The 112,969-nt window shown below is 41.5% G+C and overlaps 7 protein-coding genes and 1 long non-coding RNA gene across 14 annotated transcripts; 4 read left to right on the top strand and 4 right to left on the bottom strand.

Annotated features, from left to right (window-relative positions):
• Window positions 1–17,708: 17,708 nt before the first annotated feature.
• On the bottom strand, window positions 17,709–29,625 carry igsf5b (immunoglobulin superfamily, member 5b). 3 transcript variants are annotated; one of them, XM_028420646.1, is made up of 11 exons: window positions 29,490–29,625; window positions 28,654–28,867; window positions 28,489–28,573; window positions 27,301–27,615; window positions 24,261–24,388; window positions 23,317–23,482; window positions 22,715–22,843; window positions 20,786–20,810; window positions 20,155–20,243; window positions 18,760–18,824; window positions 17,709–17,978 (listed from the first exon to the last, which is right to left on the bottom strand). In XM_028420646.1, exons 3-11 carry the CDS (start codon window positions 28,535–28,537, stop codon window positions 17,883–17,885), a joined length of 1,062 nt encoding a protein of 353 aa, XP_028276447.1. In that variant the 5' UTR covers window positions 28,538–28,573; window positions 28,654–28,867; window positions 29,490–29,625; the 3' UTR covers window positions 17,709–17,882. The 3 variants fall into 3 exon arrangements, with proteins under 3 accessions (XP_028276447.1, XP_028276448.1, XP_028276449.1); XM_028420647.1 differs by having other exon boundaries at window positions 27,301–27,612; XM_028420648.1 differs by lacking the exon at window positions 18,760–18,824.
• A 603-nt stretch (window positions 29,626–30,228) lies between these two features.
• On the bottom strand, window positions 30,229–40,262 carry sh3bgr (SH3 domain binding glutamate-rich protein). Of its 4 annotated transcripts, XM_028419872.1 has the most exons (7): window positions 40,108–40,262; window positions 39,000–39,185; window positions 38,706–38,786; window positions 36,543–36,584; window positions 33,208–33,234; window positions 31,748–31,809; window positions 30,229–30,871 (listed from the first exon to the last, which is right to left on the bottom strand). In XM_028419872.1, exons 1-6 carry the CDS (start codon window positions 40,150–40,152, stop codon window positions 31,792–31,794), a joined length of 399 nt encoding a protein of 132 aa, XP_028275673.1. In that variant the 5' UTR covers window positions 40,153–40,262; the 3' UTR covers window positions 30,229–30,871; window positions 31,748–31,791. The 4 variants fall into 4 exon arrangements, with proteins under 4 accessions (XP_028275673.1, XP_028275674.1, XP_028275671.1 ...); XM_028419873.1 differs by lacking the exon at window positions 33,208–33,234; XM_028419870.1 differs by lacking the exons at window positions 30,229–30,871; window positions 31,748–31,809; window positions 33,208–33,234; window positions 36,543–36,584 and adding exons at window positions 37,091–37,306; window positions 38,323–38,397.
• Window positions 40,263–42,812: 2,550 nt separating this feature from the next.
• get1 (guided entry of tail-anchored proteins factor 1) lies at window positions 42,813–46,199 on the bottom strand. The gene is made up of 5 exons (XM_028419874.1): window positions 46,054–46,199; window positions 45,410–45,575; window positions 43,524–43,591; window positions 43,279–43,393; window positions 42,813–43,160 (listed from the first exon to the last, which is right to left on the bottom strand). The coding sequence occupies exons 1-5, from the start codon at window positions 46,141–46,143 to the stop codon at window positions 43,087–43,089; spliced, it is 513 nt and encodes a 170-aa protein (XP_028275675.1). The 5' UTR covers window positions 46,144–46,199; the 3' UTR covers window positions 42,813–43,086.
• A 440-nt stretch (window positions 46,200–46,639) lies between these two features.
• Window positions 46,640–49,968, top strand: LOC114444798 (non-histone chromosomal protein HMG-14-like). The gene is made up of 6 exons (XM_028419629.1): window positions 46,640–46,844; window positions 47,910–47,939; window positions 48,801–48,830; window positions 48,941–48,988; window positions 49,095–49,217; window positions 49,305–49,968. The coding sequence occupies exons 1-6, from the start codon at window positions 46,830–46,832 to the stop codon at window positions 49,371–49,373; spliced, it is 315 nt and encodes a 104-aa protein (XP_028275430.1). The 5' UTR covers window positions 46,640–46,829; the 3' UTR covers window positions 49,374–49,968.
• Window positions 49,969–52,116: 2,148 nt separating this feature from the next.
• brwd1 (bromodomain and WD repeat domain containing 1) lies at window positions 52,117–70,349 on the top strand. The gene is made up of 44 exons (XM_028418919.1): window positions 52,117–52,319; window positions 52,434–52,492; window positions 52,616–52,645; window positions 52,862–52,921; window positions 53,549–53,699; window positions 54,162–54,260; window positions 55,257–55,417; window positions 55,641–55,862; window positions 56,608–56,708; window positions 57,358–57,428; window positions 57,530–57,630; window positions 57,746–57,786; window positions 57,895–57,996; window positions 58,954–59,107; window positions 59,191–59,325; window positions 59,487–59,615; window positions 59,738–59,886; window positions 60,022–60,098; window positions 60,284–60,511; window positions 60,670–60,853; window positions 61,058–61,148; window positions 61,318–61,440; window positions 61,515–61,585; window positions 61,688–61,913; window positions 62,051–62,167; window positions 62,542–62,649; window positions 62,766–62,890; window positions 63,070–63,152; window positions 63,286–63,397; window positions 63,832–63,893; window positions 63,994–64,149; window positions 64,259–64,379; window positions 64,509–64,634; window positions 64,729–64,795; window positions 65,288–65,338; window positions 65,480–65,605; window positions 65,689–65,841; window positions 65,988–66,148; window positions 66,364–66,536; window positions 66,651–66,776; window positions 66,869–67,057; window positions 67,146–67,466; window positions 67,569–67,721; window positions 67,806–70,349. Exons 1-44 carry the CDS (start codon window positions 52,283–52,285, stop codon window positions 69,215–69,217), a joined length of 6,744 nt encoding a protein of 2,247 aa, XP_028274720.1. The 5' UTR covers window positions 52,117–52,282; the 3' UTR covers window positions 69,218–70,349.
• Window positions 70,350–71,139: 790 nt separating this feature from the next.
• On the top strand, window positions 71,140–92,797 carry LOC114444862 (mitochondrial intermediate peptidase-like). Its single transcript, XM_028419726.1, has 19 exons — window positions 71,140–71,695; window positions 71,826–71,999; window positions 72,237–72,325; window positions 72,461–72,547; window positions 72,638–72,701; window positions 72,933–73,115; window positions 73,554–73,710; window positions 73,909–73,957; window positions 74,446–74,506; window positions 74,695–74,747; window positions 76,669–76,822; window positions 76,913–76,990; window positions 77,134–77,341; window positions 78,087–78,196; window positions 78,275–78,349; window positions 79,185–79,301; window positions 81,861–81,982; window positions 82,771–82,844; window positions 91,130–92,797. The coding sequence occupies exons 1-19, from the start codon at window positions 71,549–71,551 to the stop codon at window positions 91,228–91,230; spliced, it is 2,103 nt and encodes a 700-aa protein (XP_028275527.1). The 5' UTR covers window positions 71,140–71,548; the 3' UTR covers window positions 91,231–92,797.
• Window positions 92,782–107,400, bottom strand: tnfrsf19 (tumor necrosis factor receptor superfamily, member 19). Of its 2 annotated transcripts, none has more exons than XM_028419727.1 (10): window positions 107,224–107,400; window positions 106,429–106,506; window positions 105,807–105,920; window positions 101,052–101,230; window positions 100,883–100,968; window positions 96,423–96,587; window positions 95,040–95,168; window positions 94,778–94,880; window positions 93,935–94,203; window positions 92,782–93,537 (listed from the first exon to the last, which is right to left on the bottom strand). In XM_028419727.1, exons 2-10 carry the CDS (start codon window positions 106,492–106,494, stop codon window positions 93,533–93,535), a joined length of 1,116 nt encoding a protein of 371 aa, XP_028275528.1. In that variant the 5' UTR covers window positions 106,495–106,506; window positions 107,224–107,400; the 3' UTR covers window positions 92,782–93,532. The 2 variants fall into 2 exon arrangements, with proteins under 2 accessions (XP_028275528.1, XP_028275529.1); XM_028419728.1 differs by having other exon boundaries at window positions 95,040–95,165.
• A 3,972-nt stretch (window positions 107,401–111,372) lies between these two features.
• On the top strand, window positions 111,373–112,003 carry LOC114444370 (uncharacterized). The gene is made up of 3 exons (XR_003671550.1): window positions 111,373–111,552; window positions 111,655–111,725; window positions 111,927–112,003. It is a non-coding gene; the product is annotated as an uncharacterized LOC114444370 (long non-coding RNA).
• The last annotated feature ends 966 nt before the right edge of the window (window positions 112,004–112,969 follow it).

Genomic DNA, 112,969 nt, shown 5'->3' with positions numbered 1-112,969 from the left:
CTTCTCTGCATTCAGGCTTTACTACATTTGGGAGATGGTGTGTGTGTGTGTGTGTGTGTGTGTGTAAACAAATACTGTGTCAAAAGTGCCTGCAGACATTCCCCTTGTTTTTATGACTGTGGTTGGCAACTTAATCTAATCCTGCAAGCACAGCCACCGCAGCTACCAGAGACAGCTGCATAATGTAATCTCACACAGGGAGAACCTGACAGCCCTGCCTGCCTGGAATCCTCTTCTTCATGATCTACAGCTATTGTCCCTGCTCCTTCCTCACTTCTCTTTTGTCTTCCTCTTTTACCTTTCCTCACCATCCCCTCCTTTGCGGGGCTGCTGTCTTGTCACTGTCCATTCCCGGGATACTCAACGTCTCGGGGACTGCCGTCTGCTACAGCCAGATCCTCCCTGCATGTTGCTCCTCCTCATCTGAGTGTACACTACCATTTTTATAATAAGTGCTAGCTGCTGGGCACTGAAAGCCACAGAGCCAATCAGCTTTTATTAGCACAGCTCGCTGAAGACAAAGCAGGGAGCAGCTAATGAGATGTACAGTGTGTGTGTGTGAGAGGAAGGAAAACACAGTTACACTCACTCAGTGATATTTAAATTTTGATTCTAGTTGAAATACTAGTATTGGTGTATTGGTGTTATAACACTCTGTAGTCAATGCATTGTCTTTGTCAGCCACGTGTTACAGTTTAACACCCATTTAACACCATGGCTCAGGTGACTCTGACAACACAGGCTGACTGAAGGGGTTAAAGACTCACACGTCAACTCAGTTATTCTTAATGACACCTCACACAATGAAGACATAGTACTCCCAGTCAGTTAAGTCCATCTTACACAAGCCTTTAGAGCTGCATATGAGAACATGAGTTCAGGCCAGACTCACTAGCTGTGTTGAAGGGTTGCATCTTTGGGCATTTGTAGACTGACTAGGCCATTCAATCTAAACCTTTCTTTTTCATGGTAATGGGGGGTGCAGCTGGTTGATCCTCCAACATATCCCAGGATTCAATGTAACACAGGCCTCCATAGACCATATCCTTTGGAGGATGCACATCCTAGGACCCCAGTCTGCCTGTTGATGATGTTGCATTATGCAGAACTGCTTCATGCTTTTTGCCGGCCTGTGTATTGATTATCATGTGCTATCCCTCACCTTTGCACTTTTGTTCCATTTAGACCAGGAGATGGACAGGAAGTGATCAGACTCTTGCCAAGAATATCTTCTGAACCCACTTGAAAAGGACATCACATAAAGCCCCTGTAAGTTTATTAAAAAAAGATTAACACTCATGCATACATGTACAGTACAGGCTGTGGCTGCCTCCCTCCCTATCTCATTCCTTTTCACATCCAATTTTCCAACTGTGCAGCTCTCCAGCTGCCATACCCAGTGGGGATCTCCAGCAGAGTACAGACAGTTCATTTCATGTCTCAGCTCTGCACACTGCACTTATTAGTGCCTAATTACTAGGAATGTTGCCAGTCAAAGGAAAGTTATGATAGGCTTTCTACATGTCAGGCGCCAGTTGAATGTCTGCCTGACAGAGAGGGAGACAGCGATGAATAAAGTGGAACCTGCCGACTTGATGTCCTGATGCCTGCCGGTGAGGTCTGGACTCAATTCGTCTTGCCCTGTCTGTGCTGCTAATCAATACCAATTGTATTACAAGTGGAGCACAGCCAGATCAATGTGCACAGTCAGCAACTGCACACAGATGGATTGGTGTGGGAATATTGACAATACTGCTGTTTATTCATATCAGGGAGAAACACGATAATGTTAACCGAATCCATCTGCAACCAATCATGTTTACCAAATTCAGAATAATTGTGATGTCATTTGATCCTTTTGATAGTTTAATTGTTGTTTGATACACGAAGGACCAATGTTCAACACAATCCAGGAACTCAGATTCCTAAAGGAACCATGTCTGTTTTCCTCCAGAGACACAGATAAGAAGTTTACAACATACAGATCTGTCAAATGATGGCCAATAATCTGATTTAAGCATTAAATTTACCATCCATATGTACTGTACTGTATGACAATGGCTGCAAATTGACTGAATTGCGAAAATCCAAAAACTGCAATTCTTCAAATGACCAATCGAGGATGACGTGAGTCACTGTTTAAAACACACGGCTGAAATAAATGCAGCCTGGTCCAACCCCATCTTTGGATTAGCTGGAAGTCAGAAGATGCTGCCAACAGTCTTCACACTGAGCTTCAACACTTCATTAAGCCTTATTTGCAGCTGCATATATTTTTGTCACTTTTATCTTTTTTTTTTTGCTCCAAAAAGTACTTTGATCAGTATTTATTATGTTATTAATGGGTTTTTTTGCCATATGCACACTGTCATCTTGTACCAGGACTGCATGAAAATATCAAAGAGAGATTTGTCTCACTACAGAAAGCAGTAACAATCAATTTCCACAAAATACAGACCTATTTCCCTTTTTCCATGAATGTTTAAACAGCTTTTACATTACCAGAGCCATGATTATGGAGTTTTTAAAAGCAGCTGTTCCATTATAGTAAAGTGTTTTATAGCCTCATGAGGCTGCAGGAAGACAGTCTTTATAGTGACATAAGAAACCTGCATCTGAACGGATAAATCCGACACCATGGTGACACATCAGAGAGTTTTATATGGAGGAAAACAAACATTCACTTTGTTTTAGTGCAGCCTGAGAACTGAGAGAAAAAGAGTTCAGAGGAAATCTGTTTTCTAGAGTGTTATGACAAGAGTCATATGTTCTGTGTGTGTGTGTGAGTGTTCTCCCTCCCCGCCAACAGGGGGGAGCATTCTATTGGTTTTACAGCTGGATGACGTGGAGCTCGAGGATTGGAGGACACAGATGGGCTCTGAATTTAAAAACCTGCACATCAGCCACCCGATGCTCTTGCCCTCCGCTCCACATCCCGAGAAGACTGCGTTCGATTTGTTGATTATACGTTGGACATTAGATTGTGAATAGTATTTTGTGTAATTTAGGTTTGTCGTTTGATTTTTGCTTTACCTAGAGTAATTGAATTTAAGTTATTACTACATACCAGACACATTCGAGTAGGGGTGAGAAGCCGTTTTTGTTTATTCGTTTTCTCCTGTTTTTGTTAGGAAGTCAGGGAAGTCACCTGTATTTTTGTTTGAATCTCTTTTATTTTGTTCAGGAAAGACAGGAGCTGAGAACCTTAGTTGTTTTGTTTGTTATTTTGGCATTGCTCACCCTGAAGGTTTCTGTTGTCTCGGTTCGTTTATAAATAAATTTATATAAATTCCATTCGTCGTTGATATTTTTCATATACCTTGGGAACTGGAACAGGAGTGAAGAGTCACTTTATGCTACAACTAGGTTTCCCCTAGGCCGGTTGTAACATAAATTGGGGGCTCGTCGATTCTTTTGAAAGCGTGTTGGTGAGTAAAACGTTTGTTATCGGTAAATTAAATTTGGCTCGTTCGTGTTTTGATTCGTGTCGGTAAGTAATTGGCAATTCGTCGTTTTTTTTTTTTTGGAATATTGTATTTTTCATATTACTCTGCATAATACTGGTTGACAGTTTTGCTCTGAATATGGAGTTTGATCTAGAGTATTTTGTGAAGAATCCTACAGTCCAGCAGTTGGACAGGTGTAGGAAGGTGGATTTATTAATGATTGCTGCGCGTTTTCAGGTCAGAGTGCCTCAAAACGTTAAAAAGGAGGAACTGAAAGAGCTTTTGCAGGAAAAGCTGGTGGAGGAAGGTCTGTGTGTGTCTGTGCCCTCTGTAGAGGAGGCGGCGAAAGCTGACGTGAGCTCCCGTGACACGGTGCGGCCCAGCCCAACCGCTCCCTCTGGTCCTTATGTTATGACGGCAGAGGAGATGCAGCTAACTCTCAGAATAAAGGAGATTGATTTGAGAAATCGCGAGTTAGAGGTGGAGGCCATGCACCTGAAGGTGAGGGCCTTAGAGCTAGAGCGTCTCCCCTCTGCGACTGCACACCCATCTGCCTCACGACAGGTTCCTCATTCTCCTCATGACACATTTGATGTGAGCAAGAACATTGCTTTAGTGCCACCATTCAGAGAGTCTGAGGTGGACTGTTATTTTAGTGCCTTTGAAAGAATCGCAACCACTCTGAATTGGCCTAAAGAAATGTGGTCCCTACTGGTTCAATGCAAACTTGTAGGTAAAGCACAAGAGGTGTGTACCGCCCTCACGCTTGCACAAAGTCTAGATTATGATATCGTGAAAGCCACTGTGTTGCGGGCCTACGAGCTGGTGCCGGAAGCATACCGGCAAAAATTCAGAAACTGTGTAAAAACTGTCACCCAGACTTATGTGGAGTTTGCGCGTGAAAAAGGAGTGCTTTTCGACAAGTGGTGTCACGCCACCGGCACTAAAAGTTTTGAACAGCTGCGAGAGTTGGTGCTGCTAGAGGAGTTCAAAAAGTGTCTTCCTGAACGAATAGTTGTGTATTTAAACGAACAAAAGGTCGACACGATTGCTGCAGCTGCTGTTCTGGCTGATGAGTTTGAGCTTACTCATAAGAGTTTCTTTGTTCCACCCGTGCGTTGCGAACCCCCGGTCCAGTCTGACTACAAACAACGCTCACCAAAATCCTTTCGGCGCAGCCTGGCTGTGACTGAAAAGTCACACGAATGTTTTTATTGTCATGAGACTGGTCACTTTATTGCAGCCTGTCCTGTACTAAAGAATAGAGAACAAAATAAGAGCAAAAACCCTTCCCCTGTGAGTTTGATCCAAAGTGAGACTCAGATCGCATCAGATCTGTCGGAAACATCAGAGGTTGATGATGATTTTAAACCTTTCGTTTCAAAAGGATTTGTTTCTTTACTTGGCAGCGATGAGGACCGCGTTCCAATCACTATTTTGAGAGGCACTGGTGCTAAGCATTCACTGATCCGACGTGGTGTCTTGCCGTTTTCAGAGAAAAGTTACTGCGGTTCTGATTTGTTGGCGTGGGGAATTAAATTAAGTGTGGTGCGCATGCCGCTGCACCAAGTTGCGCTCTCCTCCCCTTTGATTTCTGGCACTGTGCGCATTGCTTTGCGAGATCAGTTACCTGTAGCAGGCATTGATATCATTCTTGGAAATGATCTTGCAGGGAAAAAGGTATTTCCTCCCGATCCAGAAGTTGTCGATGACCCAATCGCGGAGAATAATATAAATACTCCGTCGGTGCCAGATGTGCGCTCTATTTTTCCACAGTGCGTCGTGACGCGCGCTCAAGCTCGGAAGCTTGACGTCGTAGACATTTCAGACTCATTTTTGACTGAGTCTGACTCGGCTTACCCCCAGCTTAAAGAACAAACAAAAATTGTGTCTGTGGATGTGGGCATGTTGCCAAATGCAAATGACTTGTGTTTAGATATAGATAAAAATGTACTTCAATCAATGCTCAACAGTCTGATAAAACATTGTCTGCCTGTTTGTCTGCTGCTAAAGAGAAGAAAGATGTGACACAGTCAGTCATTTACTCATTTGATGCTGGCGTCCTTGTACGAAGATGGATCCCTGTGTCCGGTGATGAAAGTTGTTCTGTCACTCAGATTGTGGTCCCAAAAGACTTCCGTATGCAGGTGTTACATTTAGGCCACGACCATGTCCTTTCTGGTCATTTGGGTGTAAAAAAAACATACCAGCGAATACTCCGCTATTTTTTTTGGCCAGGGTTAAAGTCTGATGTGGTAAAATTTTGCTGTTCCTGTCACGTCTGTCAGATGGCAGGAAAACCTAATCAGGTGATTCCTCGGGCCCCGTTACGTCCCATTCCTGTAATCGGTGAGCCATTCGAACATGTGATTGTTGACTGTGTGGGTCCGTTGCCAAAGACAAAATCCGGTCATCAGTATATCCTCACAATGATGTGCACTGCCACACGCTTCCCAGAGGCCGTTCCTTTACGCTCGCTACGGGCGAAGTCAGTGATAAGCACACTGATAAAATTCTTCTCTACCTTCGGGTTGCCAAGGCGCATTCAAACAGACCAAGGAACAAACTTCATGTCAAAAGTGTTTGCCCAGGTGATGTCAGAGTTGGCTGTTAAACATAATGTGTCCAGTGCGTATCACCCAGAGAGCCAGGGTGCGCTGGAGAGGTTTCACCAAACACTTAAGTCCATGCTCCGTAAATATTGTCTGGAGTCCAACAAAGAATGGGATGAGGGTTTACCACTATTGGTGTTTGCTATTCGTGAGACGTCTCAGGAGTCTCTTGGTTTCAGTCCGGCTGAATTGGTTTTTGGACACACTGTGCGCGGCCCGCTGAGGCTGTTGAGAGAGAAATGGCTTGCTAACCAGCCGAGCCCTGCGCACAGTGTGCTGGATTATGTTAGTTCCTTCAGAGAACGGTTACACACTGCATGCGAAAAAGCCAAAGAAGCACTCGCTGTCGCTCAGTCCAAAATGAAGGAACATTATGATAAAAAGACGCACAATCGCATTTTTCAGCCAGGAGACACTGTTCTCGTTCTGTTGCCTATTGTGGGGTCCGGCCTTGAGGCCAAATTCTCTGGTCCGTATGAAATTGAGAGAAAAATCAGTGAAACTGATTATGTTGTGAAGACTCCCGACAGGGGAAAGAAGTCTCGTGTATGTCACATAAACATGTTGAAGAGGTATATTCCTCGGGGTGCCGGTGCGCCAACAGCTGCTCCCGTCACGTGCGTCTCCACTGTGGTGCCGCACTCCAGCGAGTCTGATGGTGATGAGCTGCATAAACAGACTGCTGCAGTTCCTAGTCCGCGCTTGGAAAACTCAAAAATTCTGGAAAAGTTGGAAGAACATTTGTTTTATCTACCCCAATCCGCCAGGGATGACATTTGTTGTCTCATTCGTGGACACATGTCCATATTCGGTGACACACCAACACAGACTAAAATCATTCAGCATGATGTGGATGTTGCAGATAATCAGCCCATCAAGCAGCACGCGTACCGTGTGAATCCAGTGAAACGCGCCGCTATGAAAAAGGAGGTTGGATATCTTTTAGAAAATGGATTTGCTATCCCAAGCAGCAGCCCGTGGAGCTCGCCTTCACTCCTTGTCCCAAAGCCTGACCAAACGCATCGGTTCTGTACCGATTACCGTAAGGTGAATGCTGTCACAAAGCCTGACTCGTTTCCTCTGCCCCGTGTGGACGACTGTGTCGATAGAGTGGGTTCAGCTAAATATGTGACAAAACTGGATCTATTAAAGGGTTACTGGCAGGTGCCACTCTCTCCCCGTGCCTCTGATATCTCTGCCTTCGTTACTCCTGACCATTTCCTCCAGTACACAGTCATGCCGTTTGGTTTAAGAAACGCTCCGGCTACTTTCCAGCGGCTCATGAACACGCTCCTTGCTGGAGTTGGAAACTGTGAGGCCTATCTCGACGATATTGTTATCTATTCTTTCACATGGTCAGAACATATGAGCACCTTAAGAGAGGTATTTCAGCGCTTAGAGAAGGCATCATTAACGCTGAATTTGGCTAAGTGTGAATTTGGAAAAGCTGAGGTCACCTATCTGGGGAAACAGGTGGGACAAGGGAAAGTACGCCCTCTGTTGGCCAAAGTGCAGGCCATTGTAGATTTTCCGGTGCCAGAAACAAGACGACAGCTCCGCCGGTTTCTGGGCATGTGTGGTTATTACCGGGGATTTTGTAAAAATTTTGCAAGTGTCGTGGCTCCTCTCACTAGCCTAACAAGTCCTTCTTCTCCGTTTATGTGGAGTGATGTGTGTCAGCAGGCCTTTGTCTCTGCTAAGGCTCTCCTGTGCAGTGCACCTGTGCTGGCTGCTCCCAGTTTCGAGTGTCCTTTTAAACTGGAGGTTGACGCCAGCGCTCACGGAGCAGGCGCTGTACTTTTGCAGGAGGATGAAAAAGGAATCGATCATCCTGTGTGTTTCTTTTCAAAGAAATTCAACAAGTGCCAGCTACACTATAGCACAATAGAAAAGGAAGCATTGGCGTTGCTGTGGGCACTGCAGCATTTTGAAGTTTATGTTGGCTCTACTTCCAAACCAGTTTCTGTTTTTTCAGACCACAACCCACTGGTGTTTCTGTCGCGAATGCGTAACAACAATCAACGTCTCATGCGCTGGTCCCTGCTGTTACAAGATTTTAATATTGTGGTTCACCACATAAAGGGGTCAGAAAATGTTGTGGCCGATACGTTGTCCCGAGTGGGGACATAGGATCAAACATTTCTTGAGGGGAAGAAATGTTTGATCTTAGGTGGGGGGGTGTTATGACAATAGTCATATGTTCTGTGTGTGTGTGAGTGTTCTCCCTCCCCGCCAACAGGGGGGAGGGAGATAGAGAAAGACTGATTCTCAGTTGACCTCTGTTTCCACTAAAGATGGGCTGTAAAACCAAGATGTTCAAGACTGCACAAACAAATCCACGCCCTGGAGGAGGTGAGCAATTAAATAGTTTCACACTGTCCTTGGCTCCACGGAGAAAAAGAGAAGCCGTAGATTCTGCCATTAACTGAATAACAATGCGTTTCAGCCAAAGAGCAGAGAGCAGAGCTGAAGGAGAGAACCTGTCAACTCAGCAGCAAATGAGGGAGCAGCCATGATGAGTCAGTGTTTAATTATTACAGAGCCAGGAGAACCTTGTGGTTTCCTCCAAGTTCCCAATGACATTATTGGAAACTGATTCTGAAGATTACTTCAAGCTGTATTTTATGAGACATGAAATTGCTGAACGAAGCAGAAGACCTCTTGAACAGGAGCACAGAAGTCTCTGGCAGAGCATGAGGGTCCATTACTGAGGGCCTATCAATACTCATTAGCTTGGAAAGCTATTAATTATTTCCTTTTCACCAGCAACCCTGGGCGAGAGGGGACGACAGAGACAGGCAGAGAGACACAATCATTTAGGAGAGTATGTGGAGACATCTTTAACACATGAGTTTATGAGATGAGCATCCTCCACACACAGAACTACTGTAATGGATGCCAGCAGAGTGTATGTTAATAACTGAGGTCACTGATTAAGTAGGAAAGGTACAACTCGTCAAAGTAGATCAGTGTGTGTGTGTATGTGTGTGTGTGTGTGTGGTCCCGTTCAGACACACTCTGCTCTGCAGATAATTAAGGCCACATTATCTCAACAGCTATCACTCCTATGATTTTTCCACTATTACTCCTGATATTATCTTTTCCATACTAACTCTTTATCAGAGCCCCCTCCTGACCACCGGCTCTCAAAATTCTGATTGAGTCAGCACCAGCATTCAGTTTGAAGTCCATTATCTCACCTAAACTCATCTGATGCACTACAGTTTCCCTTTATGCACAATTTAGAAGCACAAAGAAGTGGTTAAGTTTGATTAATTTCTATGTAATTTTGTAAAGTTAATGGCTTACTAGCCAATTAGCATTTGTGGCATTTTGATTATTTATACATTTTCAGGGTCTTTCTTTATTATCTATACTATCCAATAGTAGTGCGCTGAGCAACAGATTTTCAGATGAGCACAGATCCCCTGATCCTCAGCACCTGTATTTAGTTTGCTATCTCGGTGCTTGTAGGGGTTTTTGCTGAGTGTTTAATAATGGTTGTGTGGAATAAAATGTATTTCATATACATTTGTATTTCATATGCTGTACTACACACAATCCACTACAGCAACTATAACCCACATTATTTCCTAAAATAGTTCTTTTCTTGCACAAGTTTCTGTCTTCTAAAAAAATGATATTCTTGGAAACAGTTCTCTGCTCCATGCCAGGAACACACCTCGGAGGCAGATTTTTTAAAACTGAGTTGAAGAGCTTCTTAAATATGCAAAGCTTCATCCAGAGAGCCATCAGATAAATCTTCTTTGTATCACAGCATCCAGGATATCTCTCCTCCCTCACCACCTACCCGTTATTGCTCAACTTTATCTTTATGTTAGGGATGAGGTTAGGTGGGGGAAGATGAAGGGTATTTTACTACGCTCGATGAGAGGCTCAGAGAGTCGAAACACCCACACCTCATGTGCCTTACACCTCAAAATAGCCAAACAGAAAGAAATCAATGGTGTTCTTCACACACAAGAATTAGAGGCAGATGCTTTTTATTCCTACAGAAACACATGATGATGGAGATGACACATGGACAGTTTTCAGTAATGGGGGAAAAACACAAAGAGTAGCAGGAGGAGTGTGTGTGGGTGGACATGGGAGGGAAGGTTGGCTCTAGTTTTGTATATTTTTTGTATAATTGATTTTACAAACAAAAATCCATTCTGCTTCTTTAAGCAACTATTGCTGTGTTTTGTAGGACTATGAGGCTGGAGCTGAAGTTTGTGGTGCAAACTTTTGGCATATTGTGCTCCTAGTCTGCTGTGTCAGGTGAAAAAGGGCACACAGAGACTGTAGTTGGTCTGTAAGAGGCTTTCGCTTCATCACAGCACACTGTACAGCTTAGTCAACTGCAGCATGTTATCAAATGGTAGAGCTGTCACTTTTGGATGAACCCCCATGTTCAGCCTCTGGGTGGACGCTGCAGTGTTTTTAAAGTATCTGCACACGCTTTTGGTTTTGTTTTTCTGAGTCCAGCCAACAGCAAGTCACCAAATTTGACTTTTAATATTAGACACAATATGCATTGTAAGTCTTTGACAGCACAAACCGTGAATACATTCATCCTGTTTTTAGTTTAGTTGAAGTCTCCTTACATGATCCCATCGGTTTGTAGTGTTTTCTCTGGGCTTTTACAAAGGCCACTGTGAAGTGTACTTTAATTAAACTAAAACACACCAGTCAATCACCCCAACATGACAAATGCATTGGAAGCATAATGGTAGTTTAGAGTATTGCAGTAGCGCCTTATTTGTCAAGGCTTTGACACACGTCTTTTATTCATTTTGCAAATGTTCTGCTATTTATTTATTTATTTTAAAACAACATTGTTTGATTTAGCAATTTTATTATGCTGATCAACAGGCCCACTTCACTTTTTTTATTTGTTTTGTACATGCAGACTTTACTGAACTTCCTCATCCGTTTTTATGTTGTTAGCACAAAGATGATGTCAATTAATAAGGCTTGTTTATTTGCTAGGGCGTGTGCACTGTCCAGCATTACTTTGCATATATTATCTGGGAAGAGGACCCTGTGTGTCTGTTGGAATTATTCTCCTGGGCTGCTATAAAAGTTGTCAGAATGAGCAACAAGGCTGTGCTGGATTTTACAAGAAGTGCTTTCTGTTACAAGAGTTAGAGTGTAAGTCTTTTCGGGTGCCCATACAGTGACAGCTGGATATCATTTACCAGGACAGCACTATCAGGGGATGTGGTCTGCAGAACCGCTGACAAGCTGAACTGCTACCCCTCTCACTGCCAATGCAGGGGCCATCTGATCCGGGCCGTGATAGATGACCAGGGCAGGACGCACGAAGAAATGGCCCCAAGGTGTTCCAGCAGTCCCTGTCCACTCGGGAGACACACAAGGACTCTGTGTCTATTCTGACCTTTTTGTGTTTATCCTTATCCAAAGGCAAAATCACTTAGTGATAATCCCCGACAAGAGACTTAATTCACAAGTCCTCCTCAAAGATCATGGAAAATGATCTTTAACATTTTAATGGCAGCTCTGTGAAAAGGGTCAATGCAAGGCACTTTGGAACACTGCGGTTGAATACAGTCTTTTGTTACTGTATGTATCTTAAAGGATCAAAAAATACCAAACTCAATGACAGCCCAAGACTCTATGAATAAAGACACTATCATGGAAGCTTGATGATCCTGATCCTGCAAAATAATGTAACACAACAGAAATTAAGCAACAGTGTCATCCAATAAAGTCACTAATCATTAGCCATTAAAGATGCCTCTTCACTGTTCACTGCTGTAATTTATTAGCCCTGATAAATTAAAACACTCTCACACACACTGTTGTTTGATTTGACTTGAATGTATATTAATGTTTAGAATTTATTAGGTTTTATTTTATATTTTTTATGCTGACTACTTTACCTTATTTGTATTTCTGTCTTTTTTGAGTACACACGGAGCACCTGGAACGAAAGCAATTTCCCCCTGGGATCAATAAAGTATTTCTGATTCTGATTCTGATTCTGATATAGTGACTATTTATTTTGTCAAATATGCAGTATTTTATCCATCCATCCATCCATCTTCAACCGCTTATCTGGGGCCAGGTTGCAGGGCAGCAGTCTAAGCAGAGACGCCCAGACTTCCCTCTCACTTCTTCTTTTAGCTCCTCCGAGGGAATCCCAAGGCGTTCCCAGGCCAGCCTAGAGACATAGTCTCTCCACCATGTCCTGGGTCTCCCCCGGGGTCTCCTCCTAGTGGGACATGCCCGGAACACCTCCCCAGGGAGGCGTCCAGGAGGCATTCGAAACAGACCTCAGCTGACTCCTCTCAAGGAGCAGCGGCTCTACTCCGAGCTCCTCTCGGGTGACCGAGCTCCTCACCCTATCTCTAAGGGAGCGCCCAGCCACCCTTCGAAGGAAACTCATTTCGGCTGCTAGTATTCACGATCTCATTCTTTTGGTCACCACCCAGAGCTCATGACCATAGGTGAGAATAGGAATGTAGATTGATCGGTAAATCTTTGCCACGACAGATCGGTACAGCGACCGCATTACTTCAGAAGCTGCACCAATCCGCCTGTCAGTCTCCTGCTCCATTTCTCCCGCAGTAGTTTATCCGACCACTAAATCATTCTTGCTAACCAGCCAGTAAACTATTGGAAACACCTCTGAAAGGTGACTGTGCCTGCCAAGGCCTCAGGGTCACATTGCATAAGACAAGTAACTCCACTACCTATTTTTCACCATTGAACTGCTCTTCCTGATCATTGTAGTCATTAGCCAGCAAAATTGCTTACTGAGTTGCAATAAACAGCTAATAAAGAGTAACGGTACCCTTCTCTAACAAGGTCATGTGAAGGATTTTAGCCTAGATTGCCAGTAATGGCTTTGGACACATAATACAGTGGCGCTGAGTAACTTTTGAAGTCCTTTAATTTATTTGTAGCCCCACGCCATGGTACTCTTAAAAGCATTGGCTTTCCGTAATGAGTGGACGTGTTATTCATTAGTGGCCCTCGAGAGCCCAAACAAAGCATGAACCTCCTAATTTGCCCTGACCAGTTCCAAGAGCGCCCATTTAATTCAAGTCAATCAACACAGTGGCATTTTGAGGCGGCAGTGTTTTTTCGTGTCACTGTGGTCTGCGGTACATGAATAAATCTTTATAATGCTGATGAAGTGCTATCAGGGTTTATGTCCATTATCATATTCATTGGAACAGCTGAGTTAGTGTGTGTATCCAACAGTCTGAATCAATAACCAAAATGCACCCTGCTTCCCATCACATACCCCAAACTTGAGTTCATGCTAGACAGTTAGTGATACTAAAAACAGTATTTTGTCCTAAACATTGTTAAACTGACCACTGACAGACACCATTGATGTAAATAAAGCCTGTCTGTGTCTGTGACAAGCTTATCTGTGAACATGATACAGGTGTGGTATGACCAGTGACCATCTAAGGTGCAAAACCAAAAAGAGACTAGAAGCTCAAAAAAAACTAGAAAAATATTCAGTACGTTGTAGTGCTAACAAATTCATCCATCTCCTGTCAACACGTTCTCTTTTTTGTCATACAAATGCTAGGTCACAGTACACCTCTGCATCAAATTACAGTGCAGCAGGTGCACCTTTAGTGTCACTTTTTATCATGCAGGATGGTGCAGAAGTAGCTGTTAAATGAGAGGAGAGGATGGTGGAGTAGATCATCTTTATGGACTTTCGTCCAAGTAGTTTGATTCTCATGTGGATCAGTGTTCTTTATAGACATTGATTTTTTGTTTTTTGTGTTGTTGTGTTCTTTTTTATTTTTAGATGATTTTTTTGGTCTGCAAGAAGTTCCAACCCACAAATATACTTTGATGACACCAGTAGAGTTTGGCTATGGTCTCACAGCATCTATTTCTCACATCTATAGCGACTGACAGCTAAAGTCTCTCTAATGACTCTGTCCCTAAGTGGACTAAAATGCTCCAGACTATCTTGTGCACTATACCATTGGGATTCAGGAGTGAAACCACTCTCCCTCTGTTAGTTATGCTACAGTACTATGTATATATGCATATAGTATATATGGTTATGACCTATTGATTCCTACCTACCTATTGAAGACGACATGGCGTTCACCATTCTTCACAGAGATAGTCAGGCTCTCTGTACCTGTACACCTTTATCTCATCAGCGAGTGTGACCATTAAACTAATCAAATCATGGGAACAAATGATATTTTGTTGTTCTGTATGCTCAATGTGGCCTCTGTATTTTTCTTTCTATTCCCTCTGTATAATAATCCACAATAGAAAATCACTAATAAACACTGCTCTTATTGTAACATTTACCTAGCAGGACACAGATGCTTTAGTTTGTGATTTTGATTGTTCCTTACTTCTATCTTACAGTTGTCTGGCAGATATTTGTAAATGTGTGCTTTTAATGTGCTCTGCTCAGTGTCTTCCCTTCCAACAGCAGTTCAGTGACTGGACTGCTAATGGACCCTGACGAACAGGAAGTAGAAGGCAGAATATAACAAGCCACTGGAGACATCAAGCTGTACTCCTGAGAGCCATTAAGCAAAGTTTCCATTTGTTTATCCATGCACAAAAAAGAGTGCAGTGTCTTCTTGCTAACTGCCAAAGGAAAAAAAATGTTGCTAGGGAGATGCACCATAGCAGCAGAGTCCTTTCTGCACGCCTCTCATGGTTGTGTTCCACTCAGTACCTTTCTGTGATGCACCAGGAGGGAAGAACATACCTGCTTTACTAACAGGTTGTGCAGACTGAAGTGACAGAAGGGTCCAAAGACTGAGCATGTGCAGGGTAATGGTAGAGGAAGTAAAACTTGTGGAGGACAGCTGTTGAATGACTGACAGGATAGATACAGTTATGAGAGGTGAAAGTGAAGGAGCTTGTCAAAGCTGGAGGCAGGCGGTGACCTGACAGTAACTGTGAGCTTTACATGCCTCCAAATGATACGAGCTCACCATTTTGTGGAGCGAAACTGACACCCATGGGGTGCCCTAAGTTAGCCCCAAGGAGGGGTAGAGTTAAGCCGGAAAACAAAACACTAAAGCAGGTCATGTAATAGGTCTCTCATTTTGCACCTGTCTATGTCTGGCCCACTGAAGGAAACCTAATTTATTTAATAGCCTGTCGCTTCGGTGCCAAGCGTTTGGTGCGAGAAAACAGAAGGCAGCGACGATGAAAGCATAGCGGGGGAGAGAGAGAGAGGACAAACACTTTCTTCACATTCACTGGCGAGATGTGATTTTCAAAGTGAAGATCTGTGTCAGCCATCTGGTGATGATGGAGAATAGCAGGGAACTATGTCAGCATGCTATTTTCAATAATGCAAGCATGCATGCTGTCCTGGCATAATGGACAACTGAAGGAGAGATTTCTAAGAAATACTAATAAATCACACAAAATAAATGAGTTTCTCTTTCGGTATCCTTCAACACAGTAATGATATCTGCTTCTCTATATTCCTTATTATAGGAAATTATTCAAGCTTTCTGTCAGAGCCATTTTCTGGCTCCAGTTCTCTTTATGCACTTCCATTCCTATTCAGCTAATCAAGCTTGCCAGCAGAGGCAAATCAAATCTAAAGGCGCAGTCACAGTGAAAATGAAATAGTATTTCCCATTCCAAAAAACATAAGCTGCCTGATTGCATGCTTCCTTGTTTCCTTCCACGCCTTTGCAGTTGTGGGAGGTGACGAATGATGCATAAATATTTTAAAGAGGAAATAAAACGCTGGCTGCCGTTAGCATAATTTAAAAGATGGACTATCCCTGTGAAAAATAATGACAGGTTTAATACTGTCAGTGAAGCAGGAAAAAATAAACACATTTTTACATTTCCCATTAGCTGGGATTAGGTAGGTAATTGTTTTCAAACTCAATCAGCTGTTAGCATTTAGCAGCGGTACACCTGTAAGAAAACTGGTCTGCAGCACACTCTTCTATCATCAAGTCCTGAACACCTAGTACACAGTGTTCCCCTCAGTCAGCTAGTTAGCATTTAGCAGAGGTGCAGAGAATGGGTCAGTGGAGCCAGGATGATCAGAATCTGGATCTTTGAGTATGTGGTCTTAATCTGTCAAAGCATCACAGTCTTTAACTGGGGTGTTGACTTCATCGCTACACTTAACTGCGATACTTAACGTGACCTCGCTTGTGTCACTTTTAGCTTGGTAGTCATAGTCAAAGCTGTCACTGCTAGTTAGTTTATCCCAGCTACTGTCTGACTTCCACACCAACCAACCAAGTGATGTCACCCTCACAAGGGAGAGATGGTTCTATACATTTTGAGGAATGTGTAAATAAAATTACATATATTTTAATCCTGCTTACCTGGCCCCATGTTAAACCTGCTGTTATTTTTTAGATGGATAATTCATCTTTTAAAAATGCTATCTACAGTCAGTGTTTCATTTTTTAAAAGAATAACAGTATCACTCAATGAAAACCTCTTTCCACTGCTGCGTCCTATTATAACATTATTTAATCTAATTCAGTGTCTGAAATGTGAAAATAATGCATGGAAAATTCAACTGCTATAAAATGTCTGCCAGATTCATACACTGCCATCTCCACTGCCTCCACTTTTATTATTATGAAATGCAAATGTTATGTCAGACACACACACACACACACAATGATGTCCTTTCCATCACTGGATGTTACTATATAAGAACAGGATTAGACCAAAAATAATAGCACATGCTCTGCCTGGTGATGAAATATTCATATTCCTCTTTCTTTTAGCTGGTCACCAGTACGGGCATGGATATCAGTCAACATGCAGCTCTTTCTCAGGCAGATTGATTGGTGGTCAGATTGCCAGACAATCACTGAGGAGCTTTCCCAAGAGTGTAGCAAATAGCAAGCAGGGTGAAAACAGCCAGCAGCCTGCACACTATTAAAAGAACATGTTAAGAGATACTTCTGCTTTGTTAAAAGTTGAATTTTAATGATACTAACACAGTCCTGCCAAGTTCATTGCTGAGATCTAGGAACACATGCTGGCAGTCAGACAAAGATTTAAATAAACTGCAATGTTGGCCAAGTTTATTTGGAAGAGAAAACAAAGGCGAACACTAAAATTAAACACACACCAGCTTTGACACCAACTTCTATGTTGAACTTTGACTTATTCTTCCAACGCAATGATGACCAACATTTGATGTGTTTCAGATCAGATTAAAGTTGGTATCAGTGTGGGTGTCTAGTATAGTATACAACTGTGTTTCATGTCTCATTTGGTCTCTTTAAGTTACCTCAACCTTTATCTGTCAACACAATCGTATAATCTAAGGTACGAATGCCCAGCTCATCAGCGAATGTTTTTGTTGGATCCTCTCCTGCATTTTGTTTGTTTGTTTGTTTTGTTTCTTAGCCTGACCAAAATATGCATGCTGCATTGACATCAGAGTATTTATGTCTGCTGTGCCAGACAGTGAGCGTCAAACAACCAGCCTGCATGATGATCTGCAGGATAAGTCCTGTGTCCTGTGTTTACCGTTTCATTCATTGACACTACACTGACTCATATCCCATCTTGTGGTACAAAGTGGTATTACAGCTGGCTAGCATGCTAGATATCTTTGCAACAATCCACCTATGTATCGTTTTTTTCATTTTGTAACAATGAAAAAAAACAACCCTTTAAGTACAAACACCCTTTATTGAAAACATGTGTTTTAATATATATATTTTTTTTGCCAAATAACTGTGTTAAACACGTTCAGCTGAAGATTATATAACCATGGCTTCTAGCATTACAAAATGTGCAACAGTGTACAAAAAAACAAGTAATATTATATGTTATTATAAGAATACTAAACTGTTGTGATTCTCCTGACACTCGTGCTGCTTTGCTCTGGCTGGCTGTTGCTGTGTAGAGACAGGCTACTGGAGGACACAACATCAGGAACCTGGAGAACAACAACAAACCTTTAGTTTTAATGATAAAACAGCAGAGCAGGGTCCAATCACCCTCAGACATATCTGTAACCAGAAGGAGGAAAACTACAGCCCGTAAAGGCTTTACGTGACTATATTTCTATATATTGTAATCCAATTAACAAAAGTTAAGTACAGCTGCATTACTCTGAAGAATCAGGTAATGAGGTTGGAATGAAGTTTTCAGTTTCCTATAAGACCAGGACACCACACAAGGTATCAATGGAACACTTTACTCAGAATCAATGAGCCAATCAATTCTTCTGTACTGGGTAATCTCCAGAAAACCTTAGAAGGCAAAATTACCTCATCAAATTGGTCAAGCACTGATCAATTCATGGTGATGGTGATATATAGGGTTAACAGAGAAAATGTGTTTTTCTCAATTTGTGTCAGTTTCAGTCTATTTTAGATGGAGCATCTTGGTGGAGGCTCTAGGATCTAGAGTGGCTCTATCTAGAGTGTTTTGTGGAGCTCTACAAAGTCTACATGTCCAGCTGTAATGTGCTGAGACTCCTGGCATCAACTGTGTGATGGGGGCTGCAGCAGTACCTGTGCACTGCTCTCACGCTCTCATCAACATGGGAGGATGTGGCAGGAAGTCCAGCTGCAGGATGACTGTCTGCATTATTCAGCTCCACTTCATCTCTGTCTCTGTTGGCCTCATCCTCTCTCTCTCTCTCTCTGTCTCTCTCTCTGTCTGTCTCTATCTATCTTCCATCCAAAATAGGACTTTCTCTGTCTCTAGCTTACCTTACAGAAGCTGACAAAGTCCATCTGGCTACGAGCTTCCATGATTTGTTCATTGTAAACTGCATCTGCAGGGTGAAAAACAGCCTTTTAGCTAGATCTAACTACCGGCCCCCTTGACCCACTGTAAAGCTCAGTGTGGACTAAACCCTCAGTGAAATAGAGGGATTTAGGAGATTTGATGGCTTAGAGGTATAGGTACCAAGTAAACACAGCTTCCAGAGTCTAAATCCATCTTTAGTTTCTGTCTGAAAAAATACATTAGTGTTTTTAAAAAAAAAAAACTGGTTAGTGCCTTTTTTTCATCCCATGGGCCACAAATTATATAAAAACTATGCAGCTGTGTTGCAAGTTTTGCATGTGTTTATCACTTTTCCTGACATCCATCCACATCCACTGCAATTTCAGTACAGTGCAATAAAGCTGACTAAAGCTTGAATTAAAAAAACAATGATAATAGAACTTTGATTTATATGTTAAACATAATGAATACACAAGATTTAACCAACAGAAGCACATTAATACATGAATTTCAGCAATCAAAAATGACAGCATTTCTGGGATAAGAAATAATCATTAATTTTTGATAATTATGCTAGTTAAAAAAAAGTTGATCTGGTAACACTTTATTTTACGATGTCACTGTTACAGTGTACCTAAGTAATTAACAGCATGTTACTAAGTCATCTATTTATTTATCAGCCCAATGTAGATGTAGCTATATAGAAACATCTGACATCAAACTTTGATTCTCTTACAAAGAATAAAAACCAACCCCATCAAAAACCTTGTAGTTATTGTCGTGACCTTCCCTGGTCACCCCGGATTGTCAGATTCCGTCCCCTGTATTCAGAACATTGAGTGAAAGAAAATACCCTGGGTTTTGTAGTTTCACCTTTTGCAAAAGGGAGAACACCTAGTGAACACAGGCCTTTCAGTCTGCTTCACTCCCGTCCATAAGTGTTCTGCCCTTCCCCTGGACACAGGCTTGTTTTATTGAAAGTTGAGGTACATTTGCATACTAGATAAACAGTTCTTCAAGACCCTCGTAGGTATTCCCATATTGGGACATGTTGCCCCTTTATCTCCACCTACTAATTATCATAATTGGTCTAACATATTTATGACTATGAAACCCTTTGTCCCTTCTATGTTGGATGATTTATCTTAGTCCATGCCTCCTAGTGCTTCGGCCTTCACCGCATCAAAGAGTTCCTCCCTAACTCTCTGTAAGAGTTATAGATGTGTTTTTCTCTAAGTGTAAGCTTATATAATCAAATACAAACGTGGTCTGTATCATGTCATTGCGTAAATAACCTTGTATACTTCACATTATTTAGTGGTCTGGGACACTACCAGTTAATAGTTAAATTTCACATCTGTAAACTTGTCCCTCACCTGTGGGACCCTCACTGGTGTATCCTAGGTTGATCGTCCCCCTTGTCACCTCAGCATACGGGCTTTTCCCAAACACTGGTTGGTCGAACCTGCAAATGCCCAAATGAACGTTTCAATGGAGGACATAAGCTTTAGCTGAGATGTGGCACATCATGTAAACAGTTTGCTTTTCCTGCAAAGCTGCAGTACATCAGAGGCCTCAGCTTTGTTTTCATTGTAAAGTGCTCTGACAGATTAAAAAATGAACGTCATCATCACTTTTCATTGTGTTTTATTAGTGCTCCACTCCAACTCAGCAGCACAGAAACTGCTGACATTTAATACATCAGCTACTTAAATGAGCTAAAGACTATTAGAATCTTAATCAAAATATAATGACTATTTAAAGTATGTCATTTCAAATTCATGTCTTCAATTTTCTTTTATAATGACGATCAATAAAAGCCAGAAAGAAGTTGTATGCATTAACTTAGATTCAAGCAGAGTCCTCATATTAGCTTATGTAAAACTTAAATAAAGCTCAGCAGTGTGCTGTACGTCTCTGATTACTGAGTTCTTTTTTATATAAAGAGAAGATAATCCAGTGTTTAATAATGGCTGATTAAAGAAAAAAAAGCTTTTTAAATCTTACCTTATTGCCTCCTGTGGGCTTTCCTCTAAAAAGTAAAAAAACAAGGCATCAAGTTTACTATTATGAGCTATTATCATCTGTTAACTTTTTTATTCTTGCTGCGTTGACCGCTGGCCACAACGGAAACACCACAATATAGCAAAGGTGCAGATGGTGCTTTGCCTCAGGAGAGATATAACCTGTTCTCTTACAGGGAGAGAAAGGCCTTTGTCATCATTATATTTTAAACCCCTGCTGTCATGCTGGCCGAAGACTGTGAGGGTGACAATGCAAGATCCCTTCAAATTTTCCAATAATTACAAAGCATACATTACACCCCATTGAGGTGGATTACTCAAAGTAGAGCTTAGTGACTTGGAAGTATGCCACATCCTCTAGCATGTGGAACATCCTCGCGGAGTTAATTTAACTCGCCCAGGGACATTACATTAAAGCTATAAGACTGGAACAAGGACAATGGTGAGGGAGGTATCAGACGTTTCAGGTATAAGGAATCAGCTGCCGCAGGAGAAAGGTCACTCCTGCTTTATGGTAATCCCCTTGCTGCAAACCATGGCCATGATTTGCAGTGGTCCAGAATCAGTCACAGGGATTACACTGACTTAAAATGTGTGACTCAAGGCCACTTTTTGTTATCGCACACAAACAGGCCTTTCCTGCCTCCTAGACCAAGAGGAGTCGCCTCGGAGATGGTCTTTGTCACCTTTAAGACTTTAATTAGTTACTTTTTGTCTAAATTTGAATGATCAGATTGTTTTCATTCTCGTATCTGTGTAGTGATGCACATCAATATTAAAAAAAAAACTAAAAAAACTAAAACTTCTCCTATTGGCACGATAAAATGTTAAAACAGTATGCATCTGCAAACCTCCACTTTTGGGGGTGTTGCTGGTTGTTCCAGTCCCATACAGGACCTTCACCCTGCTGACCTGTATTGATTCCCCTGTGGAACCATTAGTTTGCTTGTCACTGTCACCCATCGTGTTTTCACTCTCTCTGCTGCTGCTTTGTGTCACTCACAGAAAGGTTCGACTTTAATCATTAACCATGAAAAGCTCAAAATCTAGAGTAACGTCATGTTTCCTGGGTTTGTATCATGAAACTACTACATTTGGGTCGGTCATAGCTATTCTACACGTTTTTCTGTGATTTGTCCCCATAAGCTGTGTCTACACATTGTGGCCTTGTGTTACAGTGTTCAGTCAAACTGACTGACTGTGGCAGAGACCAGGTATGACCTCAGGTCCCCCAGGGTACACTTTCTGCTGATGCACCGACAGACGTAATCCTTTTGGCAAACAGGTGGTCCAAGGTCACTACATTCCCATGGAATGAGCTCTCATCAAATCCTTAATGGCCTTTATCAGACTGTCTTACTGACTGACATGGTTTAGATATATAATCAGGTTCAGGAGAGTCACCGAGGTTAAAGAATGCTTTTCCAAAAAAGTCACTTGTAATGTTTTCCAAATTTGGCATCACTGTGGAAAGAAATTCATATATGTGGCATTCACAGGATGTTGCTACCTTAAGTTGACTTGATGAGGGCGATCTCTGACTATCTCTGACTATCTCAATATTAAATGCCAGATTTTATAGAAGAAATTCATATTTTTTGTAGCCACATTCTACATCTGTTATTTTAGGATTTAAGCTACCAACCCTGCAGTCAGAACACCTCTAACCTTTCCTGCTGCTGTTTCCTGAGAAGTTCAGCTTTCTGCTGACAACTAATGTTCTGCTTTTGTCACAAAAATTACTGCACGCCCTTGTTGAAGGCCACCATGGGGCAGTGCCCAGTCCCTGGTGTGAAACTACCTATCTTCTTCATTACCCTTTAATCAGAGTTTCTGTACTGGAAAAAAGTGTTGGGCCAGCTGACGTTTGTTCTCCTAGAGCAATTTAAGGAGCAGAAAAAGTGCCTACTACCTTGTCTCCTTTGTCTGTAGCAGAGGACGGTGCAGATGCAGAGCAGGGTGAGCAGCAGAAGAGCAGCCAGGGAGCCAGTTATTGCCAGCGGGACTGTGCAGTCATGTTCTTCCTCCACCACTTCTGCAACTGAAAAGAGTAGATCACGTCATTGTTTTAGTAAAGAAATGCTGAAGCAGTGTTGCTGCTCTGCAATTCAATTACAGATTTACAGACTTAGCGTGGAGAACGCTGTGTTATAATTTCCTGTTTTAATTCAAAGCAGCAGGCGTGAGGCTGTTTGCTGAGGGATGCTGCACTGAGGCAAGAAAATGCTACAACTAAAACAAATTAAACATTACTAGGAAAAGAAGACAGCCTCAGCTCCTCAGCGATTCAAACTCATGCAGTGTTGATTTGGCAGCACACTCTCTTCTATAATAATGCTCAGCTTTGATTCAGATGCTTCCCAAAAGAGCAAAGGACAGAGACGGATTAAAAAAAAAAGAGAGAGAAACGTCGACAAAGAGGAACCAAAATAGGACAGAACAAAGAGTGGTGTGACAGTCAGCTTTCACTGCACGTGCTATTTATTGTAAAACATGGTGTCTGTGCTTTCTCACCCACTGTTAGGCGAACGCTGCTCTTCAGTGGCGTGGTGAGGGCAGACACAGAGGCCAGACAATCCACATAAAAACTCTTTGCTGCCGTCACATTGAGGTTACTGGTCACAGTGAAGAGGCTCTCCTCCAACTCTTCACTCCTGATGTCGTACTCACTCTGGCTCACCTCCACACGATTCCAGGAGAGACAAAATTACTATTATTTACAGCCTATTCTGCTCAGTAATTGTGCTCTTATTCAGTTATTGCAACCAACAAGAGGTGGGTGACTGTATGTTGCTGCATCTGAAAACTAAAACAAAAAACATGTGTACGACACATCAGGGAGCAGTTTGCCATCATTAAGTACTGATGTTCATGAACCACATTTCTGTGATCAGACACACTGCAGTATAATCTGACAAAAGAAGGATGAAGGATGGGTGGTACAGCCTGAATCCTCTAGAAGAAATGCTGAATTTCCTAAAGGGACAAAAGGTTCACTCAACTTTTAAACACAATTCACCTGCACAAGTGATTCTAGTTTGCCAGAATCAATAACTGGGAAACTAGATAACGGCAAACAACCCCAAAGGCCAAAGAGTATGAGTCTTCTTAATGAGTGGGGGAACAAAGCCTGCATGCAGTGAGGCTGCAGGGAAGTTGTAGGAGAAACAAATCCTTTGTCTGTGAGTCAAAGGCCTCAGAATCTTACAAAAGATTGACTTTGGTGTTTGACTTTGTATGTATCCGTTGAATTACTTTTAAAACTTTGGACATTATGTTATTATCGCTTCAACAGTGAGACTTCAATAAACTATCCGTTGTCATCATTTTCCAAAGAAAATGTGTAACTGTCCACAGATGATAAGAACCAGAACTACAGTGAGTGCATTGTTTTACAGTTCCAGCAGGGTAAACATCAGTCCGCACACCAGCGTGTCTGATTGCAGTTGTATATTTACCTGTTTGTCATCCACTCTCCACTGCAGAGTGGGTTGAGGGTACCATCCTGCTGCTTCACACTTAAACTGGACCGAGTGGCCCTTAAAAGCCAACCTGTCATCCCCAAAGACCCTCACTCCGCCCTTCTCTGTAATTATAAAACAACTATAAAAACCTCTTCCTCATTTATGTGTACACATGTGATGTGATGTGATGTGATGTATATGCATATTCCATAAGCACACACTTATGAGTGTTGACAAGACTGGGTAAAGAGCTATGAATTCATCGACAGTGTGCTTTGAATTCCATGTCTTTGGCTGTACATATCTCAACCCACAGATGAGCATCACATTTCCAGTTGGCCTGATCGCTTAAAAAAGAGGGATTTCATTCGTCCCAGGTGATTGATCACATGTCGCCAAGTCTCAATTGCCTGACGAATGCCTTTCCTTTCTCCCCCACCCACTTCCATCTCCTTCCCTGCCAGCCATATAAGCCACTTAAGGCTCTGGGAGATACAGTATCTCATATGTGAAGTCAATTGTCTGGCCGAATGAAAGGCTGTAGATGCAACAGACAATTGCTATGGACAGAAAGATAATTGCAGAAGCTTTGGTGCTTTGTCTAGGCGAATGACATGTCTTTGTTGATTTAGGTTCAAATCCTCAGATGTTTTGTGTGCATTATTGGCTGTCCCTTTCCTCCAGGCGCTTTTATCCGATTCTTGATTTGGTGTCATAAACACTGTGCTGTCCCAGCTCTGATGGTAGACTCTTACAGAAGTGGTGGGAAAAGGGCTGGTGGAGAACCAGCCGCCTCATTTGCACTGACTGATGAGGGTGCTCTTGGTGATCGTAGCTGATTAATACATCTGAATAGAAAAAGAATGACATCAGCACTCCTTCACAGAGCTCCGACCTAAGTGATCCCTGAAATAAGGTTTTGTGTGGTTTGTTAATCACCGCAGGGAAAGTGGTAGATGGCTGTGTGAAGCAGGGAGCCTTCAGCTAACTCTAACTCTACTGATTTTTTAGCAGAGATCCTGAGAGAATAAATTGTTGCTTCAAGGATAGCTTTTAATAATTTGTAAATGAAGTGTGTGTGAGTGTGTGTGTGTGTGTGTGTGTGTGTGTGTGTGAATACTGTACATGTACAGTATCCTGTGTGTGTGTTTCAAAGAGTATATCCCCTATGCCTCCACAGGCCAATTACCACAAGCATGTTCTATCTTCTCTTATTTATATCTGACTTCTCTCGCTTTTGCCTTCACTTCAGATGCTGTTCATTGCACATGCAGCCTTATTGATCAGATCGAGTGAGGGGTTTGTGTACTGCATTTGTGATTGAGTGAGCATAAGAAATGAGCAGAGAAAGAGCAGCTAGAGAGTGGTCATATTTATTTACATCATCCTCATATGGGACAATTAAAGCAGGGAGCGTGGATGATAGCACGCAGAGTCAGCTGGCTTCGCTGTAAATTTGTGGCTCAATTCCAACAGTATATTTGAGGGCGCAGTGCACAAATCATGGGCAGAGTTGCTGACTGTTAACTGGCCATGCCAGGATGCAAAATTAATCCAAAGGCTATGTCAGGCCATAGTGATCCTCTGCATCCAGACTGGAGGGCCTGATTCACTGTACAGTACTGGTAATGGGTGCATATGTCAGCTGGGATTTGTGGCGCTGGCAGCAATCGGGGGGCTCAGTCCATAATATATCAAAGACGATGGGTCATTGGTTTTGTTTCCTGACGGTCTGTGCGGAGATGTAACCGCGCTGATTTCTTCTTCTTCTTTTTTTTTTTTAGCTGAGCTCTCAGTTCAAGTGCACATACTGTAGATGTGTATACGATTGATGATGCAGTCAGGAGAAGCACAGATCCAAGCAAATCGTGAAGAATGTATTGAGACGTCATTTGAAGCATGTGACTTACATGTGAGCTAAAGCTCCGCCGTGAGCAGCACAGTGTGATTAATGACCTGATTACTGGCAACACAAGAACATTCAGAACTAATGTGGTAATAATATAACTATTTAAAAGGAATAAGGAAAAATATAATATTTTTCCCTTCACCCCCCAACATTGTTGCTCCACTTCTGACATCCCCACCAGCTCTTATTGTTTTAGTGCAGTCCCTATTAAAAATTTAGTCATTTCAAGTGCAGAAATATTAAAATAAATTGCTTCTAGAAGTTTTTTTTTCGATTAAGACCACTATAAATCCTCCCTCACATCTACAGAGAAATACTGGCTTTCACCAAATCCTGAATCCTCAGCAAACATGCCTGCCAGTCCTCTGAGGGGGAGAGTAGGCAGCGGTTGTAAATCCTGCTCTGTTGCCTGTCCTGACTGGCATGGAGTCTTGCCATTTCCCACTTGTATTTATATCTTTGGGCCAATCAATTTCTATCCCAGACACTCGCCCACACTGTCATTAACAGTGTCACAGAGGCCATCAAACATGCCCGGGCAACTTCACTTCACCACACGGGTCCTAATGATTTCCCACCTATCAGCTGTGATTGATCACTCAGGATCACTTCAACACAGCTTGTACTGAAAACGTTCACTTTTTTAGCCTCCTACTTCAAGGAAAATGAATACAAAGGAACTTAATTAAGATGTGAATGGTGAATATAAAGGCAGAATATGACATGCTTTTTTCTTTTTTTTTGAGTAGGCAGTGGGTGGGTGGGCCGAACAAAAGCAGCTACAAACCGTTTGTATAGGCGCTTCATTTAGCTCTTTTTTACTTGCTGCTTTTTGCTTTATCAAGGTTAAATTCAGCATTTTCTGAACTCACTCACTCAGCGATGGTTTTCAGCAACTTGCCATCTGCTTAGTTTTTCGGTTGGTTTGTGTGTGTGTGTGTGTGCATGTGTGCACTCTACTTCACAAATATCCTTGAGAGAAGCTGGCTACACAAAAAGCCTTTGGAATTCTCTGCAGCTGAAATAAATAGTTGTTTTCTGCCTTCCTGCTACAGTAAACCAAGGTAGCATGCACAAACATGTAGTTTCTCCATCCTCACATACACATATGAACATTATACAGACCTTGTACAAACAATCTTGCTGTTCTCCTGTCAATGCCCTGGAGGTCACAGGTCACTTGTCCCTGGTTGTGCCTCTGTGTGTTCTTCAGAATAAACGTCCAGCTGTCACCATTTGAGTTGGGAGGTTTTTCAGCTGTCACATTAGAGTGGACTGAGGGTAGGACTCCATCTTCTTTGGAGATGGTGAGTGCTGGTATGCCCCCCAGCTGCCACACCATAACAGTCCAGCGCGTCCTGGCGGTGCAGGTGAAACGGGCCTCGTCACCTCGCAGGACCGTCAGGGTTGCAGGTGACAGCTCTACATGAGCTCTAGCTGCTAAAAACATATGAACAGTTGGACCGTTTTGAGAATTTGCTTTTGAAGATCAACCCTACTCTGATACAGCAGCTGCCTTAGCTTAAAATACAAGAGGAGAACATTTACTTTGCTTCTGTCCAATGGCACCAAAATCTGCCTGCAAACACCATTAAAATTCCCATATTACATGTTTTTGTTCAATCCACACAAAAAGCAGAGTGTAAAAATAACAAGCTGTGGTTTTACAAGGGGGTTATTTGCAGGGCTATCGTACCCTTTGAGTTGCTAGGCAACCAGCAGAGGCACTAAATTTCCTTAAATGTTGAATTATTCCTTTAAAAAGACCTCATTTAGTGTAACACCAAGCCAGCAACATGTGACAACACTTTACTTTTGATCTGATGAGCATTCAAGCTACATTCATATGTTCTAAATCTTACCATAAGAATGTAGGAGAAAATGAATTAATATGAATGGCAAAGCCTGAAACATGAGATTACAGGTTTATAGCAGAGTACAGGATGTATAACTTGTTTGTGGTGAGATAACTGTGTTACCTTCTACAAACAGCATGTGTAAATAGGCCAGCCTATACAGCAATTTCTTTTCATTGCTATCAGAGAGTGAACAACTAATGAGTGCAATTTGTGCTTCCTCCTGTTGGGACTGTGAACCGGTGACTCTGAAGTCCCCTGACCCCTGATACATCTAACTGTTAACTAGGTATGCAGCCAAAAAAAATAATTATAATTACAAAGTGCAGATAGATCATTAAGCTCTCTAATGGGGTTTAACATGAAGGTTAGAAGGAGTGTGGTACATTATTACAGAATACTGTATCACACCTGAGCTCAAACGAGCTGCGGCGTTTGTTTTGAGATGAGCTCTCACCTTCAATCCTGCATGAAAGGAGCAGCACCAACAGAGGAAGGATATCCATGTTTAATCAATCCACCGGTCAATCAACTCACTGGTCCTGAAACATAAACAGCCAGTGGATCAAACGGAAATATCTCAACCTGCTACAGAATCATGATCATAATATTTGCTACAAACCTCACAGGATGAAGCTTATTTTCTTTGGTGATCTTGTAACTTTAGCTCACTACACATTTTTTGTTGAATATTTCAACATGCTGTGGTGTACACTAGTACAAAAGCTGCTAAAAGTCCACAAATAGAGGTGGAGGGATGGATAGTGGTTGTTCCAGGTTCTCACGCAGGAGGCTGGCTGGGGGTTGTGTTCCCCGTGGAACAGTTGATTTCTTGCCTAAAATGTTGCAAAGATAATAGTTTAGGCATTGACTACTAATGGTTAATGTTTTACAACATTACAGTTATTTTACAAGACAAAATAGTCCCATTAGTGTCATTTTTAACTCCCATGGTGACATGTCATCTGCATGTGTTCTGTAGCTTGGTGTTAAAAGACAAAAGACCTTTTTTTTCTTTTGCTCTTCATCTCCCATACAGAATCAGACATAAATGCTGCTTTGTTTTGTTAAAATGATTTCTGGATTTTGATCCTAATCATTATTGTGCATTCAGGTTAAGATTTATCAACACTTAAATGTATCAGTGTTAATGCAGTCTGTGCGACCTGAAGAGTCAAAGCAAATGTAACCTGGAACCTAAGTAAGCGTCATCATCTGTTCACTATGTTCTTATTGCTGCTGATAGTCAGCAGTCTCTCTAAATGCTATAACACAAATTAACACAACACACAGTTTGACTTTAATTCCACTGTTACCCAATAAGATCAGTTATCTTAAATAACCTGATACACCTCATCTGTAAATTCCCATTTACTTTCCACAGCATTTAAATATTATTTCCAGAAACTATAATTCAGTTTAAGAGCACATAAACACCCATTTTGCTGTTAGACTCACCTGTGGAGGATGGACAGTGTGTCTCACACACAGAGCAGACATGTCAACAATGCTGCTTCTTCCACATGGTGCTCAGCCATATCACCCGAAACTGTCCTGTTAAATATTACCAAACTCACTGGGAACTTTGGCCTGTGCTACACACACACACACACACGAATATAAATAGTGTGCCTCGAACTGTGAACAATACCTCTTGTATGCTCCCAGTTCCCAGGGGGAAAAAAACTGGGCCCCCCTCCCTGTTCAAATGAATAGATTTGGATGACGTATCTGTAGTTTGTTAGATGGCAGAAGTCATTTTTAGAACTGGCTGACATGTCAGTATGACAGTATATACTGTGTTTAGACAAATGCTGTTAAAGTGCACTTTTGAGATACATATGGGTGATTTTCATCTTGAGGTACTTCATTTACAAACATCTACATAATCTACATGCACACATAAACATCTACAAATCATCATCTACAGCTCCACCAGCGTGTTCCTTCCTCTCCCCATATGTTTGGCTCCTGCAGATGACAGGCTATTGTCGGTATATTTAGCATATTAATAATACTTTGTGCTGTACATGCATAGCCATATAATGGTGATCTAACAATAACAGTGTGTGTTCCTCTGAAGGATCTCTTGGGACGGGACCCTTGCTTTCCTGTTGGCATCTAATCTGCTAAACAGGCACAATCTTTATGCAGACAAAAGAGTTTAAATTGGAACATAATGGAACCACTGTTTTTTTTAACCAGTCTACTTTATTGCATTTTCCATTGCATCCAAGTCTTAGCCACATGTTTCACTCTTCGGTCAACAAAGTGCATTGATTTGACAGCAGTATTGGCAGACGTAGGTGTAGTGGTGGTGGAGCAGTTTGCAAACTTGCAGTATGTGCATATTTCCTTCATCATGTGGCCATTAGAAGTCTCAGTTTGCAGTTATACATTCAGCTGATAGAAGGACTCTGTAAGGCACGTGAGTACACAACAGAACAATAATGAGAGCGGGGCTTTGAATCTGACAGTCAGGAGCTACTTTAGGGTTCACCAAGGTCACTTTTTTGTTTGAAAAGGTCTAAAAAACTAGAATTTTCTAAGGATGGGAAATATAACCGACAAAACAACTGTGCCTTTTACAAAAGCTACTAAGTACAAACAAACCCAGCACCACTAGGCTACTCTGCATACTTTTTATCAGTATGTCTCTACACGTAAAATATAAAAATTAAGTCAACATTGCAGTCAAAAGGGGAAAGGAGAGGGTCAAATGTGGGTTAGGACTTTTCATTTGTCAGCACAGAGACCAACGGGCTTCAGTAGTGTCCGGTGCTGGCTCTGAGAAGGGGTGAAGGGAGGGCTGAAGAGGAGAGGGAAGGGGCTCCTTCAGGCTGGAATACAAGACAAACAGATGAAAAAGAAATGAGGTCACACATTTTTTCCAGTAGTGGTGGCTGAGGCTGCCACCACCACCACTCTGCCTGTGCCACCCAGCATGCCCGCTCCTCCACAGGCACATCTGAAGCTCACTTAGCAGCTTCCTCTAACAAGGCGTGACAGGGGCTCGCAGGGGCTGGGAGGCAGCTATAGGCTACTGTTTAGAGGAGGAGGGACACTAGCATTGCCATTCCTTCATAGCCTGCTGGAGCAGTAGCTCGTGGATGCCTGACATGCAGAGCAGAGCTAAAAGACAGGCTTTGAAGATTAGGATTATTATCATCATCATCACTGCCAGTGCCTCAGAGGTACAAAGAAAAGCAGAAATTATGTTTTTTTTCTTGTGGCTCCAGATGATCTGTGCTGCTCTGTGTGTGCTCACACTGAGGCTGTTTGCAGTGCAACCAGTGGGGTCAGTCACTTGTAGGCTGCTACTGTTATTTGTCTCAACTGATTAAACACCTCAGAGGGCACGAAAACAAATGACACCTCCATCTAAACAGCAAGGTGAAGGAAGGAGAGTTCCCATTGTTGAATATGTGAGATTTATGCTTTTTATATGTAAAGCAAGGACACCATACTGCAGTGAATACATACCACAATGTAAATCTGACAGGTTGAATAATTGTGTTATTTAAGAGGCAAACAAAAAGCAAAATAATGTCCTGAATACAGGTTTATCTTTTTAATTAATCTGGTTATATAAATGATGAATATAAAAGCAACACCAAGTCTTCCTCATCTACCAATCTAAATAATGTTACACTGCCCTCCAGTGGTGAAACAGAAGTACTGCTGTAAAGCATTGAGGAAAAAGGAGAGTATTTTACCTGGGTAGTATTAAGTCAGCATCATCAGCATCACCTGGCTTCAACTATTCAGCCTCTTCCTCCTGTTAAAATAAACAAACATGTATTGATAACCAATACAAACCTAAACAAACAGAGGTTTTAAAATATAGCACTACATTTTAGTGGTTTCTGGCCTTTTAAGGTTTTATTTGTGAAAGAACTGAGTATAATGGCGGTATATGTGGCATTTTCAGAGTTTCGTTGTATTTTACGATTCGTCTTCTTAAAAAAAAGAAGTGTCATCCTGCTGAAATGTCATTCCAAGGCTGAAACAAGACTTTTTTGCAGGCGTGTCAGGCGCAGACAGAATTTCAGACGTGACAAAATGGCTGTAATACTACCTGTGTTTCTTCTTCTTCTTCTTCCTCCTTTTAACACATTAAAAAAGAGAGAGAGAAACGAAGGGAGTTGTGTGAAGTCAGGGTCCAAATGTCAGGGAGGTGAGAGGACTTCACATGTTAGTGGTCGCAGTGAGCGCAGGTTAAAAATGGAGAAGAAGTAATCTGAGAGAAGTGCAGATGGTTGCAATGACAGCTGGGTCAAGAGAAAGTGGGGAAAATCAGACAGATACTGTGGTGCTTCAAGAGTGGTGCTTCAGACGGTGCACCATGTGATGCTTAAACTGGACGTCTAATGTTTAAGTGTTATGAGTGGCTGAGATGTGTTAGTGCAGTTTGATGACCGCCTTCTTGAAGTAAACAACATGCTGAGGGACAAAGGGAGTTGACATCATTACCTATATTTAGATGGCACAATCATTTGATTCCTTTCAGCTGCACAATATAAGGTTCTGACACTACCATACAAGCAGATCTACTCTATTCAAATCAGGCAGCAGGTCTTAAACCTGCAACTGTATCTAATATATATTTTTTCTTTTCTTTTAGAATTTCCAAGTACAAAAGATGTGCTCCGTCTCCTCCATCCTCTTCACATCCTCTCAACATCCATCGTGTTCGGAGTGCTCTCAGCAAAAAGAAACAAAAGCCATGACTTCTTACAAAAAAAGAAAGAATAAGAGGTGTCACCCTGTCAGGTCAGCACGCCTCCCCTTCTCTCAGTGCAACATAACCAAACTGAAAACACGTCCTAGTGTATTATGTACACACACACAGACACAATAAAACTCTTCACCTGTTCTTCGGACATCAAAACAAAAAAGGCAAAAATGTCCTGGCACAGAGAATGTGCCTCGGTGGATGTTTTTTTAAGTTCACTACAACACTGAACAATCATCTCTAAAACAATCCTTATGAATAAACATCTGAGCTGTGCCACATTCCCACATTGTGCACTGGACTGCATGACATACAACTGCCTTGGGGAGAGACAGTAACAAAAGTCTGCATGAACGTGTACGTACAGATCATGCATGAAAATTCCAAACCCAGCATGATTCACACCATGCACAACACTCAACGGAGACTATCCAAGTATACCTCTTGTACTTCGCCCTCTTCTTCTTCCTATAAAGGTAAAATCAGGGGTATTGAGTTTGTAAATATCAAAAAGAAGAAAAGAAAGGCTAAAGAATGCTCCATATATGACTGGTATTACTGTTACAACACTAAAATCCACCTTCAAGTAGAATATTATTGTATTCATCATGCTGCACACCACCAGGCATCTCCATGGGGAAAAAAAGTCCATGCACCACACAGAAACAGAAGAGTGAAAGAGAAGGGAAGAACAGAAGAAGTCCACAAAGCCTAAAAAATACACAAACCACAAAGAACTACCTCACTGCCTTGTTCATCTTGCTCCTGCAAGAAAGGTAGGACGACACAGTGACATAACAGATGGAAAGACAGGAAAGAAGGCAAAGCAAAGCAGTGAAGCAGAAGAAACGGACGCTCAGGCAGGAGCTGGAATGTCTCAGAGAGGCAGAGCTCTTTTCACACAGCACTTAGACATTTTATGTGGAGCTCCAGGGTGTCACATTTAAAAAGAGGTGCAATTTGTTCTTTTTTTAGTCAATGCTGTGTGAACAGTAGCTGAATTGATAAGGAACTGACTCTAAACCATGAAACTTGCAAGACTCAAACGAGACAGCTCACTCCAAAATCAAAATGTCCTCTACAACTAGTGCATTCTGTTTATCCCTTCTAGATTGTTTTGGTGTGAATTTTAGAGAAATCTACAACAGAGAGTTCCGTCTTGGAGCTCAAAGCAACAAAAGCTAGACAGCTTTAAAAAACTGTATGTAAATATCAAGCACACCAGAGTCCTCCTTGTGACAGAGTAACTGGATGTACATATTAACTCTGTCCTCCTCAGTAGAGCCGTAATGTTGCTGGATGTGCACTGCAGTATTTGCAGTGATATGGTCAATGGTCTGTGGTATACTGTCTTGGTCTGTGGGTTTTCTTGAATAACCAGGTCATAATTTTAGTACCTCTAAGTACCTTTTGGCTCCTCGAGCACAGTGCAACTAGTTCCATGACTGAATATAGAAGAGAAAGCACTTCTCTAAAACCAAAACTCTCACATCAAAACAATCTAAATGGATTATCAGAGCTGCTGGCTACAGAAACATGAGCAGGGGATTTTTCTGTGAACTGTCCCTTTAAAGAACAGAGAAACATGACAGGACCTGACAGGCAAAACCCTGGGCAAGAGAGCACTCTTCATTCAAGTAACGTAAATAGGAAAAGATTATATAAGACTCTAATGTAATGCAACATTTATATTCTTATATTGATAATGTCCTTATGACTTTGTGTGAATGTCACTACAAAGGTCCATAGAAAGACCATAAACACAAGCATAACTTCACAGGAAGGCCAGACTAGTCATCAGATGTAATACTACTGTTCCAACTATGTGATTGGTCCCTTTCCGCAGCTTATCAAACTGTATCCTACAGGTTAATCCTGGTATGCTTCAGCCCTTAAATGGAATAAAAGGACAAACTGGACTCAGGAAACTACGGCCAGGTACAAACAATAGATCACATGAATCTACCTCAAGCTGTCGTAGCTCTTCTTCCTCCTAAAAGAAATAACAGATAGCAGGTCAGCAGGCTGTGTGGGGAGCAAAAAAGCACCACAGGCATGCTCTACAGAAAAGTCCTCTTATTTAAAGCTACAGGAATAGTTGAAGTTGTCAGGAAGCAGCTACAGAACTGGGAAAAAATGAGCAACTGAATGTTAGCAGAAAGAGAGGACAGCAGAGTGGAGGAGAGGTCAGACAGAGGAGGGGGGGGAAAAAACAGCAGATCCTCCCACACCACCCCATTCACCACAGTCTTCCCTGATCTCTGCACCATCAAACCCACACTGCTGAGGACTATAGGGAGGGACCGCAGAAAGAGATGGTCACCGAAGCACTGTTACCTCTGACTGCAAGTCCTCTTCCTCCTGGAAGGAGCAAACCAAGAGGACATGGACAAAAGGGCAAAGAAGGGGTCAAATGCAGTGTGTGTGTGAGGAGCATGACTGGTGTGAACACCAGCAGACTGATGCATCTAAGTTCAGTGTTCAGTCATGAGATGGATGGATGGGCGGGAACATGAACTGAGGAAACATTCTGAAAAGCTAAATGAAATTAGATTAGTCACTGTGTGTCAGTCGATTACTGCATGCAATCTATGTCCATTAAAACATGTAAATGTACAGTAAACAGTGGAAAAACAAAATGTAAAATAGTCTAAAAGTGTCATTTTGCAGTCTGAGCTATGGATAATAAATACAAATGTATGCAAATATCTCAGTCCAAACCTTTTACATAGCCCAATGATTTGGAAGAACAATTACTGTCCTAGACAGTGGTGGGGGTTATATTTACAGTACATACATTAACTGGCCACACCATTAGATACGACTGCTTGTTAAAGCAAATCAAGACGCTAAAGCTATTTGTATTCAGGCAAGAGGATCTGCTGAGGTTCAGATCAAGAACAGGGAAGAGACACTGTTGCTGCTAGACAGGACATTTGAGAAATTGCTAGTATTTGGGATTTTCACACACCACCATCCCCAAGGTTTAAATTGAGTGGTGTGTTGATGGCTACACTGATCTGATAGTAATTCAAATAAAAACTTGATGCCAACATCTGTATAGGAGCATCCCTGACATTTAAAAAAAATGTTGGCAGGTCTGATGAGTCTTGACTTTTGCTGTATCGTTCTCATTGTGGCATTTATTTTAGTGTAAGCAGCATGAAGAAAGCCCACATCCAGCAGTGTCACCTCACGGATACGTTTAGCAGGATGACACGCCATGTCATAAAGCTGAACTCATATTGCCTCTGCAGTCACCAGACATCAATTCCATAACAACCAAACAAACAAAAAACACCCCCCCCCCCCCCAAAAAAAAACAAAAACAAAAAAAAACAAAAACAAAACAAAAAACAAAAAAAAACAGTGATTCGCATCATGAAGTTGCTGTCCAAAAATCTAATGGAATGTTCATCGCACCACAGACCTGGTACTAACAAGGTGTACCTAATACATTGGCCAGCATTTTAACAGCAATCCACTGATCTGTTCATAAACAGCAAATCTACATGAGCAGCTGGAGTTAGTCATGTATGAGTAGTGAGGCACTGATTCTAAGCCAGCAACAACTGCTAAGAGAGGAAAGAGTTAATAAACACCCACTTTATGTACTTTGCATGCATTCCATGATATTTAGTTAAAATGTCTTCTATAATAGCTGGAATTAATGGAAATGAAACACACAATGTCTACTGCAGTCATGTCTTACTACTACTTGTTGCTGTTGTTGGCTTAAAGCACAGTGTCAACTTCAGTGTGCCACGAGAACTCACCTGTTCTTCCTCTTCTTCTTCTTCTTCTGCTGCTTGGGCCTGCTAACAGAGGAGATAAGACAGCATTAGACTCCAGCACACACTGAGATGTACATTGACATGTCAGGCTTATTGAATCAGACAGATTGGGTGTTTGCAGGCTGCTACTGACACACCTTTGGACCAGGAGGGTTAATAGGGAATAAATATGGCGTGCAATGTGAGATTACACCATGAAGATGTCAACCACACAAAACAAAGAACAAGGAACTTGTGAACAGGGACAGGAACGCGATAAAAACAGATTTAACTGTAAAGTGAAGAAGAGACATCACAGTTATTAATGGACAAGTTGCAAATTGTGGGTTAGTAAATGAATCCAGAGAGAGACTTGAGGAGGAGATGCAGTATGAATGTGACAGGAACTTCAAAAGGAGGCAAACCTTAAACATGAAAGAAAAAGGAGGATGTTAAAGATGAAGAGGAAAAACTGAGCATTCCAGGAATGATGGGAAGGTGTACAAAAAGAAACATTCAAAACATTCAGGGGACAGAGGAAGAGGCAACAGGAGGCTGGATTCTAGTTAAGAGGCAATTACTGTGTCTTCTGTAACCTCGTCTATTTCTTCCACTGCCTCCTCCTCTTCCTCAGCGGGGGCCTCGTCGCCTGCTGCTTCTCCTTCCGTGACTTCATCATGCTCTGTCTCTCCTTCCGCTGCCTCCTCATCCTCCTCGGCACCCTCAGCTGCCTGTGCATCCCCGTTACGCTCTTTCACCGGAACCTCCTTATTGTGAGGTGAACATAACAATGTGTGAAGGAAAACGAATATTATTGACACATTTATTCAGACTCTCAGTTGGAGAGGTGTACAAACTTAAAATGGAGGTTTTATGGAGGTTGTAAATGAAAAAGGAAGGAAGAGAGGTTAAAAGAGGAATGTGTCAATAGTCTGGAGGAAATCTGAAAAATATTGAAATAATGCTTAAAACAAAAAAAAACACAAAAATAATTCAAGTATTAAAACTACTTAGTAAACATACTTTAACTTTACTGTTAGATACAGATGTCCTTGTTGGTATTTTGCTGCCTTTGGGTACCTGTTCCCAGTGTTTATGCTAAGCTAAGTTAAGAATGTGCACTTCAGGTTCACAGTAAGTAATAAAATATGAATAAAATAAGCCATAAAAGCAAACAAACAAGCAAAATGTTTCTGCATGCAGTTCTGCTGCTCCGTTTCCCCCTGTAGGATAAAAAAGGCTGACCATACTGTAGGTTCATCTGCAACAGAAACCTTTAGCTCTTAAAAAGCAGATTCTTTAAACTAGAAGATGAACTAAGTTAAAAGAAAAGTACTGATGTCTACATTCTGTTATGAAATTATAGCAATAGGGATATTATTAGCATCATAGCATTTTCTTTTATATAAGTGTCTAAAATGTCTCTGCTGCACTGTGAAGTCAGGAAATATCTCTGGGAGGATAGAAAGTAGCTAGAATCAAGATGTATACATGCTTTAAAATATGAGCTTAACAAAACAATGATAATGAAACAAAGCAAACTAAAGACCTGGTTTGAAGTTCATGATGCTGCATAACTCATAATAAATATTAACTATTTTCATTCATGCAACACAAAGATTAGTCAATGTGATGAGACACAGACACCATTAGAAGTCGTTCAGATCATCACATATGGACAGAAAGGAAGATGTTAAGTTATGCTAGATGGAACAAGAATAAGATTTAACACAGTGAAAATAATGAGATTAAAAACATGGGGGAAAAGTAGTGATGGTATTACTGTTGAGTCATCAAGATTTTCTTCAGCGTGAGTCCCGTTCTCCACAATGTGCTCCTTGTCAGCTTGTTCTGCTTCCTGTGTAAAGGAGATCAGGTTTAACACTGACCTGGAGGGCTAAAGGTTTGCCGTCAGGATCATGCACTAATAAAATGTCCATTACATTGTTTAAATGTAGTTGAATGTATTTCCATAATCCTGGAAAACATTTTGTAACTAGCTGTTTAATTAGTCTCTTCTTTGATTTCTCTTGTCGTTCATATAAAATGATTATTTACAGTGATGCTCTGTTAATTTTCATTGACTTATAGTCCTGTGGACTACTGCATAAAAAAGACACAACAATAAAAACATAATGTTTAGATGTAGCAGAAAACTGTTCCAACCTTTGACCCAGGAGGGGGAGGCAGCCCCAGGAAGGCAAACACTGAGTTGTCCTCCTTGGCATCAAAGAATGTGTCATAGTCCTGGGTGAAAATAGGAGAAATATATATTTTTAACATCCTTTGTCCTGTTAAGTCTAGATTGACTTTACTTCACATTCCCCTGATCACTCTAAATTAGAACGTTCTCTATGAAAACCATCATATGTGCAAAGGTGACCTACACTTGCTCATGTATTTGCAGTGAACAGTACAGTCCACAATCACAGCGAGCCATATGGTTGCATGTATACACACCCCACAGTAGCTGTCATTGTTGAAGATCTGCGGGGGGAGGGGGATGCCGTTGGCGGGCTTCTTCTCGTTTGGGACGTTCTGCCTCATCCACATGCGGTTCTCCTCATTGCAGGCGATGTCCAGCTGATCATACTCCACTTTAAGAGCATCCAAGAAGCCGACCACATCTTGCTGCTTCTTCTTGATCTGAAAAAAGATCAGATGGTTTATTCCTGATAACCTGTGGGAGGAAGGTTGTAGTTTATGTACATGGGTTCATATATGGTAGATGATGTTGCCCTCCATTCCTGTCTTGCTCCTGTATTAGAAACAATGGCTCCAACAGTTTAAATAATCATTCAGTAGTGTAAAGTATTTGCTGCTTCTAGACCTTAAATGTGAGCATGTGCTGCTGATTAATCTTTTTCAGCCATGATATATAAAGTCAACGGGAATGCTGGTGGGATCTGGCAGGTTTCAGGGGTTCAGTGTGGACTAGTGCAGCCAGTCATGAAGCATCGTCTGCTAATTTGGGTCAAAGACAAACTTGAGACATGCCAACATGCAAACAGGTCCCCTCAGATGACAAAACCCCCTTTCTGCTGTGAGTCAACAGCGAACCGGCCACCATGCCACCACTGTTCAAACTGCGCATTTAGCTTTGCCAAAAGTAGACCTTGTGGATGAATTCACCCCCCCTCTGCAGTCATCACCCCACCTACCTACTTCTACCACGTATATCTCATCACAAATATAATGAAGAAGATATTTCTTGTGCGTAAAATCCTCCGTTAGGCCGGCTGTGTAGCCTGAGGACGTGTAAACTGGGGTCTGTAGCATGAAAAAGTTTGGGAGCCCCTGTTTTTGAAAGCTCTGGCTGTGAATCACATCGACTCGCGATATAATTAAACAAATCATTGAAGCACACCTCAGCCTATAAATCTAAGCACATATGAGGTCATGCGGTTGTAAACTTGGTTTAAATATGAGAAACCAAAGGCGAGTGACATTAATTTCGAGGTTTAACGCTGCAGTGAGTGTGAGTGACAGTCCTGATCGGTCTAAGGAGCACAATCAAACAGGAGAGCTCAATCCAAAGAGAAATCCGTCGATCAGGCTGAAAGCTTACCGCCGTGGATCCCGATGAGGAGGCGAGGAATACTTTGATAACCATTTTGTTACAATATATTCTGAAGAGTATGCAACAAGTTGGCCCTTAAAGGAGCAGGCAGCCTCCTCTATTATTAGAGCGCAACCGGGACACACACACACACACACACACACACACACACACACTGCTGATGTTATTTTTGTCTCCAGGCACCATTAGTGTGGGACTGGTGGGTTGGCCCCCAGTGGTCACACACTGATTGGCAACTTCAGCTGTCTGTCGGCGCAGGGGACAGAGAAGCTGGTTTGCGACTCCTTGCAGAGTGCATATATGGACAGAAATAGCACTGACCAGCAGTAAAGGCTCACGGTCCAACACGAAGGACCACAAGGTGCACGCAACAAACGACCGTGCGCCTGCTTTCAGGTGCGGTTTGGGCACCTGGATCACGTGTTTGCAGCCACCCTGTGAATCCAAACTTGGTAGATCATGGTATTTTCCAGTTGTATTCTTATTTTTTTTACACTTTAACAAGTGTTTTCAGAGATCGTAAAATTGTTGGCCTGCGAATAGAAAGATGAAAATACCAAAAACGCGTCCATTCAAAATAAGAAATAAATATTATTATTTACAATGCCAAAGATCCCTTTTACCAACATGAACTGCATCAAGGGGCTAGAGAGCCAGGTGAAGGATCTGCAGCAGCAGCTGAGTGAGGCCAGGACTGAAAACAAACTGCTGAAAAAGCTCCAGCATCGCCACAAGGTGGCACTGCAGTATTTCCAAGAGGTCACTTCACAGGTTGGTTGGCAATGTCTCACTGATATACAGTATGTCCCTCTGTTTTGTGTTTTTTTATTTTTAATTATCTAAAAAGTTTATTCTCCCAGCAAACAATCACTTTTTTAAGCACTATTTTGTATTTGTTGGCAGATTTGAACAAAGCGTAACAATGAGGTTCGAGTCCTCCAGGAGTTACTCCGTGGTACCCGCTCCTGCTGTGAACACCTTGCAAGGCAGCTGCAGACTACAGAAACCAGACTGATGAACATAAAGGACAGTCTGCAGCACCTGCTCCTGCTAACAGCTGGAGATGGAGGAACTCACCCTGAGGCTGGCCAAGGCCACTGCAGAGCTGGAGGAGAAGGACAAGAGGATACAAGTAAAAAAAAGGAGCCGTGTGTGAGATGACAGTGTTGATTAATTTAAAAGTTTATTGAGGACAGTGTTTGCTTTGTATTTTCATCACAGGACATGGAGAGGAATCTTGAGTTGTGCCAGGTCTCATTCCTTCGCCAAATTAATGATGAAAAAAAGAAGGCCAACAATGCCAGAGAGAAGTCCTTCAATCTGCAAGAACATATCTACCGACTGACCAAGGACATTTATGCAAGTTGCGGGGCTGGTAGCAGTTTCTATAACATTATAAACCTTCCCAGGAGTTAGTGATACCGGGCTGAATTCCGGGTAATGTATTTACATGATCTTTCCCCTAATACAGGACAAAGAGAAGGAGCTGGAGAGGCACAACATTTACTCCCAAAGATTCCTAAAAGGGGGGAGTCAATATGGTACAAAGATAATCAACTACTGTGACAGTTTGGTCAAAATGTAATGAATTGGTTGTCTGAGACTTGTTTCTGATTTTTAGGTAGAAAAAACAAGACGGTCCAGACAGATGTATTGGTGTTTGTCCCCACTTAGTCTTCACAAGACTTGCACCCTAGTGCTAGTCCAAGTCTCCCTAAAGTCTTCTCCAATAAGGAGAGGCTGGAACAGCAGGACAGCTCTGTAAATGGGGTAATAAAATTTCAAATATACTTTCAGGGATTTCCTATATTTTACTTGGAATTCTTTTTGACCATTACACCATTTGAACACATTTCTTTAGGTCTACAACTGTTTCGTTATTTCAGTGTTGTAACAGGCCAGTGCAGACGTCTTTGGTTGTAGGAAATCCAAAGACAGAAGTTGGTGCCAAAGACAACGTCCAAGAGAATACTGAGACATATGCAGGTGAGCACATTATTTTATATTATTAGAAAATATTATGACTTGACACACTAAAACTCAGCATAGGCCTTTTATTGTTGGCTGCATCATCTGACTAACCCTTCCACTCTAATGTGACATGTCGAAGTGCCTGCTGTTAAAAATGTCTATAGCAAAGTAACACTGCCCATCAGTGCACCTATGCAAACCTGGTTATTGGGGCATTATGTATTTTTAAGTGTTTTCAGGTACCACTGAGGTGAACATCTGTTCAGATGAGAACCCAGAAAAACACGGTGGAAAAAACAACCAATCTGAACCCTTGCTGGTGCTAGAGATAAAGATGGTATCTGAAGATGAAGGTGAACCAGTCTACATTTTGGAAGAGTCTGTGAATGTGACTAAACCCAGGAGAGAATACAGTTTCCCCAAAATCAGGCGACACACCTTTAAGCAAACCATTGAGAACCTGCACAATGGATTGCCAGCCTACAGCAAAATGGACAAAAGCCCCTGTGAAAGTGGTGAAGGTGGAGATGAATGACCTCCATCTAACAAGGGGGGGGGTTCCAGGAGAGGTGAGGAAGACTATTATCAGTGGTAGTAATGAGGCAGTTCAAGAAAAAAGAGCAGTCTGACAAGAAGGTGGCAGAATACAAGCTTTTGTTTAGCAATAAAAACTCCCTTTGTATTATTTCATTGCCATTTTACTTAAACAAATCTAGCTGATGTCCGTTTTTGTCTTCTGGGTTATATTTTTATGAAAAGAAAATCACAGAATATTTTAAACATAATACATAATCACAATATTCACAAAAAACATTTTTTTACTTCAAAACCAAATGATCGTAACAAAACCCAAACAACAATAAATTAAAACAGCATTTTTATGTTTTAGCTGGGATTATCTGACAGAAAACATAAAAACAAAACTGTAGCTTTCATCATCAAAACACTGTTGAATGGTTAGAAAAACCCATGTATTAAACTTGAAAACTAGAGTCTCTAGCTGATGGCATTAAGACCAAGTGTAACTACTTTGTTGCAAACCACCAACCAGCATGTGATTCCCACTCCACCTGAAAGGGAAAGAAAAGCTCTGTCAGGGAGGTTGACAGGAAAATGACAACACGCTATAATTTAGACTATAAATGTGTATATGAATGAAGTCTGGATACAGTAAAAGGGACTGATTACCTGCTACTCCTGTTGGAAAAGCCACTAGTCGCTCCACAGGAGCAATCCATTTGTTGGGGACCACAGTCACAGGATCAGAGTAATATTTCCATATCAGTGAGATCATCAGAGCAGCCTGACAAGTAACACACACACAAAAAAACATGCTGCTAGTGAGTGCTCAACACATTTATAAAGCAGCCACAATACTTTTATGGTACTAAAATAGTGGCAATCTACACAACGCCACACATGCTTCTACCTACCTGCAGTATGTAAAACACGATGTTTACAACCCATTTCATTTTGGCTTGTTGGGCAGTTCTTGATTTCACTGCAACAGTGAGGAAATACGTAACTGTTAGTCTCGGCACACTGGTTTATGTGGTGATGCAGCTTTCTTTTAGACAGACCCAGTTGCTTTCAGCCTGTAATCAGATTTAGTTTTGCTTCATTATTTGAATGTCTGAAACATCTTAGATGTGGGCAGCGATCTGGAAACAGGCAAAGTGCCATTTAGTCCCAATTAATGTGTTCCATCCAGTCATAGGGTAACATGGAAACAAGCACAACAGTGCATCCTTTGTAAAATCTAGGGTAAGACTAAATGTGACTAAAGATACATTTTACAGAAGAAATGCCCTTCAAAATAAACACTTTGTTCAATTTGAAGAGCTGATAAAATGTTTTCATTTAACTCCCTAGGTACAGAACAGAAAAGTTAAGCTGGATCCATACTCCGCGAGACAAAGAGCGGAGAACGCGCTCCACGGGTGGTAAGAGATACAAAAAAAAGGTCTTTTCCGCACTGAGGTACCATACTCCGCGAGACGCGTGTGTGCAGAACTCCTCATACGGCCCGCCCACTAAACTATAAGGAAAGACTTTACTGAGTTTTTTAACACACCACAAGGACTTGTGCCATGGCAAGAGGGCATTATACAGAGAGGGTGCCTGCAACAGCGTGAGATGTCCGGCGATGAGTTGTGAAAATGCGACATTAAAAGTAACAATAGCAAAGATTCAGTGTTTGTGCCTTTATGACCACATTTGCACATCTACTGTGTTCCAATGTGCCTGCGATACTTCAAACTGTCCGGTGATGAGCTGTGAAGATGCGACATTAAAAGTAACAATAGCAAAGATATACAGACATTGTTAACGAGCCTATTATGCCCGGGTATGTAGGAGTATATAGAATGGTAATAACAGTCACCATCTGGTATGTGTGAATGGCTGTCTGGAGTTATTGGTGACAAATCACCCTGACTTGCCTTTCTTTCTTTCTTTTATTGCTCATCATGCAAAACCGGTATGGTCTTATCTAAATCTGTTGAATCAGCGCTGTTTATACACCTACCTATATACCTGGAGAGGCTCTTGCGCTTCTCCACTTTCATCACGCCCACAATAAATTCCGACCAATCACAGCATGGTTGCCGCACAGCCTTGAAAGACAAAGTTCGGCCCGGACCCTGTGCACAGGAGTGCGGATCAGCGGGCGGTCAGAGACAAAAAATGACGTCATTTTGTGGGCGTAACGTCTGCAGGGGGGGAAAATGTCTTTGTCTCGCGGAGTATGGATCCAGCTTTAGGTTAGAAGATAGGACAATAAGGATAGAAATAGGACTGTGTGTTATTGGTTACAGGACGTGTCAGTGCTTAGTTCAAAGAACACAGCACAAAACAATCTGAAACACACTTAGAACTGCAGTGTACTATTCCTCACAAAAAATTATTTAGACACTTGCAGTAAGCTTAGATAATCTTGAAGCTGTGAAGCGGTGAACGACAGCAACAGGCAGCAGCTGTTCACTCTGTAAGCATCCAAAACCTCCAGCTACTTCCTGCGGTTGGTGGTTTTAATATGTGAAACTGCTGTATGCACAGCTGTACAAGATACAAAATACTCTTTTACAGTCAAAGTGGCACACACTTTTCCCTGAACTTGAATAAGAAAAAACATTGTATGTACAGAGTTTCAATAGCTGAACAAGGACACTGATCTGAGACAAATTTGAACTCTGTAAGGCTCATCTTCACTTCTTGTTGTGCCTGTTTTGAGTTATAGTTGGTCATGATTCTCTATGGAACTGCAAAGTCTCTTGTGACATCAACTACCCTGTTATGTTTAAGATTATTTGTAGCTCACCATGTGTTTTCAGCTTGTCTGTTGTCTTGTTGATTTTTCGCTCCAGTCTGGCATATCTTGCAAACTCATCCATCATGCTAATGGAAGACTGCTCCTTCTTCATCTCCTGGATTTCAGCCCTCATTTCACTCTCCTGCTCAGCATCTTTCTGCACCATTTTTGTCAGCTTGGAGGGAAAAATAACACTATTATTAAACACGCTGGCACATTGCATTTGAACAAGTTTAATCACACGTTCGTTCATTGACAATTTGAGGTGGCATTACAGAGCTTTTCAGTTCCATTTCAGGGGGCTATTATCGGCTAAGCTAATATGTAACTGACAGTAAAGCAATCCTATTACAAACTATTACAAACTTTCAGACACTGATGTAGAACAAAATGTTTCATTTCCCAGTTGTGTGTGGTTCTGTGTGTAGTAACTGAAACGGGTTCCCAGGAAAACCACACCCTCTGGCTGTAGCTGGAAAGCTTCGTGTTTTTTTCAAGCTAGCTGGCTAGTTTCTGGCTTTGTAGCATTGTTAGCTTTTCAGCAGGGTAGGCTAGTAAACAGAGCTAATTTGTGAGAGGAGTGTATAGTTATCATGCAATAACCCTAACTATACAGCTGAGAAGTACATATACACGCAGTGCCCACTACTTACGAAAGATGATATGGACGGCAGTAGTGTTTTCATAAGATTGCAGAGAAAAACCGACCCCAGCACCAGGAACCACGCATAGCCGGTCGCCATGTTTGTTCTCCTGCAGGCAGCCTCCTTGTTGCAGCTGTGGAGCTGCTAGAATACGCTGTCATGTATTTGCATTGTCATGAAGAGAGGTTATGCTGGTTAACAAACAAGGTACAAGAAAGCAGTTAAACACACCTTAAAATAATTAACTTGTAATAACATGTAGAGATTGTGTTAGGACATTAAATATCTGTGTGTATGTACGAGTATATGTCTAATCATCTCATGAATAGGAAGGCATGGTGTCTGAACGCTAACAATTATTAATTATTATTATTATATGATGTTTATGGATTGTTATGCAAGTCGTGCACACACCATAGTGTGACATTCCGTCATTAAAAAGTGAGAGTTGGCAGGACTGATTGATTGGCACGCCGTCCTGCCCACACAGGTAAGTTGTAATGGTTCAAAAATACGCTGCCTCGCCCTCAAAGCCAATCACTGGAAGCAAGGGGCGGGGGTTTACGCTTCCTGGTGGGTTGGTAGGATAAGGGATAAAATGTACCGATAGGGGGATCCAATCCGGTTTGAGCTAGTTCTGGTGTTGGTTGGACGTTTATGTTAAGTTCCAGAGTGCTTTGGAGGTGTAGACTGAGGTGTAGGACTGACCTACATTTAATTTAGTTTCCGAGCTCTAGAAAGGCTGTGTTGTTGTTTTTCCTCTGTGCAGTGCAACCTAGGCAACAATGGGAAGGAAAAAAGTAAGTTAAAACGTGTACAGTATGTGGGATATGAGCATCGTTTTGGCGGTAGTAGTAAGACGCACACAATGTGGTGTTTCGATAACTGTGTCTTATTATTCTGCATCGTATGAGCTGTGATATAAATGCTACAGTGTGTCCATGTGCGTGCATGGAGTCCACCTTCGCTGTGCGCTCAGGTCTGTCGTGTGTGTGTGTGTGTGTGTGTGTTGACACAGGGAAGTGGCGCCTTTTTACTTAGTACACAGAACCTGGTTTCCATTGAACAAGTTAGCGTATTGCACGATCCCGTGTTATGCGACGGAAGTTGCCGACTCGTTTATTTGGCTGTGTTTAATCGTAATTAACCTTCTCTCTGCGCGCTGAGATGTAACAAAGGGGTGTAACCACCGTCGATGTGCAGGTTGCCATTACAAGAAAATGTCTTTGGTGATTGGCCCTGGATGTTTGTTTGTAGGCTGAAGATGTACACGTTGGTATTTAAGTAGTTATTTGAAATATAATTCGAGTTGTAACATTATCTCTGTAGCCAGCGCTGTTTAGATTTTGACCTCTGACTGTACGCACTGTAAAGCTGCTGCGCGTCACCCTTGAGGTGTGCTGCCTTTTCTTCAGTGTCATCATGGCAGCTGATATGTCTTCGAAAAGACAGCGACACATCTGGCCATTAAAATGTCGACCGACGCTTGTAATAATGTCGGAAAAGTTTCCTCGGATAATGTTGTGGTTATAATGAGGCTGGGAGCATGAACAGATTAACAGTGTGGAGCGCATGTGGAGGTGGAGCGAGCAGACTTCCCTGAAGCGCCTGCAGCGCCATGCTTACCCAAAAACATGTCTGTGTCTGCATGATGCACTTTGTGGAAATAAACGAAAACAGATCAAGTGTGTGTTTAAAAAAAAATGCAGCCGACCCCTCCCCACGTACAGATTGCATAATTTCTTTGTGACTTAGGGGGAGGGAGAGGTGCCCATCCCCCCTTGCATCACACACCCACTTTAGCTCACTCATGAATGGTTGTTGTTCTTGGTTTATTAATTTCTCTCTCCCTGTCTATCCCGCAGTCTACCACCGAGGCAGATGCAAGTGCTGAGGTTAGTATCCAAGTCATGACATCCAGGCTGACTCACACACATGCTGACACCCCAAATGGACATTTTGTTCTATTTTCTGTCACGACAAACAAATAAGGTCACAATCGAAGCAGGGTGGATTTTTAAATAGTTTGGTGCAACAATCTTTTAATCCTGCTAGAAATAATCTTTACTTCTGAGGATAACTGCATGAAACAGTCGGTTTTAATCTTACAGGTCATCATCCTGTCTAATTGTGTTGGTGAGCTGCACGGCCTCTAGGGGGCGCAGATGAACATGCCACCTCTATATTGGACTCTATTTTACAGTTTGGCACCCTGATATTCAAATATTTTTCTATCTAACCACGAAGCAGAAATAGTAGTGCAAATAAAATAAATGTAAGTTGTTTGTTTACAGCATGTGCACCAAAAAAAGCATGCATTGTCTCATCTTTGCCCTCCAGAAGCCAGTGTAAAACTCATTTTATGCAGCATGAACCCTTAAATGCCCCTTAGAATCTTCATTGTGCTTTTGATTAAGTGTGCCATGATGAGACTTAGGTTTCAGTCATATTTTTCTAAATGTTTTACCAACAATTATTTATTTCCTGTTGTGTTTTTTTTCTAATTTGATTTGACTGGCAATTACTAATTTAAATGTGCAACCATGGTTTTCTGCTCATACAAAGGTAGACTTTTTGATAAAGCCTTAGTGTGGGACCAACACAATATACAGTATTGTTGTGGTATTTTACAACACATGTAGAGACATGCATTACTTCCCCTTTGTACTCATTTGCTTTATTCTGAGTTTTACAGGGGAAACAAGTATTTTCTTCCTCTGAACTTTGCTAACCCTTAATTTGCGTTCTGTTTTTAGCCAAGGAGAAAGTCTCTAAGGTTGTCAGAAGTAAGTAAAAAAAAAATATTTTTTTACTATTATCTATTATTTTATTATGCATGATAGATGTAATATGGCACATAAGTGTGTGCATGATTGCATTTTGTTTTTATTAACAGAAAGAAACAACACAGCCAAAACCAGAACCAGAACCAGAAAAGGCGAAGGTAAAAAGAGAATCATGTGCTCTTAAAATGCACCTTTTTGTTGCTATTGACTGTTTTTGCTAACATTACTCTGTGCCCTTGTGCTCATGATGTCTTGTTGAAATAGGCAACTCCTAAGAACAAAAAGGTGAAAGAGGCAGCAAAAGCAAAGGAAGAGGAGAAAAAAGAAGAACCTCAAGCAGAGAAAGAAGAGGTTCCTGCAGAAAACGGAGAGGCCAAACCTGAAGAGGTATTACAAAAGTTTTGTCTATTCATGGATGCAACATTAAAGTAGAAACAAAGCACAATATCTAAACCATTTTCCTCCATCCACCAGGCACCGGCAGCAGATGAGCCAGAGAAAGAGGAGGACAAGACTACAGAGGAGGATAAAGAAGCAGAGTAGTAGTGATGCCATAAAACTCACTTGCCAGTGCTCCCTGTACCTCCTTTGTTGTAAAATGCAGAGAATATTTTTATCTTCTATTTTCTTAACACAGCAACATTTTTAGGTATGTGATTGCATTTTTTTTATAAAATACTACAAATTTGCTTTTGCTTTCATGGTGTCTGTAAGGATAAAGCCTCTGTCGTTGTGTTGTTGTGGTCTTTTTGTCTGTAGGACGTAGTTTTTCTGCATGGCGAGGCATCTTGAGGGATTTTTTTTTGTAACCTGTACTGTTTTAAAAATGCATCATAATACTGTGATTGGTAGTTAATCTAAATAGGATGAGTTGAATGGGAGTTATGTTCTATGCCCAGTAAAGCTCAACTTCCATCGTTCTCACAGGACGTGGCTGGGTTGATTTTTATTTCATGGTACATTTGAGAACACTTAAGTTGATCCATGTTCTCGCGTTTGCTCAAAAAAAACGTTACGGTTAGTCATACTTTTTACGATTTCTGTATGATTTTTGGGATTTCTCTACCAATGTACAGTTTTCTTCATTTTGAAAAGCAGTTATATTTGGTATAAAAAGCCAAATAAAAGTAAATTCTTTTAAGTGTTTGTTTCTTGTTGATTATGTGTGCTATACCATTCTGCAGATGCAAATGATAATTGACATAAAAGGAGTGATGTCAGATGTGTTTCAGTAAAAATTAGATGTATAACAGACTTACAGTCATACTAGTCAAAAGAGTAAAGACTTGGATTAGACATTGTCCTCAGCCACTTGCATCAAACGTTTTTCATCAGTTGATGCTTTGCTTTTGGGCTTTAAATCAGCTGTCTCCTTTGGCCATTTGGGCAATCGAGGTTTCAATCCTGCCTGTTGCCTATTAGACTGTATTTTGGCTGCACATACCAAAAAAAGGACTGGATATGCAAATAATACGAAAACAGGAATATTTATTGCAGCTTTAAATGCACTTTTTTACTAAGAAACGCTATCTAATGATATATTAAGATGAAACCACAATTTCCAAGAAACCCCACCACCACAAGCACAACCAACAACCAACCACACGCTGCCTTTTACCTCCTGGATCAGAAGGATACATATAGAGATACATGCAGAGAATGGTGCTTGTTGATTACAGTTTTAACACCATATGAAGCTCATTCAAAAGCTCAAGATCACGATGGGACAATACCCATCTGTCTTGATTCTAAGCTTTCTGACAGACACACCCAAGGTGATGAGGAGGGGCAGCTTCTCCCTGACCCTGAGCACAGGTGCCCCTCAGGCCTGTGTTCTCAGTGCAAATGCCTTGGTTTGCACATGAGTCAGGACCTCTCTTTGGACCACTCACACTGCTGTAATTGTAAAGAAAGTGCACAAGACATTTTCTGCCTTGTGTGCAGGTGCAACATTAAGAGTGCTCTGACTGACCTCATCACCGCGTGGTACAGCAACTGCTCTGCTGCGGACCGCAAGTCTCTTGAACAAGTGATGAGACAGCAGACTGCATCACTGCCCCCCCCCCCCCAAAAAAATATACAATAGTAATACTTACTAATTATCAGAATGGATTTCTATCCATTTTGTAATATTTTGTCTTCTATCCAGTCTTGTGGCCCGAGAAATGTTGAAAATGAAATGGATCTCCTTGTAGTCTAGGTGGTGTTTTTTAGTTTGGTTGCCCAAACTAAAAATTGTTATTATTATTATTATTATTAATATTCCGTACGTTTTTTGGCTCAGCATATCTTCAGAATGCATGGGCCGATTCAAACCATTCAAACATCAAAAGATTCAGCTCATTCAGGACATTCCCGGAAACCATCAATAATAATTGCAAATATTATAATGTCAAAGATATTACTTTAATTCACTTTAGTTTTAAATTGTTCACATAGTGACTTTTCATATATGTTATGTAATTGTTAGAGGTACATTACTTTTTATTATAATATGAAAGGTACTTGAAGTATAAGGGTTTTTAACTCATAGTCTCCTTAAGCTTTGTTGTGTGGCTAATTGGACCAAACAAATGTAACAGTCTTTTTTATTCTAATGCAACTTTTAGAAAAATAAATTCATCATGCAAGCACAGTTTAAAAGGATAATCAAGACAAGATTACAGGGCTTCTTTACAAAACAGTCCAAAATATTATATAATAATGTGGGGACTAGTTGATATTGTCTATACAATATTGTCTTATACTATATTCCCTAACAAATGTGCAAGCAATTTCACATTTGTTTCCCTCTTAAAAGCTAGACATTTCTGGTACATAGGCTGTTTTGTTTATACTGACTGTAAATATGAGGCCAATGTAAACACGTATATATGTATAATATATGTTGTCAATTAGTCTAGTTTTGCAACACAATAGTATCAAAAGTCCCGTTTGATAATTTTACCATAATAAAAAAGACACAAAATTATTTTTCAAGACCTTGATAAAGAAAAACTAGCTACCATTTAAATGACGTCATGTGCCGAACTCACGACCTTGGTCAGAAAGAAAGGGGGCGGGCGGTTTAATACTGCATTGTAGGTATTTTTTAATTTAATAATTCGGTGATTATTGTTAACGCCGTTTTGGGAATTGTATTTGTACTCCATATTATGCTCAAATAATATACATTTTGTTAGCTCTTAAGCTAACGTATAGTTTAGTCTTTTGTTGAGAAAGTGCTCCTCCCCACCCCCTTTTTCCTGTGTTCCTCCGCTCTGGCGGAAGTAAGTCGTATCGCTGAGGCCTCATCCTTCCAATGGCGACTGCAAACAGGCTGAATAGAAAGCGGGAGCAACCGTGGAGGGGGTCAGAGCTGTGTAACTGAAATTAAATAAATATATCCTATTCTCTGTAGCCATAAAGTTAGCGTAAAATTTGTTTCACCTCTCCAAATCACGGCCGATTCAATGGCCAAAAATCGGAACATTTCGCTCCTTGAGTCGGGTAAGCCGCAGAAGTAAACCCAATTGATAGCTTAATTTACAGCGATATAGCTCGTGCTAATTGATATCCCAACTGCTTTTCCTAACTGTTACCGTGTTCGCTCTTCAATTTCAGAGCTTTATTATTTGATTTCTCGTTTTCTAACAACGGGTCCATGTCGGAGAGCGGCTGAGGTGAGCTGAGCTGGCGTGCTTTACTGCCACAGTTTGTTGTATTTGAAAATAGTTGACTAGCTACTTGATAATAGAGTTTAATAGAGACATCCTAATCTGAATCGCCGTTTGAATCTTCGACAGGTCCTGGCGAGCGAATTGGAGGAATATCAGGTGTGTATCCTCGCTGTCTCTGCTTGCTTGTTAACTGCTAACTAGCTGCTATCCCTCGGTCTCGGTTCAGTTTGGGTATAAACTTGTTTCACTCTGTGGACTTTTTAATACCCCCGGACGTCTCACTCGTTTGACATCACTCGTTTTTTACTAGCTCAGCGTGTACCTGCCGGTGTTTCTGTGGTTCTGGGCTTTACCAAACTCTTGTTTTCACAGCTCTTACCGAGGAGATTGGACTGGTTGGGAAACGAGCACCCGAGAACATATGAAGACGTGGTGAGATTTTACTTCATATCTGTTTATAAGTTGATTGTCGGCGGTTGTTATTGTCTTGTGACAGGGGGACCGTGTGTCCATGCTGTGTGCTTGTTTACGGTCTTTGTTCTTTTTCCTTTGGATTACTGTTTGAAACCCGTCAGTTGGGATGCTTGACAAGATCGCACCTCGCTCCCACTTGTTTCATTTTTCAGAGTGAACTGTTGACTGGTCGCTGAAAACTGTATTTGGACCGGGAGTTTGATATTATTTAGCTCCGACTGTTGTACTGCGGATAGGGTGGGTAGTTCGGCTTCTCTCTGTGTTGAGACGGCTGTATCAGCCAATCAGAGGCCGCGATGCGCTGTCTCTGCGTTATTTTGCATGTGACCTGCGTTGTGATTGGTCGATAATAAGAAACATTAACATAAGAAGTTACGCCTTCAGAATAGGAGTAAGCAGCACATTAAACAACTACTCTTATGTTTTTCATACAAAAAAGAAACAAAATTACCACGTAGGATGTTTGTATAGATTTTTAGTTTCATAAACAGAACTGCTTTTTTATTTTTGCCAATTATTTGACCAGTCAACATTGGTCTTTATTTAGTGTTATGACACTACTCTGTTTTTGGATACTCTTGACAGGTTGCAGCCAACAGACATATTGCACCAGACCATTTGCTACAGATATGTAAGCAGATTGGACCACTTCTTGACAAAGAGGTGCCATCATGTGTCCCAGGTGTACACTCTCTCCTGGGGTCTGGAAAGCAGTCAATGCTCAGGACTGCAAAAGGTAAACAGTCTTCAAGGCCTCCAGGCACATGTGTATGTGTTTTTTCACTACAGGAGCTTGCATGTTGTTTTAGGGTGGCCCTAACCTGATGTGCATTGTGTTTTTATTTTTGTTTATATTTGGAATATTCTCATTGGAAATTGTAATACATGGCATGTATTTGGATGAAGCATCTGTCCATCATAGGCTAATGCCAGCCATTTGTTTCCTTCTTCAAAGATTCAGAGATGTTTTAAACCACTGTTGTACAGACAAAAGATTGGCTAATGACCCTGCAACAATTAGGCAGCATTTGTCTGTGTGTTTTTAATGTGATCTGTGCAGTGTAGGCTATAGATCTCACCCCAAGTGAATAATATGGTTTCTGAGTTGTACAGTTACCAGACAGATGCTATCCATTTCTGTCATATGGCCGGTAAAAATTCTGAATCATTCTGTGAATTTTTTGTTTTTTATTTCCAGACTGCGACAATGTGCGGTTCAAAGCTTCATCATATGCAGCCCTTCACCGGGGCAGACCACCAGAGAGGCCTTTGAACCGCAAGAAACCCCTGCACCTTGGTAGGTCTGGCCTTACTTAAGAATACTGTTTTCTGTAGTACCAAATGAAATGGATATGTTTGGTATTGTTGTATCACTAACTGTTAAATCATTGAAATGCTATGTAATGTGCTTAGAATACTTCGCAGTGTATTGTGGTTGATTCCTGTGAATATCGGGTGTGTACCATGACTCAGCCAGATTGTTTTCCTTGTTACAGCTCATTAATTTGCAATATTAGTTAATAACATGCCAGTTGCATTGACAATAACATTAGAAAGATTACAAATATTTGTCGGGGCTTTTATATGATTGATATTGTAGAATTTTAGACTTCTTCTGTTTGATGGCGCTGTTTCATATCTCCTTCACTCGAAGAAGAAGAATCTTGTTCTGCCTGTTTGTAACCATGTTTTCTATTAGGCACAAGGCCTCCCCTCAGGTATTGCATGCAAAGGCTCTTGGGATATATAATTAATTCAAAAATATTGTTGATGTAACTACTTTTTTAAATATTGCATCAATTAAAATGCTGCATCAGAAATGTAAAAACAACTGCAGCCTAAGGCAGTAAAAACAAACCTTATGGATGGTGTTCTTGTTTCTCTGATATTTTTTTGTTTCCCATAGCAACAGATACAAACCAGATGCAGCAAATTTGAGAGTAGCTGTCATATTGTCATTGTTTACAGATCAGAGTTAAATTATGGATGGGAGTTTCATTTCTTGTTGTAATTTAAGTGAAATGTTATTGGCACGATGTCTGTGAAAGGAAAGACAGTACGTTGAACAAAAGGGTCATTTAACTTTTAGTGTTGTATTTAGATGCATAAAGGTTTATTAGGAAACTGTGGTTGAAGCCAGAAATAACAGCCTCCCAAATTGTATTTAATTTCATCCTGCCCACATTAGTGTAAATATATCTTTCGCCCACTGTAGTAGTGTCAAACCCTAGTGTAGTTGCAGACCTAAAATGTTTTCCTAGTTTCCTGATGGTTTGTGTCTTATCATCAACAGTGGAGGTGCATCGAGGAAGGGAGCTGACGGGAGTGCAGCGCTTTAGCTCCATCAGTCCTGTCAGCAACTATGAGCGCATGCGTCTGCATAGGCGGATCCTGGGGCATCTGTCTGCAGTGTACTGTATTGCATTTGATCGCACTGGTCTCAGGATCTTCACAGTAAGAGATAATTTGCTAATACATCCCAATACTAAAAAAATAAATGCATATTTTATGTGTTGAAAGCAGAGTTTTTTTATTTTACCTTATGACTGTATATTCATGTAAATTAACACTGAGACCAAACTATGATGTGCCATACGTTGTTCATGTTATTAGTGTGGTGAACCAAGTCAGAGGTTTATGCTGGTGTATGTCAATAATACTGTTTATTCGTTTTCAGGGCTCAGATGACTGTTTGGTCAAGATTTGGTCTTCGTTTGATGGCAGGCTTCATTCAACGTTGCGAGGACATTCTGCAGAGATCACAGACTTGGCAGTCAATTATGAGAACACACTGATTTCTGCAGGAAGCTGTGACAAGACCATCCGTGTATGGTGCCTTCGTACCTGTGCCCCTGTGGCTGTGCTGCAGGGACACAGTGGATCCATTACCTCCCTTCAGGTTTGCAGAACATCATTATTACTATGCAATGTTTTAAAGATAAAGAACAGTAGATATGTTACCCCTACTGTGCTAAATAGAGGTCCTTATCATATGAATGAGAGAAGTGTCATTTTCTTACTCTAGGCATGGGTTGTAACAGCACTTTTAGTCTGGTGTATCCTTGGTTCAGTACACCCTGTGATCAAACAGTTACTATTTATGTCTTCATACACAGCTCCTGGAAAAAAAAACAGAGCATAGGTTTCACCTGGAAAGTTTTGGCAATACACCAGTTGTTGTCTCTCAACTATAGCATGCGAAGAGGGTTATTCAGGCTGCATACACTGTATGACTTTATTAAATGAAATAAAATGAAATGGCATGTCTGATGATGTACTCCCTCAGCCTTGATTGCCTCTCTTTATCGCTCTCAGTGTAATGTCTTTCTTGTAATATGCACATGAATAAAAACCTGCTGCTACGGTTGTAGATGAAAAAATGTTCTTAATCCTGTAATAAGAATTTTGGGTCCAGTTAATCTACACTTAATCAAAAAGTGTAGACCAGAAGATAACATTTGAACCTTGTTTTTTCTGTCTTAAGCTCAATATGTTGACTGACCTGGGCAGTCAGGGGAATATGTAATTTTGCATACTGCATTTATATGCCAGTATCTGTGCTGATCATGCAATATAAATGTGTTATGTGTTATAAATGTGTATAAATGAGTTGTCTGATATCTAAATATGTTCTGTTTTTTCAGTTTTCACCATTTGCCAAGGGCTCCAAACGTTACATGCTTTCCACTGGAACTGATGCTACTGTCTGCTTCTGGCAGTGGGACAGCAACAACATCAAATTTAGGTGAGCGGTGCTTATTACAAAACAGTATATGCTTGAAATTGGGGCATTCATAAATATTGTCATATTGCTTGGAATTATTTCATTGTCTTAAAACATCGTTGTTCAGTATAAACATAGTAATAGTGTTAGTTACTGGTTGAAGATTTAAATTGAGATACTTGCAACATTACCACTCCCATAAACATGCAATGGGAGTGGTAATGTTTTTTCTTATAGCTGTCCTTTAGGCCTAAGGCATAACTAAAAAAACAAGTCAAACCGGGTTGCCTAAAGAAAACATACCTAGAACAGTTATGTGGGTAAATAACAGGGAAGCACACATAAACAAATAAAATGTCTGATACATGTACAAATGATACATGTATGTCGTTTCACCTTAATTGACAAAAGAAGTTAAACCTGGTTGTAATCTGATCTGTTGTCTCAAAGCTGAAATGCAGGTTGGGATGGATGAACCAAACATGAACATTTTGATACTATGATGCATTAAACTTGCACATTCTGTAGCAGAATAAGGACAAATGTGCAAAACCTCAGTCCTTTTTAATTATAAATGGTCTATTTTCCTATATGACATTGTACCTGTCTAATTTAGTTACTTTCCCAGCTGTCTAGGAAATTAATAACATTTCTTCTACTGCCCTTCAAGTGATCGACCGCACAAATTTACAGAGCGGCCAAGGCCAGGAGTTCAGACTGTGTGCTCCTCATTCAGTCCAGGTAATTACCGTACTCATTTTAAAGTACAGTTAAGTTGCTATGCTACACAGTTATCAGAACTTGTTTCAACACCAACCTTAAACAAAAAAAATGTTTTTCAGGTGGGATATTCTTAGCAACGGGAAGTACCGACGATGTCATCAGAATCTATTTCTTGGGAAGCGGGAGTCCAGAAAAGATATCAGAGCTCCATGAGCACACAGTAAGAACTGATCTGTGACATGTAGCATATTGCACATTGATAAAAAATCTTGAGCTACATATTAAGACTTGAATGTTTTTGTCTGTAATCTTACGTGAGTCTGCTTTCATTCTAGGATAAAGTTGACAGCATCCAATTTTGCCACTCAGGTGAAAGGTATAATTAAATATTTATATATTCATTCATGCTTACATCATTTGAATTAATGTTGAAAGTACAAAGTAGTGAGACATGACATGGTGTTTGTCCCTGTCTTGTCAACAGGTTTGTGAGTGGAAGTCGTGATGGAACAGCTAGGATCTGGAAGCTCCATCAGCGGCAGCAGTGGAGATGCATCTTGCTCAACATGTCTGCCACTATTCCAGGGTAAGGACTAGCTTTGTTGTCATGAAACAGTCTGATTGAAAATGCTTTTTATCATACAGATAAGTAATGAGATGAAGATGTACAATCATTTTCAAAAGCAGTATGTTCAAAAGCAAGATTTCTATTTGCAACTGCTCGCATCCGTATTTGTTTGAAGAGCCACTATTTGGTGCTTAAGCTGCAGCAGAGCTGTCGGAGCTTGTCCAACAGAACCAGGTGCTGATGTCAGCTGAGGAATTCATTTGCCCAAATGTATTATTTGTTCAGTTGTCAGATTGTATAAGTCTTGAATGCTTGTAAAACACTCGGCAGTATGTTGTGAACATTTTTGCATCTCTTCCAGCTGGAGGCTGACTGCCTGCATTTTCAGTACATAATATTTCAGAGTGAGGACTTTTCTGAACCTTTTTCTGGTGTATACACATTAAACTAAACTAAACACATAAAGCTAAACTGTAACCATGACTTTGGAACACTAAAAGAGAACCTCTCTCTAATTAATGTATTCACCATAAACTGGCAATGAATGCAGCATAAATGGGTCATCTATATTGTATAAGTATTGAAGCTTAGGCACATTATGGAATGATGTTTTCCTATTTATTTACACACACAAAATACACTCAGCATGCATATTAGATTAAGATGTTGTGAAAATCTTCTGGATTGTTTTAATGCACAAAATGGCAACCCATGGTGGAGTTTTTGGAGAGAGAAAGGCTATCAACTTGTTAATAATCTTGTGGAAAGTGAAAGGGAAAACAAGTGACCACTGAGTAATCTATTGCATAATGCAGTAGCTTTTGTGGAAAACGCCTGCCTCTTGTCTAGAAAAATATCATCAGAGACAAGCTACCAGTGATATGAGTTCAGTAATGAAATAATTACTTATTGGACAGAGTATTTTAAGATGTGTAATGTGTTGGCATTTTCTAATTATTTGTTTTTATTTCTCAGTGCTGAACCAATGAGTGAAGAGGAAAGCTACTTCAAACCCAAAGTCACCATGGTAGCGTGGGATCGCCATGACAATACAGTCATCACGGCTGTTAACAACCATCTCCTCAAAGTGTGGAACTCCTACACAGGACAGCTGCTACATATCCTTAAAGTAATTGTGCACAATGCTCTGTTTCTCTGTAGACTGGGTAGAATTTAATCATCAAACACTGACTCTCTTGAACATTGTTTAAGGGCCATGAGGCTGAGGTGTTTGTCCTTGAGCCGCACCCTTTTGACCCCAGGATCATCCTGTCTGCTGGCCATGATGGCAACGTGTTCATATGGGATTTACTGCGAGGGACAAATACACAGCACTACTTCAACATGGTACAGACATGCAGCACTGCCAGACCAATACTGAACAGTAGAATAATCCATCATTTTGGGACGTGACATGATCGTGTAACACTGAAACATAAATACAGTTGTGCTCTGGTTAGTTAGTCTTTGAGTTACTGAGTTTTTTTTATTTTGTGATTTTTGTCCAGATTGAAGGCCAGGGTCATGGAGCTGTTTTCGACTGCAAATTCACTCCTGATGGGCAGCGTTTCGCTTGCACAGACTCTCATGGCCATCTGCTCATCTTTGGCTTTGGCAGTTCCAAGCCTTATGAAAAGGCAAGAACTTATTAATTTATTTATCTCTTGAACAGTAACACCTTGCAAACTACATGTGTTGAGGTATTGGATAATTTGCATTAGTGTTAGCCAAAAATAAGTGTCTCCTGGTCCTCTCTCAGCTTCCAGACCAGGTGTTCTTCCACACCGACTACAGACCATTGATCCGGGATGGCAATGGGTTTGTGCTGGATGAGCAGACACAGCAGGCACCTCATCTCATGCCCCCACCATTCTTGGTGGACGTAGATGGTAACCCTCATCCACCAAGGTAGACATCATTTACGTTTATGTATATATTTCATATGTCAGCGTTTGGTTTGCTTAATTCTACTAGTAACCAGTGTCTGCAGTGAACTCTGCAAAATGTTTTCTTTAATTTTAAATACATTTATTTGAAAATCAGGTACCAGCGTCTTGTACCAGGACGGGAGAACATTGCTGCTGAGCACCTGGTTCCTCAGTTGGGATACGTAGCCACCAGTAAGGCTATAGTTAGACATAATTATTCTTCGTAAGCTTAAGAAAGGAATTGACTCCTGTCCATTTTGATTTAGCTGATGAGATTTTAGATTTTACAATGCATTTTCCTCCAATAATTTTGTGCCTGTTGTAATTGTTTACAAATCCCCATTCATGTTCCTGCATCTTCTATGTCACACCTCCAGGTGATGGTGAGGTTGTGGAACAGGTGATTAGCCAGCAGACTGCAGAACATGAGGAAGCTGCAGTTAGACGCAGCAGCCTTTTGGACGAGGCCATCCGTCAGCTGCAGGCGCAACAGGACCAACGGAGCCAGCCTGGGACAGAGGCCGTGTCGGGCTCTGAAGGACCTGAAGGGCAAGCTGATGCACATGCCCCAGTGTTGGCACCAACACTTAGCACACCACGCAGAGGTATCGATGCACCGCCAGCGATGTTATGGATTGTTTTAGTTGTCATATTGAGCTAATAAGGAGTTGTTTTGTGCTAGCGCTGTTATTTTTGTAAATTATTCTCAGTGTCCTGAAAATACGCCACCTGAGAGTGAATACATTTTATCTTTTGACTGCAGTGTCTGTGAACGACAGAGCAGATGTGCAGTCACCCCCTAATGTGGGTCTGCGCCGCAGTGGACAAGTAGAGGGTGTACGCCAGATGCACCAGAATGCTCCTCGCAGCCAGATGGCCACAGAGAGAGACCTGCAGGCCTGGAGACGCAGAGTGGTGGTGCCTGAACTGGCACCTAGCAGCTATAGGTAGGAGATGTTCTATGGCAGTTCCAACCACAACTTACAGAATTCAGAGTCTATGCATGTGGGCCATAGTTGTTGTTAGGCATTATATTAGAAAGGGATTGTAATATTTTGGTTAATTTGTGTCACAAAGCTCAACATTTACTTCTATATGTTTTTCTTTCTTTCTACATGTTCATCTTAACATATTTAAATTATTTTTTTCAGGGACCAGGAGAACATTCGAATTGCCAAAGGAGATGAGGAGGTGGCTTTATACAATGCAAAGAAGAGACGCATTATCTACAGCAGCTGCAGAGTAGGTTTCTTGTTCATTAGCTGTTTTTTTTTGATGGCCAGTCTGATGCCATACATCAACATTTTTTTTGCTGATGTAGATGATATACAAAGTTCTGACTGCATGTACAGTGTAAATTTACAGTGCCCTCTAAAACAATTGTTTTTCCTTTTCCTGAATTGCTTCTCAGGATGATTCAGATGAGGAGCCTGCCACTGTTAAGCGAACACATGGCCGCGGTGATGCGGTGGACTTCATTGACTTGTCATGTGAAGAAGGAGAGGAGACTGCAAGTTCAGATGCACACTCTGAGGTATTACTTTTTCTACTCTCTTGGTCACACACAAGCACCTGAGCTTTATTCACAATTTTTTTAAATCCCTCCAGGACAATGAACTGGATGGCAGTGAACTGGACTCATCCAATGATGATGAAGAGTGGAACAGTGACAGCTCAAGGTATGAAGCTGCAAAGCGGAGATCACAGAGGCCTTTGTGGTTTGAACTTCAGACGAAAAAAAACTCACAAAAGAATAATCGTATCTGATTTTGATTGGACAGCCATACATCCAGTGAGTATTCTGACTGGACAGCAGATGCTGGCATAAACCTGCAGCCCTCCACCCCCTTGTCATCACGGAAACGAGTGAGGCGCAAGCTAAGCAGCTCTGAAGAAGAGGAAGATGAGAATGAAGAAGAGGACGAAAAGCAGCAGAGCGACGAGGAGGAGAAACCTAGGAAGAAAAGCAAAGACAAGGCCAAGAAAGCAAAGAACAAGGCACCAAGGGTGAGTTTACCAATCCTGCTAATTAATTGCATTTATCAAGAATTGTGTTTTTTAGATACTGTCACAGACAAAGTATAATGATGGAAACAAGTCCACATTTACTCATATAATGTTTTACATCTTTTTACACTGATTAGCGTCCAAAAGCCAGACCGTCCATCAACAGGGAAGTGTCCAATGAATTTAGACCATCACCATGGATCACCGATGTCATTCCTAGGAAGTCTCCTTTTGTCCCTCAAATGGGGGATGAGGTATGTAACATTAGGAGAGAAAAGCATAGGGTTGTGCTTTCAGAATTACTTTACCTGAGTATGTGAACCAAAAAGTAATGCAACATCCTTTTGTTTAGTATGTCTGGCAGATCTAATCAACTAAGTGTATTTTATTACAAAGACACTTGAATATTTATATTGTCTACTGTCATATTTTGGCAAGAAAATCTGCTTTTGTGTGGCCACTGCAAGAAAATAGCACTACTGTAAAACATATAGTAAAAGTAAACAATTAAAACACGTTGACATACTAAACTGAAAACAATTGTGCCTACAGCATGCTTTGGTCTTGTAGTAAGGCATTGGATTATCAATTTTATTTTCCTATGAATCTTTTATCTTTTGTGTTTCAGGTGATCTATTTCCGACAGGGACATGAAGCCTATGTTGAGGCTGTAAGCAGAAGTGAACTCTACCCAATCAACTTAGAAAAACAACCATGGAAGAAAATGGAGTTGCGGGTAAGACTAAGTAAAATAAGAAAAGATTAAATTAAAAGTTCCAAGTGGGTGATTTGGGGGAAGAAATGTATGTGCATTAAAACGAAAAACAAAATGGAACAAATGTTGTTTTCTAGGACCAAGAGTTTGTGAAGATAACTGGAATCAAATATGAAGTCTGCCCTCCAACACTTTGCTGTCTGAAGCTGACTCTGATTGACCATGGCACTGGCAAAATCACAGACAAGTCCTTTTCTATCAAGTAAGCAACTGCATTAAGAATCCTCTAGAGCAGCACATTAGATGTTGTTTTTAAAGTTAAATAATACATTTTTGATTTCTTGAACTGAAGTGTTTACTCATTAGTATAGTCCTGCATCAAGTTCACGTTTGCAGTTTTGATTTTTTTTTTTTATATAAATGTACATAAATGTCCTACAGGTATCATGATATGCCAGATGTCATTGATTTCCTGGTGTTGAGGCAAAGTTATGATGAGGCTCTCCGCAGAAACTGGCAACAAAGTAAGTCAGCCCTTGGCCCTTAAGAAGGATTTTCTGAGAATCAGAATAATAATAACTTTATCATCATTTGAGTACCCTGTTGTTTCTGAGTGTGTGTATATATATATATATATATATATATTTTTTTTTGCAGGTGACAGGTTTCGCTCAGTGATAGATGATGCCTGGTGGTTTGGAACCATCATCTGTCAGGAGCCCTATCAGAGAGAGTACCCAGACAGTCTCTTCCAGTGCTTCAAAGTCAGGTGAGAAACCAGAGGAATGATACTGTGAGAATGTATCTGCAACAGATACTGCTGTTGTGCTTTTGATACCTTCTCTGTACAAAGCTTAGATGCATTTCTAGGGGAAAATAAAAACCCAAGCTTCTAAAATCTTTCTTTTACAAACTTTATTTGACATTAGAATTATCATCTTTATTTTTAGTATATTTAGATTTACTTGCAACATGTACAATAAATTGAATTTGTCAACTGGTTCTGGCTAGTTGCCCCCTAGTGGTTATTTTGTGGCCTGACATTGTATGTGTTCTTGGAGTGGCTCAAACATTTTAGCAAGAAACAAAAGCATCACTTTTTAAGACTGCATCATATGGGTCAATATGACGACTGTAAGTAGTTAAATAATGAGCTATGCTGTCACATGAGAGCTGTAACATTCTTTTTGTTGTTCTTGCCAGGTGGGACAATGGAGAGACAGAGAAGCTGAGTCCATGGGATGTGGAACCTATTCAAGATGATGGTAATATAGACATGTTACTGCCATCGCAAGTACACATAGATGCAGTACTGGAGTATGATTATATTTCATGACATATTGAACAAGTCTGTCTGCTGTGCAGATCCACAGCCAGAGACAGAAGGGGGTGGTATACCTGTGACTGCAGAAGAGATGAGGGAGCTGATGTACAAACCTCTACCAGGAGAGTGGGGTGAGAGGAGCAGGGATGAAGAGTGTGAACGCATCATCGCTGGCATCAATCAGCTCATCACTGTCGGTGTGTAATAATACACAAGACATCCTTTTCTTGTGACCTAATTTTCTTAAAGTGAAGAGGGCTTCTCACCAGTTATACTAACCAACCCTCCTGTCTGTTTGTGCTACAGAGATTGCAGCTCCATTCTCTGGTCCCGTGGACCTGATTCAGTACCCCACCTACTGCACTGTGATTGCCTATCCCACAGATCTGGGTACCATCAGACTCAGACTCATGAACAGATTCTATAGGTCAGTGTTTCCACGCTTTTGTCCCGCTAGCAGATAATCTAAGCAGGTCTTGACAGTTGACTCTGTCCTTAAAACTTCTTCAAATTTGTGAAGACATTTGTGTATTTACTTATCATTTGTGGTCCACAGGCGTCTCTCAGCATTTATTTGGGATGCCAGATATGTTGCACACAATGCCCACACGTTCAATGAGCCAAGGAGCAAGATTGCCCATTCTGCCAAAATCCTCACAAACGTCCTCCAGAAGTTTGTGAAGTATGTAACGGATTGACTATGAGAGTTTATTTGTACATAATATCTTTTCAATCAAGTGTTGTCTTGTTTACTAATTTTGCATGTCTTACTCCAGTAATCCAAGCTGCACAGATATCATGGAGATTTACAATGCTGTGGAGGAAATGGATGAGGATGATGAGGTAAGTCTGATATAACAAAAGCTTTTTTTGTTAGTAGTATTTTGAAGCACTTAAGTGTTTGACTTAAAAGTTTTTTAAAAAAAAGATCTGAGATGTCACATTGTGGAATCCCAGCCTGGCTTTGTGGTGTTGAGGTCAAGGTTCTGTAAGGGTCATACTATCTGTTGCTGTTCTCTGAAACTTGGTGGATGTTTGAGGCCTGAATTAATTTGGGACTGATCAGATGCCTTCCTGATGGCACTGTATGGTGAATAAGAATCTAGTGTCAAGACCTAGAATAGGTGCCTAAAACATTTGCATAGAGTACTAAATAGGTAAATAGTGAGTGAATCATTCAGTGAAGAGAATAGGTAATGTAAACCTTAAATACATATTAGCTGTGTTATGATTGTTAGCAATGTTGTTTTTCATTTTAGGCAGGTACCTGAAAGTTGTGTTTTCATTCAGTTAATCAGCACATTTACCAACTTCAAATTTGATGATTGCCCACAGGAAGAAGATGCAGAAGCTCCTGGAACATCTTCAGGACACAGACTGCGTCAGGTAAATGATACATGGATGGTATTCAATGATACACAAGCAGTAAAAAAATAACCAAAGCACATGATATAACCTAGATATTTTTATAACTGTATTAGGTGATAAGAATATGTGATGTGTTTCCTTTTCCTTCATATTTTTCAGCGCTCTGTAGAGGTGCTGCCAGACAGAGATGCCTGGAAGGAACAGTGCAAGAATCTCCTCAACTACATTTTCGATTGTGAGGACTCGGAACCATTCAGACAGCCTGTGAATCCTCAGAATTATCCAGTAAGTTAACATAGCACATTGAGGCCATTTTGTGTGAGTGTAAACATCAACAGATTATGTGAATCATGTGTGTCTGTGTCCAGGACTACCATGACATCATTGATACACCGATGGACTTTGGCACAGTGAAAAGGACTCTGGAGGAAGACCACTATGAAAACCCTACAGAGCTGTGCAAAGACACTCGGCTAATATTTGCCAACGCTAAAGCGTACACACCCAACAAACGCTCCAAGGTAAGGGATAATTAAAGCCTGAGGAGGAATGCTAATCTGCTGAATCCTACTCTGTGTCGTAATTTGAGGTTTAAGTAACAAGTCATTAATGGTTTCGCTTTCATACGTAGGCTCAGTTTTTCTTTGTATTCTTTGCTCTGTTGTAGATTTACAGTATGACCTTGCGGCTCTCTGCCTTCTTTGAGGAGCAAATCAGAACAGTCATATCTGAGTACAAAACGGCAGTCAAAAGCAGTGACAGGCTCCGCCGCAGTCAGAGGTTCCGCAAGAAAGCCCAGCAGCAGGAGCATCCTGCTGCCACAGCAAGGTCTGTTTGATTCCCCCCCCCCCACACACACACAAAGATGAATGCTTAGTATATTATGTGCTTCACTTAGGAACTGGAATGGGTCATTTATTATTTATTATTTCTTTTTCTATTGTAAACTAGCTCACAATTTGTAATCCGATTTTAAATAGAACCGTTAATTATGGTACATTTGCATGCCAAATAAAACACCCCCCCCTTTTTTTTTCTCCAAGTCAAAAGAGGGCTGCAGTCAAAACTCAGGAAAAAGTTGAGTCAATGTCAGTGACCAAATCTACCTCAACCAAAGTGTCCGCTCCTGAGAGGGCCAGGAGAAGTCGAAGCAGCAGCTCAGGTCACAGCTCATCAGAAGATGACTCTGGTTCCAAAGCTGCTTCTACAACACCAGGTACAAAAAAATGTGGAATGTTACTTAATCGTGCAGCAGTACTAACAGCAGTAACTCTTTCAATGTATTATCTGCCAAATAAATGCAATGATGTATTTATTTTTCTTGTATCAGACTCTGACAGTGAAAGTGAGCTGAGTGATTCAGAGGAAGAGAAAAGTGGAGGTTCCCCAAAGCATCATCAACGCAGAAAGAAAGCAAGACCTACTAGAAGCAATCGTGCCAAGCAAAGGAAACGGGGTCAGAATAAAGACATTTTGGAGATAAGAGGAAATTTAAAATTACAAACAAATTACTTTAAGTTGTGTCATATTTGTTGTTACCATTGCTAGTTGCTGAGAGCGACAGTGAAGACGAGGATGAAGAAGAAGAGGAGGAGGAATCTGAGAGTGAAGGTGAAGAGAGGGATGATGGCGAGATGTCCTCCCAGTCTTCAGGTCGTCGCTATCCCAGCAGAAGTAAGAACAGCAAGAATACGCGGCTGACCAGAAACAGTGCTGCTGGAGACAGAAAATGGACAGGTAAACAACAATGACCCACCTTCCACCACAAACCACAAAACCTACCTTTCCACATGTGAAATCATTGTGTTTAATGGCTTGTTTTCAGAGGGCCGAGCAGAAATGAACGGCCACAGCAACAGGTCTTCTCGCATGGAGAGGCATCACCACAGGGACAGAACCACATCACAGGGCTCTGACAGGGAAAACGAGGTCGGGGTTCGCAGGTCGCTCAAGAGAAAAACTGCAAGGGCAGCTGTAAATAAGATTAAACTCCTTGAAGCATCAGATGAAGACTACGAAGAACAGAATGAGGACAAGAAGCCAATAAGGAGTAGCAGCCGCCTCCGCCAGCCCCCGGCCCGGGTCAGCAAACGTACTGCAGTGATTCAGAGCAGCTCAGATTCTGATGGAGAGTCATCAGCAAGGGGTAGGCAGATGCTTTTTGGAGCCAACAATAAACAGGTCATTGGTCTTGGTTTTTTTTATCTCCTCTGGCAGTTTTACTCAGTTCAACCTTTTTATGTTGTAGCATCTCAGAAAACACAAGAATCAGGCGGTGAATCCAAGGATGAGGAGGATGGCAATGACAGCGAGGCTTCATCCTCCTCCCAGAAGAAGCAGAATGGAGACACAAAGTCCATCAAACAGAGGCCAAGACAAGCTGCCAAGACGAAGGGAAATGGTGAGAAATGATACATTTTGTTAAAATGTATTTTTAACTTTGTAAAAGGTGCTTTAATTAGTTGGATTTTCTCTCCTTTTGCAGATAATTTGTCCCACATGAATGGACACAGTGTGAAACATCACAAATCTGGGAGCAACTCTGAGCAGGAAGAAACTGCAGAGGAAAGCTCAGGAGAAGCTCAGGAGGAGGAAGAGGAACGGGCACCTGTGTCTCAGAAACCGTCTAGAAGCACAGCAACTACTGCAGCCAAGAAAACTAGCATTACAAGTGAGGAGGAAGAGGAGGTAGAAGACACCAAATGCCGGACCACAAGACGCAAACCTCCTGTAAGCTCAGATGAAGAGGACAAAGACCACAGTCCCCAGAAACACCCACACCAAAATGGAAAAAATGTGGAGGAAGAAATCCACAGGGACATTAAAAAAAACAAAGTTTCACAATCAAAAAGCCAAGACAAACAAAAATCTGCCTCAAATAATAAACTGGATGGTGCAGAATCAGAGGAACTCAGTGATTCTCCAAAGAGATCCAGCAGACAAAAGAAAAGAATGAAAAAGGAGGAAGTAGAAAGCAATCACTCCAGTGAAGAATCGGAAGTTGAAACGAAGAGGTCAACAACAAACAAGAACAAAGGTAAGCGGCCTCATGGCAACACCTCAGCCTCCGAGAGTTCTGAGCAGGACTACAAACCCAGAAGGAAGTCGAGGAAACGCTCTACTGGCTCCTCAGACGAAGAGTCAGATAATTCAGATAATACTTCAAACAGACGGCTGCGCCTCCGAGTCCTACCAAAAAAGAAATACATCAGTGATAACTCTCTTTCTGAGGAGGATTCTGCAAATCAGGGTAGACAGAGAAATGGCAACAAAACAGCCACAGAGTCCAAGGAAGAAAGGTATAATACACGAATGTCCAACAGAACCTCGCCCAGTGAAACCAGGAATCCGCAGTCTTCCAAAAGAAAACGTATTTACACCTCTGACTCTGAAGATGGGGAGGAGGATGGAGAGAAAGAGCCAGCACCCAAGAACAAAAACAACAGCAGGTCAGGCTCCACAAGGCATTACAAAAAGGAATCCAGACAAGAGGACGGAAACAGCAACAAGGATTCTTCTTCTCACTCTGTTTCCAGCGAGGAGGAGGAGGAGGAAGATGTCAGTTCGAGGAGAAGTAAGAGAAACACAAGGCAGCCAAAATGCAAACAAAAGGAAGGCTACAGCAGCAGCAAACACAGTTCAGACTCAGAAAGCGAGCAGTCTTCTTCAGCCTCTGAAAACTCATTTGCCAGCTCAGGGTCCCACAGCAGTCCAAAGAGGAGAAGTCACACACGGTCTAGGACTGGCGAAAGGACTGCCACCCGACAGCTAAGGCAGCGCCGCCCACAGCCTGCCTCGGAGGACAGTGATGAGTCATACAGCCACCCGCAGAGAAGGACGCGTGTGAACACCCGGAACCGGGGGAAGCGGACTGTAAACTATCATGACAGTGAATGAAGGACTAAGCAGCTGGATGTACAGGCTTATAGGGATTAACTGGAGACCTTAAAGACACTTGATGGCAAGGTTATGGTAGTAGCACTGGAGTCCTCGAGAGAAAATGCTGTGAATCTGTTTCATTCAGGGATATTTATATTTTCTATGAAAAACATGTTTATATATGTAATAGGTAAAAACATCAAGCATTTGAACTGCTGGTTTCCACACGGATACAGAGCAGAACACCACCTCTCATACTGCTTGTTGTGATTGGCCAGCAGAGTAACCATTCTGGGGAATCTTGTCAGCTTGGGTGCTATCTAATATACCTCTGTTTAATCAAGCATATTGCTGGCTTGCACTAAGATACACTGTAATGAGGTATTTCATACACTAGTTTTGCATTAGAAACTCAGGGGTCAACTAAGTTTACTGTAGTCTCAGACATGCAGTTGTTTTTTGAGCTAAGGTAAGGACAAACGATTCCAGGTCGGCAGGTGTCCAAGCACATTCACTGGGACAAAACAAATACATGTTCAGACTTTTGACTACAGCACTCCTTTGTAAATCCACACACTTAATGCTTGACTGTATTGTGAGTTGATATGAGCCAAATGAACAAAAATTCTTTTTCCCATACATTTTTTTTTTTTAGATTTTTAGATTTTTTTGTTGTAATTTTAGTGAATAGGTGTAAATATGCGATTGAGAATGAAATTGAACGACTTGGCGATCAGTCAGTAGCAAAGCATTATTTAAATTCGAGGGTTTTTTCTTTTTCCTTTTTTTTACGTTTATCTGCATTGTCTTGCCATATGTCAGAATTGGTACTTTTTTTTGCCAAGTACAAATAACCAAAAGTACTTAATGCAAAAAACTGTGATTTCTCATATTGGGAAGACCTGATATTGTTGTCCTGTGTTACCTATTTTCAGTATTAAATTCTTTTTCAGAGTTGACTTAAAACATTTTGCCAGTCATATGGTTTTCATTTTGTTTATGGGGAGGGTAAATAGTTGCTTTATGACATTTTGCTTAATGTTTTTTCGTACTACACCTTTAATAAACCGATTTCACAGGAAAATTATTAACACAATGTGGTCGTGGAGTGCAATGAATGAGTTATTCTTCCTATTAATAAAGACATCATTTCCAGGTGTTTTCTGTGTTGGACTTAATCATATCCACTGGATTAAGGAGGGCGACCCTCAGTTTATAAATCATTAACATGATAATTTGATGTTGCCAGTTTGGTCTCTTGTTATTTAACTAAATGCAGTGTGGACTTTTACCTTTGGTTATACAGTCTGTAGAAGGTACAATTTATTCTCTTGGGTAAAAAAAAAACACTTTAGACGTCATCTGTGGATGCTCTCATTCATCCAGGTCATAGTCATTTCCAAGAGTTTAAATCGAGGCAACTGGACTCAAGCATTGTTTTTGAAGACGTTTCGCCACTCCCCCAAGTGGCTTCTTCAGTTCTGCTGATACATACAGTATCTCACGCCAGAGCCCTACAATGGGAAAAATACTGACACTGCTACCTCTGCTTCTCCTGCTACACGTGTTGTTTTATTTCACAGACCGACTGATTAACTCGCTCCAACTCACTATAACTCGCTACAAACGCCTAAAAACACCAACAAGCGAGACGCGACATTTGAGGCGTTTTGTGGGCACGCGATACACTGAACGAACCATTGAACGCCAGATGAATTAATAACTCAAACAGACTCCCCTCGTAGGGTGTCGGGTTTTATAGTTGTTGCGTCATTTGTGCTTTATTCACAAATATATTTGTATTAACCATCAGTTTTAATGAACATAAACAAAAGGCTTTTATTTTGAAGGTTCAAAACCGTGACATTGGCGCATTCATATGACGTCATTGTATAATGTTTTCGGTTGCTCATCGCACTTTCGCCAGATACTAAATTTACTATTCTGCTAGTGTTGTTGAGCTTTATTTTTTAATGTAGCAGTATCACGACTATGTTACAGAGTGTTGTTTTTTATTGTATTTCTTTCGTGTCCTCCTCATTCTTATATTTCAACTCTTTTACGAAACTACCAGCAGCAACAGTCTTTTACATTTACTCTGATAGCCAATGAGCTAACATGTGAGCAGTTGTGTTTATTTGGTGGACAGGTACGCCTCATACACTACTTAAAAACTGGTAGCTTTTAGTTTACCAGGGGATAAACATTTCACATATATTGACACTGTTTAAATAAGTTATTTAACCACCCGGCATTGGCAAACAGAGTAACTTGAAAGCTAAAGTTTAGCATGCCCTCTGTCGGCCTCTGTTTGCACTATTAGCTTTTAGTAGACAGGTACAGTACAACATGTCTGCGTGTAAAACGCTGCTTTACCTCGTAAAGCGTAGCAACCTGTGGACACGCGTTCAGAGAAATGTCACTACATGGTCCTCGGTTGGAGCTGCTTTCAATGCCAAACCTCACAGAAAACTGGACCTGTTTGAGAAAAACGTGGTTTGTATTTGCTTTTAATTCTCCTGTTAAGCTACTTTTCTGATATGTACAGCCACAGTGAAATATGTTGACTGTGTGGTTGTAGTTATTCTTTTGTATAACAGTCAGTGTGTGACCTTTGTGGTTGCAGGGGTTGTTTGGAGTACCAGAGCTTAGCTGTCCTGCAGGTTTCCAGGCAGCTACAAAGGCAGCTCTGAAGAACACAGAGCGCCTGGTGAAAAAAGCTTGTTCTAGTCCTCCAGGAGTTGAGACAGTTGAAGCTTTTGACCAGCTCTCAGATGGTTTATGTAAAGTGGCAGATCTGGTGAGTCCAAACAGAAATAACACTTTGCATTGTTTGAGGTCAATTATGTGTTTTAACTGTTGAACACTAAAACACTATGTCATCATCTTAATTATGTTCATTTACGAGAATAGCTGTTAATCCGTTAATCCTCATTAGGTCTAGCAAATGTTATACATTAATAAGCAGAAGTGCAGAAGTGACTCTTCTTGTCTTTATTAAATAGAGGTTTAATGTACACCCTCTCCCTGTATGCAGGCAGACTTTGTAAAAATAGCTCATCCAGATCCAGCCTTCCGTGAGGCAGCAGAGAAGACCTGCATCGAGATCGGCACAGTTGTGGAGAAGTAAGAAGCAGTGTATTTTGACCTCACCTTGATAGAAGCCCTCCACGGCTGCTCAGTACCAGGGGATTTGTTTGCATGCTTCATGTCTTGAGACGCCCTGGACAGATTTTCAGATTTACTGAATGTATGTTTCAGACTGAACACCAATGTTGAATTATGCAAAAGCCTAAAGAATTTACTGGATGACCCGAACGTTGTGAGTCAGCTGGACCCTGATACAAGGTAACTTTGCTCATGTCTTATTTTATTGGATGTCATTCTGTCAGCAGTATTTTAAGCTAATAACATGAAACTCTGTGTTTGCTTTCGTAGGAGAGTGGCGGAGTTGTTCATGTTTGATTTTGAAATTAGTGGAATCCATCTGGATAACAAGCTGGTGAGTTAGTCAGAATGTGCAGTGTAATCATTATGATGTTATAATGACCATAAAATCATAAGGATGTAAAGAGAGTCAAGTCACCCCACATTTATTCATAAAGCACATTTCAAACGATACGCTCTGTGTGCCTAAAAATAAAAATGTAGTTCAACAATACAACTAAAGATAACATCAATAAAAAAACATTAATCATCTCATTCTGTATGTTATTTGTTATTCTCCTTGCAGAGGAAAGAGGCTGTTAAGCTTCATGTGAAACTGTTGGATCTCAACAACGAGTTTGTGCTTGGTTCCCACATGCCCAACAGAATTGCAAGGTCTGCGATTCCCGAGCATCTGCACATTCACTTTGCAAATGAAGGAAGCTTTATTCAAGTTAGTGGACTACATGCAGATTCCCCCAGTGACCTGGTATGTATGGTAATCTGAGTCACTAAAACATTTCCCACTTTGCCCAGCAGAGGGCGTCTGTGTCACATTAAAGAGCAACAGATGAGGCTATAATGTTCTTCCCAGGGATCACATTTTTCATACACTTTAATTGTATAGCTCATTCTATTACATTTTATTTTAATATTAAGAATTTAATTACAAACTGTACAGCTGTATATATTTATTTTAATGTAACTGCCTGACCCTGAACTCATCTTAACATATTTTATGCTTGTATCTAATGTTTTGATAGTTGCAATACAGCGAAGGCTACAGTTTAATTCAAATACAAATAGCTTATCTAAAACTACACGTAAATAATAAATTGTCTTCATCCCTCAATGTTAACCTCTCTGTATCCTTGTTATGTTCATTTTAAGATGCTCTAGTATATTATGAATTTTGCTCTGCTTGCAGGTGCGAGAGATTGCCTACAGGATTTACCTCTATCCCAATGCTGATCTAATGGACTGTCTAGAGGAGCTGCTGAGATGCAGATACAAGCTGGCTAAACTTGTGGGCTATGAGTCATATGGACACAGAGCCCTGAAGGGAACAATGGCCAAAACACCAGGTTAGTCAATACGGTTTTTTTGTACAAGCTCAGTAAGTGCATTTTTTAATTATATCACAATTTAATACCTAAATATGAGCATACTTTGGATATTTCAGCATTTCTGTTATGTAACAGCTGTTAGGTTTTTAAAGAGGCTCGTTCTACACTCTATCACATCAGTGTCCAAGTTGTATTTATCATTGTCACCCTTTGCAGAGACAGTGATGAGCTTTCTCCAGCTGTTAACAGACAAACTCTCAGACAGGTATGGTCTCCACTGTAATCTGTTGGACAAAATGTGTACTGAGAAGCTATTCTGCCATTTCTTTGCACTGTGTTTGTGGCTTTATTGATGTTTACTTTTTGTTTTTTATTGCCTTTCATTTTATAGTTGACTACCACCCATAGCTTTACTTGCCATTGTGCAGTTCTCCTCATGTGTGTTGGTGTTTTACATTCATACGGTCTCTGGCTTTTTGGGTTCCTGTATTCTGTGTTCTTGGGATTCCGTTCACAGTCTAAAAAAATGCATGTCAGGTGGACCACGAGACTCTAAATTATATACAGGTATGAATATGAGTATGTAACTCTGGCAGCCTGTCCAGGGTGTTCCCCTGCCTTCAGCCAAATGCATGCTGGGATAGGCTTTTGCCCCCATTGACCCCGAGGAGTGTTAGCTGGGTAAAGGCTGGAATGAATGCCTCCAGTCAATTAGCTCATAACTTGTTTGGTGTTTTTCTTTTTATTTCTCAGAACTGCTAAAGACTTCAAGATGATGAGAGACATGAAGAAGAAACTCAACCCTCGTAATTCAGTGCGTGATTTTTTTTTCTTCACAAGGAATTCACATACCTCAGTATCAGCATTTGCTTCAAGATATAACTTAATATGTGTGAATGCGGGTTTCATTTTGTTTTAGGTTCACTACATTCTAGTTTGGTGTGTATGAAAGTTTTTGATATCACACATACAAAAATAAAACCCCCTCTATTATCCTGACAGGAGCTAATGCCCTGGGATCATCCGTACCTGAGTGGTGTCTTGCGTGCAGAAAGGTGAGTGTTATGAAACGTATTTTTCAGCCTGCTGTCATCTGATAAAGTCATCTTGATCTGTATCTTTGTGAGGGTTTTATATGGTTGTAACTCCATATTGTAGCATGGTGTTGTCGCACCCCTGTTGTTCCTCAAGTGTCACCTGTTACAAAAGGTGTTAAGAAAGAAGCATGGGAGATCTGGTGTTTGGATCAGGACAGGATAATCTGGAGGAATCAGCATCTTGTCTTTCAGTTGTTGGGTCTTCTCTGTTAGTCACCGTGTAGTCTGGTGTTTTTTTTGTGGGGTAATTAATGTTACTAAAACTCCCGGAGGCAGCTGTGACCAGAGGCATTATGTTTTTCAGCTTTCTTATTTGTTCCAGTCTCCCTGTGCCTGTATGGATTTTCTCAGGTACTCCAGCTTCCTAACACATTCCAAAGATGTGCATGTCAGGTTGATTGGGGACTCTAAATTGGCTGTAGGTGTGAGTGAGTGCGAGAACGCTGATCATTTTCGGCTTTCAGCTATTCAGTCTCAGAAATTCAAGCAGCCATATGTTTAGCTGGTTTGAGTACCATTGTGTGTGTCCAACATTTTACAGATAACTGTTCTAATGAACTGCGTTTTTCCTTCCCAGCGCTCGTTAGAGACTAATAACACATTGGGCCAAATGGTCTGGAGAAGCTTTAAGTAAATCTTTATTGCAGACATTATAGATCCCTCAGGTATCCTTAGGATTTAAGAGGCCACCAAATTGTGTGTGTGTGTGTGTGTGTGCCTTAACCATGTGTTGGTGAGTGTTTCCAGGCCTTCTTAGGAGGAGCCTTTCTCACTCACGCTGCCTCTTCTTCAGCACAGAACCTTTCTAGCCATCTTCTTTTTCATTGGTTTTTGACTTTGCTGACTGGCTGGAGATCCTGAAAACCATGTGATGGAGACTTGATTAAATTAAAAAGTTATCTTCCCCAAGGCTGCTTCTGTTCTGAATTACACACAAGTTCACACACACACACACACTACTTTTTGTGAGGGCCTTCAGTAATGTCATGCATTCCTTAGCCCCATACTCTAAATGTAACCCTAATATTAGCCCAAAAAAGGTGTTAACCCTGAAACAGCCATATGAATGTGTGACTAACGTGTCCTCACTCCCATGTTCTACAACATAAGCTGGTCCTTACATGTCATGCACACACAGACACAGAAGATTTTCTCACTTTTTCTCTTAATCATTCTCTCAGTCATTTAGATTTTATCTACGCTTTCCCATCAGTAACTATTTGATTTAGAACATGTTCAAACCATATTGAAATGATGTTTGTGTGTGGGAGAGAGAGATAAAGACAAACAGAGCTGGTAGCTGTGTTCAGAAGTAGCAGGTCTGTTATTCGTCACTGATAATGCATAGAAGTGGTGTTGGAGTTAAACAGCTGTTTCGGGCTGGTGGTCTTTATCTTAAATGCCTAAGTAACATGAATGGATCCACCTGAAGCATGGCAGGCCCCAGGAGAGATCCAGCCTCATGGTTCTGTCCTGCTGTTTGAGATCTCATATAAGTAGTGCTCATGGATTTTTTTTGGTCAGTGTGTTAATTCATGTGCAACCTAAAAATCCAAACATGGTGGTCATCATCAGTCTTTCTTTATCCAAACTTAAGCTATGTGTGCTTTGGTTTCTGCAGCAGAAAGGCCTTTCAGAACATGTTTATCTGTATAAAGTTAGTAAAAGACTAGCTTATCAGGAAAAAAAATATTATAGAAAGAAAATATATAATATTTTGAATTTCTACTAACATGCATAACAGCTCAGAGTTTTATTATGAATTTAACAAAATAGAAAATATTATTTTTCAGGTTATTGATACAAATACAGCTGACACATGTCAACTGAGTCAAATCAGCTTTGTTAAAATTTTATATTCTGGTTTTCCCCTCTTTAGGTACAACATAGAGCCCAGTCTGTACAGTCCCTACTTGTCTCTCGGTGCCTGTATGGAGGGTTTGAACAACCTCTTCTCTCAGCTGTACGGCGTCTCCCTCATGTCTGAACATCCCAGCTCTGGAGAGGTGTGGAGTGATGATGTCCGCAAACTGGTAAATAATATTAATAGTGCAAAATGTCTTTTGAATAGCGGAAAAAGACGAAGATGATCTTGGAGTGTGTTTGCATCTGTGTGAGTACAGGCTGTGGTGCATGAAACAGAGGGATTACTGGGATATATCTACTGTGACTTTTTCTACCGGGCGAATAAACCTAATCAGGTTTGTGTACACACAGTCATCAAGCTCTTTAAAAACACAGGTCATATGTTGTACTATAGTTTTTTAGGTTTATGACTAAAAAGCCAGAATATTAATTATTTTTTCATCTGTTTTCCACCTTACCCGCCGCGTCTGCCTCTCAGGACTGTCATTTCACCATCCGTGGTGGCCGCCAGTGTCAGGAAACAGGTCAGTACCAGCTACCTGTTGTGGTGCTGATGCTGAGTCTGCCTCATCCCACCAAGAGCGCCCCCACTCTGCTCACTCCTGGCATGATGGAGAACCTCTTCCATGAGATGGGGCATGCCATGCACTCTATGCTGGGACGCACCCGCTACCAGCATGTGACAGGTATAGAGTCAACACGCACACTCAGTGAACTCAGTGGAAACTGTAAGTGTGTGCTGTGTATGTACTTAAATTTTAATCTGCTCAGGACAGTAAAGTCTTTGCATCGGGGCTGGATTGTTTGACTGAGGATTTAGTAAACAGATAAGAATCTATAAATGTGGGAGGCGATCAGTGTTTGGCATTATATGAGATCTATATCAAAATGCAGCTCCACATGTCGCAGCTAGAATTATGTTGTTTGATACAGAGCTATAGGTTACTCCTTACAGTGGATAAATGAAAATGGTATGTAAATGTTATTAGTTGTAAGCCCTGAGGACAGATTTAGATGAGACTTGGCTGCCACTGCTGTCATTTGACATAGTTTGACTTGTCAGATAATGGTGATGGATACTTTTGCTTGTAATTAAAGATTCAAAGTGCATATTTTTTGGCCTATTAACTGTTAATCCATTACAGTTTCTTTAGTGGACACCATGTTTACACATGTTTTGACATACTAGTTATTTAGTGGCTGGTATGTGTAGATACGGTAATATTGTGTTCCACTTTTGTTGTAAAAGGCTGCTTTGTTAGATGGACAGGTCTGATTTTCTCATTTGAAATAACTTTTTGCACTCATGAGAATCTTCCTAAGCACGAAAGCCAACATCAGTGCAAAATGGCCTCTGTGCATTGACCCACAAAGAAAGAATGAAGTCAGCCCTAACTCCCTTGGTTTTAAGATCTGTTGTTTCTCCTCTAGGAACCAGATGTGCGACAGATTTCGCTGAAGTCCCCTCTATCCTCATGGAGTACTTTGCCACTGACTATCGAGTCATCAGCCAGTTTGCACGCCACTATGAAACTGGACAGGTATACTCGAAGCCTTTAGCTGTACTGTTTTAAAGTCAAATATTTGGATTTTTACAGATTCTCTCTCTGTCTGTTCAGCCTCTGCCTGAGAGCATGGTGTCTCGCCTGTGTGAGTCAAAGAAGGTGTGTGGAGCTGCAGACACCCAGCTGCAGGTAAAAGTCCCGACCTCTGCAAAGATAATTACTGGTGCTCATCACTTTTGGAAGAACACACAGCTGCAGCAGTCAGCTAGTTTTGGATGCCTGGTTTGTTTGGTATTAAAATCTCTACCAGGAGCTGTTCGGCATTATTTAGTGTTAGCTAACAGGCAGATTCTGACTGTTTTTCTAAGTGATATGAGAAGACACGCATCAAGGTAACGGATCATCAGGATTTTTTAAAGCTGAGATAAAACAGGATGACACGAGATAAGACAGGATCCCTTAAATCAGATGGAGGTGGCTATTTTAAGACTAATATTAATATACCGATATACTTTTAAATATATGCTTTTTAAATCCAAAATCAGGTTCTAACTTCTACGGTTACCAAACAGTTAAATAGGATGTGTAACTTAAGATGTGTCTGTAACATGAGCCCTTGAGACTCCACTAAAAAAAAAATCAGAAAATTCCAAATACAATAACATAAACACCCAGGGAGCAGAAGATTTAATGTTGTGATAAAGGACATTCCTTCATGTTGGGAAACTTTCAGTCCTTGAAGGATGAAGGATGCAGAAATGTCGCCTATCACAAACAACAGCATCTGGCAGCTGACTTGCATACCACAGTGTTCTTTTTTAATTGAAAGCTTGTCCAATACTGTTAAGTCATTAAACAATACTCCTTGTTGAGGGTTCCTTTTGGTGTCTGACTAAATATATCATTACAAATGCACTTATTTGTGCTCCTTAACTCCACGACCCCTGCTTGTTCTTTTCATTTTCTCGTTAAGCCCTCATGCATGACTGACTCATTTTTTTTTTTTTTGATTCCTCCTGGGCAGATTTTCTACGCAGTCTTGGACCAGATTTACCACAGCAAACCTCAGAACTCCTCCACCACAGAAATCCTGAAGAACATGCAACAGACATTTTATGGCCTGCCTTACACACCCAATACGGTACATCCTACAGATTTTATTAACGCTCTTTTCTTACCAGGTGGTCTCTTAAATACTGCGTCTTTCAGTCAGTTCCATATTTGATGATGATGATGTTGGCTCTTTGCACAAGAATAGATTACAGCACAGAAACAACACAACTTTTGCTGTAGTCATTTAGGCTTTCCTCTCCCTTTCTCCATGTCTCTATCTCTTCTATATCTTACCCAGTCTCAGCAGCGTTTAAAGGATTAAAGCCTTTTTTTTGAAGCCCTGATAAAATAACAAAGCAGAGGGATACTTTAAATGAGCCGTCCCAGGGGGGAATATTTGAAACTCTTCTTCCCAGCCATTTAGTGGGGAAAAAAAGCTTTATTTCCCCCACTTTTGCAGCTGTGGGTGAGGGGATGAGGCCAGTAGGCAGAGGGGAATCAAAAACAGTCATAATTTAGCCAGGAATGGCCTTCATACAGCATTTACTCTGGGCTATAATTATGTGGGGTGCCATCAGGAATAGAGATTACAGAACTGCTGCGTATTCTCTCAAACGTCTGTCCTGGCCAGCGTTCCTCCTCACAGGAGCCCTCCCACTCTCCTGCCTGTTCCCGGCTTTGTAGCTCCCTCTCCAGAGATTGCGGTTTATGTTATATAGTTTCCCACTGTCGCAGTCATTCCTCCTCAGCTTTTCAAAACACACTGAAAGTTCTAACAGACACTTTGCCTCCGTGTGCATGGCCAACCGCAGCGGAACGCTTTCCTCATTTGAACTGAGGGTGATTGCATTGCTTTAGTGTACTGGATCATCATTGGATCCGAGCAAGTGAAAACAGATTTTTGTAGATCCTTCAGTGACAGAAAAAAAAAAAAAAAAAAACATTAAATTCACCCTCTGAATCTGCCTCTCTGTGCTTGGGCTCATGGAAACACAGCTTGGGGAAAAGTTTCCGCAGTAAAGTGAACATTTGAGTGGCTAATAGGTTATGGAGAGCCACAGATTATAAACATTAGGGTGATGCTGACATGTGTATAGTTTATAAAGCAGGGCTATCAGTTCCTGCTGTGTACAGAGAGAGCGGATCAGCTGTGAGTAACACAGACCACATGCTCACCCTTGAGCTGAAGATAATATTTGGACATAAATGGCAGTAACCAAGATGTTTTTACAATTGGCATTTCGGGGCTTTAATGCTGTTGTGTTTGTTCCCATTTTCAGTAATGATTGCTTCAGCCTTCTGAATAATGATCCTGTGTTTCAAATATTTAATGCCCTCATTGCTCTGCAATCTCTGTTAAAAATGTGCGCTTGAGTTTGAAAAGAAGAAAAAATGTCTTTTATCTTATACAAGAGGAGCAGAGTAAACAGCCTGCACTTACTTTGTCTCCTCTGTATGTAAGGATCAAAAGGATATCTTGCTGACATGTGACCCACTTACTTAAGCTAAAATTAATCATTTGATGTGAGGCAAAGGGATTGACAACAAAGACATGCTCGGAAGTCTGAAAATAATTTCATTGAGTGCTTAAAGACTGAGACATCACACCAAACAGTTCTTCAATGGCTTCAATATACACTGCAACCAGGGAAGCACATATCCCCCTTCAAGCTTATAAGTATTTTTAAGATTATGCAAAACAAATTTCCACATTCATCTAATATACTGCTCCATGAGCTATTCTCATCACTGAAAGCTTTGGTCTGCTAACATTCACTGCAGTCATAAATACAATAAAATGTATCAGGATTTTACAGTGGGACTTCACATTGATTATACTGTGGGAAAGGCTGAAGCACATGGTAATACAGCTGTGGGAGCCCAGCCTCTTTCCAGCTGCTTTGGTCCTTCAGCACTGGTAGTGAAACATACTGATCATCTGCAGCATCTTTTCATTCAGACAATGACTTCTCTTTTGTAATAAATCATTAACGTGCTTAAAGCTAACTTTTTTATATGGTGGGGTAAGGAGGCGTCTGAGGTCTGTTATGGTTTTGTTAACTATGGCAGCTGCTGTCTTTTCTAACAGGCTGAATGTTTGAATGTTTGCCAGCTGAATTCCCCAGAGTTCCTGTTTGCAGAGATCATAAAAGAGCTCGTCTTTATAGATATGGAGGGGCTCCCTCAGGCAAAGACAGGGGAGAAAAGAACAGAAGAGAGGAGGAGGGGGCTTTCTACCATTTAGGAATTTCCATGTTTTCTCCTTTTATAGAAGGACCTAGCAGGTTGTGATTTAGTGATTTCATGTAGTTTGGTTATAGGAAAGCTGTATTTATTTCATTAACATAAACGTTATCAGTGAAGAATGTTGAGGAGGCTTTTGTTTGGTGTATTTTAAACTATTTTTCTGTAATACTCATTCAGTCTTTTGCATTGTAAATAGTTTTTACTGTTTGCTCAGTTTATGGACTTCCTGCCTAGCTGCAGTTTTAGTTTCAGATGTTCTTTGTGTCTTTTACAGGAAAAGTTAGCTGAACACACTTTTTTTTTTTAAATGTTGGCAGAAGCATTAATTTTTATTTTAAGCTGTCTTGTCTTTTAATGTGAAGAAGCTAATGTTGTTGTGCCAATGTGATTTTCTGTTTAGGCATGGCAGCTGAGATTCAGCCACCTGATTGGCTATGGGGCCAAGTATTACTCCTACCTCATGTCTCGAGCGGTTGCATCAATGGTCTGGAAACAGTGTTTTGTTCAAGATCCTTTGAACAGGTGAGACAGAAATTTTAAAAATAAACTGTAAGTTAGTATGAAGTATGTGGAGCATCATTTTTACACCCGGCCACCATATCAGGGGTGTGGTAAACATGATCAAAGACAGCGTAGTTCTAGCTTTAACTTTAACTTGTGTTAAACTTCTCCTAATTTAGACCACAAACCTTTCACTTACAGACTTTTTGTTCACTCACTGTGTCTGTTACAACTTCTTCAGCTCTTGTACTTGTGATTTCATAGAGCTTTGAGTTCTCTCTGTGTTTATTGTGAGAGGGTAACACAGTGGTGATGTAAAGGCACCTGCTTAACATTTGGAGCGCAGAGACAGATGCCTGCTGACAGCCCACCTCCACTGGAAACTGTTAAAGCCTCTGCTGCCTGACATTGAACATGACATTAATATGAAACCCATGCTGGCAGGTGTCTGCTTTAATTCACAAACATACACCAGCATCCACATTACCAGACAGTGCCTTATCACAAGTATTTGCCTCTGGACGACGCACAAAAGCTTTGTTTTGAAAAACAAACACCCTCATATCTGAGTTGAGCCCTGCAGCCTTTTCCCTCTGTCTGTCTTCTCCTCTTTCCCTTTGCTGTCGGTCTGTCTTCCCCTTCCATTTGAGATTGTTTTAGTTCCACCTGCAGTTGTCAGATCTCTGTTTCCTGCCACCTGCCTGCTGTGAACTGGCAGCTTAGAAGACTTGGCCCTGGGCTCCAAGTGGCTGACAGGGGTGAATACAGGTGTCTGTAACCTTATCTCTTTCTCTCTGTCTCTTTGTCAGGGACATGGGAGAGCGTTACCGTCGGGAGATGTTGGCTCACGGAGGAGCCAAGGAGCCCATGCTGATGGTGGAAGGTTAGTTCAACATTTGCCCTGAATATTGAAAGAATCTTCTGCTTATTTTTTCCCCTGCTTGACCCTGAGCCCTCTGGCAACAGCCGTTGCACCACACAGTTCACCTCATGGGGAGATTTTAGTCCTCTGTTACAGTTTACCAGTTTCAGGCATATTTCAGATTAGGACAAATATTGGCCTATTAGCTTCTAGTGGCATAATATGCAACATATGTTGGGCAGCCCAGATGGTTAACTACACTTCTCTTCTTCACATGACACCTTTAATATACTGTACACAGAATAAAATGTAGATAAAAGCAGATAGTCCAGCTGTAGATTTTCCAGGTGTTCACAGCTGTCAGTGTCATGGTTTGGCCCACTCTGTGTGTGTACCAGATTATCACACTTCCTAAGGTTTCTTATCTTTGTTTACAGGGACTTTGTTTGACAAAGACAGTCCCACTGTGGTATAAGATGCCAAGACACTGTCTCAACCACGCTGCATAGTCCAGCCCTTATTTGAACTTAAGGTTATCTTAGGTAAATTACAACAAAGACCATCATGCTTTTTCATTGCACACACACACACACTCAAGATGGAGCAAAAGAAATAGATGGTAAATTATAGGTTTGAGTACTGCTGACTTAAGGTGGTACATTCCACTGTTTAGTCTACTGTTGAACCACTACATCAGATACACGGTTGTACCAGCCTTTTTTTGCAGTAGGGGCAAAGAACCAACAGAGTGTAGTCAGCATTTCCACATAGGTTTGGATTTTAGCCTGGCACCACCCCTACAGTACCATGCTGGAGCCTTCAGCCGTATTTGCTGTATTCTGGTGTGTGTACGCCATATTCATGGAAGGGACAGTTGGAAAGACTTAGACACTAAACCATATGTCCTCCTCATACACCTTAATCCTGGCAGCACTTCCTCCTCTCCTCCTTTAGCTGTCACCACGGAGCGGACAGTAAAAAAGAAGGCGAGGACACAGACACACACACATTGGGTAGTAATATCAGGTGACATTTTGGGAGTGTACTGTAAATCTCTCCCTCAGGGTCACTTCCCCACTCTTTCTCCATCAGATTGTCCCTCTGACAGCTCCAACCAGGGCTACACCCAGCCTCTGAAATTACAGCCACCAACAGATCTGATCCTCATTGTAAGATCTACTGGCCAATTAACTGTTGTTAAACTGACAGTATTTACTTGTATGGTTCTCTTTGAAGTGAATGCTACTCTAATAATAGTGCAAAACCTTGTGTGCGGAGTAGTTACCTGGGTCACATTGATCCCCCTGGCTGTCTTTGTATGACATAATTCATTGTAGAAGCAGGGCTTGAAGGTGTCTTCACTGGAACAGTGGTTAGTCAACATAATCTTAAATGCAAACAGGAAAAACTCGAAAAAACCAGGTCATTTCCATACACCTGCCTTTACGGTTGCTCATCTAAAACTCTTTCATTTAGCTTAATAAAACCTGCTCCCTGTCTGGGTAAATGCTTAAACTAGAGCTTAAACTCCCTGCATTTTTGAGGAAGCCTCATTCAGCCGCCTCAACATTTTCATGTCTGCATATATCTTCATAATCCACCCAACATTGTGAAAGCTGGAGTTAGAGTTATAAAACAGCATCAACGCATGTGCTGAAACATTTAGCTGTTCACTGCTCTTCACTGAGGGGTTGAGAGGTTCATAGCTAACATACTGAAATCCTATTGGAGGAATGAAAAAAGATTTTGAAGTGAATTAGAGGGCTCTTTTATTTCTAAAGGAGTATGTAGGCCAGCAGAGACCACAAGACTACAGGACATAGAATCCAGATCCAACCCATTACACATAATCCTTTCAAACAAAACCCCTGTAAGCAGAGATATATAACATTGCTCTGCTATCCCCCTTCAATGTGAGGTGGTAGAGGGGGCACAAGGGCATACAGGGAACCGGAGCAGACCTGGCAAGGCCAGTCAGAGGCCAGCCTTTATCTCAGTGCCTCCCTGCCTGCTACCTGGATGTTTCCCAGGAAGAACGGTGTTGAAATGTAAACCCAGGTATTAAATCCAGTGCAGCAGCATCAGGACAGAGTCAGAGAAAGGGAGAGAAAGGGAAGCAGAGAGTGAAAGGTGAACTGAACCTTGGGTTCTGCCACAGAGAGTGCTTTCATGGCCCAGACTGTTCCCATTGCCTCGACTGCAGACCACAGAAAACAGATCTACTCCATGGCTCAGTAGCTGAGTCCCGGGACCCTGTCTTTGTCCATAGGCAGCTAAACTCTATAGTTCTTAGGACTGCCTGTAGAGTCACTAATAAACCCTGAGAGTGCAGTGTTTTGTACAGCCCCACAGCACTTTTCTGACAGTGATGTATGGCTGTGTCTGGATTTTAAACATCACAGAAATCTAAAACTTACAGCCAAAACTTAGATCCGTAAATCATGAACCATTTATATTTATAATTTATTCTATATTAAACATTATTTTTTTAGAAGTTTATTCTTTTAGTATCCATTATATACAGTGGATAAATGGTTTTACTTATGAAATTTATCAGATGGAAATGTATTCAAAAGATGTACATTTATCAGATTTGTTTTCGCTGCTGAAACCTGATGAAGTCACTTTCTTGTCCGCCCATTTTCAGTTTTCCTCTTAATCTCTTCTTTTTACAGTTCTGCTTGTTGTTTGTGAAAGCGTAAAGTTTAACCAGTCAGTGTTGCTCAAATTGGTTCTACAAATGGGTCCACTTGTAGAAAATATCGCCCACAAATGCCAGTGGAAATGCATTTATTTATTGTACTTTTATAGTATAGGTAAAAACTTTTAATTTGTTAAAGAACATTAATGAATGTCAGGGGTCTATGTTGATAGTTGATTAAAGTGGCAGATCAATGAAATGTTGTGACCGGATACATTAGGTCTGATTTATGGCCAGACTCATTCTTATATGTTTTTGTCTGGATCATTCTCTTACATTACGAGGCTGTATTTGTGAAGGACTGCTCCTCAGAAGTACTGCAGTTTGTTCTTTTTCTTTCTTTTGTGAGGGCGCTTCATCAACAAAGAACCTCTCATTGCAATGTTTGTCATCACCCTTGTCTTGCTTACTTTCTGGGCCTTTCTTAAGTGTGGTTTGTAGAAGAAGCTTCCTGAACTTCAAAGCTATAATTACAGAAGCGGTGAGCTCCTGGTTTGCCCCCAGGTCTCACAGAGGTAACTGCTTTTCACACCTTGACATGTTTAGAATAGTTATGAGCAGCAGCTACACCGCTACTAAAGCAGCCAAAAATGTGTTTTGAAATCTGGGCTCATCAGCTCTTCTCTGACTTAAGCATACACAGAAAACTGTCATACACATGCAGGAGTATGGCATCACAGAGAAGGTGCACGCTGCGGTTTATTCACATTTTCAAAGCACGAATGTGTCCTGTTGCTGCGATCTCCTAGTGGGTGTAATTGGCCTATTGAACCACTGAACTCATGAAGTAACAAAACACAGTCAAGCGCATAGGACTGGGATCAATAATGGTCAGCTGTGCCTTCTGATTGGTTCAAGACATTTTGCTACCCACTAACCCCCTATTAAGAAAAACACAGAAGTTCAATCATGCATGTTTGAACCATCTTGGGGCGGAGCTCTGACATCATAAGGGGCTGCAGACCTGAACGTCTCCTCTTACACACTCCTTTTTAAACTATAATGAAAAAGTAGGTTTTGCATAATATGTTCACTTTACCTGTGTTTAGGTTAAACAAAAAAAACAAATATACATATCTATTTTATCAGTTTTGAGGAAGAATGTAGGTCATAAGACAGTTTACCCCCAATTTCTTTATCTTCATCAGCAAACTTCTTTCTAGGCGGTAACTCAGATGTTTGATAAATTTACCCGGCAGTAGCTGCAGGCCGGACTGTAATTTAGAAGCATTTTTACTGAAATCTTTTCCCCAGAGCTGTTATTACCCAAACTCAGCGCTGCTCACTAGCCACAAAGGTCTTCATTTGACTGATACCCATCGTCCACCACCCTTTGAGTAAATAAACAAGTTCTTTGCAGGTTGTATTAAGCTAAGGTTTCTTCAAATATGATTGTGTGAAGAACATCATGTGGATTTACGTGTTAGGGTGACTACATACCTGAAAAAACACAGTCAATAGTTTCCATTTCTCAGTAAGAACCACTCTGTTCTGTTTGGAGAAAGTGTTATAGGGATAAGAGGGGTCTGTGGAAGCTGAACTAAAGATTCTTGATGTTCCCACACCAGCTCGGATAAATTGGGACGGGAAAGAGAATGAGTGGTACACTTCTAATACACAGTAACTACGCTTGAAGTGTCCTTCAGCAAAGTACTCCACTGCTAGCTGCTCCAAAAAGCCTATGGTTTGTTATGTGTCTTTTAACACCTGCTGTTTTACCCAAACTCTGCTGGCCAAGTTGGCTAAAGCCGCCTGAGATGACTGTAATGGGTAGAAGCCTTGTTTCTCAATGGCTGTGTCAGTGCCATAATGAATGGAAATGGAAACTCTTAAATACGAGATGACTCACACTGCAAAGCCTCTGTCCTAAGGCTCTCCCAACAATGGACACAAAGCACAGCCTATGTTTAGTTTGGCCCTGGTTTTTCCTTGCGACTTTGCCAAGAGTGAGTTCTGCCCACTGTAACACTGTCAGGCGTGGAGAGCGACTCATATGGTGTCTGTACTGCTGTAAGCCACATGATATTGGATGGCCTGTGTGGATGTAAATATTCCAGCTGTCCTAAATGCTAAATGACTCTTTTGCAATGGTAAATCAGTTGATTAATGAGTGAGACTAAAAGTTATTTTCCTCATCAGTGCAACAAATCACAATAGTGTTTGGTTTTTGCTTTTTTTATATGAAGGATTTCTGCTCTTGTATTTATTGGGATGGCTCTGAGAAATGGTCTCTGACTGTGATGGCAAAAATAAATGGCAGGTTCGTTGTCAGTGGAAACTGCTCGGTTGTGTTTCTTTGATTAGTCGGGTCGGAATGAAAAGTGGACTATGTGCATTATTCAGAGATACTGTAATTTATTTTTTTTTAAGTATGGATGGAGGCAGAAATTTCTTTACCTTGCACAGCAGATGGATTTATACATGATTTGTGAGTTCCTGAACTCACACAAATCCTTCTTGCAAGTCAGGAGAGAAATATCATGTACAGATACAGAATCTCAAAACAAGATGTGCAGTATGTTGTAATATGTTATCTGCATTTGGCCTAAGACGTTCTCAACATATCACCGGCACTTCTTTCTTTTGAATACAAATCACATTAAAATCCTGTCACAGGACATATGATGATTCATAGTTTACCCGCTGTGGAATTGATCCTCCTCTTTCTCGTGAACATCTTGAGAGATTTTCTACAAACATCCGCTGCATTTATATACCAATTGTGTCATGGCGTCACAGAGGTAATATTAGCAACTGAGGAGACCTGGTTGCTAGGTGACAGTAGCACACTTTGAGGACTTTATCTGGCCGATGAATGATTCCTGACAAGCCTTGAAACTATGGTGGTTGATAGACCTTCTATACCGATGAGTTGAAGATGTGTGTGCAGCATTCACAATTAAGAATTAGCAGTGCTAGCATGTGCAACTGGACTAGTTAGTGGAGGCATACAACCATGGTGGTACTTTGTGCTGGTTGTTACTCACTTAGCTGGTCTTGTCTGACTCAGCCCCTCCTCCCTGTGTGTATGTATAAAAGCAGCGTCTGAGATCAGATACTCCTCCACAGTGTTGTTATGACTCTGAGGTTATCTGTGCATTCCTCTCAAACTCTCCCAGGAATCAGGGCTGAGAACAGATTCACTCCTCGCTCCTTTATTGTTGTTTCTCTCGTCATCTACCGTTTAGTCGCTGTGTATGAGACCCAAGTGATGACATCTCAGGCTGCTGAGAACCTGGCAAGGGAGCTGTTCAGCTGGCTAACCTCTCTCATGATCACACCTTTATCCTCTTTCTACCCTCCTCCTCTTGCCATCTGTCATCGCTCTTGTGATGTTAACTTTGCTAGTTTAAGACCACACTAACCTGTGGCAGGTGAGGCCTCAGACATCGGTTTCTGATGTGAATCCACAGTCGAGAAATTACATCTATTAGAGAAAGTGGTGGTGATGATGCTGATAGTGTGCGCAAAGTACAAATCAGAAACCGTGCTGTCTGCACAGTCACTGTATGTAAACAAGTGTCATGTCAGAACGTGTGTGTACCTGTGTGCCTGCTTCTCTGTTGTTTTGGAGCTCCAGTTACTACAGCTGTTTCTCTGTGTTCGACCTCGACCTTTTGTGCTTCTTCTGCTATCAGTCAGGACCCGCAGATGTCAGATAATGGATGGAACTTTTATTAGTGGTTAGTTTTTGCTGTAGCCTGATGTGTTCCTCACCAATAGACCAAAAAACTCATTTATCTGATTTTGCACTCGGAAGATCTTGACCCAAAATATGAAGCAGGAGCTCAGTGGTCCATCCATTTTGAGAGTGGTGGTGATGATTCAGATGATCAGTCATGTTCAAGTAATACAGAGAACTATATTGAAAAATGAATGTGCTAGAAGTGTGGCCCATTTTACCTCAGACAGCATGATGGTTCCATGGTATGAAATTCAGGATTTAAATTACAATACTTGCTAATCTGAATCGAGGTGTAATTCGATAGGTGGGCCTGTGTATGAACATCTATTAATACAGCTTAAGCTGTTCAAAGCCTTTTGGTTTCCACTTTAAAGCGGTCATCAGATGTCAGCAGTGGTCTCATCCTTCAGCTCTTTAATTAAGGCTATCATTTCTGGTTGGAAATCATTGCTTTCATGTGGCTGCCTCGTTCCCAAGAATCAGGGGCCTTGTGGTTGAAGTGTTTTTCGGGACCCCTGTGTGTTGGTATCATCTTGTAGCCAAGAGGCAGGGTGCGACTGGTGGGTAAGAGGAGATGATAATCCCTTCTCTGCTGCTCTCATGCAAGCAGATTCACCGCAGAACCTTCACTCAGTTTCTACCTGCTGAGTCAATGTCAGGCAACAGCGTGGGTTCCCCATTGTATGTGAGAGACTGTACGTACGGGATCGAAGTGTGAAACGTTTTGTGTCTTCATTCATGTGTGCCTGTGCAGACATGCTGGTGTGCAACAGTGTGTATGTACATGCTGGAGGTGACCCATGCAGGAAAGAAGTGGAGGGGGTGAGTGCCTATTTACATTGGCAGCTATACAAGGGGAAATGAACTGACTTCAAAGCGGGTGTGCAGCTGAATTGTAAAGCCAGTGAGGGAGTCCTCTACGCATGAGCTGGCAGACAGGCTCTCAAAACACACAGACATTCCCAGGGCCTGCTGTCCGCTGCACAGCCATGTTTGCTCCACAACACTTGTCACATTCTACTGTAAAGAGTGTGTGAGTTCAGCATCACCTCTATAGAGGGTTGTAAAGTATATAGTACAGAAGTAGGAGATGTTAGGAGCGTCATGGCTTTGTTTTACTACAGTGTCTCTCTGTCTGTGGCCTGGTAAACGTGTTCATAAAGCTTGTTTCTGTTCTTGTTGTCTTGTATTACTGTAGGGAAAGTATGATAAATGGTCTTTTGTATTGATCCTGTGTGATATAGTTGAACCTCAAATACTTCAGTCAGTGGCTCTGGCACAAACAGTGACGACTTGCACTGTTCTCTAAAATATGAAATGAATCATTCTAAGCAGATTGTTTGAAGCTGCCAAAGTGGTCACCACTGTGTGTTAGAGCGACAGCCAAAGGGAGCTGGATGACCTCGAAAGCAGCTGAACTCCCCCTGCATGCACACTTGTTCAAGGAGCTACACCTATTTCTGTTTTAAAATTACTCTGAAAGAAAATGAAGTGTTTTATTTGAAAAGCACATACAGCATGAGCAAATATTAGGCTTTCCTAAACAGAATATCTGAGTTTAAATGTTATGGAGTAGCTCCAGTTAGCATCCATTTTTCAAATGGAATGTGTTAGAAGTCTGGGAGTATAACGAGGCACTTAGTGTACATGTAAAATCCATAATATAAGTGTGGAAAGGGGCAGCTGGTATTAGGTCACGTCTCAGCAGCAGTAGAGATTTTAGATTTATTGGAATAAAAATAGCACTTAAACTTCAAAGGATTTCTTTAAAAACCATTAATGCTATTTTCATTGACTTTCCCCAGGATAAAGAGGTGATAGTGATGGAAAATAGGAAACCCAGAGCAATGTAGTAGTCCTTACCATAGTAACATGGGCTGTTCTGTTTTTGTTATTGTTTTTTTTGTTTGTTTTTTCCAGGCATGCTGCTGAGACGGCCCAGCATTGAGGACTTTGTAGACGCGCTGGTGTCTGAGCTCAACCCCAACTTCGAGACCTTCATCATGGACTCCGAAAGCTAAAAGATGTCTGCTTGGAAACGGACTTTACAAGACAGACACACAGACACTGAGCTGAGAGGTGACAGACACAGCATCACTCTTACAGTGTCTGTAAATTATTTTTTTATATTGCTGGTCTCTCTCAGTCACATTGACTTAATATATTTGTCCTATTTTCCGTCAATTAAGGTATGACTTCAAAAAAATTGATTAATGTGGATTTTTCTAATGTGTCATTATTAATTATGTTTCAGTGAATCTAATCATAACCTCCACACATTTTCTCAGTAAAAAATACTCAACAATTTAAACTGTAATTTAAGAAAGCTTCATAAATATAACAGTTTATGTTTGTGGTTTACATCATTTGTTTTAATTCATCATCTCTGCAGCTAATTCACCCTTACTAGAGTTCCAGTTTCTGCTCACATAAAAGCAGGACATTGTTTTTTCCTGATCAAATCAGCGTGAGGAAGAATGCTTAATCTGCTCTTCCTGTCACATGGTCATTGTTTAGGCTTTAAATTAATACCGCTCCATCTGTTTTGTCTGTCAAGGGTTTTACCAGAGAGGGGGGTGGGAGGTCAGAGACAGAAATCCAGAACACGATGCTGTGAGTTTTCACTGGTCTCTTCTGACCATATTAATAACACACCACAGAAGTATAAGTATGCTCCACACAGTATTAAAGCTGTTCTGATTCAACAGTAAATCTCTGGTAGCCAAAGAGTTCACATTATGTTTGCTGCTCCCTGTTCGGATGTAAGATCTTAGGCTGGCGGCGAGTTAGCTTTACGTCATTACTGAAAGCGTGAACTCACCATCAGGGCAAGCCAGAGCGACCTGGGTGGCTGCAACGCTGCATGTTGACTTGGTTCTTCAGCATGTCATTTTCAGATGCTTTTTTACCTCTGTGATCTGTCTCCAGTTAAACCCCGGGCTAATCATATCAGCACAGGATCTGTTTCTGAATCCAACTGAAGTGCAGCCACAGTCTAAATGTTAATAATTGTCAGTGTAATTTTATGCATCAGAATGAGTTTACTTGTCACGTAAAGTTCTGCTCAGCCTGGGAAAATGGCTTTGGGGATATAAAAACGATGTCAGTGCTGGAACGTAACAAAGTGAATTTACTCAAGCTGTACATTTTGTTCTTCAGTATTTTACCTTGTTATCTTCACCTTGCTTTTTACTGAAGTGAATTGAACTGCCTGACAATATATGAAGAGTAAAATCAGTCAGCTACAATATTAACTGCATCTGCAGTGAAATCCACTGTTGTATCATGATAAAGCACTGAGGGATGTACTTTCTTCCACTTTTGAGGAAAAAAATTGTTAAATTCTTGGAACAGCTTTTGCTGGTGACCAAATACTGGCCACTGTCCTGAAAAATGAGCGCTTCTTTTAACCTGCCTATTAAAAGTGGAGATGGAGAATCACAGTTGAAATGCAACTATAATGGTCATTTTCATTTGTGGTTGTTTTTCTATTGAGTTTGACAACAAACAAATCATTAACGTCTGAACTGTCCTGGTCTTTACTGAATGTTTGGGAGACATTCAAACATGTGAACTTGTTCAAGTGGTTTATTTACATCAAAGATAACAAAAGTGGAAGTGACCATTCACAACCATCAACACTATAACTGGGCAGAGAAGAAGCAACAAGACGATATCATGTGTATGTTACAAAAATATTGACCTATGTACTATCTTACAGTATCTACAACACGTTCATCACTTTGACATTCCTCGTCTGTACTTGTTCCATAATATCAAGATTGTCCTCAATGTGCAACATCATCACTTTTGACACTTTTCTTCACACTTTAAAATTAAAAACGGTCACCTTGACACACAAAAGCTTCATAACACCAGCTGCTGCTAGACGAGTGGTACGGTTTATGTACTCCTACATGTGAAGAAGCGACACATTCTCAGGGCAGAACAGAGGCGCGCTTTGATTCACTTTGCTCTGCGGTAATAAGTCTGTACTCCTCAACGTTTCAACTTCATATGAGTTTTACCTTCTGGGCCAATGAGTTCACATTCTATGTGTGTGTAAGAAGTGTATCTTCTCCCTCATGCAGTGTTTACATGTATGTACATATTCTGCTTGGGCCATCCAAAGAAGTGCTCCAAAGTCAGGGGCAAGTGTTCGAAGGGGCAGCGTGGCCACACGGGTGAGTGGCTGCTGGTCTCAGTGTGCGTAGAGTCAAAGTGGGGAGACTGGTGAGTAATCTGAGACTGGATCTGGCTGGGGTTGTTGTTGTTGAGTCCAGGGTGGTTCAAGGGTGGAACACAAGCCAAAGAATCCCCATGTCATCCTGGGGAGAGAGAGCAGGAAGAGGAACGCAGACACGCAGCGATTAGTAACATATCTACCCGGAGCCAGCCAAGGCCTGACCTAAAACAGGATAGTCTTGTCTACATCAAAGAGCTGGCGTGCTTTTACCAGCTGCTGCTCACAGCCACACGCACAGCAGGGTCTATAAAAAGAGGAGAGTCTGAGCAATGTTGAGAGAGTGATTTTATGTGTTCTATTCTGTGCACTTAGCTCATTAAGCAGTTTGTTCTGAGGTGGCTAATTTGAAAGGGAGTGTCTTAATGCACCAATAAAACATTTATGAGGAAAATAATTAATATCAAGGCAATGAGTGGTAAGTATTTCAGGAACACCACCCCTGGGTTTGAGCGTGTTGATGTGGTTACATGTAGGCTCACCTTCCTGACTCTGCTGTTTGGGTAGAAGTGCTTCTGTCACACCTTCAGTGCACATCTGTCTGCTCCTCTCAGGTAAATCCTCCCTTGACCCTTCCTCTTCTTCTTCCTCCTCCTCCTCAAGTCTCTCTGCAGGGTCATCATTGCACTGATAGCACCCAAAATATTCTGCAGGCTCTGAACCTCCTCTCATTCCTCCAGCATCCCCGTAGACAGACTCTGGATGTCCTTCCAGCTGCAGTGAGGTGCCTTCTTCCTTCAGCTTTGTGTTTCTAGGAAGCATAGCAAAGAAAACCTGTTGTTATTATCACCACGAGTCTCAGTTGGCAGCCACACCCTTTGGATTGAGCAGTTCAAAGAGGCGAATTAACCACAATATGATACATACAGCAACTTGAAGGAACAACAGAAATTAGAAGGCTGCACCTGAGGCAGTACAGCAACAGAGTGGTGTTTACCTGGCTGCTGTTCCCAGCTTCACTGTTGGCTTACAAACACATGATGGGGAGTGTCAGGTTTGTTCCTGCAGTTTTATTCTACACCTAATAATTCATGCAGCAGCTGATCTACAGTAGGTGCTATCTGAGGTGATGCATGTGACTGGGTTGTGTTTGTTGGAAGCTTACTGTTGGTTTTAGCCATCAGCCAGCTGTAATGCTCGGGCAGGCTTTTATAGTCACTTCACTCTGGCAATGTTTGCAGTTGTGGTGTATGTCCAGGCAAATGCAGCACTTTTAATATGGTCTTTGTAAACAACAGATTGTCACCCTTAGTTCCTGACGTGTTCTTTGTCTGCTTAAAATAATGACAAATGTAAAAGTTTCAGTCATATGTTCTCATCCTCACCCGTCACTGAGACTCATCTGGGAGTGGAAGGGGCTGATGTCCTGGCTGCGGCCCAGACTGCAGCTCTCATCACAGCACAGAGATGGGATCAGGTGGACTGGACCTGAACACCACACACACACACGTCTCAGTAATAATCACACTCTGTTAAAGTTACAAATATACATCACAACTGCAAACATTGCCAGAGTGAAGTGACTATAAAAGCCTGCCCGAGCATTACAGCTGTCTGCTTGCTTTATGATATCTTTGAATGGCCTACCACAGGTGTGTCCGGGGCCCAGGTGACACTGGCAGCAGGGTCTCGGGGGAAAGTCATGGAGCCAGCGGGGGTCCAGACAGGAGAGTTCCGCCCCGCTGAAAGGACAGTCCTGAGACTGCAGAGACACTGCTGAGAAAAAAAGTAAATGATTTATCAGCCATCAATTAATTGAATAGTCACCTTGTTCTTTAAGGATTCAGTATACTGCAGGCACCTTATTATAAGATAAGATAAGATAAGATAAAACTTTATTAATCCTGAAGGAAATTCTTGATTATTCTCACAGAAGTAATACCTGGCACTTGTAAGAATGATTACCAGGTGGGAAGGGATGGTGTCACTCATGTATTGGGAAATGCTTAACAACCCTCAGGTCCATGAGGCTGATTAAAATTCCTTTGTATAATTTTAAAAAGTACTGTTAGCATTCTGTGGCAGCTTTGGTGAAGGGTGGGGCTGCGTTTCTACTGAGTGAAACTACCCTCAAAATACTCCACTCTCTTTACTCCACTCACACTCTGACAAAGCACACATACCTAGTGATGCCTTGGTTACCACATTCCTTTGTTTAAGGTGAGCTTACCTAGCAAATGTGATGTCATTAATTCTTTGCCTCAGGATGTTTCACATATATGCAACATCAGCTAAACGGTGCAGCTTGTTTGTGCAGGGAACAAAGGAGCAATGAGATCATCCAGCAGTAACATATCCTGCTCTGTTATGAAGAGCCATCTAATCTATTCCAATGTGTTTATATGCAACTTATTACAGTGCTTTAGCAACTTAATGTAAGAATGTATGTTCAAGTTCCCTGTATAGCCCCACTTGTAGCATTAAATGATAAAAAGGAGCACAGCTTTCCTGTCATGTCAAACACACAAGATCTTTTCCCCACAACGACATCATAAGATGTTGGACCTTGTGTGTCCAGAGACACACAAGGAGATGTATAAGTCTCTAAAACAACACTGTATCTTAATAATGTCACGTTAAAGTGTTCTTCAGGTTCTGCAAAGGCTTAGGAAAAATATCACAAACTGCCTGCTCAGCACATCTTTAATTCATTCGAGGTAAGCTGTCATCATCTTATCTTTGTTGGTTGATGTGGTGTATCAGAGTATGATTTGGAGCATGTGTGAGCTCTTTCATTTTGAAAGTCTTGCCTGGAGTACATAATGTACTAGAAATTCATCACTGACACTTCATGTGGGCGTTCAAAGTTCAGAGCTTGCTACACACACACACACACGAAAAAACTTTGCCTGCACAGAAACCAGTCACAGCAGTGCAGAAAGTCTTTATAGCACTGAGTGTTCATACTTCAAACTCCCACTCCTTAATGCATTGTTCTGAAGACAGACATTCACTGGCTTTGACACTGACCACTGGGCTTCTTCTCCAGCAGCTGTCTCTTGCAGTAGATGACACACAGGACCAGCAGGGCCAGCAGCACTGTAGCCAGAGCGCTGCAGATGACCGCGGCTAGGGCCATGTCCCGCGGACTGGTCACTACTGAGGGCAGCGGCACCAAGTTCACTCGCCCACTGCCTGAGGAAGGAGAGAAGACGAGTTCAGTTTACCAGCAGGGGGTGAAATGCTGAATGATTATTGTATGCGGCTGGTTTCAAGGGGATGAAAGGTACAAAAATCATACATATGTGAAAACCTCAGACAACACATCATGCACAACAAGAACATTTACATCATATTATCCGCTAATCGGAGTCTGGTAACATGAGACAAAATATTCCTTTTAGTCCGGAGCCTTGTTGTAAAAGTCTAATGAAATAAGCAGAGGAGTTCAAAGACAAAACGCCTGTGGTGGATTCTCTCTTTATCAGCCTCTGTCTGGTTCTCTGCAGAGGATGATTTACAGACACACACCCCCCACCCCCTCCACCCTCAGGCTCCCTCACACACTGCTCACACTGCAGGCACACATGTTGGTCAAGCTTTTGAAACAGGTCAGATAGGAATGTGTTTTTACATGTGTGTGTGAGACACTACGTGCTGATTTCATGATTAAGCTGCTGCTGCAGTTCCCTGACGGGGAACACACTAGTACAAAAATGTCAATAATCCGTTGGGATTGCTGGGACAGACTTTTTTTTTTTACATTCAAATCTTCCTGGATTTACAAATGGGTCATAAAAATGTTCAACCAGCAGCTCCTCTGCAGATGTTAATCAACAGTCTGAGACTTTTCAGACATCCTGTGTGTTATCAGGGAGCAGAGTTACATCAGCATGTGAGCCGCATGTCCTGCATGACAGCATCAGTGTGCACTTCTAAGAAGGAGTAGGTGGAAAAACAGGAGCACACCCAGGTCCTCGAGCTAAGTCACATTTCTCGTTGTGAGGCCATGCAGCTTATCATAATTATGAGAAATCAAAATATAATTGTCCTCATCAATATGTGCCTGAAAGTGAGGGGGTGGCCTGATACAGAGCAAAAGTCAAAGTAAGCTGGTCTACCTGTGAAGCCAGTCACCAGCATGGATAGTAAACAATGAATGACCGTTTGTTTGAGAAAATCTTTTTCAGTTGGCTCTGCTGTTTGCTCTACAGTTTATCAATCATAGAGGCGACTGAATTCAACCTTTTCACATCACAAGTGCTTTTTGCTATGCAATGTAAACATCACTTTTTTTAAATTCAGGCAGATAGGGGATGAGGGTATGTTAACATTCCTTCTATGAAAAACTCAAAGCAGCTCCGTTTGACCTGGAGGGCATGTTGGTTCAATATAAGCACTGAAAAGCATAATATAAGACATAACATGCATTACTTGGTGTTAAAATATATAATATACACATCTCAGAGTCAGGTTTGTGAGAGGTGTTTGCATTTAAAGGCCCAGAGTACAATCCCTGCACTGAACAACAGAGTATTATGAGAAATAAATGTTGCACAATAAAGCACAGAGCAAGTAGTGTCTCTCCACAATATTATTGGTTTTGAATCTGAATTGTTAGAAGTGACACCTGTGGCTTACTGATATGACTACACATGTTCTCTTTGCTGTATTGTGTCATTTATTGTTACTGGCTTACAGCTGGCAAGTTAACCACACACACTCATAGCATATTTTAACTATAATGATGCAGCATAATATAACAAACAAGCTAAGCTAACTTATCCACATATGTCATTCTATGACAAAGATTGTACTGATTGTTTCTCCATGTATATTTGTGGTTTTGGCACTGCATGCTAATGTCTTACAATAACAAGGTGTAAAGGTGTTATGCTTTGTATGTATGATTGGGATTCAAAGTAACCATCTGCCTGTTTAAACATCATTGTCAAGGTCATATCCAGCTCCTCTGTGGTGAGCATCATCTGCCTGCCAACACAAAGGCAGTCTGTTATCAGAGACTCAGCAGCTGCTGCAAACACAGATAAACACTGGCCCATTGAAGGGACCTCACCTGCTGATTTTATCTCCACACAAACCAGACCAATAAAACCACAGCCTTTCATAGACTCCCTTGTCTGTTAACTCTATGGAATGCCACATAGTCCAAATAAAAGAAGCACCTCTTTACACCTCTAAGGGGTTTTTAACACAAAAGGGAAAACAAACATATTGCTGAGTTTGGAGCAGCAGAGAAATTCAGTTACTTCTGTTATTAACGGCGTCTCTCTCCACACAAAAACACTTTCTAGTCTGTCTGAACAACATATTCAATCAGTGTTTTGTGTTCTTTTAGAATGCCTGCTGGAATGATTTATCCAAAAGTTTTGTTGTTTGTAGTCAAACATTCTACAGTCATCACTTTTTGTAATGTGGCAACACCAAACATCATTATTGCTGTGAGGCTGTGGTTGGATAATTGCAAACTAATTTGATTAAGACAGGATAAGCTGCTCTGCAGTTCCACACGCTGACATTGAGTGACTTTTACTGAGCATGTTTTTTAATACAGGAGGCTCTGGCAGACAGGAATGTTTCTGTACTGTGCCAGCATGAATGAGTTACTCGTTGGATGTGTAGTCTTCCTGATTTTTACACATTCACAACAAAGTTTTAAAAGGTGTTAATATGGCACTTTTTCCCACAAATCTTAAATTGATATCAAGATAATATTGTTACCATGAACTCTTTTGACCTTCATAATGATGTAGTGAAGTTTTTATCCACTTAAAATATAATACAACTAATACTTTATGGCTGTAAAAAAACATTTCTGTCTGACTTCTGTGTAAATCCAGCTGGAGAGTGTAATAGTGTCAGTGCAGGGACAGCTACAAAGAGCAGGTAGCATTCTTTAAGTGTGTGTGCCTGTGTCTGTTGGATGGACTCGTCAGCTCTCTGAGATCTACCGTGACAGTGAAAAACTTCAGCAGATGAAACACATTAAAGCAGCTGAAGGAATCCATAAAACACAACCTCAATTTTACTCAGCTCCAAGAGCAACTGGGGGAAAGGGAGGAGAAGAAAGGAGGGGGTTTAAGATTTACAGTCCACCACAGACGGCGACTACCTCCCCTGCACAGCTGCACCGTTACCCCAGGGCCAGTGTGGCCTATTAGAATGATCTGCCCTTTAAGTTTTCACCTCCCTCCTCAAGATAACAGTGGAGGGAGGAGGAGGGGTGGGGGACTTTCAAACATTTGGAAATGCTCCACTGAGAGTCCCTGTAGGAGCTAACTACCAGCTATGTTCTCAGACACAATGGCCATTTTGTTTCACAGGCCTGCTCCAGTATCAAAAAGGGAAGCTGTACAGATGGACAAATGAGCAGACAGGGGGGTGGGGGGGTAGTTTTTGTCAAGGCCAGTGTTCATTAAACATCCAGTATTGCAGCTTGTAAAAATATGTTTACCTAGACCCACAAAAAGGCCCAAAAACAAAGAAGAGGCCATCTGGCTTTACATTAGGATACCGGTACACACATTTCATTTTGGTTTTTTTTCTGAGTGGACTGATATCCCTGAACTGTCTCTATTTTTTTTTTTAAACAGGAGTGCTAACTCTGGCTGCGACGATGCTCTGACGCTCTGATGTTGCCAAAAGCCTGCTCAGAAACAGCTGCACTCCTCTGGCATCAGGAAGTCACACTCAATTACCACAGGTATAAGCCCATTCTCTTGTTGGTTTTATGTGGAAACCTGAAATCCTGAGGTTGCACTTAACTCCTTATAAAGGCCAGGAGGATGATGTTAATTGGATCTGCAGCCTACTGGAATATTAGCTGTGCTTTGTGAACATACTGTAACACACGTCCTGCCTCCTTTTTGCATAATGGCAATAAATTACACACACACACTCCCTGATGTGTATACTTTGGTGTTGAAACAATACAATATGTACAGCAGTTTAGAAGCATTTTCTCAAAAATATCAATGCAGGTTTTTGTCTGAGGAAGTTTGTGCATTTAATCCAATAGGGCTCTGAAAATAAGTGACATGTTCTGAGCTATTATAATCCACTATTATGTTAGTCATATCCATTTAACCTTTTAACTGCCCAGCTTGTAAATCCAAGCATAGCATTGCTGGCTGGCTCATTGAGACTTAGTGAATGAAATATGGCTCGCCCCACCCTGTAAAGGCTGGTTCTGGTTTCTCCAAGGACCATGTGCTGGCATGTTGTGTGTGTGTGTGTGTTCAGACTTTGTTGTGGCACCACAGCCTGGGTTTTGGTTCTAGTAGTATTTGGCAAGGAGTTCAATTGTGTGCTGTAGATGTTTGCTTTTAGACTATTGTATCCCTGTTGTTTCATGTTAAAAGAGCACCTATTGTGAATCAGGGATGAATAGTGTGTATTCATGAGAATAAAATGCCACAGTGGTTTTAGGCCAACGGTTACAGGAGGTAAAAAAGAAAAAAGATGCTTACAGTTGGGCTCGTAAGGAGGTGGAGGGTCGCCACAAGGTATACACTCCATGTCCTGGAAACCACTTAATTTTGTCTTCCTGTAATATCTGTTAAAGACCGGAAAAATATAGATTAGATATTTTAATGGTCTTTTTTATGAAACTTTTTGTTACAGCTGTGTCTGTCTCACCCCGGCAGACAGTCTCCACACACGGCATTGCTGGTGGTGGAGCAGTTGCCCTTCTGGAAGCGGTTGATGAGTCCACAGTCCAGGCAGGGCTTGCACTTCTGCAGGCTCCGGTCCTCTTTGAAGCGACTGCTCCGGCAGGGCACACACCGGGCATCCTCTCCATAACCAAAGCCACATTCCTGGAGGGATTAACAGGAGAAATACACCGGGTAAGAGGTGGGGTTGGCGGTTTGGGGTGATGTGCAGCTGGTGAAAAGAGGGCTTGAATGTGGACTACCGGGGGTCTGGAATTAAAGAATGATCTTGGCTCACAGGATCAGAGGAGAACAATGGCCTGCCTCTTTGGAGAGTCCATCTTACACTGGCAATAATCTCCCTGACTCTCTCAGTTTGAATGAGTGGCCTTCCGCTGCAAGACCCAGAAAGGCCAAGCATTTGAATAATAAAGGCTGTAGGGGACACCCACTGTTGTATTATTGCAAGTTTATTGCTGCGTTTTTTGTGCGACTCACTCTCCAAGCAGACTCAGTGAGTGTCCTGTTGATTGAGAGGCCAGCAAGCAAAGGAAACACTTCAGGAAGGGGGCAAGGATTATGGAGAGGTATATGGAGAAAACGAGATGAATACTCTTTTTGTGTTCAACAATAAAATGGGGCCCTTAAAAAGCACAGCTTCTTACAGCTGTGTGAATGATCTAATGCTAAACCACCTGAGCCAAGCAAAGTCAAAGGTATGAAAGATTTGGTGTGATTTTAGTGTTGTTGTTTGCCTGTTTCAAGTCATGCATGGACGGTTAATGTGGAAACACAAACTTTTAGTGAGAAGAACCAACATGAACAGAGGCCACATGCCTGTGTTCATTGTGTTTTTTTTCTCTTTACTGACACATCTCTAAATATTATGTTGAAAGACTGGAGACAAGCTGACATTTACATGACAGCTGATATTACTGTAGAGCACGCAGGGATGACATCATGCATTGATCAGCTCTAAAGCAGCTGCCCTCCTGTTATCCAGTGTTGCCACACAGCAATCCAAATCCAGGAGGACAGACAGGGGGGGGGTGCTCATATATCCTTAAAGTGAAGGTCAGCTTCAAACAGGCCTTCTCTCTTCTCTTCTCTCTTCGCCCGTGTCCTGTTTCACTGCCTGGGCATGCAGTCCTGCTGGAATGTGGGCAGAAGATTCTGATATGGGGGCTGGGTTTGGCAGGAAATAAAAATGGAGGATGGAGGCAAAGATGTGATCTTGTGATGGCACCGCATAGTCGGGATGGAAGATGAGGAATTCAGTCCTTCCAGCCAAACACATGCAAGTCTGACATTGAACCCTTGGGCCAGGCCTGGCCTGAGGTGGACCAGCTAGGCCTGGACTATTGCAGCTGTTGCTATGAACTCTCCATATAAGGCCTTGGCTTCCAGCAGGCCACACTGGGGAACTCAGGGAGGGAGTGGATGGGGTGACTGATGAGTGATAAAGAAGGGAAAGGCGGAAAAAAGAAGACTTGGCTGCCCGTAGCTGCATGCCATGATCTCGCCTTTTTTCAAGAGAGAGATGCTCTGACTGAAGCAGGTACGCTGGTCCCTAAAGCTGATGCTCTCTGTTATTCAGTCACATGTTTTGTATGACTTTATTCAGTCATACCATCAACAAAAGATGGATAGACAGAGTGCCCATCAAATATTTTCTAGGCACATTATACTGGGAGTTGTGAGTCTCACATCTCCTTCCACATTTCCATCTGTCAACCCTGCCCTCATTTTCTCTGCTGCTGGATGCAAACCGCCTCTCTGGCATTCAACCTGCAGAAGTCCTCAAAGGTTCTCTGATTTCTACCTCTGGAACTTTCCCTACAGGATCCTGCCAGATTAATGGGAAGAAGTCTAAACGGACTTCAGGTCCACTCACTGCAAGGAGCCTCACAGAACTCCTGTGACCCACTTCCACATGAAGGAAGGGGCCCAGGGGATGATTCATCCCCACTCAACCCAACACTGGCACAAGCTCTGTCCATGGGGCACCGCATGGCAGAATGGGCTGATGCGACGTAGACACAAACAGGTCAGAGCACCAAAACAAAAGGAAAACAGAGCCAACCCCTGCCCCGCTGGTCCAGGCAGCACAGATCATCAAGGAGCGATCTCTTTCTTCTTTTATCCCAGCTAACAAGGCTCCACAGAGCTGACACCCTGCACTCACTGAGACCTATTTAGCAGCAAAAAGAAAGATGACACACTGTGGGAACCTGTGATAAACCAGTCTATTATGCCGCCCTAAAATCAAAGCTCAGGTTTTGTACAGGCTTTAAACATCACAAACTTGACTGTGAGAAAAAATAACACATTGTTCATTTGGTACTCTGAGGTGGAATCACTCAAACCGATCAAAAAAATAAATCAGATGCTTAACATCCCCTTTCTCCTAAACTAGTTGGGTGAGACTGCCAAGTATAACAGCCATGTGAAAGGAGGGGGGAGAGCTGGCTGGAACGAGAAGCATGTTCAGATATTTCTGAGATTAGGGGGGAATCACAGGGGGACGGGGGTCATCTGATCTGTTGATGAAAACAACACCAAAAACAAAGCCAAGTCAGTTAAAGCAGTGTTTTGTGTAAGACAAACACTTCCTTTGCGTTTTTTTTTCTGTATTGTAAACTTGTCTGACCACTGTGATCAGGATAGCTAGTGCCACCCAGAACCCCTTTGTCCTGAGAGCGTGGCTGGAGGAAATGCTACATGTTTGCTACATACTATTAAGATGTTGACACATCAAAGTTGTGTTCCTGCCTCTTTTTCCTGCTGGCAGTGTTCCAGCATGCTCTGAAAAGCATGTCACCCCACACAACAGACTAAGTAGCTTCCTGAATGAATGAATGAAACCTGGAATAAAATATGTCCGGGATAAAAAAGAATAAGTGGTTTTAATGGGCGTTCTCTCTGTGTGGGTGGTTCTTTTAGCTACAGTTAGTGTGGAGGGGCTAATTGATGTTTGTCAGCCTGCCTTTAGAGCGGCTTCCAGAGGCTGACTTCCAGAGCAAACTGGGCCACATTCCTCTGGGATCTCTATGGCAGCTGCACAGAGGGACTCCAAAAGTCTGCATCTCTCCTAACAGTCATTCCTGCCTTTCAGAATATGGACAGATTGCTCAGATCACAAGTTGTGTCTCTGGGAAACTTTCTCTGAGTGAAGGCCCAGGTCTCCACTTTGAGCCGGCATCCCGCTACCTTCAAAAAAAGAATGAGGCAGCCAATTATTAACCAGGACCCCAGGGTGGCGAGCAGCATTCATGCCTCTTGAGCTGGCAGGGAAACATGAGGACTACTGAAGCGTATTACCAACCACAGAGTCCATGTCTGTGTGCACTGAGATTAAAGGAAACCAGGCTTAAATGCATGTGTGCAACAGATGTCAAAGCCTGATACTCAATTTTTTCATCAGCACTTGAAGATGTTAGTGGAGTGTGAAGTCAGTTTACCAGATGTTTTATTTGCAGGGTATTCTTTACTTAAAGCTGCCATTAATTTTTATGATATAAACATATCCCTTACTATATAATGAATGGATATGTTATGTTTTGATAAAAGTCAGAGCTTGTTTTACGCACTGTTGAATCTGTTATGCCAGGAGGTGCTTTTTAACAGTAATTTGTCCATCAGTGATAGTGCTGTATGGAAGAATTTGCCTAACTTTTCTGTTTGTTCCTGAGTCCTTCGGTGTCAACACTAGCTAACAATACGTTGTCAGCTGACATTGACGATTTGCTAGCCAATAAACTTGTGGTTGTTTGGGATATTTGCTAATATCAGTACAGAACCACACACATTCTTTTTAACGCCCACCTAGTCCTTCACAAGCAGCATTACGGTATATTATAGTGCTGGGACCTGGGATCACGCTCTAGTGGGGTCAAGTTTGGTGGCTTGTTGGGTCAGGTTACAGTTTTGATTGTGGGTCCTGGCTACCGGGTGTTGAGTGATGTTGGATTGGACATTCTAATGTTCACATTTAGAAAAATCTGCAAAAATGCAGTGTGAAATTATCATGTAGGGTATATCAGTTGTAAGTTTAGCTTAATATTGGAGGCTGACTAGTTAACACACCTTTACATCACTGCCTACACTTGCAAAAGAAGGTAGGTCCGTAGCTGCTGCCAGAGAGGAAAGCCATTGCTTACCAACCTTAACTGACACTGCAGAGGCCTGTTTGTACAAAGCACACAAAAACCTGTGGCTAAGGTGGAGGAAAAACTGTATTCCCAGTCGAGAGAGAAGCAAGCTTAGGCATGGCTCGCTTCAAACAGCGAAGACAATAAGTTGGACTGGGTGCATTGGGGAAAACAATGGAAGCCATTCAGCTGCAGAAGGTCAAAAGTATGGGTGTGACTGATTAAAGGAGGGTCGGTGTTCTACAAAAGCTAAAAACAGCTTGGCTGCTCCCTGCCTGAGAGAGAGGAAGTAATAAATAATGCCGGCCCCTGGATAAGATACATGTTTCTAAACAGTGATGATGTCCATTCTATTCATTAACTCAACAGCTTTTTTTCCCACATGAAAGATCCATCCAACTTTTTTTCAGCATAGGGAAGTTGATACAACCAGCCTGTTATAGATCCCCTGTGTTAGTACACTCCCTGTTTCCTAAATAAACAAGTGACAGTACTTTTTCCTCTTGGTGATTTTGTGGAAAATACAGCTGAATATCACAGTTTCACTTCATACAGGTAAAGTGGAAAACGACAGAAACAGTTGTTCCAACCTTTGAGAGCTCCTGTCCTGCATCGCACTGTTGGCAGGGTTTACAGTTCCCAAAGCGGTCCTTGTACTCCTGTTCTCTGCACTCTCTGGTCCCCTCCTCGGCCCTCGCGTGCATCTGAGAGTGACAGTCATTTGGTGGGAGTTAGAGATTCCTGCATTTCATCACCACTTTTATCCATACCAGATAAAGCAGACTCATTCCAGAGCTATGTGTCTCGTAATACTTTTAAGAGGGTCGACCCCTCATGTGGATTTCTTGCGAAAGTAACCATGATACTGTTGGGGAGAGATACAATCAAACTTTAACGAGTCCAGTGGGGAATCTACATAGCTGCAAGTCAATGCAACAATACAGTCACCAACACCAGAGACGACAGTCTAGATAGTAAATGTAATCAGGACAGTGCAGTGGATGAAGGTAAACTGATACACGGCACCGACGCAGTGTCTTCAGTGAGGATGGCACAGAGCCCACAGTGTGAGCTGTCCTATTATGAAATGTAATTCAAGTGAATGTGTGAACAACACACACACACACACACACACACACACACACACGTAGGTGGTATACAGTCACTGCCTGAACACAGACTGCATATCCACACAGTGCAGAGAACACTTACCACAGCTGAGTATAGGACATGCACGGTTAGCATGAGTGAGAAGGTGTGTTGGAGCCTCCAGACCATTTTGATGAACCACTGAAAGGAGAACACAACAATCACACACTCCAGCAGACTTTATTCACATCGCCAGAGGTGTCAGTGTAGCCCTGTAATATATGAATATTCATTTTTTGTTTAAGGCACTTAAAGAAATGTTCTGACTCTGGTTTAAGGTCATTTTGGGGGGCTGTTGAATTCTAATGGCTCTAATAAGTCAACTATTATTAGTACTGTTACAACCTTTTTTTTTAAATACTAAGGAAAACTGCACTTGGAATAGGATTTCCTCCAAATTAAGCTCAGGTTTTTTTTGAGCCCTTAAGCTCCACTTATTGTCTGGTGAGTGCAGCCAATCTTTGTTCAAACTGCTGAGATTTATTTTAAATTAAAAACCAGTGCAGCCATGCTATAAACCATTTATTCATAATAGTCATAAGAATTCTACAGATTGTTTGGAACAGAAATGTGTGTGTGAGGATGCACAGCAGGACTGAAGCACGTCTCTTTGAGCTCAAACGTTCAAGCAAGAAAAGTCATAATATCCCTGATATTATCCCTAAGTAATATCCCTGCACGAAGAGTCCACACAGTCAATTCACTCGTGACTTGAAGCCTTATAGTGTTGATACAATAATTCTGTCATGAGTTATAATATCCCTTCAAAGCCTGGAGGTCTGTTACAGCGCTGCGCTCTGCTAAAGCCAACGAGTTTTGTTGTAAGCGGAGAAAGTGTTCAGCAAACGCGGGTCTTACCTGCTCAAACGGAGCCTGTTGATCAAAGTTGCGGTTGTTAAAAGTCGAAAGCAGACCGGTGAGAGGTGTGGTGGCGTGTTTCCCGCACCGGCCCGCTCACCATGTCAGCGCTGCAGCTCCAGCCCCGCACTACAGCTCCGAGCGGCACAGGCTCCAGACTCTGCGCCGAGATCAAAGGCGGAGAGAGGGGCTGGCTCTATGGATCTGAAGCGTGTGTATCTGATCTGTGATCAGCCTGGCGACATCAAAGGCCCGCTCTCTCTCTCACTCACACACACACACCGAGTTCACCGTGTGTGATCAATAACAATGTTTCCATTCAGCTGGATTCACGTTGTGTTCAAAGATAAAAACAACTTTAAAAAAGACTTTGGAGCACAAACAATGGTCCGCAGTGTCATTCAGAGTCAAGTGTGACTGCTTTGTGTTTTATTTGTTACCTTTATCACATAAGTATTCTCCAAACATGCTGGACCCCGTATGAACTGCCACAGTTTTATTACATTTGTTAATGCAATATTCAATGGGCAAAAATCAAACAATTAGAAAGTGAAAAGAACATTAACATTATGTGCTACACATGTGACTCCAAAGATGAAAACAGTGAAAACAAAAAGAAAGGAAATATATAAACGAATGCTGCATACAATATTATAGGAAGGGTTTTATAATGTAAATATTAGACTGGATGTTTAAATAAAAAACAGCATAAATATGTCCTATAGAGGGCAGCACTGCGTCAGACTTACAGTACATGCAGGTCTGATCCAAAATAGACAAAGGTTAATTTCAGCTAAAACCCCAATCTGAATGACTACTTTAAAATTCTGGGTCCTTCTATTTAGGTTAAATGAAGACTAATCCATACTTTTTACTGCAATACCAAAATACATAGTGAAGTGCATGGCTGTACCACTTCAGTCAGACAAGCATGCTCAAACCTTCAGAATAAAACAGATTCACCGGTATTGCATGTTTTATGTTATTAATATGTTTTACTTTTGACTTGAACTGTCTGGGGTGGCACATGGTGCACACAGTGAGCTGCAGGTTTAGGGTTATGTTGTTAATGAGAACGTTTTCCTTTAAACAGTATATTTTCCAAAGTTTTTATTTGAAAGGTTGAAGGGTTATTGGATATGACAACTAATTATGCAAACAACACTAACACAAATAGTGCAAGTTCATACCCACCTCTGGTAAAAACCGGAGCTGTGTGCATGCTGCTGTGTGTCTGAACTGAGGCAAAAGCACAGAGGACAAAAGTTCAGCACTGCAGCAAAAGTGGCCAATTACTGTACATGTCAGGACATGTTGTGTATCAATTCCAGGGAACCTGTGTCTGTGTTGCAAATGTAATTATCTGCTCCTTATCTGCAGTGTAATACTAAGTTCAGTTTTTATAGACTTAATGCAGCAGGTGACAAATCTGTCACTAAGTCTGAGTTTAAGTCTTCTAAACTGTATATGCTCATTATTTTGAGTTTTGTTGTTTGTTATGACAGTTGTTCCACACTTTAATCCTTATGATAAAAACATCCTATTCCCTCTATAGTCACCATGAATTCATTCATGGAGGTCAGTTGGTGTCTGCATGTCACAGTGACACGGGTCCTCTAGCGGTGAGTAGACAGTACTGCAGGCAGACTCCTGTGTCCTGCAGGGGATTCAAACTTTGCTGTTGTCTCCATCTACTGGTTCATCAATGACAGCTGACATGTTACTTTGTTTATTTACTGTAGCCTGGAAAAAAATTCTAAAGCTTTAATTGTAAAGTTGTTGTTTTTCTATCCTCTATTCATTTTGATTATTTCAATTCTATTCTATTTGAAAATATATTATTAATGATTCTATTCTACAATAGCTTATTATAGCATGTTACACTTTTTTCAAGCATGCTGTATCATGAGAATATCTCATATTGATTGTAATAATGCATTTTCGATATTCTTAACATTTTATGGTTTTGCAATGACACATCCCCGTATATAGGAAGTAATCTTATTGTGATTTTTTCATGTAGCTAATCCATCTGTGGACTGTTCAATCATCTGCCAGGAGACTATCTATTCTAATCCATTTATTCCATATCAGTTTACATGCTCCACTGTATGACTGACCCACTCAAAGTAGCCTAGACATTTATATGTGTTCTGCTCCTTTCTGTTGTCCATCCCATAATTTGCTGGTGTGGTTTCTCCCACCGGAGCTTTATGCAGAACTGATGCTGCCACTTTAAGAGACCTGTGCGATAAAACCTGCAGTATGAAACTGTCCTCGGCTGTCAGATACGCACCCTGAGACTGGATCCACTTAAACTACCAGCCGGAAGGGTTCAGGTCAGGCAGCGGTCTGCTGGTGGGATCCTTCTGGTGAACTTCTCGCCTCCTCTGCGGTGCAGGAAGCAGGACAGGGATGCTGCGCGGATGCTGCTGTCTTTAATGTGAGTACCCTCCTCTCTCTCCAATGCGGCATTGAGATGTGGTGTGCTGTGGTGATGGGGAAGCAGGGTGTATTTTAAGCTCAAAGTATGTCTTTTAACAAATACAGTAAGAATACTGGCAGTGAATATTACTGGATTTACTAAATAAAAGTCTGCGCGGAGGGAAGGGTCTCCAGTATGGCCTTGGGCGAATGAAATCCTCGCACTCTGGTAAGTTTGACGTATTTTTTAAATCTACGGTTAGGGGCTTTTTGTGTAAGTTAAACAGTAGGACAACAATAATGTGTTTTTTTCTGTAAATGTTTGTGTTCAGTATCAGGTTCCAATGATGCCGCTGAGAGAGCAGGATTATATTTTAAGGTGCTGGGAGTCCTTGACTTTGAGGTGATGATGTCACTACGTAATCCTGCTGGTTTTGTCAAAAGCATTGCACCACACTGAGCGATGTTTTCTAAACATCACAGGGATGCTGAAGGAGTGCAAAAGGTGATCCGCTATGGTTAGGATCCAAACCAACCCAGCTAAATACGTGTTATTGAACAAAATAATCTGTCATATAATCTGGTTCATAGGATTTTAATCTGATATACTGCTTTATAATGTGGCTGATCAGCTGTACATGGACAGGCCCATGTCATGTCACCCACTGATTCTCTTCTACAAAGTTGATGTGCGCATCTTTGACTGCGCTGAAGCTCTATACAGACTGCAGTGGAGTCTGAGCTCCTTACTGACTGCAACTCCCAGAATTCAACAGCTCAAGGAACTCAGATTAGTCAAAGCAACGTAAGCTTCCATGAATGTGTTTGTACATATGCCAACCTTAACATTTACAGAGCTTAACCCCAACACGGTGCCAACCACTTTAACTGTAATCAATCCAAATCCTTAACTATAGCCTCATATAATAAAGTAAATGTTTAATATAAATAGCGTAAAATCATTTAAAAATTGAGATTAAGAGGATGATTTCCATTTTCTATTAAATAGTGATGCACAATTGATGATTGATGATGATTTTCAAATTTGATGAAATTTGATGTGTCCTTTTGTTGTATTCCCTTGTTATTCAAAACATGTAGAAATAACTGACTCTGAAAGAATTATTCAGAAGTTGTTGGAGACTGAAACACACCCAGAACATTAGTGGATATTGGATTTAAATCCAACATGCACCAGGAAGACCAAATTAATACTAATGTTGATGCTGTGTCTGCTCGCTAACAACTTTAGTCAACAATTAGCCTATATTTCAATATTTTCCAGCTTAGTGTTCATCTGCACTGCCCAAAAAAAATCAATTAATGCAGCTTTGACCCTTCAGCACAAATGGTCACAGTTCGGTAGGATGATTTCATGCCCATCCAGATCCTGGAAGTTTTCCAGCTGCCAGTCACTCACTCTGCAAAGCATCAATAGGTTACTTCCGGGACACTGTGCCAGATGAATAGGGCAGAGTGAGAGCTCTTGATTCTTCATAGTCTTTGCTCATAATGTGACTTTAATCGATATATATACATGAAGCCACATCAGGTGTGTACGGGTGTTGAGATTTACAGTATTAAAATATGCCTGGCACGAGGTTACGTCTGTGACTCTTAATACTTTGAAGAATCCTGTTAAGAGATTGATTCCACCATCACAACTGCGCATGCGCAGCAAAAGTGACCCTCATCAGTTTCCTATTTAAGTTACAGACATCAAAGTGAAGTAGCATTAGAGAAGAAAGTATATATGCCATAAATATTATGGCAACCTCGCAGATAAGCAACAGGATGACGTAGTTTGGCTTTTTGATGTTCCAGACGGGATTTAGGACGACGCGGAAGTGACGGGGGAGGGAACCCTCTCGCTTCGACTCCGCAGTCTTTGCCTCCTCGCGCAGTGTAATTCATTATTATTAGAACATCGCCTTTGAAGGAGTTAGTATGTAGTTGGAGGGAAACAACAATGTCACCTGCTATTGTTGATGTCGTTGTTGTTTCTAGGAACACCGGCTGCCGTGGCATGTGTCAGGTTTTTGAGAGGACCGGTAACGGCGCCCGCTGGACAGATACAAGTGAGTGCGGTTTGTTGGGATAACGCTCCTAAAGAGGCTAAACAAAAACAACCGGGCACCGGAGCTTCACTGCCTTTCAGCCACAGTCACAGCAACATGTTCATTTCATGTGTATAAATGTGGGCTTCTGCACTTTGCCTCGCTGTCACAGTGAGCGGGCAGGTGTTTGGAGAAAATAACGGGTTTCTTGTTTTACGACAGCCGTTTTCCGGGTGGAGTATTCCTGCGCTCAGAGAAGATAGTCCAATGAATGTGTGTGTGCTGGGACACAAAGCAGCAGCGACATGGCAAACTGTCCAGACCCGTGGTAAGTTTATTATTAGCTTTATCAATATGTAATATACAGTAACTGACAGCTCTACTGCAACACTTCACAGCTGATTAACAAAGTCATAACAGCATCTCTCAGGTTCTCTGCTGCAGTGTATCTGTCCTATACTTTACTGTCACAAGATTGTGTTGTTTTATCTGACTTTAATATGAACTGAGGAGCTTTTCACTCATCCTAGGCTACAGCTGGCTGCCACACCCACCCAGCTCTATTGAATGCACCACTGTGGACTTGGCTGCGTGGGTCCAGTGGCCTGCTGCTGCTGAATAAGCAGGAATATTGGAATAATCACTGTTAACATGTTGACAGGTTAACTTATAGCTGCTTACATAAGTGAAACATCCATGCTGTTCCCTTATATAGCAGCTCATTGGTGGAGTATTCATGGATGCAGAGTAGAAAATGATGATGGTGGCAGATGTAATGATGGGAGCCTTGTGAGTGAGTTTGAAGGTTTGAAGGGATCAATGATCTCGACCAGGACCATTGATACAACAATTTAAAAGCTTGATGTTTAGAGGATGGATGATAACACAGCTCTTGCTGTATGAGTTTGCAACTGTATCCTGAACATGTGTATATCCCAGTCCAGGTTCATCCTTATCCAAAACAAACAAGATGTTCTTAACAGGTTTTTAAGGCCTTCCCTTCAGGTGGAAACCTTTTAGGCAATATGAATACAGAAACACAGAGACTGTGACCATGTGTACAAGCTGTAAGAAAAGATAAACATCACATTCTGAATATGATCACAATATAGATCCTGATGTAAACACAATGCAAGTCAGACCTAAAATGACATTAATGATCCATTAACAGATGGCCCTGGTGAACTCTCACGTCTCATGTTTCTTTCAAACCTTGATCAATAGTGACTGTAAGCAAGACTCGTCTGTCCTCTACAGTACTGATC

Source organism: Parambassis ranga, chromosome 13, assembly GCF_900634625.1.
Source record: "Parambassis ranga chromosome 13, fParRan2.1, whole genome shotgun sequence".
NCBI lineage: Eukaryota > Metazoa > Chordata > Actinopteri > Ambassidae > Parambassis > Parambassis ranga.
The sequence above is the reverse complement of the archived record's forward strand: the minus strand, read 5'-3'. Positions and strand labels throughout refer to the sequence as shown.

What these genes read in the sequence shown, in the direction of transcription:
- LOC114444862 (XM_028419726.1), top strand. Translation starts at nt 71,549, where the DNA reads ATGTCTGCGTGTAAAACGCTGCTTTACCTCGTAAAGCGTAGCAACCTG. An exon ending in CAGCTGGACCCTGATACAAG is followed by an intron (nt 72,548 to 72,637) that starts GTAACTTTGCTC and finishes TTGCTTTCGTAG; the next exon opens with GAGAGTGGCGGAGTTGTTCA. An exon ending in TGCCTTACACACCCAATACG is followed by an intron (nt 79,302 to 81,860) that starts GTACATCCTACA and finishes TTTTCTGTTTAG; the next exon opens with GCATGGCAGCTGAGATTCAG.
- igsf5b (XM_028420646.1), bottom strand. Translation starts at nt 28,537, where the DNA reads ATGGATATCCTTCCTCTGTTGGTGCTGCTCCTTTCATGCAGGATTGAA. An exon ending in CTACAGACAAAGGAGACAAG is followed by an intron (nt 20,811 to 22,714) that starts GTAGTAGGCACT and finishes TTTACTTTTTAG; the next exon opens with AGGAAAGCCCACAGGAGGCA. An exon ending in ACTTTGTCAGCTTCTGTAAG is followed by an intron (nt 17,979 to 18,759) that starts GTAAGCTAGAGA and finishes GTTGTTCTCCAG; the next exon opens with GTTCCTGATGTTGTGTCCTC.
- sh3bgr (XM_028419870.1), bottom strand. Translation starts at nt 40,152, where the DNA reads ATGGTTATCAAAGTATTCCTCGCCTCCTCATCGGGATCCACGGCG. An exon ending in ACAATGACAGCTACTGTGGG is followed by an intron (nt 38,787 to 38,999) that starts GTGTGTATACAT and finishes ATTTTCACCCAG; the next exon opens with GACTATGACACATTCTTTGA. An exon ending in CTCCCCCTCCTGGGTCAAAG is followed by an intron (nt 38,398 to 38,705) that starts GTTGGAACAGTT and finishes TCCTTTACACAG; the next exon opens with GAAGCAGAACAAGCTGACAA.
- get1 (XM_028419874.1), bottom strand. Translation starts at nt 46,143, where the DNA reads ATGGCGACCGGCTATGCGTGGTTCCTGGTGCTGGGGTCGGTTTTTCTC. An exon ending in TGCCGTCCATATCATCTTTC is followed by an intron (nt 45,576 to 46,053) that starts GTAAGTAGTGGG and finishes TTTCCCTCCAAG; the next exon opens with CTGACAAAAATGGTGCAGAA. An exon ending in AGACAAGCTGAAAACACATG is followed by an intron (nt 43,592 to 45,409) that starts GTGAGCTACAAA and finishes TCACTGTTGCAG; the next exon opens with TGAAATCAAGAACTGCCCAA.
- tnfrsf19 (XM_028419727.1), bottom strand. Translation starts at nt 106,494, where the DNA reads ATGGTCTGGAGGCTCCAACACACCTTCTCACTCATGCTAACCGTGCAT. An exon ending in ACCTCCTTACGAGCCCAACT is followed by an intron (nt 96,588 to 100,882) that starts GTAAGCATCTTT and finishes CTCCTTCCTCAG; the next exon opens with GCAGTGGGCGAGTGAACTTG. An exon ending in GGGCCCCGGACACACCTGTG is followed by an intron (nt 94,881 to 95,039) that starts GTAGGCCATTCA and finishes TGTGGTGTTCAG; the next exon opens with GTCCAGTCCACCTGATCCCA.
- brwd1 (XM_028418919.1), top strand. Translation starts at nt 52,283, where the DNA reads ATGGCCAAAAATCGGAACATTTCGCTCCTTGAGTCGG. An exon ending in GGAACCTATTCAAGATGATG is followed by an intron (nt 63,894 to 63,993) that starts GTAATATAGACA and finishes TCTGCTGTGCAG; the next exon opens with ATCCACAGCCAGAGACAGAA. An exon ending in CAGGACACAGACTGCGTCAG is followed by an intron (nt 65,339 to 65,479) that starts GTAAATGATACA and finishes CATATTTTTCAG; the next exon opens with CGCTCTGTAGAGGTGCTGCC.
- LOC114444798 (XM_028419629.1), top strand. An exon ending in AGTCTCTAAGGTTGTCAGAA is followed by an intron (nt 48,831 to 48,940) that starts GTAAGTAAAAAA and finishes TTTTATTAACAG; the next exon opens with AAAGAAACAACACAGCCAAA. An exon ending in CAGAACCAGAAAAGGCGAAG is followed by an intron (nt 48,989 to 49,094) that starts GTAAAAAGAGAA and finishes TTGTTGAAATAG; the next exon opens with GCAACTCCTAAGAACAAAAA.